Source organism: Scardinius erythrophthalmus, assembly GCF_964197995.2.
Source record: "Scardinius erythrophthalmus genome assembly, chromosome: 20".
In the NCBI taxonomy this organism is placed as follows: Eukaryota; Metazoa; Chordata; class Actinopteri; order Cypriniformes; family Leuciscidae; genus Scardinius; species Scardinius erythrophthalmus.
Window position 1 is genome coordinate 35,999,793 of NC_138240.1, and position 137,112 is coordinate 36,136,904.

The window sequence follows — 137,112 nt, forward strand, 5'->3', positions numbered from 1 at the left end:
AAATCCCTGGCCAAATTAGTACCTTCTGTTTTTTAACAAACAGGTCGTGTGGTAATTTAACTGCCGTCTGAATCCACATCTCTGAGTTTACAAGAGATTCAAAATTCACGGTTTAAATCCTTTTTGATCACTGCCGAGCACCGTACGCAAGATGTAAACTTTTATTACTGAAATGCTGGAAAGTATTTACAAGAACAATATTTCATCGCAGCTCCACCTCAGCGAACAAAAATGGGAAAGAGAAGAAGGCACGTAAATTTTTGAAAAGGTTATTGTGGCAGCAATATATGTTACAATTTTAAAATATGTAGGCTAGGCTATTATAGGCTATTATAGTTTGGATTATTTTTTATAATATCCAATAATCATAATAAATTGCAATTTCAACTATTTCTGAAGTGCTTCATTTATAAAGATCACCGCTTTCTCACATAAACAGCCCCTGCACGAGAGAATAATTGATTCTCGAGCCGTCGATATCAGCAGATTCAGCACCATCGCCACGGACAGCGCCGGGTAACGTCGCACGTAAGAAGGAATATCTTAAGCAGCTTTCTAAGGTATGGTTCGGGGAACACACTTAGGAACATAAACAACTTTGGTAAGATATATCTTTCGAGCTTTCTTAGCGCGCTAAGAGTGAGCGTTATCGGGAAACCGGGCCCAGACCTCTTGGAACTTTAATTGAATACATAGCGTTGGTAAAGCATACTGAAATTACATCCCTACAAATGTATTAGGCCCTACTGAAAATAAATGTATCGAATTTAAGCAAAGTAGCCTAAATGTTAAGACTGTAAGCCCTTTACTTTTTTACGTAGCCTAAAGGACTCTTATAGCCGACTTTGGGTTAATTTAATTTGTAGAGGATTTTTTAACTCAAACATTAACACTGAAATAAATTAAACTAAATTATTGTAATTTTTTGGCACACCACGACGAGTGGCACTATGCATTGTTCTAAAGCCAGGTTTTATTCTGGCATGTTGAATTAGTGTTCGACAAATGCGGCGGCGCGTTCATTTGAATGAAGAGCGTTTCTCGCTCGTGCGAGCGAACACACACTGGAACGTTAGGCCGTATCGCAACGAGTGAATAGTGGCCGAGTGGTTGAACGTACGTTACGATCATTTAGATGACACGGGTTCGAATCCCGAACTAACTTGGACTACTGGTGTTTTTATATTAGCCTATTAATGCATTTTATAGTCTATTGTTGATGCAGAGAGATTTGTCTTCTAAAACATTTTTTTTTGCCTATTTACAAAATAAAATCGCCATGCATTTCCATTTTACACTAAGGAACAAATATTATACAATGACTTTACTTCTGTAGCCTATAATAATTCATATATATGACGTTTAAACGACAAACAATAAAATCAGAACCAGTATTCTGTTGCGTTCATGGTTCCAGTGGCAGTAATGCATCCACGGCTTTTCAAAATGTCACAAAGCGTTTTGAGATTGTTTTGAATTAAATATTGAAGTTTATAATTTGTTTGGCAGGACGAGTGGCAAACTCTTTGTTTTGTTTTGCAAACTCAGCTAGCCTGTGGGGGGTTTGGAGAAGGCAATACTTTGCTTTATCGTGGGGGTGCAGGACAGAGGTGTTAATGTTCCGTCTTTCATATGGAGAGTGTCGGAGCCAGCCTGATGAGCAGGCAAAGGCAAAATTCTTTTAAGGATTAATCTCAAAATCTCCAAAAGTCCATATATGTACAGTAGGCCCTATATCTTATTAAATTATATATTGTAGTTTTATTGATTGTATAGGTTTTCCACAAACAATTTAAATTTAGCAGATACAGAGCTCTTTTATTCGCGACCCATTTTATTGTAAGGTGAATTCAGCAAGGCATGTTGTATCTTTGAAGGAACAAAAGCTATTTGTTACAGTTTTTTCTTTCGTGATTTGTGTGGCTGACACACAGCGACATATACTGATATACAGTATTATCAGCTGTATGGTGTTTTTTTACGCTGAAATGCTTAATTTCGAGAAAGACCCGCCGCGCAGTGAGGGAGACCAAACTTACTAAAAAAATATCCATCGCGAGAGAGGCAAAGAAAAACGCCTGTTCTTAATTTATGTTGCTTTGAACTTTTTCCGTTTTGTACCGTTTTAATTTTTTAATTTAGCTGAAATTTCTTTGACAATAGAAATTTAAAATGTTGCAAGAATAGGCCTAAGATTCTGTGTTTCTTATTTTGCATCACAAAGGGAATAAATTCTATCATGCAACCCTGTTTAAATAAATAAACTGTCCCGACACTTTATTCATATCTTAAAATGTGCGATGGGTTTTCAAACTTAATTAATTTTATTTTTCTTTTACATTTTCATTGTTTATTTTTTTATTGAAAGCAATACTGTATTGAAAGTATTTTTCTGATTTGTTCGATCTGTTTTGAAAAATGTCTTCCGTTGATATGGCCGGGTATCACTGTCAGTCATATCAATCTCGTGAATGATTCACACACACACAAAAAAATAATTTAGCAGATTAAAGACGAGCTTCATCATCTTCATTTTCTGGTGCAATCGGCTGACAGTCTTCCTTCATCAGATGTGTCGTCTTTGCAGCGGGAATGTAGCAAATTTATGTTGTAATGTACAATTGATAATTAAACAAGATGATTGACTTTAATAAACAGATACATATTTAAGCATCAACAACACTGTCGGCTACACTGAGATTCGATCTCAGATCGTTTGAAGCTCCGAGAGGCTCTTGTTAATGCTTTGACCACAGAGCTACCGTCTGAATCGCCAACGTCTACTATTTTCTCTGTTTTAAAAGTTTGTAACATGTAAGGCTATATTTAGTTCTGAATATAACAAAGAATGCTTAAACCGACTACATCGGTTAGGAGCTGCAAGTCCTGAAAATGTTTTAATTTCACGGTAAATTATTTTAATTTATTTCACTGTTATGTTTCAGTTAATAAATCTACAAACACATTAAAATAACACGAAGAAAATGACAAGTAACCTATTGACATAGCCGTTCTAAATTATAGAAAAACTGGGCACACAATGTTAACGTGTGTCTACTTTGTTTAAATTTAATGAATTTGAATTCGTTTAACCACAATATTTATCTTGAATTTATCTGTGACCTCAGCTCAAATTACTGCCGCGGCAGATTACGTCATAAAGAGAATAAACTGACACTTTTCAAAGTCTGTGATTACAGCGCCACTCAGCGGTAAAAGGCAGCAAATACACATCCCAATTCTGCCGCCGCGGGAACGGCGGCGGTAAAAGTCTCATTCTGGTTGACCACCATCTGTATAATAGAAGAGAGCTAACGTTCTGGCAAGGTTATGTAAAAAACATTGTTCCAGTAAACTTAATAGAACGTTCTTTCAAAGTTATCCGTGTCTCACATGACCAAGAAAACACCCTTTTTTAAAACATTTGAAAAAACTGGTTTTGAACTTTCAGAGAACATTCAGAAATAATGTTTTCATAAATTAATGGGAATGCTAGCAAACGTTCTTAGAACATATTTTTGTTAGCAAGGACACTAGCAAACACTTGCACTTTTCTTCTGAAAATGAGAAAAGATCTCACATCTCAGATTCATAATCTATCTCAGAGGCAGACAGAGAGAAGGTAAGATCTGAGTGACAGCATCTCATAGCGCCTGATCTAATTAGGACAAAACTGAGCTCATATGACAGTCATTTGTCATATTAATCTTTGAAATGTAACAGGTTTGTTGAACAGTTTTTAACTTCCTACATAGTGTATACTGAAAGGCGTAACTGACCTTGTCACCATTCCTGTCACTAAAGTTACTGGTCTCTAAAAGATCATCCTAAATAAACAATTCCTCGAGGAGGTTTATACTGTCAGTGACACTAAAATGACATTTGAATGGTTTAAACTCTTCTCAGTTATGGTCTGCTAATCGCACACAACCTAATTAACTGCATACATTTTTCTTCTATGCACAATATCTGTCAAGCAACTCTGTAATCTTTGTTTGACGTAGGCTTGTTCCATTTGATACATGGGCTACTCATCACAAAGGAGTTCCTCTTTTGAGTTGTTCTGAGCACAAATCCTATTTAAACCTTGTGTGACCTTGATCAGGTCAGTTTTTTTTATTTTTATTATTTATTTATAATTTTGCCTGTGTTAATGCCAAGTGCATACATTTTGGCACAGGTTTTGTATTTTTAATTGCAATTTTACCATTTCATCCCCATTTCCTTTAAAAAAAATCTGTTTTGCACTATAGTTACACGAAATAATTCCTCTCAGCACCTTTTGGACAAAAATGTCCCAATTGAAACCCATTAAAACGGCAAGATTTAATCTCAGGGCCATTTAACTATAAAATGATGCAATCTTTGTTAATAGGCTTTCATTCTGGTGGCAAGGCTTCAAAATTAATTTTTTTACTTTTTTTTTTTTTTTTAACCAGATGGAGCCGTTTTCTCAGGTTTGGCCTATAAAGCAAATACTCACTTTATTCCTGTTTTCTGCTTATTATAGAGCCAATTGGATAAATTATACAACTATAATTGTGTGGCTGTGTTGGTATGGATGTCTGAGTGTGGTTGGTATGTGTGTAATTAAAAAAATGTGTGTGTGTCTGAGTGTTAACTTTTCTTTAATTGATGCAGAAGGGTTAAACATCCTTCTGTTAACCATCATCTCTTGTAACTTTTTTTTCTCAAAATAAAAATGCTGGAATATCACTAATGAATTGCTCCAAAAAGACTAAAATGGCTGTATAATGGCTTTGTTAGTACTGTGGTAAAGTTTTAATGAAATATGTTCCCCAGGCTGAAGGGACTGCAGTAGTGAGTTAATTGACTGTTTTGTTGTAATCAACGGCGAGGTGTGAGATGCACTAATAGGGAGAATGAAAGAAGTTGACCTTCAACACTGACGGCACTGCAACATTTGCTGAATCCCCGGTCTAATTCCAATCATCTGTCAGTCATTTAGGCAAGTCCTCAATCAGTCTCGGCCAATTAAAACGCTCTACATCTTGAGTTGCACTTACCAACACTAATCTATAAACATAGCGAGCTGTGGGCCCGATCTATAGTTCTGACGACAAATGGATTACCTGTCTCCACACTAAAACATTCCTGAATTAATTAGTGGATTATACTGTTGTAGTAAGACATCAAAGACAAACTGCATTAAATAAATAAAATAGAAAGCTTTTATAATGCACTTTGAGTGTTTTTACTTTTGGCTATATGAATGCATACAGTTTATGTAGTCTTGCTACCTAACAGAAGAAATATATAAATATTTATAACATGGGTTGGCAGAAAGGTTGGTGGTATGACTAAAGTCTTGAGTAATTAGGAGCCAAGCACCGAATGCATCCGTTGGTGTTCTTGTTATTCTTCTGTTTCTTCTTCTTCCGCTCTGGAAGTCTATGGCAGCCCATAGAACCGCTAGCAGGAAAGTTATGAAATTTGGTACACCGATAGAGGACAGTCTGAGCTGTACACAGAGCAAATTTTGAGTCTCTAACTCAATCCCTCTAGCGCCACCAACTGTTCAAAGTTGCACTCCCGTTTATGCTAATAACTTTTGAATGGTAAGGGCTAGAAACAAAACATTTTTTTCCTCTGATTCCTTGGCTCAAGTCAATCCGATTGTCATTTTCCGTCATGAAAATTTTCCCGCCATTTAGAATTTTCCACAAAAAACAACAACACTTTTTGCGAACTCCTTCTAGGCCCATGCTCCGATTTTTCACGAAAATGGAAACAGATCATCTTCAGACTATGCCGACAAAAAGTTATGGAATTCAAGTCGATCTGTTCTCAAATAACTTATTAATAGCAAACACATAAAAAAAATGCCCGCCAAATGAACACGAGGCTATATCTCAAACAACACTTTTAGCATATTCTGACCAAAACTGGTGGTGTGCATACATGACCTGAGGCTCCCTGCATAGTTTCAGAGAAGTGCCACCTAGTGGACAGGAGATATGAAAAATGGCTATTTTTGCTTATAACTTCTTAATGCAGTACTCCAAATGTTTCAGGGCAGTGCGACCTTGTTAAATTTCCAAAAATGCTAACAACTCTTTAATAAATTAGTCTATTATAACTTGTCTTAATAGATTCCTTTGTTCATGCCGAGAACATAGATACCAATTTTGCCATAGTCAGCCAAACTCCCTTTCCGCCATTTTGAAAACCTACTTTTCCGAACTCCTCCTAGACCGTTTGTCCGATTTTCACCAAAATCTAATCATATCATCTCCAGACTGTGCCATCAAAAAAGTTTTGGATTTCTTGTCGATGGACAAAACCGTTTCGTATACTGCAGCAACAAATATGAGGCATGATGCCAACATTACTCTGAGGCTGTTTCTCTGCAATGCTTTGGCATATTGACACCAAACTTTGCATGTGTCATTGTCAACTCACTTTGACCACAACACATCAATTTGGTCACAGCAAAACAGGTGTGTACTATTTTTACAGTGCTTGATGATTAGCTCAATCTGAACCTGAACTGAACAATCTGATGTACTGTAACTTCATCCTTTACAGTTAAAGACCTGGGAGTTATATTAGACAATAACTTGTCTTTCCAAAATCATATTTCATATGTTAAAAAAGCCTTGTTCCACTTTCAAACATTGCTAAGCTCCGGAACATGCTACTGTATCTGTTTCTGAGGCAGACAGTTAATGCATTCATCACCTCTGAAATTTCTGATTTCTGAAATGCATAACTTATACAGTTACTTCTGATAATAGATCACTCTAAATTGTAATGTGGACTCTTTTGCATTTTGCACTCTTTGTGCAGTTTCTGTAAAGCTGCTTTGAAGCGATGTGTATTGTGAAAAGCGTTATACAAATAAATGTGAATTGAATTAAATTGAACATACCGAGTTATAAAAGGGTGTGCACACTAAGTTTATTGATGCTTTTTATGGGAAGCATATCTTCCGTCACTGCACCTCATCATCCAAACTGGTCGTAACTATTCTTTGAGTCATCCTTCTTTAGTACTGAAGAATCCTACGCCTTCACTGTTAAGGAGATTTTCTTTGTCTCTTCCTCCAGGCTCCACTTACTCCACACTCACTCTCTCTCTCTCTCTCTCTCTCTCTCTCGTACTGTGATAGAGGTCAGTATAAGGGTCAATTCAACCGCTTCAATCAATGCCCCATGGTGGTCATTCTTGGCACTCACTCTACTTCTCTTTTTATGAACCTGGGAGGCTTTTATTTCTACATATTTAAATGCAAAACATTTTCAAACATTAAGCAATGATAAAAAAAGAAATGCCAATAAAGGAGGCTGCCCTTTTAACAGAACCAGGGGCGCCGCTAGGGTTTCTGGCTAATTTGTAATCCGGGCCCCAACCTCCAATTATCTTCTCTTTTTGCCACATGTAACAACAAGCATTATTTTAGCATAACAATTACTGCATATTCAATTAGAAACAATAAATAACTAAATTTGAAAGTTTATTAAATCAACTGAAATTATGCATTTATAACATACAAATAATAAAACACTGCATACAGTACAAAAGCATTATGGAGAATTGGAGAACCTTGGAGAAAGGGAGTGAATGATAAGTTTAGCACAACAGCAGCTCCAGAAAGAAATCAGCTCGACAGGATCAGTGAATGAACTCGAGAACCAAATCAGTTCTAATCATGAATGAATCATTCAGACTGATTTTATCAATGGGTTTCTCCTATTCATTGGAATTAACCAACTTTAATGATTCATTCACGAATCTGACATCATTACAATGTTTATTTCATAAACTCTACCAGGACAATTAAAACAGATGTATACTGTATGACTAGTTCTGCATCGTAAATGTCGATCGTTTCCTCACAGAAAGTAGTTCCAGCGCTTCGGAAAGCCTGAATTTACATCACTAGACTAGTTTTATTGTCGCTTGGTGATTTTCCGTCTTTTTTGATGCTTAGTGCTCCATTACTATTGCTCGATAGCATGGAAAAACATACATACTTGGAAATATTGTTTAACTTCCAGTGGATAAATATCGTGGTGAGTAATTGATAGAATTTCTATTTTATGATAATTAAAACAGCTTAATGCAGGCCAGCTTCAGAATCATAGCACAAAAAAGGAAAAGTTTTTTTTTTATTAAAAACTGGGTTATAGCTGTCTTCCCGTCTTGCTCTTTCCTCTTTTTCTAGCTTTTCTTTCCTCTTTTGGTATCCTGATTTCGCCTGCGCCATTATCTACATGCACTGCCGCGTTTCTGAATAACTCGCAAACGTCTTAAAGGGTTAGTTCACCCAAAAATGAAAATGCTGTCAGTAATTACTCTCCCTCATGTCGTTCCAAACCCATAAGACCTTCGTTCATCTTCGGAACACAAATTAAGATATTTTTGATGAAATCCGATGGCTCAGACGGGCTCCATTGACAGCTGTTTATTGAACACTTTGAAGGCCCAGAAAGGTAGGAAAGACATCGTTAAAATAGTCCATGTGACACTAGACGTTCCAAGATGGCCGCACGCATGGCAGTACGTACGTTTGTTTGATGTGATTATTGAATGTTTGTGTGGAAGTGGAAGTTTTAGCTGTTATTGATTTTTGTTTTGATTTTTGTATTTGGGTAGATGCAAAATAGATTTTTTTCGCAGCGCTCTTTTGATTTCATTGAGCAGTGGAATAATTTCCATTTAAAAAGGGGCTGTGGAATTTCCTCGCTGATAACGGGAGAAGGATTATCTGTCTGGCTTTGTCTGGGCCCACTCTGGATCTGCGGGGAACAAACTAGCTCTGCTTTGTTGTGTCATACATTGCATTGCTTGATGTGGTTTTTCCCTTCCTCGTGAAGTCGATTGTAACATCATTAGCTACTTCGGAGGACGCGGAGTAGTGCAAAATGGCGTTTGTAACAGCAGTCTTGCTTCTGCTGATTGCAGTGGATTACACAGGGAATGAAAAGACACTGGTGGTTCATTCTCAAAAGGTATGGACAAACTTTTACATCTCATCTGAAGGAATGTTCTCGGACATTGGTCTTATTATGGAACTGCATCATTCATCATCACTAATGGCTATTGACTCTGTTTGCTTGGATTATAAGGACTACTTTGTTGTCATGAATCGCATCTTGATTCCTAATGCCTACAATGACTCAGGATGTACACCTCGAAAAAGGAAGTGCTTGGTTCTTATTTTATTGTTACTCTCAGGAAATGTACATCCTAATCCTGGCCCTATCATTAATAGTCTTAGTACTCCTGAAGATTTTAAATCTAGGACGGGGCTTGGTTTTATTCACTTAAATGTTTGTAGTTTGTTATCAAAAATGGACTTGGTTAGGGCATGGGCTATTCAAACAGATGCAGATGTCCTAGTAATTTCTGAAACCTGGCTTAAAAAAACTATCTTAGATAAGGACATTGTGATTAATGGCTATAGAGTTTTCCGTTGTGATCGTTTAAAGAAGGGGGGTGGTGTTGCAATTTATGTTAAGACTAAATTTAACACCAGGATTTTAGCTTCTCAGTCTACTGTTAAACAATTTGAGATTTTGGTGTTAAATCTTGAAATAGCTAAAGGTCAGCATATTACTGTTATTGGTTGTTATAGACCCCCTTCTGCTGTTGCCGATGCTTTACCAAATTTGATGAAATTTTTAAATGAATTTGATTGCAGTGATATTGTTTTAGTGGGAGATTTAAATTGGGATTGGTTATCCTCTGTGTCTGATGATTTTAAAAATCATTGTAATGGTTTAAATCTTACACAGATAATAAATACTCCTACTAGACCTAATGTTAGAAATCCTAATAAAGCTACTCTTATTGACGTGTTTTTGACAAACACACCTCACAAATATTCAAATGTAGGTGTGTTTGCTAACGATTTGAGTGATCACTGTGTTATTGCAGCAGTACGAAATACAAAACTCTCTCAGACTAAACCTAGAATAATTTTTAAAAGAAACTTGAAGCACTTCTGTGAGCAAGCGTTTTTGCATGATTTGTCTTGCTTTAAATGGGATAGAATTGCACTTATTGATAATGTGGAGCTTGCTTGGAAATATTTTTATGATGGTTTTAGTAGAATTGTGGATAAGCATGCTCCCTTTCGGAGGTTAAGTGTAAAGGGACGGGATAACCCATGGTTTACTCCGGAGTTGGCTAATCTTCTTCGGCAGAGAAACCAAGCCTGGGCTAAAGCAAGGCAATCTGGGACAGATTCAGATTGGCTTAGTTGTAGACAGCTGCGCAACCGCTGCACATTTTGTATCAAAAAAGCAAAATCAGATTTTTATTTAGCAGCTACAACAGAGAACCTAAACAATCCCCGTAAATTCTGGAAAGCATTGAAATCGGTATGCTCCATGAATGCTTACAATGAGTTACCTCCATATATTATCAATGATAAAGCTGTTATATCAGATAAGCCTGCAATGTTGGATTGTTTTAATAAGCACTTTGTGGAAGCTGGTTCCTTGTTTGAGCGTCAGCTCCTTGTAGGAAATTCAAACGTGACAAACTATTTTAATTCATCAGTACCACCAACGAAATCTGGGGCAAGTAAAGAGGTATTTTGTCTTAAGCCTTTCTCTGTCGCAGATATGCAATCAGCTCTTGTTGCTTTGGACTCTAGTAAATCTCCGGGCCCTGACAGTCTAGAGCCTTATTTTTTGCGAATAGCTGCTAATTTTATTGCTAAACCAATTTCAATTATTTTTAATCTCACCTTAGTCTGCAATGAGATTCCATTAATCTGGAAATCGGCCTATGTACTCCCTCTTTTAAAGGGTGGTGATTCTGCCCATTTGGATAATTATAGACCGATCTCTAAGTTACCAATTTTAGCTAAAGTTTTAGTGTTTCAAATATTTTTATTCGAGCACATTTTCACAACGTTATATTATCTACATCATACACAAGAGTATAATGTATATCCACATAGAAATGTGTGCATTTTTTTTTTTATGAACATACAATAATGGTAAAAGAAGAACATAATCAACAGATAGACATACAGAGTACAGAAAAAAAAAAAAAAAAAAAAAAAAAAAAAAAAAAACAAACATAAACAAACCTAAATAAATCCCGCTTCCCCACCCTACCCAGCCTTATCCTTCCGTCTAAATACTACTTTATTATAGTTAGAGGGAAACATTAATTTCCACTGCCAGGTGTGAGATAGTGAATGAGAGGTAACCACACTTTTTCAAAGTGTGGGAGTTTATCCATAAGAATATATTTTATTCTCTCTAAGTGGAGAGTGTTAGTAAGATCTCTAAGCCACATCTTTGTGGAGGGTGTTTCTTTATTTTTCCAATGCATGAGAAGTAGTTTCTTTGCGGTGATGAGACTATAGGACAGGAGGCATTGTTGGTAATTGTTTAACCTTTTAATATCATCTGAAATTCCTAAAATAATAATGAGTGGATTAGGCTCCAATTGTACGTTAAGTATCCTAGAAATTAAACTGAAGATATTAAACCAAAAGATCTTAACCTTGGGACACAGAACGAAGCTGTGAAGCAACGTGTCTTCTGCAACAAGGCATCTGTCACAAAGAGGGGATATCTCAGGGTATATTTTGTGTAATCTCTCCTTAGAATAGTGAAGACGATGTAGAATCTTAAATTGAATTAGGCAGTGCCTAGCATTATTAGAACATCGATGAGTATGTTCCAAACTCTTTTCCCATAGAGGGTCTGGGATCACAGTGTTCATTTCTTCCTCCCATTTTGTTTTTATTGAAGTGGAGATCACTGGACTGATAGACTGCAAAGTGTCATAAATATAAGATATCGATTTTTCTGAGCAAGACATGGGTCGGAGGCATCGATCAAGACAAGAGCCTAAGAAGGTCTCAAAATTTTGCAAATGTTTTCTTACATAGTTTCTAATTTGCAAGTATCTAAAGAAACTACTACCCGGTATATTATATTTACTCTGTAATTGTGCAAAAGATGCAAAAATGCCATTAATGTATAACTCTCCTATTGTATGGATGCCTCTGTTCATCCAGAGATTAAAAGTATTATCAAGAATGGATGGAGGGAATGTAGGGTTTCCAGTGATAGGTAATGCATAAAATATGGGTTTCAACTTAAAGTGTGATTTGATTTGTTTCCAAATACGCACTGTACTGTGGATCATCACATTGCTATTGTACAAAGACTTCTCAATAGTGTAAGGTGCCAGAAGGATGGCACCTATAGAGTTAGGCTGGCATGCCTCTTGTTCTAATTCGAGCCAGTTTGGTGGGGTAGCAGTGTTATCCAGCCAATACGCCATAATCTTGATATGTGAGGCCCAGTAATATGATAAAAAATTCGGGAGTGCCAAGCCTCCTTCTATTTTAGATTTGCAGAGGTGTTTCTTGCCTATTCTGTGGGTTTTGTAGTCCCATAAGAAAGGGAGCACAATCGAGTCAATTTTTTTAAAGAAAGATTTGGGGAGAAATACTGGAATGTTCTGAAATAAATATAGTAGTTGGGGCAAGAAAATCATTTTGATGGCATTCACTCTGCCAAGTAATGAGATTGGCAAGGTCTTCCAGAACTGTATATTTGATTGTAATTTAGACAGCAGTGGTGGGAAATTCTCCTTAAATAAATTAGAGTGGCATTTTGTAATCTGAATTCCTAAATACGTGAATTTTTCTGAAGATACACTAAAAGGGAGGTTCTGTAACCAGGCAATATTCCGCACCTGCATGGGCATTAGCTCGCTTTTATTCCAATTTATCCTGTAACCAGAAAAGGTCCCAAATGAATTTATTTTATCGAGTAATTGTGAGATTGTGACTTGGGGTTGAGAGATAAATAATAAAACATCATCGGCATATAGTGAAATTTTGTTTATAGATTTTTGTGTATTATAACCATGAATTAAAGGGTCTGAGCGGATACTCTCGGCCAGGGGTTCGATTGCTAAAGCAAAAATTAAGGGGGAAAGAGGGCACCCTTGTCTCGTTCCTCTATGTAGTCTGAAACGGGGGGACAATACTTGATTAGTCAGTATCTGTGCACAGGGGTTGTTGTAAAGAAGCTTTACCATTGATATGAATTTTTCTCCAAAATTAAATCTCTTTAAAATTTCAAATAGATACGGCCACTCGACTTGGTCGAATGCCTTCTCAGCATCAAGTGAAAGGATGGCTAGCTCTTCTTGTGGTCTATTAGTAGCATACATGATATTAAATAAACGTCTAAGATTGAAAAAAGAATTTCTACCTGGTATAAAGCCAGTTTGGTCTGGATGAACTAATTTATCTAAAAAGGGGCTCAATCTATTGGCCAAAATTTTAGAAAATAATTTCCCATCTTGGTTTAATAGAGAAATAGGTCGAAAAGAGCCAACCTCTTCTGGATCCTTACCCTTTTTATGTATCACTGTAATAACCGCTTCTGTTAAAGTAGGAGGTAGGACACCATCCGTGTGGGCTTGAGTGAACACCCTATGTAGGTATGGGCACAGGGTTACATTAAATTTTTTATACAGCTCTCCTGGAAGGCCATCAGGGCCTGGAGCTTTATTACTTTTGAGTGAAGTAATAGCTTTTTTAACTTCTTCAACAGAAATTTCAGAATTCAGCTGAGCTGCCTCATTTTCATCTAGTTGGGGGAGATTGCACTTATTTAAGAAATCTTGCATAGCTGTATAGTCTGTATTACTTTTGGAAGTGTACAAATTTTTATAGAATTGGAGAAATCGATCATTAATGTCCTTGGGTTTAATCAGGATCTCACCTTTATCAGATTTAATTTTATGTATCGTGCGATCATTTTCCTGTTTTCTGAGTTGCCGGGCTAAGAGTCTATGTGGCTTGTCATTAAACTCAAAATGTTTTTGTTTTGTATATAAAAATGCCTTACTAATCTTTGCCGAGAGTATCTTGTTATATTCATATTTTAAGGCAGATATCTTTTTGTGCAAGTCACTGGAGGGAGTTTTGGCATTCTCTTTATCCAGGAGGTTAATTTGGTTGTCTAGTTCGAGTGATCTAGCTTTGTTCATTTTCCTTCTAGATGCTTCAAATGAAATTATAGAGCCTCTAATAAATGCTTTGAATGCCTCCCATAGAACAGTAGGGGTAGTTTCTGAATTATCATTAGTATCAAAGTAAAGGGATATCTGAGATTTTAAATAATCACAGAACTCCTTTTCGGTTAATAAAAGAGGGTTTAGCCTCCAGTTCAACTGTGGCTTCACAATGTTTTGAATATTCAGAGTACACGTAAGGGGACTGTGATCTGAGATCAAAATATTGTGGTATTTCGGATTTACAGCATAAGGTGTTAGTTTTGCATCTATGAGAAAATAATCTATCCTGCTATAAGAGTTATGTGTTGCAGAATAAAAGGAGTAATCCCTACCTGTCGGGTTGGCTATTCTCCAAATGTCAGACAGATTAGTATTGTTGATAAATGTATTAAGAAAGACACTTGAATTACTCTTCTCTGCTCTGCGAGTGGAAGATCTGTCCAAATACGGATCTAATACGCAATTGAAGTCCCCTGCTATAATCAAGTTCGTCTGGGATAAATCTGGTATAAGAGACATTGCCTTCTGAAAGAATGATGGATTGTCTATATTTGGAGCGTATATGTTCATCAAGGTGAGAGGTGTAGAATATATTTCCCCAGTTACAATCAGAAATCGACCTTCCTTATCAGATATTGTATCTTTGTGAATGAAGGGAACACCTTTCCTTATCATAATTGCTGTACCTCTTGCTTTAAAATTAAATGATGAGTGGTATACATTATTAATCCATTTACACTTTAACCTGATATGAGAGTCTTTTTTCAAGTGGGTTTCCTGTAAGAATATTAGATCTGGTGCCAGTGATTTAAGATGGGCAAAAATTTTACCTCTTTTAATTGGGTTGTTAAGTCCACGCACATTCCAGCTAGCTAAGGTTACACCCCTCCTTCCTTCTCTTGTATTCAGATCATTTTGTATTGGCATATCAGAAAAAAATAGAGTGAATAACTGTTCCAATTAGTACACTTTCAAATTGAGATTTTATAGTAGTAAGACGGCTAAGTCCCACCCACCCCTTCCCCATCCTATAAACTCTTTTAAACCCTCTAGAACAAACTGAGTAAACAAAGAATAAGAACATTCCTAGCCAGTACTAAACAAACGTATGGCACGAAAGTACTTCGGGAAGTGTTAAAATAAAAATAAAAATAAATAAGAAAAGAAATTAGTCTAACCAAAAAACTATTACTTCCCTGAGCTGTTACTGTTAACCCTTGTTAACCTTAGTAACTAGAGCTTCTCAAATAGCTCGTCAGATTAATTTGAATAAAACAAAAAACATTTATACTGTAGGGTATAAAACGATGTGTAGCCTAACGCACAGTCTCACCATATTTTGATGGATTGAACCCGTATATTAGTATAACTGCTCTGTCCACTTAGCTGGGCCACCTGGTGTGTCACTTCCTCTGTCAATATCTATTGTGGCTGTCCAAAGTGTTTCTCAGCGTAATCTTGAGCTTCCTTTGGGTCGGTGAACGACATTTTCACTCCTCCGTGTGTCACCATCAGCCTGGCAGGATAAATCAGTCCGTATCTGACGTCCTGTCTTCCTCGTAACATTTCTCTAACTTTAGTGAACGCCGCTCTCTGTTTGACCACAGAAGGAGGGAAATCTGGAAATATGTGTATTTTCCGCCCTTGGTATTCCAGCTTGTTCTTTTCTATGGCCCTACGTAGTATTTCCTCACGGACGTGGTAGTAGTGAAGTCTTAAGATGAAGGGTCGTGGGGGGTCCTCTGGTTTCGGTTTCTGGCGGTTTATCCTGTGTGCGCGATCTATCAATGGTTGCTCCGGCAGAGACAGCGCTTCGGATAGGAGTTGTGAGATGAACTCTCTGGGCCGCGTTCCCTCTTTTCCCTCTGGAATTCCTATAATCCTAATATTGTTCCGTCTGGAGCGCGCCTCGAGGTCCTCACATTTTTCATCCAGATGTTTAACTTTAGTTGTCAGATGATCCACTGTAGATTGAAGTGTGGAGAGGATGTCAGAATGGGATGAAGCGCTTTCTTCCAGCTCTTTTAAAGCGGTCTCGTGTACTGCTGATATGCCTCTCAGCTCAGAGATAGATTTCTGGACGTTTTCATTAAGTGATGAAATCTCGCCCCTGATGGTAGCAGAAACTTCTGTGATGCGGTTTTCTATGGTGGCACAAACCTCTGATCTGATCCGGTTTACATCTGCACTTAAAGCAGCGATGGCCGCGAGCACCGTCTTATTAGAGGGTTCATCCACAGTGCTGTCATCAGCCTCCGGGGCCTCCGAGCAAGGCGCGCTCGAGGTCTCTGGGCCTGTCTCAGGTGCCTCGCTTTTCTTGACTTTCGGTTTAACCATTGTCGAAACCGAGCAGAATACTTGGTTCCGGTGATTACCGCGACGTTTATGTTCTTCACAAAGTGGGTAACAATCGATGATTTTGCGTTTTTGCTCAGTTTTTGAACGGATTTTTGACGAGCTATCTGGAGGTGCGTCTTAGCCTTCCATTGCTCGTTAGCGCCCCCCCGCTAAAGTTTTAGAAACTCTGGTTGGTGATCAGTTAAAGGATTATTTGGTTTCCAACCACATTTTGTCTGACTTACAGTCTGGGTTTCGAAGGCAGCATAGTACTACTACTGCAACAATGAAGGTCATTAATGACTTTATTGAAGCAGTGGACTGTAAGAACACCTGCGTAGCTCTTTTTATAGATTTATCTAAAGCATTTGATACAGTGGATCATTGCATTTTATTGGAAAAGCTACATAATATTGTTTTTTCTGAACATACTGTAGATTGGTTTACCAATTATTTGGCAGATAGAACTCAGTGTGTTTATTCGGACAATCTCAAATCAGCAACACTGACTGTATCTAGTGGTGTACCGCAAGGATCAGTTTTGGGTCCAATTTTATTTACTATTTATATTAATAACTTGGGTCAAGACATCCCACAAGCTCATTTTCATTTTTATGCGGATGATACCATTATTTATTGTAAGGCTGCAACTTTACACCAAGTTTTTTCACATCTACAAACCGCTTTCAATTTTGTTCAGGCACAACTGTATCATCTTAAACTAGTTTTAAATGTTGAGAAAACTAAGATTATGCTCTTTTCAAAATCTAAGAAGTCTCTTGAAAGTCTTCCAAATATTTCTACTATACATGGAGAACAGATTGAACAAGTCAAATTGTATAAGTACTTGGGTATATTAATTGATGATCAGCTCTCTTTTAAGTTGCACATTGAAAAATTGGTACAGAAGCTCAAATTAAAAATAGGATTTTATTTTAGAAACAAAGCCTGTTTTTCTTGGAAAACCAGGAGGAGATTGGTTGCTGCAACATTTCTCACTGCACTTGATTATGGTGATCTGCTCTATAGAAATGTGCCTGATAAATGTTTATCTTTATTGGATACTGTCTTTCATAGTGCACTAAGATTTGTGACTGGATGTAAAGCATCAACACATCATTGTACTTTGTATAAAATGACAAATTGGCCTTCATTATCAATGAGGAGGCACATTCATTGGCTTATGTTTATTTATAAGTCTATGTTGGATATGCTCTCTTCTTATCTTTGCAGTTATATGTCTCGCAGCAACTGTTCCTACAATTTGCGCTCTGGTAATTTGTATTTGTTGTCTGTACCTATGGTCCGTACAGAGCTTGGTAAGAAGGCCTTTAGTTATGCAGCCCCTTCCACATGGAACACATTGCAGATTGATTTGAAGTTGCAAAATCTGATTTCTTTTGGTCAATTTAAACATTACATGAAATCTCTGGAAATAGATGCTATAAATTGCTGTCACTGCTTTTAATATGTATTTTTAAGTAGTCTAATGTTGATTGTTTATGTTTATGTATGTGTGTTGGTTGTTTATATTTGTTACGGTGCGCTGTCAATACACTGTCATCTTGGCCAGGTCTCTCTTGGAAAAGAGGTTTTAAATCTCAATGAGATAACCTGGTTAAATAAAGGTTAAAAAAAATATATATACTGTGATTTAACCTTGATTTTATGAAGCAACGAGAATACTTTGTGCGCCAAAAAAACAAAATAACGATTTTATTCAACAATTTCTTCTCACACACGCTATAATCTCTTCTGAAACTTTAGAGGAGACAAATGTGAGCGATCCAGTGTCTCTCTCTAGGTAAGGAGAAAAATCTGTGCATAGTGTGTGATGATGATGATGATGATGATGAGATCTCTTCTAAAACTTCGAATTCGAAAAGTTTTTTTTTTGTCTCAGCAGAAAGAAAGGCGGCTCAAGCTAAATTCTCCATTAGACGTTAATGCAACCTCATTTATGTCTAGCAGAAACATTTGAGATGTGAGAGAGGTCACTTTTTCTTCACTCTGGGTCGCTTCAATCTCATTTATCCACACCATTTCAATCAAACACAATACATGCACAATACATGCACATTGTCATATTTGAAGTCGTTTAGCGTAGACAGTGTTTTGCTGCACAATGATTTAATAGAGAAAATCATGACCTGTATTTACATGCATGCAAAATGGTTTGAACAAGACAACATTTTCAAAGCTAATTGAAAAAATTACCAACAATGAAGTACTGGTACACTACTGTTACTTTTGATAAAAAGAAAGTATTTATCTCTTATAGTAAACATCTTTTATTATTCCATCTTATATTTAAAAGATAGTTTCAGTATTTACAATATTAAGAATATAAAAAAATAAAATTGAACATGTTTCTCCTAAAATAAAATTGAAGACATCTGAAGACCTAAATGAGACCTATAAGTGAATCACCACTTTAAAGAAACCTCTGTCAGATTCATATCCTTGTGAGCCGCACTTCGACATCGAGACACAACTGCACCTCAGACAGCATGAGTAATTTTATGTCGTCTATAAACTTTATGAGAAACATCTGAGACACTGTTGATACTAAAGTGAGGGATATTTGAGAAGTCTCGTGGGCTTAGAAAGAGCAGCCTCTGAGCAATAAAATATTCCTATTACGGAGTCTTGAAAGACACAATAAAGAGATGTTGTTCTTCCACCACGTTCTCAGTTTTGACTCTTTTGCTCTCAAATATTTCTCATGACTCATTTGTGTCTATTTTTATTTCTCCTAAGAAATTTGAGAAGAAATGCTATTGATAGAACAATGAGAGATCACATCTATAGTCTCCTGAGCTTAGGAGAAGCAGCCACATTTCTCCTCTGGGTGGTGGCCATATTCTCTGCTTGCCTTTCACTATTATTAATGTTTCGCACTGAACAATGTTCAAAGTAAATACAGTGGGATATGAAAGAGTAATGCTGATGCCAGTGTATTGCTATTTTATGTTTAATGCAGTATTGTCACTGAATATGTCCACAAGGACCCTAAATTTGGTTTCACATTAGTTGACCCTTGTGTTTGGAATTGATCAGCCAATATTCAGAGAAACAACACAGATGGCACTGTATACATCAGGGTCTCTTTGGTTCAAAATGGCCCATAGATTGCCTTGTTTCACTTACCCTGAGGGATATTAAAGCCTCAGAGTATATTCTCAGGAGAGCAGACTCTTGCGTCAGTGGGTAAGGGTATATGAGATCAATACTGTAATGGCTAAAGCTGCAGAACTGGGTTTGCTCTGAGAGTCATGCCGCCTTATTCCTCTTCAGTGTGCGAGTGTGTGAACCAACAGACACTCACTGTGATGGCAAAGGGTCATGCCTTAGGGTTAAATACTTAACTGTGGTCAAGTGTGAATTTTTATTTCCCAATGGTTACAGTGAAGTTCATTTTTGTTCTTCGCTTGGGGGTAAAAAGTTTGGATACCTGTGAACATCTGACGCCGTCCACGCTGATGAGAGCGACGTTTGGATGAATATGAATAATAATCAACCATGAAGATCATAAGACATGCAGTCTTTAAGGTATAGGTCACCCAACAATCATTTACTGGCTCATGTCGTTCCTAAACACAAATGATAAAAAACATATTTGCAAGTTTGTGTGAAAACATTATCATGTAATCACAGGGACTTTCATTCACTCTTTTAAACTTTAAATTAACAGAAAAATATCCTTTTATCCAAAAATGAACACAAATCCAAAGCTGTTTTAGATGTCTCAGATCTAGAGCCAGATTAAATCTCATCTAAATGAAGGGTTGAAGGATGTCAGAGACACAGAAATAACGTTAGAAGCCTCTAACCTTTAACTATATCAGCATGCCTCCACTTCACATTTCTCACTGAAACCTCATTGATGCTGGAGTGAGTCTTCTGTCTGATAGATCAATCGCACCTGATTGAATCATCATGATTCCACATATATTTCACCCATTTAGACTTGAACTCAGACTTTTCAAACTGATTGGTTTTAAGTATGATTCATATCAGACTCTGAAATGTCAGGCTTACCCTCTCACTAAAACCGAATTTGACAAAAAGCATGGATGATAAAAGATAAAAAATAACGTTCTTCCAGTAACGTTAATAAAATATTTCTTTTAAGTTATCTGTTTTTTAAAAATGTCTCAAAAACATTTATATATCGTTCATGGATTGGGAATCGAAAATCAATTCCAATTCTGGAATCGGATCCATACGTTCAGGAATCGGATACTTGTTATAACATTTTAATTTAAATTCCTATTATTAATTCCTTTCTTTGCATTTTAGCGTGATTTTACACCATTCAAGCTGTTCTTGGCTGAATAACTTTTGTATTTGTAATGTATATTTTATTTATAAGGTGCAGTGTTATTTAACATTTGATTTCAGTTTCTGTACCTGAATACCTGAAAATCTTAAAACACGTGTTGTTGTATCTTTTTGTTGTATTTATTTGTATTTATTTTCTTAAGTCTTATCGAGTGTTTACTTGTAAGTGTTTTTTAGCCTGTAGATTTTTGTTCATGGTATTCAGCTGCGATGAAATGCTTTGCAAAAAGACTTTGAATAAATGTGAATAATATCTTTTTTTTTTTTTTTTTACTTTTTGGAATCAATACTATCGATAAGAATTGGAATCGCTAAAACGATTCCCAACCCTATTCATGGAGCGTTTTATTTTATGAAATGTTTTAGTTGGACAGTCACCTAACATTTTTAAACGTTACATTGTTTCAAGGAACATTCCATAATGTTTGAAGAATGATACAATGTAATTTTCCCTCAACATTCACATAACCAGCATTGAGTTTTTAACATGCAGAGAATACTCAAGCAAATCTAGTTGTTTCTCTCATTTGACGAGCACATAAATGAAGATACTTTGTATGACTTGCTTTCTTGGAGTCTGTGGGCGGGTGAATGTTCAGCAGAAGCCTTCAGTTCTCTCAGAGTCCTTTCATCCGGCCATTAAAGCTTCCGTGCTTGATCTGCGTTACAGTTAAATCAGCTTACCTTCAGTAAAGCTCAATACAGTGACAAAACCCTGAGCTCTAATGTAAAGCATCCATTCAGAAACATCCACACACAGATGTGCAGCCATCTGTCACACAACCTGACTTTACTGATGCATACACACTGAAGACACTCTTTCTTTCTGAAGGAAACACACTGGATCGATGTTGTTCAAGAGAAACAATGAACCAATCATTGCACTTTCACAAAATCATATGCATTCATGATAGACAAGCTGTTGTTTTTGAATGATGTGCGCCTGCTCGTGTGTGTACGTGTGTGTGTGTGTGTGTGTGTGTGTGTGTGTGTGTGTGTGTGTGTGTGTGTGTGTGTGTGCGCGTGTGTCTGTGAGTACATGACAGTAAATGAACAGGTGGCAGGTCCCATTATAGATACAATATGTAAGATTTTTTGAATAAAATATTCAAAAACCACTTGTACAGTGTGATATATTTCATGCAGTTGTTATCCCAAAAGTTCCCAAGGATTTGTAAATCCAGAGAAATTCCAGATATTTCAATAATGTCACATCCCTTGTCATTGTTGCCTATCAATGACGTAATATCCGCGCTATCCTCGGTTTCCGCTTGTAGAAACCATATATATATGTAGCGGGTAGGGTGGTTGAGATGGGAAGGCCGGCCCACTGGCACTGATTATTTGGATCAGTTGGACGGGAGAACATCAGTGTGGTGTGAGTTGAAGTGTGAGCCTCTTGGAGTATCAGCTGTGCAAAGGGAGAACCTCGGCCTGGCGTTTGTTCGTATGGTGACCAGTAAATAGTACACGCAGTTACGAGTCTACAGAAACTACAGAAACTTTGCTCGCATAATGGCGAGTAGTGCTTCTACACGAGTGTGCAGCAACAAGCAAGGCTGGCGAGAGAGTGTGCACAGCTGTTGGTCATCCACACCACTGGCCCACCGGTGGGCCCATTTGCCATTGCATGTTTATACTTAACCTGATCTAATATTGACAAACAATATATCATTGGAAAGCTCTAAGTGTGTACTTTTCATATTTCATCACTGTTTTGCAGAAAATATTATTTAGTGACAAACATTTATCAATTTGTGACAAGAGAAAGTAGCGAAAAAATCAAAACTATACCAGGAGTTGTGACCTTTGTTATGAAAAACCAATAAACACACTTACAGTGACTTAAAATTCAGTTTTTATGCTAATAATCCAAACTAAATATATTTTTGCAAACAATGTTTTGAATAAAAAAAGGATATCAATCTGTGTTGTGGTGTCAAGTGGTAACAAGTGTCCTTCAGGAATCATCATCTGGGCATGAATGTCACCTAGTGGCCTTTGGTATAGCAGCTCATAAAAATCTCATTTTTTTTTATCTCAAGATAGTCTCAAATTTGGAACACAACGTCTTTAGAACTATGGCTTTTATTTCATATAATTTCTAGGGTGAACCAAATGACAGTTAACAGGCACTGGTACGGTGCACATAGCTCTAATTCATCGAGGCTGGTTTCAGAAACGAGGATTGCCTTCGTCTGTCCAACTAGCCACTGTTTTTCCTGGTTTTAATCATTCGGTTTAATTTTGTTCGTTTCTTTGGATGCATGTGTGTGCCTTGGAAACCTGCCACCACCGTTCTGTGTGGACCTGGACCTGGACCTGGACCTGGACCTGGAATATAGCTTAAAGCTTAATTGAGTATCAAGGGCTTCTGGCAGTTAAACAGAGTTCAAAGAAAACTGAAAGTCAAATCAGTCTGAAAAGATATAGCACACTAAGTCAGAACAGTCTGAAGGTCTGACCCAAGTTTGGTGGTCATAGCTTTAACGGTCTAGGAGGAGTTAGAGTCAGAAAATTTTGGCTAAGAAGAAGAAGAAGAAGAAGAAGTTTAAATAGGATTTCAGTAAGTTGGCTTTCTCAAGCATCTATCGCATGTGAGACAGGTAAGCAAATATATATGATTTATTGTATACATATTTTATTCCACTTTGTTTGTACTTGATAAGTGTTGAGTAATATGATAAACACCCTTTAAAAGGTATTGAAATTCATGAAAGACCAAATTCAAATATCGCAACTTGCTGATGACACGACAATTATTCCTGATGATAATACTGAGGTTTGGCTTTGAATACCATTAATAGCTTCTCAAAATTCTCCAGATTGAAATTAAATTTGTATAGATCCTACAACTTAAAGACATCAACCTATCCACTGTGTAATATTCCTGTTGAAAGTAGGGGAGCCTATTTGGGAATTATAATCACTAAAAACACTGATGTAATCAAGTCTAATTTCAGGCCTGTTATTGAAAAAATGCACAAGAAATATAACTCATGGTTAACAAGAGATCTTTATATAGTATAGTGAGTAAGGCAGAATTAGAAATTAAGAAAAGTGTCCTTGATGATAAATTATCTGATGGTGGGTTAAGTGTTCTTAATTTGACTATTTTCAATCAAATCTTAAATTAATTGGCTTAACTTTTTCTTTAAAAAAAAAATCAAACAAATAAATTTAATATAATCTCATTTTTTATTGGAAAAACTTGGGATATCAATTTTGTTGTTGCAATGAAAAAGTTCCAGTTAGAGAAGTTTAATGAGGGTAATACAAATAACACCAGGACAGGACGGGCAACACACACTAAATACAACATAGACCGAACAGAGAATGAATGTGAGGGATGAACTTATAAAGCAAACACACACGAGGATAATAATAGAACACAGCTTACACTGATAAACTAACATAATGATGACAATTCCCCTCATTTTATTTTAAAATACACAGAATTAAAGTAATTAATAAAGTAATTAAGGCTATCCCCAATGGCATAATCATCTTAACCCAATTCTCAAATGAATTATTAACAATCTTACAAAATCCCTAACTTTTTGTAAATGGTCTCTCTTGATTTGATAAACGTTTTAATAGCAATTTTAAAAGAAATTCCTTTAATGTCAGATCCAATCCTCCATGTAAATCAAAATGGCTTAAACCTTATTGTATATTTTGGCATTACCATATAAATATGTTATTTCTAAAGTAAAAGAAATCATTTACAAAATTATTCATAGATGTTTTCCTGTAAATGCAGCCGTTAGTAGATATATTCATACTGTTTGTGATTAATGTACTTTTAATAACACATAAATTTCATTACTTTCTGGACTGACTTTAAAATAGACATGACACAAAAACTCAACAGAACTCTTAATTTAGAACCTCATGATATTTTTCTTTGTTTTCAAAACCCATATTTTTTTGAAAAACAAAATTATGATTAAACTTAATTATTTTGGCAAAGATTTATATTCTAAAACACAAAAATAACTCAAAAGAAACCCTCATCTATTACCTTTTATGATACTGATCTCACAATATAATTTGAAACTCTTTCAAACATGAAGTCACAAAACAAAAAGATTATAAAAATATATATAAAAACAAAACAAAAGCATTTCAAATTCATGTTACATGCCGTAATATTATATAGCAACTTTTTAAAATTCTTATTATTCTTTGTTGTACATACTCTGAACGATGCCTTGTGTTTGTCTTTAACATTTTGCATTGTACTTGTCTGTAATTGTCTAAAATGGTCTCTAATTGGTATAATTGTGTGATATAATCATATATAATTATGATGCAAAAAGTTTGAAATTAATAAACACACATTGACTGAAATAATCAGGTAAATGTCAATTATTCTGAAAACATGAATGCTAAAACGGTCTCTAATCGGTCTAATTGTGTGAAGTGGAATATAAATGAAAACTTCTTGTTTATTGATCTGAGTGTTGCTGTAGTGCTGGACATCAGTCATGTGATCATCACGGCCCAATCACAGCCACCGTACTGATATTCAGATCTACAGCACTCTTACTCATAGATATCATATAAAGGCTAGATGTCTCGTGCGCGCTGCTGGCCAATGGAGATCGAAGTCCGCACACGGCGGCCATCTTGCGACAGTGGACTCGCTCACTCGTTTAATGGTGCATATACGTTTAAATAACCATAACTTGCTCAATTTTCTACCGATTTTCAAACGGTTTGGTTTGTTATGAACGTCAGAGATGTAGTTATGACACTACATACATAAACTGCATACATATGAAAAATTATAACATACATGTTTAAGCATTCGGAATTATAGCCACGTTAATAACGTTTGTAAGAAACCAAACCGTTTGTAAATCCGTCAATATTTCAGCGAGATAAGAGGATTTGTGTGCGTGCTGATCATTCACCTTAATGCACAGAGCACTGACACAAGATGGCCGAACGGCGATGCCGGAAGTGAATGTGCCATAAGACATCTAGCGTTTATATATGATATCTATGCTCTTACTCATGTGATATGGATTAAATATTGGAAACATGATGAAAGCAGGAAGATCCAGATCTACAGGAGTGACGTTTACTGACTATTGACCGGTAAGATCCTCAGAGAGCCAATAGAACACCAGAAGAATGGAAAGAGTGTGTGAGTGAAGGTGGCTGTGAATGTGTGTAGATGTGTGTTAGTTACAGGATCAGAGAACGACACCGTTCCTCCGTCATAGTCCAGATTCACTCTCACATGATCAAGATTCTGATTAACAAGAAAACCAGAACCAAAAGACAGTCTGTGTGAATTATACTGCACACTCCAGACATCAGAGTCGAAGAAATCTCCCTTCCTCTGGATTGATGCTGTAGTTACTCCAAGACTCCACCAAAAACTCTCTTTAATCTCCACATCCCAGCAGTGTGTTCCTGAGTTAAAACCCTCTGAACCCAGAACACAGTCATACAAGTCAAATCTCTCTGGATTATCAGGAAGAGTTTGATTGATCCCGCTGTATCTCACACTGGTCAGATCATCAGACAGGACGAGATGTGGATCTGCAGTGTTTGGATCCAGAATCACAGGAGCTGATGAGACACAATCAACAGATGCTTTTATTCTGATCTTCATATAATGATCAAGAGTGAACCCAACACAGATTATTATGAATTATGACACTCGTCCTGTTGATCAAACACATTTTCCTCTGATCACTGTCAGTGCTGTTATTAGTTTCACACTCGTTTTTATCATCAGCGTTTAACGGCATCAACTACAAACATTAACTAGAAAAAAAAGTTTGTCTCAACAAACTTTAAGTTGGCTTGAGAAAGCCGGACCAGAGAGTTTGAAGAAGTTTAAAGTAGTTTGATGTTTAAAGTAGGTTAAAGTTAGAAAGATAGATTAGTTCAAAAAAAAGAAAGAAAGAAAGAAAGAAAGAAAGAAAGAAAGAAAGAAAGAAAGATAGATAGATTAATAAGAAATAAAGAAAGATAGATAAGTTAGTTAGAAAGATAGATAGATAGAAAGATAGATAAGTTAGAAAGATAAATTAGTTAAAAAGAAATAAAGATATATGTTAGCTAGAAAGATAGATAGATTAGTTAAAATGAAAGAAAGAAATCTAGATAAGTTAGTTAGAAAGATATATAGATTAGTAAGAAAGAAAGATAGATAAGTTCGTTTTTTTAGTTAGAAAGATAGATAGATAGATAGATTAGTTAGAAAGAAAGATAGATAAGTTTGTTTTTTAGTTAGAAAGATAGATAGATTAGTAAGAAAGAATGAAAGATAGATAAGTCAGAAGAAAGATAGATTAGAAAGAAAGATAGAAAGAAAAGTTAGTTAGAAAGATAGATTAGTAAGAAAGAAAGATAAGTTAGTTAGAAAGATGGATAGATTTGTTAAAAAGAAAGAAAGATAGATAGATTAGTAAGAAATAAAGAAAGATAGATAAGTTAGTTAGAAAGATAGATACATTAGTTAAAAAGAAAGAAAGAAAGATAAGTTAGTTAGAAAGATAGATAGATTAGTAAGAAATAAAGATAGATAAGTTAGTTAGAAAGATAGATAGATTAGATAAAAAGAAAGAAAGAAAGATAGATAAGTTAGTTAGTTAGAAAGATAGATAGATTAGTTAGAAAGATAGATAGATTAGTAAGAAAGAAAGATATACAAGTTAGTTATCAAGATAGATAGATTAGTAAGAAGAAAAGATAGATAAGTTAGTTAGAAAGATAGATAGATTAGTTAGAAAGAAAAAAAGATATACAAGTTAGTTAGGAAGATAGATAGATAGATTAGTAAGAAAGATAGATAGATGAGTTAGTTAAAAAAGATAGATTAGTTAAAAAGAAAGAAAGATAGATTAGTAAGAAATAAAGAAAGATAGATAAGTTAGTTAGAAAGATAGATAGATTAGTAAGAAAGAAAGAAAGATGAGTTAGTTAGAAAGATAGATAGATTAGTTAGAAAGAAAGAAAGATAAGTTAGTTAGAAAGATAGATAGATTAGTTAAAAGAAAGAAAGATAGATAGATAGTTAGTTAGTTAGTTAGAAAGATAGATAGATTAGTAAGAAATAAAGAAATACAAGTTAGTTAGAAAGATTGATAGATTTTTTAGAAAGAAAGAAAGATAGATAGATTAGTAAGAAATAAAGACAGATAGAAGAGTTAGTTAGAAACAGATAGATTAGTTAGAAAGAATGTAAGATAGATAAGTTAGTTAGAAAGATAGATAGATAGATTAGTAAGAAAGAAAGAAAGAAAAGTTAGTTAGAAAGATAGATAGATTAGTAAGAAAGAAAGATAAGTTAGTTAGAAAGATGGATAGATTTGTTAAAAAGAAAGAAAGATAGATAGATTAGTAAGAAATAAAGAAAGATAGAAGAGTTAGTTAGAAACAGATAGATTAGTTAGAAAGAATGTAAGAGAGATAAGTTAGTTAGAAAGATAGATAGATAGATTAGTAAGAAAGAAAGAAAGAAAAGTTAGTTAGAAAGATAGATAGATTAGTAAGAAAGAAAGATAAGTTAGTTAGAAAGATGGATAGATTTGTTAAAAAGAAAGAAAGATAGATAGATTAGTAAGAAATAAAGAAAGATAGAAGAGTTAGTTAGAAACAGATAGATTAGTTAGAAAGAATGTAAGAGAGATAAGTTAGTTAGAAAGATAGATAGAGTTAGATAGATAGATAGATAGATAGATAGATAGATAGATAGATAGATAGATAGATAGATAGATAGATAGATAGATAGATAGATAGATAGATAGATAGATAGATAGATAGATAGATAACTTAGTTAGAAAGATAGATAGATTAGTAAGAAAGAAAGAAAGAAAAGTTAGTTAGAAAGATAGATAGATTAGTTAGAAAGAAAGAAAGAAAAGTTAGTTAGAAAGATAGATAGATTAGTAAGAAAGAAAGATAAGTTAGTTAGAAAGATAGATTAGTAAGAAAGAAAGATAAGTTAGTTAGAAAGATAGATAGATTAGTTAAAAAGAAAGAAAGATAGATAAATTAGTTAGTTAGAAAGATATAGATTAGTTAGAAAGAAAGAAAGAAAGACAGAAAGAAAGATATATAAGTTAGTTAGCAAGATAGATAGATTAGTAAGAAAGAAAGATAGATAAGTTAGTTAGAAAGATAGATAGATTAGTTAGAAAGAAAAAAGATATATAAGTTAGTTAGGAAGATAGATAGATAGATTAGTAAGAAAGAAAGATAGATAAGTTAGTAAAAAAAAGATAGATTAGTTAAAAAGAAAGAAAGATATATAGATAAGTTAGTTAGAAAGATAGATAGATAACTTAGAAAGATAGATTAGTAAGAAATAAAGAAAGATAGATAAGTTATTTAGAAAGATAGATAGATTAGTAAGAAAGAAAGAAAGATAAGTTAGTTAGAAAGATAGATAGATTAGTAAGAAAGAAAGAAAGATAGATAAGTTAGTTAGAAAGATAGATAAGAAAAAAGGACAGATATATAGATTAGTAAGGAAGAAAGATATTAGTAAGAAAGAAAGATAGATAGATATGTTAGTTAGAAAGATAGATAGATTAGTTAAAAGGAAAGATAGATAAGTTAGTTAGAAAGATAGATAGATAGATAGATTAGTAAGAAAGAAAGATAGATAAGTTAGTTAGAAAGATAGATAGATAGATTAGTAAGAAAGAAAAAAAGAAAAGTTAGTTAGAAAGATAGATAGATTAGTAAGAAAGAAAGATAAGTTAGTTAGAAAGATGGATAGATTTGTTAAAAAGAAAGAAAGATAGATAGATTAGTAAGAAATAAAGAAAGATAGATAAGTTAGTTAGAAAGATAGATACATTAGTTAAAAAGAAAGAAAGAAAGATAAGTTAGTTAGAAAGATAGATAGATTAGATAAAAAGAAAGAAAGAAAGATAGATAAGTTAGTTAGTTAGAAAGATAGATAGATTAGTAAGACAGAAAGATATACAAGTTAGTTAGCAAGATAGATAGATTAGTAAGAAGAAAAGATAGATAAGTTAGTTAGAAAGATAGATAGATTAGTTAGAAAGAAAAAAAGATATACAAGTTAGTTAGGAAGATAGATAGATAGATTAGTAAGAAAGATAGATAGATGAGTTAGTTAAAAAAGATAGATTAGTTAAAAAGAAAGAAAGATAGATAAGTTAGTTAGAAAGATAGATAGATTAGTAAGAAATAAAGAAAGATAGATAAGTTAGTTAGAAAGATAGATAGATTAGTAAGAAAGAAAGAAAGATGAGTTAGTTAGAAAGATAGATAGATTAGTTAGAAAGAAAGAAAGATAAGTTAGTTAGAAAGATAGATAGATTAGTTAAAAGAAAGAAAGATAGATAGATAGTTAGTTAGTTAGTTAGTTAGAAAGATAGATAGATTAGTAAGAAATAAAGAAATACAAGTTAGTTAGAAAGATTGATAGATTTTTTAGAAAGAAAGAAAGATAGATAGATTAGTAAGAAATAAAGACAGATAGAAGAGTTAGTTAGAAACAGATAGATTAGTTAGAAAGAATGTAAGATAGATAAGTTAGTTAGAAAGATAGATAGATTAGTAAGAAAGAAAGATAGAGTTACTTAGATAGATAGATAGATAGATAGATAGATAGATAGATAGATAGATAGATAGATAGATAGATAGATAGATAGATAGATAGATAGATAGATAGATAGATAGATAGATAGATAGATAGATAAGTAAGAAAGAAAGATAGATAAGTTAGTTATAAAGATAGATAGATTAGTTAAAAAGAAAGAAAGATAGATTAGTAAGAAAGAAAGAAAGATAGATAGATAGATAACTTAGTTAGAAAGATAGATAGATTAGTAAGAAAGAAAGAAAGAAAAGTTAGTTAGAAAGATAGATAGATTAGTTAGAAAGAAAGAAAAAAAAGTTAGTTAGAAAGATAGATAGATTAGTAAGAAAGAAAGATAAGTTAGTTAGAAAGATAGATTAGTAAGAAAGAAAGATAAGTTAGTTAGAAAGATAGATAGATTAGTTAAAAAGAAAGAAAGATAAGTTAGTTAGAAAGATAGATAGATTAGTAAGAAAGAAAGATAGATAAGTTAGTTAGTTAGAAAGATATAGATTAGTTAGAAAGAAAGAAAGAAAGACAGAAAGAAAGATATATAAGTTAGTTAGCAAGATAGATAGATTAGTAAGAAAGAAAGATAGATAAGTTAGTTATAAAGATAGATAGATTAGTTAAAAAGAAAGAAAGATAGATTAGTAAGAAAGAAAGAAAGATAGATAGATAGATAACTTAGTTAGAAAGATAGATAGATTAGTAAGAAAGAAAGAAAGAAAAGTTAGTTAGAAAGATAGATAGATTAGTTAGAAAGAAAGAAAAAAAAGTTAGTTAGAAAGATAGATAGATTAGTAAGAAAGAAAGATAAGTTAGTTAGAAAGATAGATTAGTAAGAAAGAAAGATAAGTTAGTTAGAAAGATAGATAGATTAGTTAAAAAGAAAGAAAGATAAGTTAGTTAGAAAGATAGATAGATTAGTAAGAAAGAAAGATAGATAAGTTAGTTAGTTAGAAAGATATAGATTAGTTAGAAAGAAAGAAAGAAAGACAGAAAGAAAGATATATAAGTTAGTTAGCAAGATAGATAGATTAGTAAGAAAGAAAGATAGATAAGTTAGTTAGAAAGATAGATAGATTAGTTAGAAAGAAAAAAGATATATAAGTTAGTTAGGAAGATAGATAGATAGATTAGTAAGAAAGATAGATAGATGAGTTAGTTAAAAAAGATAGATTAGTTAAAAAGAAAGAAAGATAGATTAGTAAGAAATAAAGAAAGATAGATAAGTTAGTTAGAAAGATAGATAGATTAGTAAGAAAGAAAGAAAGATGAGTTAGTTAGAAAGATAGATAGATTAGTTAGAAAGAAAGAAAGATAAGTTAGTTAGAAAGATAGATAGATTAGTTAAAAGAAAGAAAGATAGATAGATAGTTAGTTAGTTAGTTAGTTAGTTAGAAAGATAGATAGATTAGTAAGAAATAAAGAAATACAAGTTAGTTAGAAAGATTGATAGATTTTTTAGAAAGAAAGAAAGATAGATAGATTAGTAAGAAATAAAGACAGATAGAAGAGTTAGTTAGAAACAGATAGATTAGTTAGAAAGAATGTAAGATAGATAAGTTAGTTAGAAAGATAGATAGATTAGTAAGAAAGAAAGATAGAGTTACTTAGATAGATAGATAGATAGATAGATAGATAGATAGATAGATAGATAGATAGATAGATAGATAGATAGATAGATAGATAGATAGATAGATAGGTAAGGAAGAAAGATAGATAAGTTAGTTAGAAAGATAGATAAGTTAGAAGGATAAATTAGTTAAAAAGAAAGATAGATAGATTAGTAAGAAAGATAGAGATAGATAGATAGATAGATAGATAGATAGATAGATAGATAGATAGATAGATAGATAGATAGATAGATAGATAGATAGATAAGTAAGAAAGAAAGATAGATAAGTTAGTTATAAAGATAGATAGATTAGTTAAAAAGAAAGAAAGATAGATTAGTAAGAAAGAAAGAAAGATAGATAGATAGATAACTTAGTTAGAAAGATAGATAGATTAGTAAGAAAGAAAGAAAGAAAAGTTAGTTAGAAAGATAGATAGATTAGTTAGAAAGAAAGAAAGAAAAGTTAGTTAGAAAGATAGATAGATTAGTAAGAAAGAAAGATAAGTTAGTTAGAAAGATAGATTAGTAAGAAAGAAAGATAAGTTAGTTAGAAAGATAGATAGATTAGTTAAAAAGAAAGAAAGAAAAGTTAGTTAGAAAGATAGATAGATTAGTAAGAAAGAAAGATAAGTTAGTTAGAAAGATAGATTAGTAAGAAAGAAAGATAAGTTAGTTAGAAAGATAGATAGATTAGTAAGAAAGAAAGATAGATAAGTTAGTTAGTTAGAAAGATAGATAGATAAGTTAGTTAGTTAGAAAGATATAGATTAGTTAGAAAGAAAGAAAGAAAGAAAGACAGAAAGAAAGATATATAAGTTAGTTAGCAAGATAGATAGATTAGTAAGAAAGAAAGATAGATAAGTTAGTTAGAAAGATAGATAGATAGATTAGTAAGAAAGAAAGATAGATAAGTTAGTTAAAAAAAGATAGATTAGTTAAAAAGAAAGAAAGATATATAGATAAGTTAGTTAGAAAGATAGATAGATTAGTTAGAAAGAAAGATAGATAGATAACTTAGAAAGATAGATTAGTAAGAAATAAAGAAAGATAGATAAGTTATTTAGAAAGATAGATAGATTAGTAAGAAAGAAAGATACGTTAGTTAGAAAGATAGATAGATTAGTAAGAAAGAAAGATAGATAATTTAGTTAGAAAGATAGATTAGTTAAAAAGAAAGAAAGAAAGAAAGAAAGAAAGAAAGAAAGAAAGAAAGAAAGAAAGAAAGAAAGAAAGAAAAAGAAAATTTAGTTAAAAAGATACATAGATTAGTTAGAAAGAAAGAAATATAGATAAGTTAGATAGATAGATAGATAGATAGATAGATAGATAGATAGATAGATAGATAGATAGATAGATAGATAGATAGATAGATAGATAGATAGATAGATAGATAGATAGATAGATAGAGTTATTAGTTAGAAATAAAATAGCTTAAAGCTTAATTGAGTATCAAGGGCTTCTGGCAGTTAAACAGAGTTCAAAGAAAACTGAAAGTCAAATCAGTCTGAAAAGATATAGCACACTAAGTCAGAACAGTCTGAAGGTCTGACCCAAGTTTGGTGGTCATAGCTTTAACGGTCTAGGAGGAGTTAGAGTCAGAAAATTTTGGCTAAGAAGAAGAAGAAGAAGAAGAAGAAGAAGAAGAAGAAGAAGAAGAAGAAGAAGAAGAAGAAGAAGAAGAAGAAGAAGTTTAAATAGGATTTCAGTAAGTTGGCTTTCTCAAGCCAACTTAAATATGAGATTCAGACATTTGTGTCCATCAAGATGTAACAGGGCGGACATCCGCCGTCTATAATCAATGAGAATAAACCCGCTCAAGTTGTTCATTAAATGAAAGTATAGGCACTGGTAAGGTACACGGTCTCTTTATTTCTTTAAAATAAATCTACACATCAAATAAACATTAATTGAAACAAATACCAAACAAAATAACCTCTTACACAGAGTACAAACAAGAAAAAGGGCCACAATAAGGAGGGGGGCCAGATTGATTTGGTTAGACGAGTCTTGGCCTGGAAGTAACAGTCTCCGCTATTTAAGTGCAACCCGAGAAAATTGTAACACGCGTGCCAAATGTAATACTCAACCATCATATCAACCAAAGTTGTGCTATCACTGCATCACACCAACTCCTAATAAGAGATATAGTCACCTCCAGTACCAGGCCCCCTAAATGGCCAAACAAAATTAAAAAATAAATAAATAAAAAAATAAAATAAAAAAAATAACAAATACACTATACAATACAACTAACAAAAATCAACTAAATGAAACAAGAGAAAAATAAATAAAAATAAACTATACAATATTCACATAACAAAACAAAACAAATCCAAACAAACACACAATTCTAAATAAACTTTAAATACTGGGAAAAAAACAGTGGTCTAGTGCGCCATCAGCTGCCAGATGAATCTCCACAATGTGTCCTATTTCATACCGAACTCGTCATATCACAAGTCACGGACACGATACCAAGCTCGCTACCAGGAATTGTCAGTAACATGAACAGGAAAAACTGAACAGTATGAGACGTACAGCTCCAAGTGGATGACCGCGATGCCAGATTTGTTACCGGGGATTATTGGCAACATGAACCAATAACATGAAGCGATACCCTCAGCCAGTGTGCAGCAGCTCTTCCCATTCGCAGCAATGCCACGCCAAACAAACTTGTGCGTGTCTCCCACAATATTGCGCCACACACCTTTTAAGTCGCTTAGGCGGAAATTACACTGGACGCATTCTACTGTGACGTCAGTCACAATAAAAAAATAATATATAAACACTGCCAACCCACTACAAAGAGAAACTGATACTTTGGGAAAGTTAAATAACAATAAATCAATGAGATCTGTTGAGTTCCCTTTCGAAAGGGAACTCTACACTACGTCAGAATGACGCTATGGGGAACGCCTCAGGCGTGACAGGTGTCTGAAATCAATATCAAATCACGGCAATCACATTGACCGGCGACAGCCCGTGAATCATTAACGTGAATGATTAACATGCGACCTGCAAGTATAAAAGGGCGCCTTGCAAACATGACAACATCTTTTCGTCTTCAGGGACTGTTTTGTCTGGTCTTAATGTCAAGCATTAACGGCAATTAGAAAATGAAGCGCACACTTAAGGCAAGTCCTAAGGTAAGTTTTGGACTTCAGGGCCCTGAAGCCTCCCCTCAGTTGGTGGCTGGAACGAATTAGGGAGAAGCTCAAAGAAGATTTGGCTTCCGTGCTGAGTGTGTGATGGCCTTCCGGTCATAACATTTTTTATGCGTGGTGGGCCGCCGCTCATTTCTGTTTAGCCTCAGGGCTATTAGCCACCCAGGGGTAGAGTAGTTGGTCTTCCTAAAAAAAAAAAAAAAAAAAGCTTTTTTGTTTAGGTTTAGACTGACGCTGGCGCTTCAGATAGATCTTATGTCTTACCTATCAGTTTGTGACATTTGTATCCTGAGTACTTCGCTCCCCTGAGCTCTGTAAGGTGTCAGTAGGTTGAGTGTTTCACAGCCTCTCAATCAAGTTGGCTTTGGCTCCTCTGAGCCCTCAGGTAGATCTATGCTTATGGGTCGGCCCTAACCCGGGCCGCCTCTGTAGCTGGCCTAGGCTATGTTTGGGATGTTGGAGGCGTTCTGCTAAGTATAGCTGCCGCATTCATTATGTGTTAGGCTTCCTCCCCTAGATTTCAGCCTCCTCCCTTAAATGGGAGTTGTTGGCCAAGGCCCGCCCCTTTCACTGCATTCAGGGGTGATAGAGTAATGCAGGGTGGTAGTTGAGGTATGATCCTTCAGGCGGGTCAGGCTGTCTTTCGCTCTGCGATGTGATAGTTTGCCAGACCCTGTCGAACAGAGCTACTTGTTTTTAGGCCTCTAGAGCTGGCTCCACTCAGCCCGTTGAGCTGAACCACTCGAACGATGGGTGAAGGTTGGTTGGCTTGCAAGCAAGCTCCGCTTCCCCAGGCTGGGCACAGGACAAATCCCTGTCACCCTTTGGAGCCACTTGCAGGCCCGCTCCCTGTCTAACATTTCAGGGGCATATGGTGTTTCTCCCCCACTAAACGCGGGGTAGTTTTGAGTAATCCATTCTCAGCTCTGTATTATCTACCTCACACCACGATGGCTCCGGGTGAGTAGGGAGTTCTAACTACATTTCATTCCGGTATTTGAACTCCGCTCCCTTGAAGCCAGAGCATTGCCATGAGCTGATGCCCATGCATTTAGTAGGTAGGCCCTTAAAATGGGGCCTCCACTAGGCAGAGTGGCGTATGTTGTACTCCCCTGCTATGAGGGTATTGCTTTTTGCTGAGTACACTGCCTTTGGCAATGTGATTAGGTGCCAGGATGCTGTAAGTGCTGTAGTAACAGTTTTTCTGCCTTGAAGGCTGCACAGTTAGGTAGTAGGCCCCAGCAGGCCTCCTTGACCGGGTAGCCCCTAAGATAGGGCTCCTAGGCCAGCTCACCTTCGTTGGTTGGCCCTGGTAGTTCGGGCAGAAGACTCACTACCGAGTAGTAGGTCTTAACAGGCCTCCTCGGAGGTGGGTCACAACATTGTGGAGCATACACTAGGTCAAAACTTTAGGAAAGTTTTTTATTAGTATGGTTCCAGCAGTGTTCATTAAAGTAGCAGAAAGACTCGCTATCAGCTAGTAGGCTCGACCGGGCCTCCCTGTTAGGCGAGTCCCCAGCAGCAGTCACATCCAGCTGATTAGACTGTTTCAGGAAGTAGGCCTCTTCAGGCCTCCCTGGAGATGGGCTCCCACATTTTTTGTGGGGGTCAGGTAGTAGGCTTTACTAGGCCTCCCTGAGGGCTAAATCCCTCATACTGTGGTACTAAGTGGCCCTGAGGTTGAACTATCAGTTAGTAGGCCTCATAAGGCCTCCCTGAAGGCAAAGCCCCATAGACAGTCAACTGGAATGCCAGTCTGGCCCAATGTCAGCTGTGGTTTTCAGGTAGTAGGCCTCTCCAGGCCTCCCTGAAAGTAAGCTCCTTCATGTCATGGTTCTCTGGTAGTAGGCCTCACCAGGCCTCCCTGGAGTTGAGTTCCAACATACTTTGAGTTTCCACTTAATGTGGTTTTTCTGGTAATGGGTAGTAGGCCTCTCTAGGCCTCTCTGTAAGCGAACTCCCATGTACTGTGGTAGGCTTCAGTAGGCCTCCCTTAAGTTGAGCTCCCACGTTTTGTGGTTGTCATGTAGCAGGCCTCTCCAGGCCTCTCTGTAAGTGAACTCCCATGCACTGTGGTTATCAGGTAGTAGGCCTCACTAGGCCTCCCTGAAGTTGAGCCCCCGCATACTGTGGTTGTCATGTAGTAGGCCTCTCCAGGCCTCTCTGTAAGTGAACTCCCATGCGCTGTGGTTATCAGGTAGTAGGCCTCACTAGGCCTCCCTGAAGTTGAGCTCCCACATACTGTGGTTGTCATGTAGTAGGCCTCTCCAGGCCTCCTTGAAGGGTTAGCTCCCACTTACTGTGTGTTCCACTGAGCATGGTTTTTCAGGTAGTAGGCCTCTCCAGGCCTCTCTGAAAGTGAGCTCCCACGTTTTGTGGTTATCAGATAGTAGGCTTCACCAGGCCTCTCTGAAGGTGAGCTCCCACATACTGTGGTTGTCAGGTAGTAGGCCTCTCCAGGCCTCTCTGAAAGTGAGCTCCCACGTTTTGTGGTTATCAGATAGTAGGCTTCACCAGGCCTCTCTGAAGGTGAGCTCCCACATACTGTGGTTGTCAGGTAGTAGGCCTCTCCAGGTCTCCCTGAGTAGTTTCACTGTGGTGCTGGGTTTTGTAAGCTAGTGGCCGCTTACTTTCAGTTTAGCAGACCTTATCAGGCAGCTACCGAAGGTGAGCTTGCGCACTGGCTCGACTCAAGTTTGTATTCTCTGCTACGGGTTCCCTCCTGGAACCTCTTTATCCTGCTACAGCCTGGTTGCCTACCAGGTAGATCTAATGCTCCCCTCACTGAGGGTCAGTATGAGTATGTGGTCTCCTGAGTCTGATCAGTCGGTCGTAGGCCTCTCATGAGGCCTCCCAGTTAGATCAGTCCTTAGGCCCTCACAGGCCTCCTTAGTGTTTTGAAACACAAACACTGGGTTGATCCGTGGATCGAGTAGAGAAACTCCCCTCGCTGGCAAGGGTTGTAAAGCACTATGCTGAGTCATACTCTCCAGGATATCCCGTCTCTGAGATCCGGTCCGAGTGGTTTACTGCCTGCTTCGCAGTCCCTCGGGTTGGATGCCTTCCTAAAGGCAAGTGTCCAGAGGCTCTGTCTTCGGACAGACAGGAAGTGGCCAGACTGTAGTGTCTTATATGGTGACACCAGGTCAGGCCTGCCTGGTGGCATTTCAGGTGGCACGTTCCCCTGAATAGTGACTGGCTGGGGTTCCCTCAGGTTCCCTAGCCACATTCCCTAGAAGGGACCCCTTCTAAGAAGTTGAAGTTGTGGTCCTAGGCCCTTGAGCAGGCCCAGGTAGACCTTTCACTAAACTATGTTTATGGAGGTTTTCTGTGGTGTCATTTAGCTTGGGCTATGACCGTAGGGAGTGCTGTCACTGACAGCTCAGTGTGACCTGGGGGTGAGTGGTACTAGCGTTCATTTGAATTGCCGGTTCTGACAGTTGTCACTGCCTTTGGCATGCACTCCCCTTAGCATGGTGGCGTTGGTATATCGTTCCCCATAGCGTCATTCTGACGTAGTGTAGAGTTCCCTTTCGAAAGGGAACGTCTCAGGTTACGACTGTAACCTATGTTCCCTGAGAACAGGGAACGAGACACTACGTCTTCCTGCCATGCCTCGGGGCCTGCCTGCAACAGTCCCTTCAGACGATAGGATGTTGTCATGTTTGCAAGGCGCCCTTTTATACTTGCAGGTCGCATGTTAATCATTCACGTTAATGATTCACGGGCTGTCGCCGGTCAATGTGATTGCCGTGATTTGATATTGATTTCAGACACCTGTCACGCCTGAGGCGTTCCCCATAGCGTCATTCTGACGTAGTGTCTCGTTCCCTGTTCTCAGGGAACATAGGTTACAGTCGTAACCTGAGACGATTTATGCTGTAGATGAAGAACTGTAAGTTTGTGTCTGATCTTCAGCATCTGATCATCTTCATTTTATTGGCTCTTATAGTGTTTGTCTTATATGTGTTTTATTTTAAATTAGTTTATTATGACTGTCTGTTGTGTTTGACTTACAAACATGAATCACCTTCAACACTTCCTAGCCACGCCCTAGCAACCATTGTCGAGCACCCTAGCAACCCAAATCCAAAGAGGGATATCTTCTAATCTGAATGTCATAGAGGAGTTGCGGTTGGTTTATATCATTCATACTGTCAAGCAGCCTTTGAAGTAACATCATTGGCAGCTGCCAAGCCACTCCCTAGCAACTAGACAGAGTACCCTAGCAACTGTTCAGCAAGACCTATATCTCTGCACCAGAACATAGAGACATGGTGCTTGGCTCCTTTGACTAATGCTAGCAAACAGGACTTCCATCATACTTCACATGCTAGCAGAATAGCTACATGCAGATACCGATTAACTAAGTGTTGAAACATGTCAACAATGCTAACTAAAACGTAGTAGCAGCATGCTAATCACGTTAGCACCATGTTAAAAACATGTTAACTATGCTAGCATCATGTTAATCATATTAGCATCTTGCTAAAACATGCAAGCAACATGGTGATTGTGTTAACATCATGCTAGCAACATGCTAATCTTGTTAGCATTTGGTTAAAAGCACGTGTGCAAAATGATAATCATGTAAGCATAATGCTATGTACATGCTAATCATGTTAACAACATGATAAATGTTTTAACATCATGTTAGCAAAATGCTAATTGTGTCAGCATCTACCTAGTTTCAAGTTTTGCCACTGCAAGCTCCACTCATATTTTCTTCAGGAAATGTACATTCTAGTTATTATTATTATTATTATTATTATTCTGAGACTATTTTTTTTTAAATTGTAACCTCCTAACAAACATCAGACTCATCTATCTATCTATCTATCTATCTATCTATCTATCTATCTATCTATCTATCTATCTATCTATCTCTGTCATGAAGAGCCTCTAACTCTCCACCCACCCATCATGTCCAGCTCAGATCTCCTGCTGTCAGACTCACTGTTTTGGACGATGTCCTGCATCTTCTTCCAGACTCTGAACGGCAGGTTGCCCAAGTATCGTGACACATGAATCAAAGCTCCAGAAGCCATCTGTGGATCCGGCTGTGAGCTCTGGACTCTGGAAGAACATTCAGGAGTCAGAACTGCAGTGGCTTTGGATCAGAACCAGAGAGACCAGAGACAGGAGCAGATCACTCACCTTTCCATTGAGACTGGAAACTCCTGCAGAACAAACACACCATTTATCATCAAGAACTCGATCAATCATCAATCAATCAACCAATGATCTGAAATCAGACCTTCAGAAAGCAGACGTCATTGGCTTTCATCATCTCCTCCATGTCTTTGATTGTGTGTGAAAGAGCTGAGATGTGCGTGTTCATCTCCTCCAGCTTCTCCTTCATCCTCTGCTTCTTCTGCTCCTCTTCCTCCCTCAGTGCAGTGACTGTAGCTTCTTCTTCATCTCTGAGAAACTGATGAAGCTTCTCAAACTGCTGTTTAATCTGACGCTCTGTGTGCTCAGCTTGAGACTGAAATCAAAGCACATTCACTTCAATCATCTCAATCGACACACATCATTAATATCCAAGATAAACTCGGATACCCGACATAAAACGGATCCAGAAGCAGATTGCTGCTAGTCATTTACAGAAATAATAAACTGTAATCCATTATATCAAATCATAACTGTATATAGTGATCCAACAGCTGTAATAAAAATGACTCTCGTTTCTGTTTCCTCACCTCGATGTGTAAAACTGTTTTCTCAAACTCTGCTTTCATTTTTTCATTGCGTTTAAGTTTCTCCTGTAAGGACTTCAGTGCTGTATTGAGATCCTTCTAGAATTTAACATAAATACATACAACTCCAGATTACAGCGAAGAGAAGACAATACAGTGATATGATCATATAATGCAGTGAAAAAGTATTTGCCCCCATCCTGATTTCTTCTGTTTTTGTGTATATCTCATACTAAATTGATTCAGAAATTGCAATCTGAGTAAACATAAAGTACAGTTTGTAAATGACAATGTTATTTATTGAAACAAAAAGTTCTCCAATACCAACTGGGCCTGTGTGAAAATGTATTTGCCCCCGTAGTTATTAATTCCTCAGATCTATGAAACTGTATTATAATGTAGTTCAGCTGGTCTAAACACATCCAGTCCTGATCACTGCAGCCCTGTTCAGTCAAATCAACACTGAATACTGATATGAAGCCTGATTGGTTCACGTCTGTGCGCCTGTACAGACAAATGGCTTTTCAGCCGACTGCATATTTAAGTCGTGCTGAAAACTATTTTCATCAGAAGTTTTCTCCTTCAAGTGTGAAGATCATCTCCTCACTGTCTCCAAAGAGAAGAAGATTGGAGCCTTTCTGCTCGCCGCTGAAACAAGCCTGAACTAGTGGATTAACGGCTCTTCGACACCTGCAGCTCTGTGCTTTTCCCCTGCGGCTATCCAACTCTTCAAGAGAAAATATCATTATTAAAGGGGTCATATGATGTGATTTCTTGTTTTTCTTTTTCTTTAGTGGCTGTTTAAGATCTGCAGTGTTACAAAGCTCAAAGTCTCAAACCCAAAGAGATATTCTTTGTAAAAGTTAAGGTTCAGTCACGCCTTCCTATAACGCTTCATTCAAACATGCCGCCACAAATCTGGCCAATCAGAGCACACCGTGCTTTTCATTACTATGAGCTTTGTAAAAATCTACGTGTTTCAGAAAGGCGGGGTATAGAGGAGCAATAATAAAATTAATAAATATTACAATTATGACTTTTTTTAACTTAAAACCCCGTAAGCCTATTGCATTAAACCAAATACATGAAATAATGTTCTTTTTAGAACTATCACTATCTACAAAATTATACTGGTGTTCAAGGACAAGCATTAAGCTACCATTTTGTCTATTTAAATGGAGAAAAATCGATCATAACTCCAGTAAACTATGGAGTGACGCAGGGATCTGTGTTGGGCCCTCTGTTATTCTCAATATATATGCTGCCACTTGGAAATATTATAAGGAAACATGGAATTAGTTTCCATTGTTATGCTGATGACACTCAAATCTATATTTCATCACGGCCAGATGAAAACGCTAAATTATCCAAATTGACAGAGTGTGTTAAAGATATAAAAGATTGGATGACGCGCAATTTTCTTTTATTAAATCCAGACAAGACAGAGGTAATACTTATCGGTTCAAAAAACCGTCCACAAAACCTCTCACACTACAACTTTAACATCGTAGGATGTCCTGTTACTTTATCCTCTACAGTAAAAGACCTGGGTGTTATACTAGACTGCAACCTGTCTTTTGAAAATCATATTTCATATGTTACAAGAACAGCCTTTTTCCACCTTAGAAACATTGCTAAGCTACGTAACATGCTATCAGTTTCTGATGCAGAAAAGTTAGTTCATGCATTCATGACCTCGAGACTAGATTACTGTAATGCTTTATTAGCCGGTTGTCCTGCATCCTCAATAAACAAGCTACAGTTGGTCCAAAATGCTGCCACTAGAGTTCTTACTAGATCAAGAAAATATGATCATATAACACCAATTTTATCATCACCACATTGGCTACCTATAAAGTTCCTTATTACTTACAAGGTATTGCTACTGACTTATAAAGCCAAAACGGCTTAGCTCCAGTCTATTTAACAGATCTTCTATCGCCCTATAATCCATCGCACTCTTTAAGATCACTAAATTCAAGGCTTTTGGTCATACCTAGGATATCCAGATCCACTAAAGGAGGGAGAGCATTTTCACATTTAGCTCCAAAACTCTGGAATAGTCTTCCTGATACTGTTCATTGCTCAGACTCGCTCTCCCAGTTTAAAACTAGATTAAAGACGCATCTCTTCAGCCAGGCATTCATATAATACTTTTAATCTTACAGTTAAATCCGACCTCTAGTTCATAAACGCCAGAGGAGAACTGGCCCCCGACTGAGCCTGGGTTCTCCCAAGGTTTTTTTTCTCTCCATTAGGTCACCTGATGGAGTTTTTCGGTTCCCTGCCACTGTTGCCTTTGGCTTGCTCAGTTGGGGATATTTGGGGATATTTAATTTAATTAATCAATCAACAATACTATTGATCAGCATTATCCAAACGTGGACGTTTTCCACTAAAAACAAACATTGATGTATTATTTTAATTTAATACTGTGAAGCTGCTTTGATACAATCTGTATTGTGAAAAGCGCTATATAAATAAACTTGACTTGACTATCATATGACCCCTTTAAAAGAGCAAATTTGAGCGACATTTGTTGCAAATGAGTCAAATGAGCAAATTTGTTGAGTGTTGCTCCTGCAGGGCTCCCAAGACATTTGTCTTACCTTATATGATGAAACCACTTCACTGATGGGTCTGAATTTATGATTGTCATGTTGTTTTGAATCTCTGCACACTAAACACACAGGCTGTTTGTCCTCCAGACAGAAGAGTTTGAGTTTCTCACTGTGTAAACTGCAGATCTCCTCAGACCCTGATGAACGCCTCTCATTTCTCGCCTTCAGGAACGACTCACACAAGTTTTTTAACACAAGATTAACTGGAGGAGGTTCTCTTGAGGCTCTTTTCCTGCAGACAGGACACTCCTGAGATTCCTTGATTCTCCAGAACTGTTGAAGACACTCTTTACAGAAACTGTGACTACAGGATAAAAGAACAGGAACCTTGTAGATTTCACAGCACACAGGACAAGACAGTTCTTCTGCAGATACATTTAGTGAAGCCATTTTCACTGCTTGAGCTCCAGCAATCTAAACTTTACTTTCACTTTCTGAACGACGGTTTAAAAAACAAATCACCATGAGAATCACAAAGATCAGAAACAAACTTGTTCAGAAAGATACTTCTCAAATTCCTCTCTAAAGTTTTTTCCTTCGTACTCCACTGATCTCTGATTCTTTATTGCTTTTGTCGAGACAAAGTCAGTATGGCAGAAAAGAGAAATAACAAGTCAGTCTCTTCCTGGTTAGTGTTGTAAGAGGGTGGAGCTTCTGATCAAGGTGTGTTGAAACAGGTCGAACAACATCAGGGGCCTGTACCATGATGAACAAACTCAGGGTTACAGGACGAGTTGACAAAACCAAACCAATCCAACCAGGCTTTGTTGGTACCATGATGCTGTTCATCAACATTCTCTGTCAGCTCAGGCTTTGATCCTGAGTTTAGGAGTTTAGGAGTGACATCAGCAGCGAACAACCAATCACAGGCTGAGAAAGAGGGAAACTGAGGTTCATTTCTCATGAGAGAAGCAGCAGGATTCACTACAGAATATTAAGAGATTGAAAAATATAAAGAATTTAAACAAATTTACACAACAAGAAGAAAATAGCTGTCTATGAAAGAGGACAACTAAATGAAAAAGTCTGAAAAAGTACTATATCAGTGCAAGTAATAGTTGTGAAGTTAGTTTATACAGTTAATAAAGGTATAGAGAGAATTGAACATTTAAGCTCACATGCAGTCATTTTATAGCTTTGTCTATTAATTCTTAAGCATATTTATATTACCTTTATATATGTATTCAATTAAACTGTGCATAATAATAATAGATAAACTAAAAAAATTGTACATGTGTGATCGATTAAGGGTACAATAATTACATAAATAATATCTAAATCATACAAAGTTATGATTCTAAATAAGCATTTCTAAAAGCCGGACGATTTTGTCTTTAAAAGTCATTTGCTGTGTAGTGACCTTAGAGTGGAAACAAGTGGAGTGACTTTATCGCATCAGACATGTGACACAATCAGCTGTGAATTGGTCCAAGTTTGGTTTGCAACCTCTCACCTGGAACATCACCTGACCCAGACCAGTTTACCTTGGAGCGTTAGTTACTATGGTGATGAACAAGCTAAAAGCCAAACCACTTTCATGGTGCCTAAAACCCAGAGTTGGTGCAAACTAACCTGAAACACACTTGGGGCCTCATTTATAAAACTGTGCGTAGGAACCTTACTAAAAGTGTACGTGCGCCCGAAAGCCAAAATGGCGTATGCAAAAAAATATTCATACTTACTAAACCGTTCGTACGCCAGAACCTGCGCAGAATTCACTTTATAAATCCCAGTCAGCGGAAGATTGTGCGCACATGCGTCTCCACCCTGATATAACCATATATGGAGCTTACAACGCCTAGTTTTACTATGCATATCCTCATCTGCATATCATTTGCATATGATTATTCATCCACGTGATAACGTTTAACGGTACAAGACACATTACATTAATAAAAATAATGTACTTGCCTATCCTTGTCTTGTTTTTGAATACATAAATCAAATAGTGTAAAATACATTTCATCTTTTCCACTGGCCGAATTGTATTTTTAATTGTTTATATTTTTAATGGAAACAGAATGTTATTTGCACGAAACTATTTTCTCAGACAATCTTGTATTATCATGATAAGAAATTATCTCTGTGGTTAAAACATTAAAACACAGCACGCTACAGGAAAAGTGTTCAAAAACATTGCATCCATGCACAACAAATATTTCTATTGATTGAATTTGAATATAAAAAATGTTGTAACTTCTCAGTAATGATTTCATGTTTAAGTGTTCTCCATTAATTTGAATGGCATATTCTTCCATTTTTAGCCAAACAGATCAATGACAATTATCAGTCGTATTAATATGCAGGGAGATCATACATATTCAAAATAGGCGGTCTTAACCTCCAAATATGGCCCCTGGTTAAGAATGCTGATAATGATAATTCAGGTTGATGCAATTTGATTTATTGGGTAATGTAATAGGATAATTTAGAAGTTTTTCATTTTAAATAGTTATTGCTATTTGGGCCAGTTGGTGTCGCCAAAACACATACTCTTCTAAAAGAGTGCGTACGCACGATCAAGAGCATCCTTACGGTGCGCACTTATTTACGCCAAGTTTATTTTTTATAAATCCTGATATGTGCGTGGAAAAATGCGCCCGCATATTTCTATGCCCATTTTGTGCGTACGCAACGTTTATACATCAGGCCCCTGGCTATCCCCTAAACCGGCTTCATGGTACAGGCCCTGGCGTAGGGTGTGTGACTGCAACAAGCTGCCACTCCACATTCCTGCTTTATCAACACACACACACACAAAAGAGCTTCAAAGAAATAGTTCACCCAAACATAGTACAGGCCCCTAGACTATACCTGTCACGATTCCTGTCTTGTGTTCCCCTTGTCTTGTGTGGACTTTTGTTATTTCCTGTTCTGTGCCATGTTTTGTAGTCCTTTGTAGTTTTTCTTGTTGATTAGTTCATGATTGTTCCCAGGTGCATCTTGTTCGCCAATCTCCCCTTGAGTGTAAATATATCCCAGTGTTTCTCATGTTCTTGGTCTGTTGTCCTTCTATGGATGTTATGTGTGCACGCTTGTTGTCAGTTTTGTTTGTCTTCCTTGCCCATGTCATTTATCAGTTTTGCCTGGATTTACTTTTATTATGTTTGTTTGAATGAATGTTTGAAGCATCTGGATCCCACTTTTATTTCTCTTAGGGCCCTTTCACACCTACCTTGTCTGGTCCGGATGTTCGGACTTTTCAGTTTGATCCGAATCAAAATGACAGGTGTGAAACCCTTGACCATGGTCAGGACCAAACAGACGAAATCTGGTCAGACGTAAAGAGGTAATCTCGGTCCGGATCAAACGAGCAAAGGTTTAGTTTGTTTCTAGTTTGAACACATTTTCCACATATGCTTCGGACTTTCAGACCATTTACAGGAAGATCCGGTGGTTCCCGCAGGATTGCTTGAGTCTTCTCCTCCTTTCCTGCCGGCGATGATCAAATGTTCGCACAACGAGGACGTTTATTTGGCGGATTTGAGCTAGCCTCGAGTATAGTTGGAGCAGCAGGTAGTAATGCTGTAATAATAACAGTATACTGGCAACGATATGCGTCTGTTCATTCATTCTTGCATTAAAACATGAACTTTGGTTTGGACCTCGGTGCGACTCTCAGCTGTGAAAACGCCATGAAACAGCCACCGTTACAATACCACTGAGCAGTACATAAATAACACACTCATATTTATTATAATAATCACTGAGTGTCATTTACTCACATCATATTTATACTGTACATGTTGTTTTCCTCAGCATGAAACAGGAGTTTTCTCTTGTCATGGTGGTTTTGCTCTCTGGGGGTTTACGACACTCTTCTGTTCTCTGTAAAGCGATTTGTAAAGCACTATACAAATACATTGGAAGTGAATTGAATTTCATTATCAAAAAACATGAAAACTTCTACTGTCTATTAACCTTTCCCATCTCTGATGTTTCCCATATTTGTGGAGCATTTATCAACCATTACAAGTCATTGCAAAATAACAAGCTGTCAAGTGATTTTTACAAACGAGTCTGTGTGTTTGAGTGAGGAGGAGAAATAGAGCCGTGGATGGGTCATGAAATTAAAGAAACGGGAAGAAAAGGGAAGAGAGAGAGAGAGAGAGAGAGAGAGAGAGAGAGAGAGAGAGAGAGAGAGAGAGAGAGAGTGACCCTGCCTGTCTCTGACTGAAACTTCAACATGTAAAGCGATTCATCCTAAAACAGCTGTACGTCACTGGAGTCAAGATGGATTGATTTTATTTATATTCTATTTTATTGAAGAGTAAAATCTACAGCATATTTTATTGTATGCAATAGTTATAAAATTGCACAATATTTACTTTAAACATTTAAACTTTAAACAATCTATCTATCTATCTATCTGTCTGTCTGTCTGTCTATATATCTGTCTATCTACTTGCTATCTATCTATCTATCTATCTATCTATCTATCTATCTATCTATCTGTTTGTCTGTCTGTCTATATATCTGTCTATCTACTTGCTATCTATCTATCTATCTATCTATCTATCTATCTATCTATCTATCTATCTATCTATCTATCTATCTATCTATCTATCTATCTATCTATTGTCACATGCCTGTCCTGTCTTGTGCTGCACATGGGTGTTTTGTTATTTTGAGCCATGTGCTCATGTCATTGTCTGGTCCCTCCCCCTTGTTATCTGATTATTGTTTGAGTTCTTCCACCTGTTGATTTGTTTCCCTTTATTAGTCCCCTCTTGTTTGCAGTCTGTGTCGGTTCGTTGTCTAATGTTTCCCGTACCCTGTGATTCCCTTGTAAGTTTATGTTCTGTTTTAGTTTGTATTTTACTAGTTGTTTTCCCCCCCGTGGGTTTTGTTTTTGTATTTGTTTTTCTTTAATAAATATTATCATTCTCCCGCACTTGAGTCCTCGCACCTTTTGTATTTTTGTCATCCCGTGACAGAACGAACCGACCAAATGAGGACTCAGCGGAGAAGAGAGGCGCAACCAGTCTCCTGTCCGCAATGGGAGTGGATTCTTCAATTTAATGAGCTAGTCTCCCTCCGTCAGCAGGGGACGGAGGTAAGAGAGTTCAGCCAGAGGTTCTGTAGTGCAGCTGTGGGGCTGAACCTTGGCGAGGAGGCACTTAAGGATTTATTCAATCATGCACTTGACGAACCGATGGACTGGCTGATCCGAAGAGCATTTGATCGGGTCAGTTTTGTGGCGATGGTAGAGGGTCTTATTCGCCATCGGGGGAGAATTGCCAGGGGTGTGGTCCCGGGTCCGGTGGTCCCGAGTCCGGCGGTCCCGAGCCCGGTGGTCCCGAGCCCGGTGGTCCCAGTTCCGGTGGTCCCAGTTCCGGTGGTCCCAAGACGCAGGAGGAGGAGAAAGGCTCCCTCCGTCCCTGTTCCGGTGGTCCCGAGTCCGGTGATCCCGAGTCCGGTGGCTCCTAATATGGAGACCATCCCGGTGGTGACTGCCATCCTTGATGCACCGCCCCGGTGTCCTGCTCTACCCGCGCCGCCCAGGCGTCCTGCTCTGCCGGCCCCGCCTGAGCTGCTCGCACTGCCTGCGCCACCCCAGCGATCTGTCACGTCTGCCCAGCCAGAGACGGTTCACGTCACGTCTGCCCAGCCAGAGACGGTTCACGTCACGTCTGCCCAGCCAGAGACGGTTCACGTCACGTCTGCCCAGCCAGAGACTGTTCACGTCACGTCTGCTCAGCCAGAGACTGTTCACGTCACGTCTGCCCAGCCAGAGACTGTTCACGTCACGTCTACCCAGCCAGAGACTGTTCACGTCACGTCTGCCCAGCCAGAGACTGTTCACGTCACGTCTGCCCAGCCAGAGACGGTTCACGTCACATCTGCCCAGCCAGAGACTGTTCACGTCACGTCTGCTCAGCCAGAGACTGTTCACGTCACGTCTGCCCAGCCAGAGACGGTTCACGTCACATCTGCCCAGCCAGAGACTGTTCACGTCACGTCTGCTCAGCCAGAGACTGTTCACGTCACGTCTGCCCAGCCAGAGACTGTTCACGTCACGTCTACCCAGCCAGAGACGGTTCACGTCACGTCTGCCCAGCCAGAGACTGTTCACGTCACGTCTGCCCAGCCAGAGACGGTTCACGTCACGTCTGCCCAGCCAGAGACTGTTCACGTCACGTCTGCCCAGCCAGAGACTGTTCACGTCACGTCTGCCCAGCCAGAGACTGTTCACGTCACGTCTGCCCAGCCAGAGACGGTTCACGTCACGTCTGCCCAGCCAGAGACGGTTCACGTCACGTCTGCCCAGCCAGAGACTGTTCACGTCACGTCTGCCCAGCCAGAGACGGTTCACGTCACGTCTGCCCAGCCAGAGACGGTTCACGTCACGTCTGCCCAGCCAGAGACTGTTCACGTCACGTCTGCTCAGCCAGAGACTGTTCACGTCACGTCTGCCCAGCCAGAGACTGTTCACGTCACGTCTACCCAGCCGGAGACTGTTCACGTCACGTCTGCCCAGCCAGAGACTGTTCACGTCACGTCTACCTAGCCAGAGACTGTTCACGTCACGTCTACCCAGCCAGAGACTGTTCACGTCACGTCTGCCCAGCCAGAGACTGTTCCCGAACCTGTGTCTTCGGACAAGATGGTCGACGCCGAACCTGTGTCTTCGGACAAAAGGGCCGCCGCCAAGAGTGTTCACGTCATGTCTGCCCAGCCAGAGACTGTTCACGTCACGCCTGCCGAGCCTGTGTCTTCGGACAAGATGGCCGCCGCCGAGCCTGTTCACGTCACGCCTGCCGAGCCTGTGTCTTCGGACAAGAAGGCCGCCGCCGAGCCTGTTCACGTCACGCCTGCCGAGCCTGTGTCCCCTGACAAGATGGCCGCCGTCGAGCCTGTGTCTGTTCCTGAACCTCAGCCGGTGGCGTCTGTTCCTGAGCCTCAGCCGGTGGCGTCTGTTCCTGAGCCTCAGCCGGTGGCGTCTGTTCCTGAGCCTGAGCCGGTGGTGCCAGTTCCAGTGCCTGAGCCGGTGGTGCCAGTTCCAGTGCCTGAGCCGGTGGTGCCAGTTCCAGTGCCTGAGCCGGTGGTGCCAATTCCAGTACATGAGCCGGTGGTGCCAGTTCCAGTGCCTGAGCCGGTGGTGCCAGTTCCAGTGCCTGAGGCGGTGGTGCCAGTTCCAGTGCCTGAGCCGGTGGTGCCAGTTTTTAGTGCCTGATCCGGTGGTGCCAGTTCCAGTGCCTGAGTCGGTGGTGCCAGTTCCAGTGCCTGAGTCGGTGGTGCCAGTTCCAGTGCCTGAGTCGGTGGTGCCAGTTCCAGTGCCTGAGTCGGTGGTGCCAGCTCCAGTGCCTGAGTCGGTGGTGCCAGCTCCAGTGCCTGAGTCGGTGGTGCCAGCTCCAGTGCCTGAGTCGGTGGTGCCAGCTCCAGTGCCTGAGTCGGTGGTGCCAGCTCCAGTGCCTGAGTCGGTGGTGCCAGCTCCAGTGCCTGAGTCGGTGGTGCCAGCTCCAGTGCCTGAGTCGGTGGTGCCAGTTCCAGTGTCTGAACCGGTGGTGTCTGTTCCTGAGCCGGTGGTATCTGTTCCAGAGCCGGTGGTGTCTGAGCCGGTGGTGTCTGTTCCTGAGCCGGTGGTATCTGTTCCCGAGCCGGTGGTGTCTGTTCCCGAGCCGGTGGTATCTGTTCCCGAGCCTGTGGTGTCTGAGCCGGTGGTGTCTGTTCCTGAGCCGGTGCCTGTTCCCGAGCCGGTGGTGTCTGAGCCGGTGGTGTCTGTTCCTGGGCCGGTGGTGTCTGTTCCTGAGCCGGTGGTGTCTGAGCCGGTGGTGTCTGTTCCTGAGCCGGTGCCTGTTCCTTGGCCGCCCGAGGGGTCGTCTCCGCCCTGGCCGCCCGAGGGGTCGTCTCCGCCCTGGCCGCCCGATGGACCATCTGCTCCGCCCTGGCCGCCCGAGGGGTCGTCTCCGCCCTGGCTGCTCGAGGGGTCGTCTCCGCCCTGGCCGCCCGTTGGACTGTCTGCTCCGCCCTGGCCTGTCCCTCCCGTCCCGCCCTGGTCTGTCCCTCCCGTCCCGCCCAGGTCTGTCCCACCCGTCCCGCCCAGGTCTGTCCCTCCCATCCCGCCCAGGTTTGTCCCTCCCGTCCCGCCCTGGTCTGATGGAGCGTCTGGTAGCCGCTCCGTAGAGAGGGGGTAATGTCACATGCCTGTCCTGTCTTGTGCTGCACATGGGTGTTTTGTAATTTTGAGCCATGTGCTCATGTCATTGTCTGGTCCCTCCCCCTTGTTATCTGATTATTGTTTGAGTTCTTCCACCTGTTCCCTCTTGATTTGTTTCCTTTTATTAGTCCCCTCTTGTTTGCAGTCTGTGTCGGTTCGTTGTCTAATGTTTCCCGTACCCTGTGATTCCCTTGTAAGTTTATGTTCTGTTTTAGTTTGTATTTTACTAGTTGTTTTCCCCCCCGTGGGTTTTGTTTTTGTATTTGTTTTTCTTTAATAAATATTATCATTCTCCCGCACTTGAGTCCTCGCACCTTTTGTATTTTCGTCATCCCGTGACTATCTATCTATCTATCTATCTATCTATCTATCTATCTATCTATCTATCTATCTATCTGTCTATCTGTCTGTCTGTCTGTCTGTCTACTTGCTATCTATCTATCTATCTATCTATCTATCTATCTATCTATCTATCTATCTATCTATCTATCTATCTATCTGTATCCCTATATATCTATCTATCTGTCTGTCTGTCTGTCGGTCTGTCTGTCTATAAAACTAATTTGAAGTGAGAAACTTCAAGTTTTTAAAACTTTAAGTATATTACAGTTTTTCTCCATTGGTTTGGCTCATTTCTTGAAACAGAAATTACATTCTCAAAACTCTAAGATCATTTGGCAAAACAGTCTTACAGTTCAGCACAACACTATAGCTCACTTGCAAAAGCTCATATCTCTCCTAAAACTGTTCACTCATGCTTCAAAACTAAATTTGTTTCCCATATAAAGAGTCAGTGCCACGGAAATGGCAAAGATCCTTCTCAATTGCTTTGGCTCATTTCTTGAAACAGACCGGACGTTCTCAACACTCTTGGTGCTTTTGCCATAATAAGGATGGTTCGGCACAACACCATGGTTCACCTGCAAAAGTTCATACCTCTCCCAAAACAGTTCACTCATGTGTCAAAACTAAATTTCCTTCTCATTTAAACAGTCAGTGCCCCCAAAATGCTTCGTCCCTTTGGCATTGTGTAAGCACTGCAAGTCAAAATGTTTAGATGTTTTGTCACTATGGCAGAGGACCATTGAAATATCCCTAATGTCCACCTTTCAGTCTTAGCCCAGTCCTTCATTGACAATGGTAACTGTACTTTTTTTTGTCTAACTAACAGAATACAATTGTGTATAAAACTGAAAAAAAGAAATAGGATTTTAGGGTAAGAGTAGCCTCCAAGGTTTGACATCACACATTGCACTCATACTGCCAAGGAAATTGTAACCATTATCATTCACACACATAAAGTAACTTCCATACATCAGAGTAAAAAGAAAATGTATACAGCATAATATACTGTAATATAAACACAAACAAAAAACAATGAAAATGATATGCAGCCTACAGTGCCGTAAATAAAGCTGGAGTTTCACAACTAACAGTTCTTCACTGGTCGCTGTCCTCACCCTCCTGGCCACCGTCCTCACCCTCCTCATCCACACACTGCTGTCTGTCTGGCCACAGATTCTCGTCCACACCACTGCGTATATTCTCCCTTGCGATGCAACGAGGGAAGAAACGGTGTGCATGTCGCAACCATCCCCTACACTGATCTCCTGTAATATCCTCACATGCAGCGTCCATTGCATGGAGCAGGGACCTCTGATCCAAGCAGAGAAACACTTCTCAATAGGATTGAGGAAAGGAGAGTAAGGTGGTAGGAACACCATGACCATCTTTGGATGAGTAGTGAACCAGGCCCTGATGAGCGGGCCACGGTGGAAATTCACATTGTCCCATACAATGACATATTGTGGTAGGTGAGGCCCTATGAGGCCTCTCTCCTTTTCAGGGATCAAATCAAAATGAAGGCGGTCCAAGAAGATGAGGAGCTTCTGTGTATTGTATGGGCCAAGACTGGGGATGTATATATATATATACACACACATATGGTATTAATGGTATTATGTTTTTGACTAATTTTGACAATTGAACAGACTATTGTGCATGTGATGGCTTATACAATGAAATGACGCTGACACGTTTTGGAGCGAACAACCATTAGACTGAGAATCAACAATCAGTTTAGATCAACAAGATCTATTCACTTGGAAATTGTGCTAAATGTAGGCTACCTGTACTTAATCATTTGCAAAGATGTACTGAGACATTGAGACATGTACTTAGACATTTGCAATTTGATGAAATGAATGAGAAATTCAATTCTGTTGTGAATAATTGCCAAGTGGTTTGGAGGTTTGTCCATGTTGTTTTGAGAATGTCATTTCTGTTTCAAGAAATGAGCCAAACCAATGGAGAAAAACTGTAAATAAATATTTCCTTAAACTTAGATTAAAAATAAGAGTATTTTAAAGTATGTTTACATTGTTTAATGTTTAAATTCAACTTTGTATAACAATGCACTTGTTGGATTTCAAGTAAATGAGCAATACTCTTAAGTGCACTTTATCCACCTTACTATGCACTCAAGGTACACATTTGATCAGTGTGTGGTTTCAAGCAATAGTGTGAATGAATCTTCTGAATTAGGCAGATAGCGTTCAGAGGAGAGCTCTCACCTCCTGAAAACATCCCAGATGAAGCCCTCATGACCCTCTTCAAGCAAAAGCCCTGCTAACAGAAGCAGTGCTCACAGAGAAGAGCTCTTAATGTTGTTCTAAACACACTGACAGGTCAGACACACACATCACCCATACAAATAAACCAAACTAAAACCACCAATGTGAGATCGTAACAAAGAGCAGAGAGCCTCTGAATGTGTGGAAGAAAACGGGCGACTCCACAAACACAAGCCTCATTACTCAGTTGGACTGAAATGGAAATTCATCTATTTTCGAATGCATGTTATAGATCTTAGTGTGAACGATTAATCTGTGCATATGTTTAATTCTTATAAAAAATGGTTTGACTTCATAGTTTAAACAAAATGTAATCAAAACTCTGATGATGCAGGACTTCACCAATCCTTTAGTGCTCTGAAGCCCCGCCCCCACAAGGTCACGCCCACATTTCAACATCCAATCAACAACTGATGCACAGAACCAAGACCCGCCCCTTTTTATTCTATATGGATAATCTGTAAAACTCAGATGTACATATGGAAAGATCTCAGATGTATAAGAAAAGATGTTGGTACTTATGTTTCATCATGAAGTTTAATATCGTGTGTAACGTGTTTCTATTCGTCTGTTCTTGGGAGTGAAAGAATTGTCAAGGGAAAAATAAGAAAAGGTGATAATAAAGTAATGAAGATATTCATGTAGATTTGGCTTACTCTAGAAACTGCATTATAAATGTTAAACTAGAGTAAGTAAGTAAAAGTAAGAAAGAAGGGAATGCAGCTTCCAAACTAACACGGATAATTTAAGCAAGCAAGGGGCATCATTCTTAAATAATACACTCATTCATTTCATAAAGTACTTTATTTAAATTACATAAAGTCAAGTTCTGCAAAGACGCAATTATTAAGAACAAGCAACGATTGACTGCATCCATTTAAGCTTAAACTTTTTAATTCACAAAAAAGGTCTTAAGCTAAAAAATTGTAAACACATTTAAGACATAAAAATAATAAAAAAGACATACTTACAATACAAAAATAATATTAATGGAAAAAAATGTCCTTTAAAAGAACAAATGTAACTCATGTGTTCAAGCGGTCTGCATAAAGTCTCATCCTCTTTTGTATATTGCATAAATGAAGAAATGAATGGATTTTGTGAGCGGCTCAGTTGCAGATCCAGCTGGTGCGTCTCAGATGATAGAGTTCACACTGTGATCTCCTTCAGATACACCTGATGAGAATGATACGGGTCCAGTCAGGCAGCGAACGGAGAGCCATGTCTATTTAAGGAGCCTGTGATGGTTGTGCTGTGGATAAGTGTTTGTGTTCGTGTACATGTATAAATAGTCTTGTGAGCGTTTCTGATCAATACCATGCTTGTTTGTACAACTGAGCTTACCATGTGTTGTTCCTTTCAACAGTCCTTTCTGCATGACCACGCTTGTGTGTGTGTGTGTGTGTGTGTGTGTGTGTGTGTGTGTGTGTGTGTGTGTGTGTGTGTGTCTTCATCTCTCCAGGCCTCCGCTCTGGCTGAGTCCTCCATCGATCACCACTCAGGTTTAACTAGCCGGTTGCACATCGAACACACACACACACACACACACACACACACACCCCCAGTCTGAGAGAGTTTAACACAGTGGTGCCAGTCAGACGTCTGATTGCTTAAACTGGCAAAGACATGCCGCACAATGACACACAGACTCTGGTGGAGCAGGGAGGGTGTTTTTTGTTTTTGGAAGGCTGAGGGCAATTTACATATAAATCCTATCTTTTATTAATTCAATTCAATTCTCATTTATTTCTAACGCTTTCCACAATACACATCATTTCAAAGCAGCTTTACTGAAAATGCATGAGTCCACATTACAATTTAGAGAGATCTGTTATCAGAGGAAACTGTCTAAGTTATGCATTTCAGAAATGTACATATACAAAATCACAGTTAGCGAAAAATTTATTAATTTAAACAATGTAATAATTTAATGCAGAAACAATGAGTTCATTGAAGTAATGAATACTTGTTTGTTAACAAATGATTATGACATTTAGAAAAATGTAGCATTATTAATCATACTGTTTCAACCCAGCTAACAGAAATACGTTCTAATAACGTTTTATTAACGTTCCCATTAAAATGTTATTTGCTAATGTTCTTTGAATGTTCAAAACAACCAGTTTTTTTAAATGTTTTAATGGAACGTTCCATTTTGTAATTCTTCAAATATTATTGGAACGTCACTTTTGAATGTTCTCTGAACGTTCTGAAACAATTAGTAACATTTAAAAAACTGTCCAACTAAAATGTTCCATGAACAATGTATTGAAACGTGTAGTCAAACATGCACAAGTCAAAGAGTCTTTTAATCACAGAGGAGAACACACAGGAGAATATGAGCCAAAACTACACACTCAACACAAACAATACCGGACAAAAGAACTAACTCAAACTGAGGGCTTATAGAGCAAACAAAGGGAACTAATGAGTTAATTAATGAACAAAAGGTGAACGGCATGAATCAATCAAAGGAACACACACACTCACACACACACACTGGTTCACCATCTTTGTGGGGACTCTCCATAGACTTAATGGTTGTTATACGGTACAAACTGTATATTCTCTCTCCTTACACTAACCCTACCCCTAAACCTACCCATCACACACACCTTTCTGCATTTTTACATTTTCAAAAATATATCATTTAGTATGTTTATTAACCCATTTCCCTCATGGACCGCTGGCTGGTCCCCACAATGGAGGTGATCTCAGGTTTTACTATCCTTGTGGGGACATTTGGTTCCCACAATGTAATATAAACCAAACGCACACACACACACACACACACACACACACACACACACACACACACACACACACACAGGGAAACATGGAATGTAAAAATATCACTGAAATAACTGAAATTATACATTTTTGTGCTAATTTTTGATAACTTTAAACTTTGAGAGTTAAATTTGAGAAAATTGAGAGATAATTTGCACATTTTCTCTTATTTTTATTTGTAATTTGAAAGCAAAGATATTATTTTTTATCTTCCCCTACAAAAAGACAATTATTATATTCCCGTGATCACCTAATAGCTTGGTCCAAAGCTGGGCGTACTGGGGCTGAAGGAGTGGGTAAGACCCGAGTCAGGAGGCGTCAACACCGCTGCTCATTTCCCATGTTATTATAGCAGGCTATCCTCAACATTTCTGACACGTAAATCAAAGTTTCAGCTCAAACTCACTTTCAGACACCAGCAAGTGTTTAAAGGGGTGGTTGATTATGATTTGACTTTTCTAACTTTAGTTAGTGTGTAATGTTGCTGTTTGATCATAAACAACATCTGCAAAGTTACAACGCTCAAAGTTCAAAGCAAAGGGAGATATTTGCTTTTAAAGAAATCACTAAGGACTACAACAAACAGCTGGTAGAGACTACAATCAGCTTCTTCACAGGTTAGAGACATCACTAACCCTAGAATTTACATAAACCCCGCCCCCGGGAACATGATTTATAGCAGGGATGGGCAACTTCGGTCCTGGAGGGCCACTGTTCTACAGAGTTTAGCTCCAACCCTGAAAAAATCACCTGCCTGTAACTTTCTAGTAATCCTGAGGACCTTGATTAGCTTGTTCAGGTGTGTTTGATTAGGGTTGGAGCTAAACTCTGTAGGACAGTGGCCCTCCAGGACCTAAGTTGCCCATCCCTGATTTATAGATTATTAAGACAGAATATGCTAATCAATGACTAGAAGATAACTACACATCAGCTACATAAATCATCAACTAACCATTCAGAAAGGTTGTCTACATGTTGTCACTTCTTGAGTCTCTCCATCATTGTCTGACTCTGGTTTGAACATACATGTAAAAGGCTAAAAGTTTTTGAAATGTTCAGTGCATGTGTGTGTGAGGTAAAAGGACACAAGCTGTTGAAGCTCCGCCCCCTGTGCCAGGAGCAGCAGCTCATTTGCATTTAAAGGGACAGACAGAAAATGAGGCATTTTTGCTCACCCTCAAAAAGTGACAATTTTAACATGCTATATAAAAATATCTGTGGGTTATTTTGAGCTAAAACTTCACACACACACTCTGGGGACATCAGAGACTTATTTTACATCTTGTGAAAAGGGCATTATACCACCCCTTTAAAATAACGTCCAATTGCAGTGGGGATTCAGATCACTGTATGCAATGCTAAAGGCTACATTTGCTAACCATTGTGATTCCCTACATTACTCCACTAATATAGTTCATTGAAGGAGTGAATGAAAACGAGTGAGTGAATTCGGATACTGAGTGCCGCTTTTGCATAGTTGGTGCTTGCTGTTTAATAATCATTTGAAACTGAGCAAACTGGCAGCTCCAGAAGTAAGATAAAAAGATTTATCTTGAACTCTGTCATATAAACTAGCATGCATAAACCTTAATTAAACAATTTAATAATCGATTAAAAAGAAATTTATTCCTGTATGATATTACGCTGTAGCCACATTGGACCAGCGGTTTGGAGAATGGATGGATGTATGATTCAGCTGCGGCGCCATCTTCTGGTGAAATGGCACTCATTATTGCAGTGCATTGTGGGATTGAATGAGTGCACTCAATAACGTCCACTATGGCTTCACACACCACTACAAATGGCTGCCCCCTCAAATATTGCCCTTTTTAAGGGTTTAGGGGACGATTTCGGACACAGCCCTGGACTTGTAAAAAATTATACTCTGGTTAATTCATATAACTTATGTTCTCTTTTTATGTAGTTTTCAGTCAGCTAGTTGTGTGACATTTGTTACAGAGAGGTGTGTTAAGGGTGGGTTTTAGGGAAACAACAGTGGAAACACCTTGATGTTAGCCTCACAGCTCCAGGTTCGAGGCTATTGGCCCCGCCCGGCGTGCTGTTAGCCCTGGTTAGCCCTGGCCTGAAAGTGGAAAAGTGGCTATTGCTAACGCTAACCATTAACAACTACTAAAACCACAAAGTAATGATAGTTTGATGAATGTTTGTTTAACATTTGAACTCTCTCCTGCGTATGTAACAGCAACATCCGAGACGCAGCTCACACCTCACTTGGACAATCTCCCTCTCCTCCCTCTTCTCCTCCTCACCTAAAACTCACTGAAAACCTATGCAATGTTAAGTGTGTACATAAAGTAAATATGCATGCTAATGAAAAGCTAAAAGAAGTTAAAGGTGTTCCCTCCCCCAGATCCTCCATTCAGACTATACCTCCTGTGTGGAAAACAAAAACCCATTCAAGTACAAATCCTGATCTCACAGCTGTGAACCCCTCAATAGGGGACCTAATGACAGACGCCACCATTTGGTAAGAATATTGAATTATCTGTGTTTATAAGTAAAAGGAGTCTGTAGGTTGACGTCCCACATGACCGCTGTGTGTAGTTTTCATTGCCAGGTAAATGTTTCTTTTATTTCCTCGATTTCAGAATTATTGTTACTGTAGTTGATTGACCGTTGATTTTATTGTATGAATTGGATTTTGAATTATTGCTCTATTATCTGGTCAATAAATTGTAAACATTTGATTTTATTCTGACTGACTCTAAGATTGTTTTCCCATTTAGATTATCGGATTCATATATTCCCACAAGTTTTGCGTCAGATTAATGGCGACTAATATTTGCCATCATTTCAAGTGTACTTTGGATGCAGAGGCGAGTTATTTCCGTTTAGGGCAGCGAACGCTGTTTGATCAACCTAAATCTGGGTGTGTCTAATTACCTCTGTTTTAATTTAATGTTACTTTAGAAAAGTGTACATGAGAAATCACGGGCTTGGCCAATCCAGAGCTATTATAAGAGAAGTAAAGTTGGTCGACTCACATTTATAATAGTGGCCAAAACCTCTACTGAAGTAAAACGATTAGATTAAATTAAGTTCAATGCAATTCCATGGTGGCTATCAAAGTATCTTTGATTAAGGGTGAATCCGACCGTCTAAGGTATTATAGCCAATTACCTCAATTAAAACTGGTGAGATTGTGTCGTGAGACCTGCGAAAGACGCCAGGAACTCTGAGTGATATAGTTTCCTAATCTAAGCAGGTAAAACTTAATTAAAGAGTTAAAAAGAATAATCAAACATTCGCTCACTTTTAATGATGCCCAGATATCATTAAAACCTTTTTCATTTATGGAGTCAGATGAAATAACGAGGTAATACATAAGAGAAAATGTATTTCATTTAATCTTGTTGTGTTGCATAAAAGGAAAGACTGTAACACGCACCATTGGGCCAATAGACGGGCTTATAGTTGTTCTAGTCCCACTATCAGTCTAACCATTACAAGTTGATTGGACTTCAGCTCCAGGACCATGAAGGATGCTCATCCACACTGAAATCACAGTCAGCATCCAAAACAAAAAATACTGGGAGTATTTCAGCAAGGTATGCAAAATATAGTTAGACAGGTTCTCCCTGGGTCTTGGAAAATTACACTAGCCTGAGTTATATTACAGACAGGAGACAGATGACAACAGCAATCACACACACATCCATCAGACCTGACAGCACAGTTCAATGCCATGATAACCGCCGGTTTCCAGATACCAGGACATGTCAATCTGAATGCTGACGGTTCTGTTGAGATAAACACTCGTTTCATACACTGAAGATTTTCTTGGAAATATAATTAGCCAAAACATGTCTTGTTTTGCCAAATAACAAATATAACAGAACTTTAGTTTTTTTAAAAAAAAATTAGTTGCTGAATAATGCTGATTTTTATGGAAGCTTGATTCCGCCACAAAATAAAACATTTCAAAAGATAATTGTGACTTTATTTCTCAGAATTGCGAGTTTACATCTCGCAATTCTGACTTTATTTCTCAGAATTGCGAGATATAAAGTCAGAATTGCGTGAAATAAAGTCGCAATTGCGTGTTATAAAGTCAGAATTGCGAGATATAAAGTCAGAATTGCGTGAAATAAAGTCGCAATTGCGTGTTATAAAGTCAGAACTGCGTGAAATAAAGTCGCAATTGCGTGAAATAAAGTCAGAATTGCGAGATATAAAGTCAGAATTGCGTGAAATAAAGTCGCAATTGCGTGTTATAAAGTCAGAACTGCGTGAAATAAAGTCAGAATTGCGTGAAATACTTCTGACTTTATTTCTCAGAATTGCGAGATATAAAGTCAGAATTGCGTGAAATAAAGTCGCAATTGCGTGTTATAAAGTCAGAATTGCGAGATATAAAGTCAGAATTGCGTGAAATAAAGTCGCAATTGCGTGTTATAAAGTCAGAACTGCGTGAAATAAAGTCGCAATTGCCTGTTATAAAGTCAGAATTGCGAGATATAAAGTCAGAATTGCGTGAAATAAAGTCGCAATTGCGTGTTATAAAGTCAGAACTGCGTGAAATAAAGTCAGAATTGCGTGAAATAAAGTCGCAATTACGTGTTATAAAGTCAGAACTGCGTGAAATAAAGTCGCAATTGCGTGAAATAAAGTCGCAATTGCGTGTTATAAAGTCAGAATTGCGAGATATAAAGTCAGAATTGCGTGAAATAAAGTCGCAATTGCATGAAATAAAGTCGCAATTGCGTGTTATAAAGTCAGAATTCTGACCTTTTTTCTCGCAATTGCAACTTTATATCATGCAATTCTGACTTTATAACACATAATTGCGAGTTTATATCTCGCAATTCTGATATTAAGAGATATTAAGTCCTATTCTAAGGAAATGTTGTTTTTTTTACCTCAGAATAGTTTATATCTCACAATTCTACCTTTATAACACGCAATTGCGACTTTATATCATGCAATTCTGACTTTATTTCTCAGAATTGCAACTTTTATATCTCGCAATTGCGACTTTATATCTCAGAATTGTGACTTTATTTCTCACAATTCTAACTTAATATCTCGCAATTGTGAGAAAAAAAGTCACAATTCTGACTTGATATATCGCAATTGTGAGAAAAAAAGTCACAATTCTGACTTGATATATCGCAATAGTGAGAAAAAAAGTCAGAATTGTAAAGTCGCAATTATTATTATTTATTTATTATTCAGTGGCGGAAACAAGCTTCCATAGATTTTTGCATAACATTCAATCAAAAAATGAAAAAGATAATCTCCTAATTGGTGATGAGACTAAATGAAGTCACTATGACTGAACTGCAAATGCAAACATGCACATCACGTCAGTCACACAAAATACTTGCAGGATCTACTAAGTCATAAACTACTTATAAAAATCAGTCCAAGATTTCTAAAGCCATGGTCACTCCAACTCATTCCAAAAACGAATGATCACGATACAACAACAAAGAAACAAGATCCAACCAGCCACAGACTGATGGACCGGACAGGCTGAGACGAGGCCAGATGAGACACGACTGGACAGGGAAGACACTGAGAACAGACTGAGATCAGACTCGTGTCCATTCAGAGTATTTTTAGAAAATGCTCCTCTCCAAACAAAATTGAAAGCACAGAAGTCATGGCGTAGCCTCACAGATATTCCCAGCCAGCAATAGCCGTCATTTCACCGTCTAGTTTAACTATACACCCGATATAGTCCGGCTCTGAGTAACACACTTCTAGACAAAATAACCTTGAATTTGGATACATGTCGTTTTTGGCTAAATTACTTGCGAGATGTATGATATTCCATCATGGAAGAAAAGTCAACAGTGATTAAAAGGTCTTTGTTATCTTATTGATGACTCGTCTGTTCTTGGGCGACGGTTTAGACGTCTATTCAATTTTCACTGACAGCCCAAATTCTGCCTTGTTTTTGCCTAGACGTCTTGCTGTGTTTGGACGCTATTAGACGTCTTTTAAACGCACAATTGCTTGCTATGAGTCGACTTCAAGGGTTCATGACATTTGACAGACAACAGTGCAATCCATGAAACGCACATGCTTCACCAAGAGGACCTATTACCCTGTCAGATTTTCTGTACGTCTTCTCATTGTTTCTTCCTGTAAATTCATGCATTTGTATTTCCTTCTCTCTTTTTGTCCAAGTGTCTCATGAGCTCTTAATGTTAGAAACACCCTCATTGTTTCTGGTTCTTATTTAGTCGCCCTTATCGTGACACTATTATCTCTCAATGCCCTCTCAAGACTGAGGCTGCAAGAGGAGATGATTACAGAGTACGACCTTATACCTCAACATTTGTGGCACACATTATAACACCCACAATAGCTTACATGTGCACACACTTTATTTCTGTTTACTCCCACTTATCTACACACACACACACACACACACCATAAAACCCAAACACATTTGCCCGTGCTGTTTTTGAATTCTCACCTTTTATTTCTTTTTCTTAACTATCCCTCTGTTTCTACCGCAGCTTAATGCTCTGTTTCTCTCGGCTTGATCAAAGCTCTGTCTGTGTGTAATAGGCAGATTGATCTGATCTTCTGGTCTCAACGGCTGGGCTAAACCATTACTGATATCACGATTAAAGTCCACACACTTGAGTGAGCTGGCAGAGAGCTCTGAGATTCTGCTCATTCTTTGATAAATCGTTACCAAAATTTGATCACAGTTAGGGTTTCCAACTTCAGCAGAGAAATATAAGTGACTCTCCTTATTTCTTTATACCACTTATGACAGATGACAATCCAGCACAGTGTTTAAAAAAGACAATTTATATGCACACTATAGGGCTGACTATAGAGATGGGTATTGACACAAATGTCACGATTTGATTACATTTAGATTCACAAGCTAGCGATTAGATTCCGATTCAATATTGATTATTTTGGATATATATCAAGTACAAAAGGCACATTTTCTCAAGGAAAAAATATCTGTAACTAAACACGATGTCAGTTGGTTGACTACTACATTACTATAATATTGAAGGATTAAATTAGTTTGAATATAAACACTTAAAATAAAGTACATTTTAAACATAATAAAGTTATAATAATAACTTTATAATTACATAATAATGTTTCTTCTCCAATTCGTTTTTTTAAATAAAACAACTTAAATGGTTGCTGCCATTAAATCTTGATGGATTTATTCGAAAATATTGAAGAAAAGTAAAAGAAAAATATGAATATGTAAAATGGTTCATATATTAATCAAAATACTCCTCTCTAAAGTTATTTTTCAAGCTAACTATCGTGCTAATGGTTGTGATGGTAAATTTGAAATCTGAGACCTTGATTCATATCAAAAGTAACAAAGCTTCCCTGACAGCAACACTGGCCCAGTGTTGGCCCAGATCCGGCCCACATCAGGTACATGTCGATGGGATTGGATGGGAGGTGCACTACAATGTTCAGTTCTGCGCAAGCGGTAGCATTCCTGTCTCTGTCTTGAATCCAACACGGAAGTGAAACTGCAATTCATCGACTGGCCGCTAGAGACATTCCTCATGTTAATATGCCCAACTTTATTAAGGCTTATAATTTAAACGGATGAGTTATACAAAAATTCACCCCCCTAACAGTTGTCATAAAGGGCAAAATGATCTATATAGACCCCAAAACCACTTTTTGTACCAAGCTGTAATCAATTTAAATCGATTTAAATTGAGAAATCTATATTTTTACCCAGTGTGTGACATGCTCATGCAATGACACTGGAAAAGGGCATTGTCATGTTTCTCCTGTCTTATTGCTTCTTTGGGACATTATTTTGATGCGAATTTGTTCCATTGATTAAGTTTTCTTCTGTTTTCGTCCTGTGTTTGAATTAGTTTTCTAAGCCACTCATTTTCATTTCCATGGTTTCTGATGAAGTTTTTACCTGTTACTTGTTCAGTTCTCATGATCCCACTATAGTCCTCAGCTTGTTCAGTTCTTCGTTGGTTGTTGTCTTGTCTAATCCTGCAATCTGGTGTTTTTTCATTTAATTATTTTTGTCTTCTTGATTAAATAAAATTCTTAAATGACTATAAAATTACTCTTTACTCAACCAATAGATCACAGACATGGACTATACACTGGATGATTTCTGGAAACATGTTTTGTTTTTCACACACAATACATGCATGATATCAAGTAAACAACAGTAATTTCCTCACCAGAAAAATCATTTGCAAACTCCAACTAGAGCTAAAATTACGTTGTGTCTGTCCTAAGCTAAAAGTTATATATTATTCATACTGCGTATCACATGAGTGCATACTAACATTATTTAATACAAACTTACTTGTGACCAGCTAAAACCCGAAAATAACTTTAGAAGTAGAGTGAGGTTTGTTTTGGTCTATTATGCATACAATTTAACCAATCTTCTATCATGCTACACATCATTAAATTACATTTATTGCAGTGTTTATTCTAAATGATTTATCGGTGCACATCATTATTGTGTTAATAATCTTGAATCAGAATACTGTATCTTCCTCTTGCAGCATCTCTTCTCTTCTCTGATGACGAGGGCGGGGCTATAACTTGTCACTCACATAAGATCAGCCAACAGCAAACCACAACCATCCAATCAATTCCACACAGACACAATCAAGCCCCGCCCACATTTGTTATTGTTCCAGAAGCATTTCACTCAGAAATACGATATAATAGAGAAGAAAAGACGAGCACAACTTCACTTTCATGCTGACTTTAAAATGCATCATCATAAAGGATGTTCAAGAATGTTCAAACGTTTCATTATTAATATTAATAATCAGAATATACAGTTCTTATAACAAGTAACTAACCAGGTGTTCTGAAGCAACATGCATTTTGCCTAATCACACTGAAAGCAAGTGTGCACTTCTTCAGTGAGAAGATATCTGATGTTTAATGCAAAGTTCTGTTGTGGGATTATGGATCAATGAGATTCCACAGTAGTCAATGCCAAAGCAATGGAGAAAAAAAATCCAAACAACCAATTAGCAAAATGTTGTGTTCGTGTGTCCGTGTGTCGTGGAAGCGTCTGTTTAGAAACCAAAAAAAAGTTCAAAATTACATGGAGGTGTTTTTAACACTTGTCATGCCTGGTTAGGACAAAAATGTATAACTTTTTATGGTTGCCGAGCAATGTTGGGCACATTGATTTAGAATGTGAGATGGTGGAATATTATAAAAGGTTTAAAAGCTCTATTCCAGTCAGCACTATCCATTTTTTTTAACTAACAATTTTACATTTATGGGTCTTTTTTCACAAAAGAGGGATCTTAAAGCAAAATTCATGTGTCATATGGTTAATATGCTCACACCTCACATGATTAAGAGATTGCGTGGCTATTTGAACATTACCCCCGGGTAGGACAACAGGGCCCTTCACGAAGATTTGGAACTGCAGAATCCCTGAAGAAACAAGTAATAGCAACTTCATAGCAACCAGTACCCCTGTGTCCATCCTGTTGTCATGGAGACAACCCCATGCTTCTGCTAGAACAGAGTGCAAGTGCTGATGGGCGAGATGCTTACGCACACGGACAAACTCTTTCAAGGGTGTGTGTGTTTGTGTTATCTTCAGGGCTAGAGGGCAGGGACTTTGAGTTTATGTGGGAGGGTTATGCGTTTATGTCTGTACCATGGTGAGTATTTAGGCATCTAGTTCTGAGAGATAACTTGATGATCTCCGTGCAGAGGTTCATTTTAGATTGGAAAACTGTGAGGTGAGAGGTTTTCTCCCATTTGTAGAACTATATCACTGCTGGAAACTCTGAGGCTGTTTTTACGCATGGTATTACAATCAGTCTCAGGCGATCACAAGCAGTCAAGCCTCACTGATGACGGTTTACACCTGGAAGTGAAATGCCTCTCTTTTAGGACCACTCCTGAAAAGTGAACAGACTGAATGTGATTCTAGGAGATTCTCTGATTTTGTGACTACCTACATCTCTCACTATGTACAAGTCTTCAGGATAAATCTCTTGTGATGGACAAGAGGAGTCCTAACACACAATACATACCTTCAATGCACTTTATTTTTTTTTTTTTGTATTATTTTTTTTTTTTGGCCTTATTGGATAGGACAGTGTAGGGATCCGAAAGAAAAGGGGTGAACATTATTATTAGGTTATTAGATTTTGTTGTAAGAATATGTCAGCAACTATTTTTGAAGTCATTAGTTCATGATGAACTAATCAGTTACAAAACATGACTACGTTGATAAACGATTAATAAGTGATGTGCTATAATTTTATGAATGTATTATAAATCATTGAAATATTTATGTTTTTGTAAAATTGTTGTATCATTTTCTCAATGAACAATCCAGTATAGTAAATCTCCTATGCCTTGACTTCAATGGTTCATCTTTCATGGTAGAAGATTGAAAAGGATGGCAATCTCGCCGATCCTCCCGAATCCTCAAAGACTTACCAATGCCCCCAGTCCACTCCATCTCTTCCAGGACCTCTGATAGTTAGTAGTCACTCTAGTCCTCCCTAATCCTCCAGGGTCTACTCAAGCCTCAGAACCATAGACTGTGGAAAAAAATGGATGTAGTGTCTGTGATATTACCCATAGGTTTCTGAAGAAGCCCAAAGTAGCCGGAGCCGGTCAGAGTCATCTTGGCAGCGGGTCACTCCCGGATAACCAAGCAATCCACCTGTCAATCAAATGGCCACGCCCCTTAATTATGCAGAATTTTAAGGCTTAATATAATTTAAACGGATGAGTTATACAAAAATTCACCTCTCTCAGTTGTCATGAAGGGCAAAATTATCTATATTATATATATATATATTAATTATATATTCGCTATAACAACCGCCTCGCTCTACATTATCCCGCTTATTACATGGCTAACCACCAAATAAATCAATAATTTGACACAAAATATTGATTTAAAAAGGAGTTTATTGATTTAAAAACGATTGTAGGCTATTGCTTCCGCTAAAGAAAATAGTCTGTTCCGTCTCTACGGTTAGAATCCTGCGTCCATAGCAACGCTCTGTTTATCATGGCAACGGTGTTCGCAGCGGTCTGATATCAAGAAATAACACACCGCATTCTGCATTAGAATTCAACCAAACCATGTAATAAAATCGACTAAAACGCATGCATAGATTACTTTACTTTCTGAACCAGCGCATACACAAGTCCGCGTTGCTTTCACATTCACGGGAATCGCGGCACAGTTCGAGTGCAACCGAACTCAGACCACCTCCTTCAGGTAGTCTCGTGTTCGGTACCCTGGTGTGCACCCGGGCCTGCATTACCAATTTTTCATGCGAACCGTGCCCTGTTCCAAACTAAACAGCCAGTGTGAAAATCCCATAGAGAGCAACACGCATCAGGCTATCAATAAGGTCAAAATGATTGTCACATTGTTGTTAATGAAATCATTATTAATGAAATGGCATGCAAAATGAAATCAAAAGCAATAGTTTTATCTTTGAAATCTAATAATCTGCATTGATCTGTTTTGTGGAATTGATTTTCCATATCTGCCATAAAAGCAATGTCATGCTTTCACGTTTTCCTTGTCTTTTTCCACCGCAAACTGTTCTCTTTGAATGTGGCAGTGCATCTGTGGTCGGGTCACGACTCATGTTGGCATGTGTGTGGTGAAGGCTGGCTTCGTGACTCAACTCGTGTCACAATGCATCACCCCCTGACCTCTGCTGAAACAGCAACCGGACCCCGCCTCACAGGTGTCAATCACACATCGCCATGGTGACCCTGTCAGTGAAGTGTCAGGAAAAATAACAGGAAAGTGGCTTATCCTCATGATGGAAGAGGAGGGCGGTTTGTATCAGTCAGAGGCATATATATGTTAACACAAGCTGTGGCTTTATTTGTTTATGTGTGTGTGTGTGTGTGTGTGTGTGTGTGTGTGTGTGTGTGTGTGTGTGTGTGTGTGTGTGTGTGTGTGTGTGTGAGTGTGTGCGTGTGTATTGGAGGGTGTATGCTTCTCACCTGGACAGACATCTCTTGGATAACAAGCAGTTTAGGCTAAGAGTGTGTGTCAGCCTGCATGGTCTGTCATTCAGGCGAGGCTGTTTTTGTCCGAGCTGTCTTCTCTTGTCTTTGTATCTTTGTATCTGGTGACGTCTGGAAACTTTCAGGGAACTTACTGAAAAAATAAAGCACTGGTCATCCAAAGGCATCAAACTTTCCAATTCTATATTTTCCCTTTTGACACTTCTATAGAAATAGATACGTACATTGGAAACAGTCCACATTAGAAACATTTTTACGCAGTGTGAAGTCTCGAGATCCTACGTTGAGGGAATCATATATTTTTCACATGGACATGCGTTTAATGCATAAACAAACCCTTGCGACCACAGCAACCTGGGATTATCAGAAATGGATATTATTATAGCCCCCAATAGCCTATTAATTACCAGACGAAATAAAATACTTCTACATGCAGTGTTTTTGCTTGCACAGTTAAAGGTGCTTTCAGACTTTTTTTTTTTTTTTTTTGCTAATTGAAAGTTTTACACAACACTTTTGAGAAAAATCTTTAAAATGGTGTTCACTCAGGCATAAGTGGAAAAACACAATGTCCAGACACGCTGCTCCTGCTGGATGAAACTAACTGCACTGACCTCAGCATCTCCCACACACAGATCACACACAGGACCAAGCATGAACACACACCCGTCACAGCTGACGCTGCAGGGAGAAGACTCACGGAGCAATAAAGCATCCGCCTCCGAACAACACTAACCACCTCCTATGCCCTAAATATTGTTGAGACTGAATCCAGGAATGTCCATAATGGATGTGAGTAGTGTTGAAACATGACCTAGCATTCACATAATACATTATAGACTTCTATAATTCAGTGTTAGGCTGCATAGATTAGGTCAGATGGAACCGGGAACACTTCCCATAAATCCTGATGTACTCGTTACATCATGAGAAGAATGGCATCTACGCTAATTTTAGTGTTTTTCGCACATATATTCAAACGCACATACCAATAGATTGAGCTCGTAATGCGCATGTGCGCCATCAGCGTTCTCACAGGTTTCGCGTTTAAAGTCTGTGTAGAGTCTCCTGTTAAAACGGTGTCGTCTTAGCGGCCCCTAAGTCAATAACTAATGATCGTTGCGACCGAAGTGAATCAATCAAATTAACTTTAGCTGGAAAATAACTTTATTCAAGAACTGCTATAAAGCAAAAACAATCTCTGTTACTTAAAACTATCCTTGTATCTCTGTAAAGCCGCTTTGGAACAATCTACGTTGTTAAAAGCGCTATATAAATGAAGATGACTTGACTTGACAAATAGGAACGGAACATGCAGCAGTGGTTAAAGAAACTTCATACAGCCAGGCCGAGTCGGAATAGAGTCTTAAACCAAAGCTACTATAGGGACAAATAGAGCCAGCGATACATAAGCAAAATCTCACTTAGTGCACCTTTAAGGAGACAGTTTTGTCTGATCGACTCTCAGTGGTACGGTGACCGGGAGAGGACATGTTTGGTTCACTTAGTTTTGTCGTGGCCACGAGATCATTTTGTCAAAGCAACGACGTCCTCATGTTGTGGCCAGGCGATGTGAAGTCATGGCCTCGAGATCCTACGTTGAGGGAATGACACTATTCTCATGGCCATGCATTTAATGCACAAACAAACCCTTGTGACCATAGCAACCTGGGATTATCAGAAATCAATATTATTAATAAATTCATGAATTTATTGGATGACAATGTAATCCCATCCCACAGCCTTTCAAATCGATTTACTGATCATGTCTTTTTATTTAATATTTTTATATTAATATTATACTTATTATTAGGCTATTATTATTATTATTAATATTATAAAGGCCCCAATAAAATGTAATATTTTCTACATGCAGTGTGTTTTTGCTTGCAGTAATATTCCATGACTCGAGATCAGTAGTAATCACTCATTTTTCTTATTTTCAAGCAGCTCTCGTGTCTGTGCGTCTGAAGTGTGCCGTGGAGTAGTGGAGTAGTGGAGTGATACGCTCTGTGTGAGCAGTTGTAATGTGGAGTCCAGTGTACGCAGTGAGGGTTGAGGCAGCGTGAATGTAGCAGGACTGAAGCACGAAGACCCACAGAGATGTTGATGTTTTCTGAGCTCCATTAAGACATTCAGAATGAAATCAATCAGAGCTATAAACAAACCCAGAAGCACATCCAAATCAGCGGTTAAATCTACCCTTTACATAGATATCAGCATTACGCAGAGCATGATATAATATACAAAAGCAAGTGACTCAAGGCTGTGCTAGAGGGATTTTACCACAGTTTAAAACATTCCTTATGCATAGTGCATGGTACAATCGCCACAGTAATGTGATAAAAGACACCAACCCTAACTCTTACTCGAACATTTCACCCCAACATTTATTCATTTATTCACCCTTGTGTTTTGCCAGACCTGTATGACTTTTTCTAATGCGAAACTCAAAAGCAGAAAATGTAATGAATATCATGGGTGACTACAATTGCTGTACTTTTGTCAGATGTTGTATGTACCTGGAACAAACGCATACACACGATCAGGCATACATGGGTGAAGTGAAGGTGAATGAATGAAACCCGAAACAGAAACTTAAATTAAGCTATGGAAATGTTAGAATCGGTTAACCATCAACCAAATGTGTGTGGTTCTAAAAAAAAAAAAAAAACTTAATACTGTAGGCTACTTAGTATTTTTATGTTTATATGTTTATTTTAATGTTATAAAGTACTTTAACAAATTGCCTCATCATTTTTACAGATAAATACCAATGATCAGGGTGGCCTAGGACTTCAGTACAGATCTGTCAGGAAAGCCAAATCAAGTTCTTACACCTGTCCTGGCCTTAGCACAAGCTCTCATTCTAATCCTGAAAGTCTTCAATATGTATATATAAAGTCTTAAATAGCATAATTAAATACTTTAAGTCTTTAAATTCATTTAAATGGATGTGTACCTAATTACTGTTTGTCTGATGAGAGCCCAGTCTCTGAACAGAAAGGTTTCATTAAGCGCCACCTGCTAGCGACAGCTGTATATGTAAGCACAACAGAAGCTCATGTTGTTCTCCAAAGACAGATATTGATTATGATGGTCTGTTTCTTAAACCTGCATTGACTGCTTACCTCCACTGGAACTAATCTCCCCACACAAATGCTTTGATGTTAAAGCTAGAATGTCCACTAATGTGGTTATTTACAAAAAGGCATGAGTGGAGAAAAACAAGACAATTTTATTTTTACCTAAATGTTCATAAAACTGCAATTTAAATATATTATTTCTATAGGCTTTACAAAAAAGGACAAAATAAATATGCTGAATAAGCTGATCTATAGCATGTTGAATGGTGGTAGCCTGGTCTATGAACGGTACACCCCCCATACGCTCACAGAAATGGTTAGACCCAAGTCTTCAGCAGCCAATGACACTGACCCGTCCAAACTGATTTTTAAGTGTATTTCATGCATATTTTTATTTAAAATGCATGTGTTTTTGGCCCTCTTGGCTTTCCATAGTTAGGGCACTGTGTCTCTACGTAACAGTTAGCTAATAAATAAGTTAATATGTTCATTTCCACAGTGTGCCGAAGCCATGTATTCTACTTCCAGCTGTCCGTTTTAATGAATCATTAGCTAATGGTTAGCAAATATGTCATTATATGGTATGACTTGTCAACGCACATGATTATTAACTCATTATTGAGTAGCCTAATATGGCATTATGGTTTTGACATCCACTCTAAGTCCTTCTGAAAATATTTTTTTAGCTGTGAATAGCAAAAAAGTTATTGCTGCTTATATATGTTATTTCTGGGAAATCTAAAAGGATAGAGCATTAACAGGGCTGTGCTTCCCAAAAGCCTGTGAGTGAACAGGAGACACCGTTGGCACTGCCTGCGTTTAATTCATCAGATCAGTTTGGCAGAACGGAGACAACATGTTTAATATTAATGAGCCCAACAGCTGACAGGTATCAGCGTGACGGACTGCAGATGAGATCTCAGATAAGAGGTCAGCAAACACGAGAAGTATGCTTCACTGTTAGAAGTTAATACTGTTGCATTTCATATGTTACAATATTACATCTTGGACTTATTTATTGCTAGTCTTTTTACTGAAACACTGAATGGCCGTTAATGTCTCATGCACAACCATTACATTATATGATATTCTGTTTATTATGATAATGTCCATTCATACATAGATGCCCTTTTGAAAGACTGTTGTGTTGTGAAGAGAGGCTGATGAGATTTAGAATGCAATTATTAATAATATAGAAACTATGAGATTACAGCTGTTTGGTTATAGTTATTATTATTATTAACTAAATTTAAGAGATGTGCATTATTATTTATATAATTGAATTTATGCATGGATTTATATTGCTTTATGTCAATATTGTGAGCACATAATTTAAAATTTGTCACATAGGCTAACTGAAGTTACATTTAATAATTTGCTATAAAACACTATACTGGTTGTGCATATCATTTTTTTATTTGCTACCTGTCAATTTGAACAGATCTATTCCCATTCGACATGCAGGAAGAAATGGTTCCCTTCCGACGGTATTGTAGTAAAAGTGAAATTGTGGTAATATTATTCTTAAGCAAATTCAAATATATAAACATGAAATCGTTTAAGATTAACCATTAACTACAAGTACGACTATGTACAAGAATGCCTATGAAGACTTGTTAAACAATTTGAGCAGATGTGTTTTCTGAGTAATGACTGTTTGATGCTCCGCACTGAACAACACAGATTAAGTGTTAATCCGGGTTAATCTGTGGTTAATCTGTGGTTAATCTTTAATCAATGCATTGAGAGAAAAAAGCTTCAGGGTCATCAGGAACTGCAGTACAGGAACACTGCAAAATCAAAAGATCCGAGTTCATATTTTCCATGTTTTTAGATACTCGTATCTCGTTGCTAAAGGATACAGTATGTACACACACACACACACGTGCACACACACACACACACACACACACACACACACACACACACACTCCCCTAACAAGTGGTTAGAGGCAAAACACCGCATCAGTTGCATTTGCGAGTTCTCGTGTCTACTAAGACTAAACGATTAAACGCCCAAAGAAAAGAACAGAACACTGATCATTACGTCTGAACCGACTCTTCTCCACCCTCTGGTATTTCTTGCTTTTCCTTTGAGTTTTGTACAAATAAACAGGCTGACTGTATTTTAATGTGAATTTGTGAGTACACCATTAAACAGTGTGTGTCTGTGTGTTCACGTTCAAGCAGTAATTATAGCCTGACAGCGTGACCTTTTGGGTCAGATCTGTGTGTGTGTGTGTGTGTGTGTGTGTGTGTGTGTGTGTGTGTTGGCCCTTTATGAACACAAAACGATGAGTATTTCATGAGTAGGTGTAGGAAGCCACAATCAGTTTGATTGTTTGTTAAGACAAACTTTGAATGTTGTCTTGAATAATCTTAAAAGTGTGCAGCTCGTACAGTATAGACCTTGAAGAGAGACAAACAAACGCTTTTGATTGTAACTATCCACATGTTTTCTGGTTTATTGTGACGTTAATCCAGTGAGGGATGGCGATCACAGACTGATTTCTTCCTCTCGTGTCATCTCATGCGCAGGAAGTCCTCCTAAAATATAAACCAATTAATTCCACTTCTTTTTTCCTCTGTCCATAGGAAATGATTGGTATTGACAGATGAAGTATTGGACGTGACAGCGCATAAAGACGCCTGATTTATTGCATTACACGGTGATTCCCTCAAGCCTGTGCTCCTGCCGTCAGCTGTGCGACTGTACCGTCGAGATGATGTGAGCTGGAGATCATGAGTTCAGTGAGGCTTAGAGGAATGGTGTTTGCTTTAAGAATAAGATTGAGCTCTTCCATCAGTCCATTATATTCCTCACTGTAATTCTGAAAGATAATTAAGGCTTCTTCAGGACGTCTTCAGAAGAGAGAAAGTGACGCAACACTCGTCTCTCCACGAACGTCATGTTAGTCGGCAGAGGAAAGCAAACCAGTCAAAGCTGGAGTGTGTTACTGACGTACTCCACACACACACACAGAGGACCAGAAGTATGACGACTATTTCTAACCATGGCTATGTTCATGATGTACCATTTATTAAATATGCAGTATAAAGCCCATTCTGTAAAAGCATGAGAAACTGCATGATAAATGATTATGCTACCCCTAAAAACCCTATACCAAAATGTATTCAAGGTACATTTATTTCTTACTAAGTATACTACAAATCCATATAAATACATATTTAATGACATATTGCTTGAGACTTACTGACAGAAATATTATAATCAAACTTTATTTGATTCTTCTTTATTGCACAATGCACATGTCTTAACATTAAGCCAAAAATGTGTTTATTAGTAATAGTAAGATCACTGTATAAAATCTTTAAATACAAGATATTAAAAGTGTAATTAAAGTACAGTAGCATGGCACTTTGATATGTAATGGATAATTGCCATATACTTTACGAGCTAAAAAAAAATTCTTGACTTGCTACATTTCTTTAAAGTAAATTCTTTAAAATAGACAATTAATGTGTTTTTTTATGGAATATTGCAGTGTTTATTATAAATGATATATAGACGCACATCATTGTTTTTAAATTCATGTTGAATCAGCATCTCTTCTCTTCTCTGATGACGAGGGCGGGGCTATAACCTGTCACTCACGAGATCAGCCAATAGCAAACCACAACAATCAATTCCCTTCAGACGTAATCAAGCCCCGCCCACATTTGTTCTTGTTCGGGAAGCGTTTCACTCGATATACGACACAATAGAGAAGAAAAGACCAGCGCAACTTCTGGAAACATAAAGTAAGTCTCACTTTTTCAGAATGTTATTGCATTTGATAATAAAATATCAATCTAAATGTCTTGCAGCAGGATCTTCTGTTTCTTCATCACATTACAGTAACTATGAACATAATCCACAGTTTCACAACCACGTCCCTAGTTAAATGTATTTGAAATACATTTTATGCTATAAGTAAATTACAAAATTAATTTACATATTTATAATTAATATAAAAACCCTGCAATTGTACTTTGGTATAAAGTCTGCTAAACTGGAACAACTAATGTTGTGCTTAAAGTACTTTAGTAATTCAGAAATAGTGCTGAAGTTCTGAAGTATATTTGAAGTATATTTGATTGTGCTAAAGTGGAACTATTGCAAGTATACAGTATAGGCCTACTCTTGGCTCCTACCTTTACTTATTGTGTTATGTTTGTTATTTTTTATATATATTATGTGAAACATTATGCAACAATAAAGAGTAGTATGAAACTAAAAAAGCAGTTTTATGAATGAACAGAGTCTCGATAGCGTCATACTGCCCCCCTCAGGGGCAAACCGGCACTGCGCACGTGACATCACAGTCTCGAGCGCCTATAAAACACACGCGCGCGAGTCTCACGCTTCACTCACTGACCTCGACCTGAACGGGTCACACACACACACACACACACACACACACCAGAGGAGCATCTTCAGGTTCCAGCATCTACAGGGATTCTGCAACAGGCTACAGGTGAATAACCATCGGCTGCAGGTGAGACCAGGATTTAAGCAACTTTAGATGTACTTTTCTCTTTTCTACACTCTAAAAAAAAGGTACAAAAGCTGTGACTGGGCTGGAACCCTTTCAAAAGGTACATCTTTGTACTAAAGTGTGCATATTAGTATCTCAAAGGTACATATTGGTACCAATAGTGTACATAGTAGTACCTACATGCTATTGGAACCTTTGAAAGGGTGCCGTCCCAGTGACAGATTTTGTAATTTTTTTCTCTCTTAGAGTGTACAGATGCATGATCATATTCATACAAACACTCTTAAAAATAAAGGTACCAGAGCAAGGAGAGGTTTTTCAGTGAACAGTTCTTAAAAGAGCATGTTTTCATAGTGTGGAAAACACTTTAATGATCTAAAGAAAATATTTCCTTTATAAAGAACCCTCTGTGTAATGGCAAGATTCCTCATGGAACCAGTAAAGAATCTTCATTTCTAAGAGTGTAGGAATTGACATGGTATTCCAGAACTCTCTGAGTTAGAATTATTACTTCATTGTAAAACATGTTGACTTCATTTCCTTAAAATGAAAATTAAATAAACTTAATGCTTAATTGAAAAAAAATGAAGTTATGTGAACTTGACAATTCCACATTACTTAAAAAAAAAAGTATTAACCCATTTGTGCCCAAATTTTTCTGAATTGTTTCATGCATATAGCCGTGTTAATAGTGCATTTATTTTCCCCGGGTTTTTTTCCTCTTTATCTTGAAAATCGTATTTGAATGTGGAGCAACTACAGCTGCCGATGGGCTTAAATGGCTTAAGCATGAAGTTTATGTACTTGATCATTTTAAGGCAACGAGTTTCCTCAATGTTTTTAAGTTAAGTCACCTGATCACAGTGTTGTAATGAGCCTGTGTGTTGGTGTGTGTGTGTGAGCAGGACAGGGGTTGTCATGAGGGCGGTGTGTGTGATCATCTTGGCCTCTCTGACGGTCCTCCAGTGTCAGGATCTGCCGGGCGAGAGCGACCCGTCTCTGGATGAACTCTTCCAGCGCGCCGAGACTCTCCTCATCCGCTCAATCCTCACTCAGATGGAGGACGAGAACAACGACAACGGTGCTTACATTCACTCTCACTGTCAGAGCTAAAATAGAGATATAGGTACTTTCAGTTGGGGAAAAACAGTACAAAAGACTCCGAAAAAAAGGTACAAAAGCTGTCCCTGGGACGGTACCCTTTCAAAGGTTCTAATATTTACACTATTGGCACCTATATGTACCTTTGAGAGACTAATATGCACACTTTAGGTATAAAGATGTACCTTTTGAAAGGGACAGCTTTTGTGTCTTTTTTCTGAGAGTGAAAATAGCAGATAAACAAATAAACAAAGTAATAAAGCGACTGCGACACTAGTATGACACTTCATAGAGACCGACCGAAGATGAATCCTTTTATCATAGCCATATGATGAGTTAAAGAAATGTAAAAACATATGTTGTCATAACTTATTTATATAATTGTTTACAGAGTAGTAATAATAATACTTATTATTATTTCATTTTTATTTATAAACTATATTCTCTAGAGACACACTAAATGGTGTTTATTGCTCAACCCAAAATTAAAGTAAAACCCAAACACTGATTCATCTGTTTATTACATGTTACAAATTGGCAATAAAAACAGTTTTTGGTAACACTTTGTCCTTGTAACACGTGTTACATGTTCTTAGTAATAACAGTTAATGATGCATAATTACATGCGAAACAAACCAACCCCTTATTCTAAAACTATAGTACATTTATAGTTACTTAATATTACTTAAATGCATAATTACACTGTAACAAAAACACCTTAAAATAAAGTGTAACCTAAACAGAGTTTGTGCATTTTTGGTCAATTAAATATTTTTAATTTACAGTGTCCTTGTAACATGTTACACTTACTTAACAGTAAATGATTCATAATTACCGTGCAACTTACCATAAACCAAACCATTTTCTTAACCCTATTACATGTTAATTATTATTACTCAGTACTTAAATGTATTATTGTACTGTAACAAGGGCACCTTAAAAATAAAGGGTTACACTTTATTTAAAGGTCTCCATGTTACAGTGTAATTATACATTTAAGTACTGAGTAATAATAATTAACAACATGTACTTACTATAGGGTTAGGTTAGCTTATGGTTAGTTGCATGAAATCATGCATACTTCGTAATAATATATAAATTTATAATAATATATAAATATAATAATAATATGTGTAACAAGTACACTGTAAAATACGGGGGGGGGGGTGCATTTATAATCACAAGTGAAACTTGCACTTTTACAGTGTATTTTCTCCATATTTATTTATCATCCTCGACAACGAGAAATTTCCTCAGAACTGTTTGTAAAGTTTCTAAAATGTTATACGCGTGCATGAATCCCTGTCCCTCTCCAGGAGAGCAGCTCGTGTCCCCGACAGACTGGATGGAGAAGAGGCAACACCCGGGAAAGCGTCAGCATCCCGGGAAGCGCGAGGACTACGCGGACTACGAAGATGACGCTCCAGTTTTCCAGAAGAGACAACATCCCGGGAAGCGCGAGGACGAGGAGAGCGCGAGGCTGAGACGACAGCATCCCGGGAAGAGATTATCCCTGGATGAGCCGATGATCCTGGAGGAACCGAGCGCGCAGAGCGAGCTCTCCAAGCGCCAGCATCCCGGGAAACGGTACCTGATGCTGCTCCACAAGCGCCAGCATCCCGGCCGGCGCGAGCTGATGCACGACGGAGACTTTTCGGAGCTGGAGAAGCGTCAGCATCCCGGGAAGAGACTGTGTGAGGACTGGGATGAGCCGGGATGCGGGCAAGCTAGTATCCTACTCGAGCTTCTGGATAACGCCAACAAAAGTCGCGCTGAGGAGAAGCGACAGCATCCCGGGAAGCGGTCCGAGTTAGAGGCCGATCAAGAGTAAAGTGTGAAGAAGAGATGCTGACATGTCGTTAAAACGGATGAATAAGTGTGTGTGCGTTGCTTTCCACAGCATCCGATTAATGGAAAACGCACCATGTGTTTTACTGCGTTTCTCATTCAACACGATCTCATGAATATGCGTATCTATTGCACGAAAATAGAAAAAAGAGATTGTACGTGCATATGATGCGCACTGGAAACCCCTCGGGTCAGTAGTGTGGAGTTTTACACGCCATAAAGTGCGTATCATATGCACGTAAAAACATTTTTTTGCGTATAAATTGCACGATAAATACAATTCGTGCTATAGATACGCACTTTCATGAGATCGGACTGGTTACAACGGATGAATAAGTGTGTATGCGTTGCTTTCCATTGCATCCGATTCATGGAAAACGCACCATGTGTTTTACTGCGTTTCTCATTTCGTTAAAGTAAAAGGGTGTTTTCGAAGGAGAAAATAATAACACAAGATCTCATTTAACTGCGTCCTGGTGCCTCGTTGTTCGTTTCTTCGTCGATGTGCGCGTGAATCCGCTGTGCGCGCGACACCTTCAGTGTTACACTTTGTTTTTCTTCTGTCTCAAACTAATTGTTCTTGATTGGCCGAACTAGATCCCCATTCCTCTTGCACTAGGTCTATTCTGAGAGTTATTCCACTAATGCATGTGATCTGAAAACACCTCCAAAGACATTCCAGTGTAAATCTCATTTAATTTGGTTCGCAAAACAATGAAACGGGTTACCGAAATATTTTTCTACAGTAGGCTATAGCTTAGTTCTTGCATGACCTGACCTGTACATTTTCATGATTTATTTTTGTTCTATATTGATAAAGAGCATATAAATGACAATGATGTTGTACAATAAAATGCTTTCGAATTGCGAATGTCTGTTTATTGGGTTTGAGCGTTAAAACAGTCACGAGGAAAAACACAGATCGTTGTGCGCGTGCGAGATCCTTTAATCCTTTAATCGGGGCATGTTGTCACAATCAGTTTTTATAAATTTTAAACTACTTTAAAATGGCTTTTTTGGTCACTTATATACCTGAATATCTATAGGAAACGATACATCAAGACAATATGCCTTGAAAACAATATAAGATGAAGAAGGCTGTGTATTTTAAGGCTACACTCTCATAAATAAAGGTACTTTATTGGTTCAATGCAGAACCTTTACAATCCATGATCTTTCCATTGCATGCACAGAAGGTTCTTTAGATTATTAAAATAAATTTATATTTTAAGAGCTGATCACTGAAAGGTTCCTCAAATCATCCCTTTTTGAACCTTTCATGGGTTATTAATGCAAATAAAGAGACAAGTTCATGATACCGCATGCAAGGGAACAGAACCTGATGTGTTGGAAGTAATAGGCTATCCTTGTCCTGAGAACATAAGCTTTCGGATAAACTCTACCTTCTGTTCATAGTGAATTAAGTCTTGTTTAGAAATATGCCAGTGTGTTTTTCTTGCGTTACCCAACAGATATCACTAACGGAAGCTCAGTTTGGAAGTCAGAATTCACAAGAAATATTCCTATTCCAGACACTTTTGATCTGTGTGTTTTGAAAGCATCATCAGTGTGTATGAATGTGGACTTCATAAGCTCTGGCTTCAAGGGATGCGGAGTCATGGGGTGTGTGTTAATCAGCCTTTACTTCACGGGGAGATCCAGAGACGTGGGAGGATCCATCCGGTCCTTTGCTCCGGCTTTCAGTGCACATCAACCCGCACAATAAACATGTCACACAGTTATCATCATTTTATTTTTAACTTATTGCGTTTCTTAAGAAGAATAAATGAGTATATACCCCTCAGAGACTCGCTGTAGCCAAACTGGTGTTTGAAGCAACTCAGAAACTAGCAGGATCATATCTGCAATTTAAATCTCCCAGTTACAGGACATTGCTTACAAACACCACTGATGATTGTTCCAGAAATAATGAGTGACCATGGGGGTTGAGAGTTGTTTGTGCTATTCTCTCTCTCTCTCTCTCTCTCTCTCTCTCACACACAAACACAAATTATATTCAAATATTAATTTCCATGTGGGCCCCAATTGGGTTTTTAATGGGCCGTCTCTTGGCCCCTGCATACACAACCCAAATGTGGTTCATTCATTTATTTATTCTGTTGAAAACTGGGCTCCATTTATTGATTTCTTTAAAGATTCCAGTGGGTCAAATAAGGATATACTTTGCAAAATTCACTTTCAAACCACTCCAAATCTGTTCAGATGTTTGTTATAAACCTGGACCTAAAACTAAGAACTCCTCAGATGATTTGATGCGGTGCTGGCTGATTTTCCCCTTCGCATCTGACTTAAGTTTAACCCAGTGTCCTGACACCTGCAATATTACACTCAGGCGAGTTCACCTCTATTCATTGAGTAAGAATTATAGTTACCTGAGCGCATCTAACCCCACCTGAGAGTCTCACACTGAGTCGAACGACGCCTCGTTCCTCTTGAACACGAGCACTCGGGGATAAGGTCTAGTGTCTCACTAATCTGTTAACTTTAACTTTCTGCACAGCAATAATAACCACAGACTTCAGCAAATGCCCTTTAAATGCTTTAATCACGGCATTTCTCAGAGAATCTCTCCCATAAAGAAGGTTTTTATAGGATAGAGATATACAACAGTGAGATTAACATGATTTATTACTCGCCTTCCTTCAATATTAGTTTAATCTGTGCCAAACAAGCCTCCACTTCACTCTCTGTACAGAGCACATTTAGATCTCAGATCATTAATAAAATGGAAGATGTTATAAGTTCACTTGATTACTCAATATGTCACGAGACTATTATAGACTGTTATATTTTTGATATTGTCTAGCCAGCATTTTAAAGTTTCCACTGGTTTCAACACCAACAATCGTCAGACATTATGTTCGAGTGTTAGAATGCCTGTAGAAGTAAGGTTAGATGCTGGAATTATGTTTAGTTTAAAATACAGTTTACTATTTTATTTTTAAAAAATCTATATATTTTAAATTACATGATAAAATAATTTAACTGTAAAGCAAATGACTTTAACTCAGAATGATTAGAACTTTAAGATTAAGCATTTATTCTAATGCAGTGGTTCTTAAAGGGATAGTTCACTTCATTTACTCTCCCTCAAGTTGTTTCAAACATGAATTTCTTTCTTCTGATGAACACAAAAGAAGATGTTTTGAAGAATGTCTGTAACCAAAAAGTTGGTTAATATAAAATGAAATTTACATATCCTACATTGATAGAGAGTTTATGTCCCTTGACACGCAGGCGATAGTGTTCAAGTGACGGGCGACCTTTCCTTTTCAAATGAGAAGGGGGATTAATAAATACAGATAAAACCAAAAGAACTGAAACAGAGAACCTCTGAGAACAAAACTGAGCACAACGAAAAAGCATGGAGCTGACCTGACAAATCAACACAGCAAACACTATAAACACTTTAAACACTTTAAACGCAGGGCTAAAGAGACGAGAAAAACAATCACAGAGGGAAGCAGGAACAGATCAGGAGCTCTCAAGACATTTCTAAACAAGATTTACTAGACAAACAAGCAGAAAACAGCCAAACCTCCACATGGGTTTATTTGTCAGTAAATAGGGTGAGTACTGGTAAAGTGGGACACTTTCTGATAATGTACCTTCTGCATCATTTTTTATTATGATCCACATGTCTTAGCCCCCATTATGAGACTATATAGCTTGAGAGCTTTACACTATAGGCTACAGGAATAAGAAAGAAAGAAACATTGAACACAGGATGGATGACTCTTCCTCAAACACACATTTTTCCAGACGCTACTGTCAAACTGGGACACTTCAATCACATTAATGTAGGCCCAATGAATTAAATACACAATAACAATACAAACAACAATAATAATAAACATCACTTTTTTAAGGAGGGGTGCAGGTACAGCTGATTTCTTTGTTGAAATATCTAGTTAACTAAATGTATGAGGGACATATAAAAAGGGAACTCAATTCCCCCACTGAATGCCCGTCCCAGTTTAACAATACGCTATTGGGAAACTGGGACAGTGTCAAAATCACATAAAAAACACAACAAAAAGATTAATACGAATGTGATATTTTAAAAATCTGATTCACCATTAGCTACTTCTAACAAAATATATAAAAATTACAAAATATCCATGAGCTTTTTTATTTTTACAATCTTAACATTATTCACCTCAGAATAGAAAATGCCTTTTTTCTTTACAATCACAGTTCACTGCAAGGTTGTTGTGCCACACCCCCAGGAAGTGATGCCATAGCCAAATAACCTATATTTTTTTTATCACATACTTGCTTATGATAAGCTCATTATTGATTTTTCATAATGGAAGCATTTAAACATGTAAAGATATAAATTATTAAGCTTAACTGTCCCACTTTATCAGTAGCCTATACAATAGTAGGCTAGGCTACACTGGTATCTAGGAAACTGGTTAGGCCTACTGAGTGGAAGAGCACGCTAAATATGCTATATGCCTCATGGTTATCACACTTTTAAGCAAAAACTTTCTAGTGAACTTAAAATGTATAAAGTGAACTTATCGAGATATGTATAATTGACAAGACAGAAACTTTAAAACTGGCGTTATTGTCCTCCGAAGCACTAGGTGTCGAAAGAACACAAATGTATATCCAAACCTCTGTCTCTGAGCTTCCGTAGCAACACCAGTGTTTACACTAAAATGTGAATCCTTTAGGTTGATCTGAAATTGTTCGTCTTTATGTTGTTCGGTTTATCCCGCGGTCACGGGAGTCTAACGGGCTAATGTGAATCAGTTCACCGCTCTCGAAGAATCATGTGTTCTGAACACGGACGACGCGTTACCCCAGTATTTACTGTTTGTTTCGCATTGTGTGCTTGAGAATGTCGATATCTGAGATGCAGAAAGCCTCGGGCTGGAGGAAAGAGATGAGAGAGAGACAGAGTGGTAAAACAGCGGGGAAAGTCGATGTCTACATCATCAGGTGTGTGTTTGTTGTCATGCGAGAAACGAAGCTTTTCAAAGATTTGAATCAGTTGATTCACTGTTTCGAAGTGTTCGAACGCTGTTGACGCTTGCTGGCCGAAGCCGTGTAAATTCAACAAAAACCCAGACCAAACATGCATAAAAACAGCTTTTAAAAACCTATTGCAAAAAGTATAATATATCAAATGCAGTAAACTAATAATCTAATACCATTAAACAACATTAAGTGTCTGTATAATGTGTTCATTTATCAATTTCAAGGGCTTGTTTTGTTCGTTCTATGGATTGCTCAGCTAACAGGCCAGATTATTAACTACTATCATTCCTTTTAATTATACTAATGTCTCATTTAAACGTCTACAAATGTATAAAATTGATCAGAGATCAGGTAAAACCATAAACTGTAAACCATAACCCATGGACACTTCTTCAATGATTCGCCGCTGAGAAGCGAGTGAATCAGTTATGACGCGCTCCGGAAAACTGATTCGAAACAAAAGATTCATAAAGGTTCCGAAGCTTGTCTGTCGAGAGACTCTCGTGTTTTATCAGGGGGCTTCAAACGGGGCTAAAAATAAACGTGTTATTAAAATAAAAAGCGATTTATCAATAACAAAATATTTATTTAAATACATAATAAATAAATACATCTGACATTACTATACTGATTTTTTTTAATGCAATAGAAACTAAATATTTTCCAAATAATATTTTTATAATAATTGTTTTCACTGGATAAATTAAATTGGGTCTTTTGCATATAAATATATAGCTGCGTTTAAAATGTTAGGAAGGGGGTTTGTCTCATGTGGATGATCATTTGCCCTCTAAAAGACTGAAAAGCCCTGTTCTACATGATTTCACAACGCAGTGTCTCTTTCTCAATCTGATTATTTAAAGGTGCAGTAAGCGATTTCTGAGAAACGCTGTTGATATTTGAAATCAACACTCAAACGAACACACCCCTCCCTTCATTGCTCCGCCCCCTGTTGCTGATTGGCTACATGAGTGTTGTGGTGCTCGGTCTGATTGGTCTTAGCCACTTTAGGTGTTTCTACAGCGTTTCATTGAAACATAGTTTGAGCTGCTTATTCAGCGTTATTTATTTGTGTTGACATAGCATATTTTTTTTGACATTGGGTGTGAATGTACACTGTGATTGTGACTCAGATGCTCTCTCAGTCCTCAGGGCAAGATCTTCCGATCCAAGACTCAGCTGCACAGATTCCTGCTCTCACAAACAAACACGGAGCTGAAGATTAGCGACTTCGACTTCTCAGTGTCTGAAACCCAACAAACCAGAAGGACACTGAAAGAGGGATCCAGCGCTGGAGTGACGGCAGATGAAGACGAGCGTCAAGGCGAGGAGAGAGAGAGCGGAGAGCAGATCGGCCTGGAAGATGAACGAGTGAATCGATTGAGTCCAACTCTAGATGAACATTCGGACAGTTCTGCTCCGGAGAGCCAAGAACTCGATCGGTTCGAGACGACAGGAGGAGTGGAGGAGGAAAACCAGAGCCTGAAACACACAGACTGTGTGTCGCCCTCTAGAAACACTGAGAACAGTGAGTGTTTTTCCTTATGAATATGAGCCCAGAATACCACACATTTATCCTTCATCCTTCCCTCGCACTTTGTAACACGTCTTTCCCTCGCGGGTCAAAATGACCCGAAGCCTTAAAATTAGACTACATTTTTTTGTTGTCCAGGAAACTATATTGAAAATATATTTTCTATTTTGAATGGAATTTTTTTGGGGAGATTTTTATTATATTTTTAATTTTATTTACCTTTAAATTATTAGATTTGATCAATAAATGATAAATAAATAGTAATTTAAGCATATTCCTCACATTCTTTCAATTTAAATGAAAAAATAACTCACAATTTCATGCATAACCCTTTTAATTCAGCTCAAAATATCTTACATTGGGAGTCTTTGTTGATCACGTGTGGAAAAATATAATATAAGATGATTTTTCATAACTCTAGATGTCCTTATAGCTCTAATTGGAGTAAATGAGCTGTTCCTCTGGGTCCTAAAGTAAGTTTTTCTTCAGTATGCATTCAGATACACATGTAGACATTATACAATAATTTTTTGGTAAAGTTTTAGCATTTTTAGTTTGAATATTTAGTTTTTTCTGTGTGAACTGAAACATTCCTTGCATTCCATTCATTCCTAAGGGGGTCAAATTGACCCGCAAAGGAAGGATTTGTTACTTTTTTGTAAATTTACTTTTTTTAAATTTCGCGAATCAAGTGCAACAAAAGTCCTTTTTTTTTTTTTATTACCAGAGGGAAGGATGTAATCATGTGAAAACATGGTCATTATTAATTGCTCTGTAATCATGTTCTTTTTAGGGTTGAAGTTATTTGCAGAGAAGCGGAAAACCAGTCCGTACTTCAGTAGAGGCAATAATGGTAGGTTTTTATTGAGTGATACTGTGACCGAACCAGAGCGTGACGTTATGAAAGCTGTGGGTTCCCAGACAGCAACACAGTGTCGGCCCAGATCCGGCCCACATCTGGTCCATGTGGATTCAGCGCGTGCCGGATCTGGGCCGGATCTGGGCCGACACTATGTTGCTGTTTGGGTTAGTAGTGGCCAGAAGTGCTGTCCGGCCTAGGAAAACTGACATCCTCACCAGTTATTGAATATTATTGAAGATTTTCTAAGCATATTGAATAGTCATGCTGGGAGTAAACCGTTTTATTTGTGATAACGCAATGAAACATGGCCAGGCTGTCCTTAGAGGTGTGACGATACACTTCACTCACGAGACGATATTTTAACACTATTTTTAAGAAATCTTCTAAGATGAAATATGTGACTGGAAAAATAGTATTTTATTCGTCTGAAAGTCACAAAATATCATTTTGAAATATTTCAACTAATCTAGGGCTGTGACTAACAATTATTTTAGTAATAAAGTAATCGGTTTCTAAACAACATTCTCTCTCTCTCTCTCTCTCTCTCTCTCTCTCTCTCTCTCTCTCTCTCTCTCTCTCTCTCTCTCTCTCTCTCTCTCTCTCTCTCTCTCTCTCTCTCTCTCTCAGTGCATCGACTCAAAATCACATATTATGTAACTGTAAAAATCTCTTGTAATTGATTTGAACACAGATTGTTGCTGGACAGTTACTGAATCATGATGAGTTATAGATATTTCTCTGTCAGCTCTGAGCCGGCCGAAACGCAAAGCCTTGAGGAAATGGACTCCGCCGCGCTCGCCCTTCAACCTGGTGCAGGAGACGCTGTTTCACGACCCCTGGAAGCTCCTGGTGGCCTCCATCTTCCTCAACAAGACCAGCGGTACAATAACACATTCAGAACATCTGTGTTTATCCCTGATGTTCCCCTTCAGTCGGTCACTCTGACGCCACGTCGCTGACCGACAGATAGGAAGCTAGAGAGGTCAGTGTACCTCGAGTGTAACTAAACGAGCCAGTGCACATTGGCATGCGATAATAGCATCAGCGGCGCTGCATCACGGCACACACATATGATGAGCATACAAGGTCCTGCCCTTCGGACCGTCCCTGTCTCCCCACGTCTTCACGAAAGTCACGGAGGGGGCCCTTGTTCCCATGAGAGAACAGGGCGTTCGCATCTTCAACTATCAACTATCTCGATGACTGGCTGATATTAGCACAGTCTCATGAATCCTTGAGATCCGGGTCTAGGCTCGGATCCATATGTGCGACCCTGCGGGGATCCCATATGTGTATCCTTCCACGGTTGCTCCTAAACAGAAGCCTGTGTCTTTCCCTTGGGCTAAGTCACCCAGTATATATCATATGCAGTACAACCTTCGGGTTAGTCCACATGTATATCTCCACATAACTCCTTCGGGGAAGCATGTGGCTTCCGCAGCGTTCTCCTTCCTTACTGAAAGGGCACGCTTTCCCAGTGTTATCCAATAGTCTCATGGAGTCGGAACAGCAGTGATGGACTTCTCTGTGTAAGCCCTGTCCCATCAGGTAAGAGGGAGCAGGAGGTATACACAGGGCGCTGGAGGGGTCAGCAACTGTGGCCCTTTGGTAAGGACGTGGTGACTGAAGGGGAACATCTCAGTTCCGTATGTAACCCTCGTTCCCTGAAGGAGCGTCTGAACGTCCTGTCGCCACATCTGCTGTGCACGCTGGGGAAGCCCGGTCAGCGAAAGCCTGAAGATGTGCTGCACCTGCTGCTCTTTATATGTGTGTGCCGTGACGCAGCGCCGCTGATGCTATTATCACATGCCAATGTGCACTGGCTCGTTTAGTTACACTCGAGGTACACTGACCTCTCTAGCGAGATTCCTATTAACACACAAGTTTTATATCGGTAAGATTTGTAATGTTTTTGAAAGAAGTCTCTTCTGCTCACCAAGGCTGCATTTATTTGATTAAAAATACACAAAAATACAGTAATATTGTGAAATATTATTCCACTGTAAATCATCTGTTTTCTATGTGAATATATAGTAAAGTGTCATTTATTCCTGTGATCAAAGCTGAATGTTCAGCATCATTACTCCAGTCTTCAGTGTCACATGATCCTTCACAAATCACTAATATGATGATCAAGAAACATTTATGATTATTATCAGTGTTGAAGACAGTTGTGTACATTTTTATTTCAGGATTTTTTGATGAATAGAAACTTCAAAAGAACAAAATTGATCTGAAATAGCTTTATTCATGAAGGATGAATTAAATTGATGAAAAGTGACAGTAAAGACATTTATAATGTTACAGAAGATTCGACACACTGATAATAATCATAAATGTTTCTTGATCATCAAATCCTCATATTAGCGTGATTTCTGAAGGGTCATGTGACACTGAAGACTGGAGTAATGATGCTGAACATTCAGCTTTGATCACAGGAATAAATGACACTTTACTATATATTCACATAGAATTTTTTTTTTTTTTAATAATATTTAACAATATTACTGTTCCATATCTTTTAAACGGCAGTGTGCATTTGGCAGCTTTTAACTGGAATCAAGGTACACATTAAATTTGATCAATTCATGTTTCCCTGGGAATCGAACCCATGAGCTCGGGGTTACAAGCACTGACACCAAACTGTGCTGAAATCAGTAATACTGTGTGTTGCTGCCGATATCGAGTTCATGAGGGTTAGAACCGGGCGATGGACGTGCATGTGATGGTCATGTGTTCCTCTTCCAGGTAAGATGGCGATCCCGGTGCTGTGGGAGTTTTTCCAGCGTTACCCGAGCGCAGACGTGACCCGAGCGAGCGACTGGAGGCCCGTGTCCCGTTTACTGAAGCCGCTGGGTCTCAGTACGATCCGCGCCAAAACACTCGTGCGCTTCTCTGGTGCGGAGCTCAGTTTATCACATAAACATACAGAAACATGTTTATTACATAAACATACATGCGTACACAAACATGTTCATTACATAAACACAGGTAGTTTCATTCAGCGTGAAGACTAGGGCTTTTTCATGTAGTGAATTATATCAGTCACAATATATATTCAGAATAAATGTCTTATAACCTTCTCGTATTTTTAATGCAAAACAAAGTTATGGAAGCTTGTTTCTGCCACAGAGTAAAAAAAATGTTTACAATGCTGAACTTCTTTCAATTGTGAGAAAAAAGCCAAAATAGTGAGATATAAACTTGCAGTTGCAAGAAACAGTTTGAAGTGCGAGATAAAATTTTGCTTGTTTGTCATGATAAAAAATTGTGAGGAATTGCGTAATTCCAAGAAATAGTCAAAACTGTGAGATTAAACATCGAGTTATAAACTTGTAATTGCGAGAAATAAATACAGATTTGCGAGATATAAACTCAGAATTGCAAGTCATAAACTCGGAATTGTAAGAGAAAAAAAGTTAAAATTGCAACTTACAAGACAAGTCAGAATTGTGAGGTAAAATGTCGCCTTTAGCTTTTTTATGCTGTCATTATTAGAAAAACAATTGTTAGAAATAAGTCAGAATTGCAAGAAAAAAGTTAGAATTGCAAGTTATAAACTCGAAATATATCGCAGTTACATTCTTTGCTGATTTCCTGGAAACAAGCTTCCATAGATATGAAATGAAGTGTATTGCGATTGATTGTTGTATTGTGTTGTGTGTCACAGCGGTCGTCTCATGATTGTGTGACGTTTCTCCTGTTTGTCAGACGAGTATCTGAGTAAATCCTGGCGATATCCCATCGAGCTCCACGGCATCGGGAAATACGGCAACGACTCGTACCGAATCTTCTGTGTGGAGGAGTGGAGAGAGGTAAACACTGCTGTAGGACATCCTTCTTTAGTTTTTCGTTTTTTATTAAATGCTTGAAGAAAAGAACACACGAGCGATGTGCCACGGCTGACGAGTGTGTGTGTGTGTGTGTGTGTGTGTGTGTGTGTGTGTGTGTCCTGCAGGTGACGCCAGACGACCATAAGCTCAACGAGTATCACGCCTGGCTGTGGAGAAACCAGGAGCGCTTAGGAATCTGACTTTACTGATTTTAATAAACCATCATATCTGCAGAAGTGAATCAGAGATCAGACGCACTGGTGTGTTGATGGGCTTTTACCTCCTGAAGACATGAGCTGTTTTAAGAGTTTCATCATGTTTGTTCATCAGTTTGAGGCAAAGATGTGTCAAAATAAAGGAGTTTTTTATCTTTTGTACATGGTTTGATATTTAATGAAGCCAGTGTGAAACGGTATCCAGAACCCAGTTCACTTTTGTAATATATTTCCTGATAGAAACTACAGTGTAGTTGATGATGGGGACATGTAGCCCTCATCCATAGGGAGCTGAGTGGATGCTGATTTAGCATATGTGTGACATCACGTCATACAGCCAAAACAAAATGTTTTCAGAAACCTTCAACATTTCTCACATTATCACAGTTTATTCGCTATAGTTTAGAAAATGGTGATAAAATATGAGCAGAACTCAGCTGATATTTGACTGGTTTTGTCCGTCCTTCTGTTAGACTGTCTCACACATGAATTATGTTGAATATCTGTCAGCTGTTAAATTTAACTACACAATTAGATAATACCAGTTTAGCTCAACCAATCACCAAGCAATGCTTCATTGTGTTCAGTCTGTGTGTAAAAAGAGCATTAGCAATTAAAGACAACACACTTCAGCAAAACATGATCAGCTCAAAGTGTCTGAGTAATATTTGGTCCCATATGTTTATAGATTTCACTGGTAGTCTTTGTATGAAGAATATTTGTGTATAATATGTCACAGTTTACTTTATCCTGCTCTCCTCACTTACAGAAATGAACTATAGTGTCCTGATCACACTAGTAGAAATATCAAAAATGATATCTGGTGTCTGAATAATGTTTGGTTTGACTGTATACTTCTGCCTAATGGCAGTTCACATCGGTTTTCTCTTTTAATCCAAGCACACATACTGTATTTTAATATAATATACAGCCAAATGTCCAGGAAAGCTGTTCTCATTTACACATTGCAGTCCAAAAAGTCTAAATATAGCGACAGTTGCTACAATTAGAATTTACAGTTAAATTGGCAACAATGTTTCAGAGCAAAAGAAGTTTATTTCATTTTTATGAATGATCTGTGCAATAATGTGTGATGACGAAGCGTTCGCAAATCTGATTTCATGTCAATCTAAAAAAAAAGGAGAGATGTGAAACTTTTCCTGATGCTTTGAGTTCATATTTTGCAAATTGTGTGTATAAAAGATTGTTTTTCAAGTAGTTTTTATTGTCGAGTCCTGTGTCTAGTTGAGTTAAAAAAATGAGTAAAGCCAGTCAATTAATTAATTTTAATGAAATCAGTGTCCTCCACCCTAACATCAGATTTACTACAACATAATTCACATTAAGGCTGGCAGAATTCCCCCCCGCAGTCTCAGCTGTCAATCATTATAGGGCATATTCACACTGGAAGAACATAAATATGACAAACAAGATAAATAGTAGCGGTGATGAAATATTTAAAGCATGCACACACACACACACACACACACAGTGATCAATGCATTGACTCGTCTGTCCTGAGACTGAAGACATGACTGGAAGGCCACGTGTGCTGAAGAACACACTGAAGGTGAAGAACTCAATCACATTCATTACTGCTTTTCTCATTGCATATTTAAAACAGGGTTCCCACGGCAACATAAAACCGGGAACATTATTCTCCAGCTATCCTCCAGGAATCTTCCAGGTTTAGACATTTCTATAACGACTGTACATGTTCTTGCTGTGCTTAAACTGCAGCATTTTAAGCACTCGTGTGAACAGGAAAACTTGTCAAGCCTTCTTGTTTGCAGTTGTTCAATAAATGTGTTGAACCAGTTTAAATTAGTCTGAGTCATTTAAAAATCCTTATCAGGTGATCATGAACATTTATTGATCAAAGAATGTGGGAACCCTGCTGAAATGAATCAAATGATTTGCATTAAAACACACTACTTACACACACACACACACACACACACACACACACACACACACACACACACACACTCCTCATTGGAGATCAGACACACTGCACATCTTCTGTGACAGTGTTGCATTCATGCGTTTGGGAATGTTGCTTCTACTCATCATCTCCTCTGAAACCTCATGTTTTACGCATTGGGGCAATTATTATAAATGAATATCGTATTCATGTGTAAATGGGATGTAAATAACATGTAAATGAGGAATAGTTCATCCTAAATTAAAAATGTCCTGATTATTGACCACCCCTGGGCCATCCAAGATATATACGACGTCCTTTCCTCAGCCGAAGAGAAGTGAAGGTTCAGGGTGTTTCTCCATCTAATGCGTAAAGTGAACGTTGATCAACATATAACATTTTTGACTGTCCAAAATTCATATTTAGGCAGCCGACCTCTCTTCTCTAGCGAAACCATTGGTCATTTTTCAGGAAAAAATGATATACTTTTTGACTACAAATGCTCATCTTCGTCCAGCTCTGTGAAGCACGTCCACGAGACGGAGGAGTTCACGAGCTCATGCGTGTTGGCAGGGTCACGCGTGACTAGGGTTGGGTCTCGTTTCAGATTTAAAGATTGCGATTCTGCTGATCGATTCCGCTTCTTATTGAGTCTTCATTTCGATTCCAGTAAGGAAAAAAAACCTTAGATGATATTCACATTTAGTCTTATTGCAAAACATTTAATTGTAGCTGAATATCAAGAATAGAATAGAATAGAATGAGGCATTTATATAGCGCTTTCATATGTACTACTGTACACCCAAAGCACTTTACAATCATATCAGGGGTCTCTCCTCAACCACCACCAGTGTGAGCATCCACTGGGATGATGCGACGGCAGCCACAGTACAACGGCGCCAGTGCGCTCACCACACACCAGCTATAGGTGGAGAGAGGAGAGAGAGTGATAGAGCCAATTCAATGTAAGGGGATTATTAGGAGGCCATGATTGGTAAGGGCCAATGGGTGGAATGTGGCCAGGACACCGGGGTTACACCCCTACTCTTTACGAGAAATGCCATGGGATTTTTAATGACCACAGAGAGTCAGGACCTCGGTTTTACGTCTCATCTGAAGGACGGTGCTCTTTAACAGTAAAGTGTCCCCATCACTACACTGGGGTGTTAGGACCCACACAGACCACAGGGTGAGCGCCCCCTGCTGGCCTCACTAACACCTCTTCCAGCAGCAACCTGGTTTTCTCAGGAGGTCTCCCATCCAGGTACTGACCAGACTCAGCCCTGCTTAGCTTCAGTGGGCAACCAGTCTTGGGCTACAGGGTGATGTGGCTGCAGATATCAAGAACAAACAACAGGCTAAAGAACACTTACACAAGAAGTGTTTGTCTGTGGTTTAAAAACACTATAGAAGAACAACTAGCCGAACTAATATAAATTATAAAAATAAATTAAAAAGAAGAATAAAAAATTAGCAATCGCAACAAATAAATACAACTGAACAAAGGTACAATAGAAATAAAGTGTTTTACGATATTCAGGTTCACATTTAAAATAACTGCACTTTATAAATAATATATACATTACAAATTTAGTTACAAAAGTTATTTCGTGAAGAACGAGTGAATTTTCTCTGTGTTTTGTTGTTAGATTGGTGTTATTATAGAGACGGCAGCAGGAATATTAGTGTTATTATAGAGCAGGAATATTAGTGCTGTCACTTTAAGAGCTGCACTGATCCAATATACTGACACACACACGGTTTAAAGTCATATTAAAAACACTTTTTCTATGAGCGCGCTTTGGATGTGTGTACAGCACAGAGAACAGTGTGCTAGTCGTCTCACGTTTGAATGGTTTAAAGTCATATTGAAACTCTCACAAAGGAATCGATAAGACGAATAGAAATTTTAGTATAACAAGTATCCGATTCCTGACCTCAGGTATTTTAAATTCCCAACCCTACACATGACACAGATGGCCAGAACCACGCCTTGTTTACAAGAGGAGTTTACATCCAGGTTGCACACATGAACAGGCCATTTACGGCAATAAACTGAAACAAATGCAAACAAACTGCTTTTTTTCTCGTGTGACTTTCCTCCCAAAAAAGTCATGAAAAGGTCATGAACTCCACCGACTCGTGGACGCGCTTTCGCAGAGCTGGACCAAAGGCGAACATTTGTAGTCAAAAAATATATATAAATATTTTATTTATTTTTCTGTAAATGACTGATGGTTTTGTTAGAGTAAGACCCTGGGGTCACGCTTTGAAGCTTAATGGCCGACGTTGAGCACCATTCACTCACATTAGATCGTTTTCCTCCAAAACCTTCATTTCTCTTTGGCTGAGGAAAGGCTCAGCACATCTCGGATGGCCTTGGGGTGAGTAAATAATCAGGAAATGTTTATTATAGCCTGAACTATTCCTTTAATGTTGCGAGAGTGCCAATACGTCCATGCCAACATATGTACAGTGCTTCTCCCTGAAGGGGTCGCACACGTCTCCCTATCCCTCCGCTGTCTCGTAAACACAGCAGCAGCTGAACTGTTGAAACACAGTGTTGTAAAAGAGCTTTTCAGCAGCAGCGTCGTCATCATTATTACCCAGAAGCACGTCCTAAACGTCCCTGACTGACATGCGTTCCTCGAGCCACGACTGAACCCGGAGCTTCACGTTCCCTGTGGAGTCCCTCGATCATCAGCGGCCCTTCAGGATGCCGTCGAGCACGCGGTCCCCCTTCTCCGAGAGCCAGTATCCCGCCATCGCTGCCACGCCACCGATGAAGATGGCGGTGAACACCATGTCTCCTTTAGCGGCGAGAGTGGCGAGCGCACAGATCACCACGCCGAAGAACATCTGCTGGAGGACCAGCACCTCGTCATCCGTCATGTCATCAAACAAGCCCTTCTCTGGACCCGCTGAGACACACACACACACAGAGCAGGTTATAGAGTGTGTGTTTCTGTTCAGATCACACTCTTCTAAAACAGTGGAAAACACTATACACACAAGTCATCCTTTATACACTGCAACAAATGCTTTTCTTACTTAGTATTTTTGTCTGGTTTCCAATCCAAATATCTAAAAATTCTTAAAGGTCCCGTTCTATGCCCCTTTTCACAAGATGTAAAATAAGTCTCTGATGTCCCCAGAGTGTATGTGAAGTTTGAGCTCAAAATACCCAACACATCATTTTTTACAGCATGTTTAAATTGACATTTTTGGGGGCTCAGAAAAACGAGCCGTTTCAGTGTGTCCCCTTTAAATGCAAATGAGGTGCTGCTGGACGACACAGGGGGCGGAGCTTCATGAGCTCGTGCTCAGTCTCTCAGGACAATTCATCTCACGGAATGATGATAATATCAGAAACTCTCAGTAACGGCGTTCATTTCGAGTCGGACAATAATGCCTACAGAGTCAGAGTGCTGTATAGAGATGAAACAGGTATGGTTTAGTAGTTTAATTACGGTTATTATAACGTATTTGTCATCTGCTTGTAGGCTATGTATCCATTATTTATTAATAACCTACAAGTCTGCTGTCTGAATGATGATCAAACATGTACTGATGAGTTTAATAAAGTTTATTGTACATCACACAAAAGATGAAGCGTCAGTTTAAATACTTCAGAAAATCACCGTAAGAGCTGAGTAAACACAGTAGGCTAAGTTATAAGAAGTGCGCAAGTAGCCAGTAGAGTTGAGGGAGCATTCCTGTGGGCGGAGGTTAGTCAAGAAACGGTTCTGGTGATGTCACTAATGCAGGATGTAGAGGGGTGTAGTCCAATCGAGCCGTTTTTTGTAGTCAACTTCTGTTAAATAAAATATCTCGCTTGGCATTGAACTTTGAGCTTTATAATTTTACAGATATTATTTATGCTCTAACAGCAACATTACACACTAACTAAAGTTTGAAACATGGAATCGCATGCAACGGGACCTTTACAATCAAGAAATATTTACTAGATAAGTAAAATGACATAAGAAATTATATATTGTAAAAAAAAAAAAAAAAAAAAAAAAAGAAAAAAACACTAAATTGAGTTTTTGCTTAAAATAAGCTAAAGTATCTGCCAATAGGGAAAGACTTAAAGGGGCAGTAAGTAAGAATTACTCCCATCTAGTGGTGAATTTGTATTTTGCAATCAAACTAATTTTGCTCTCCAGCGCCTCGCGTTTTCAAATGCGCGTTGCATCTACGGTAAGCGATATGTACCAAAAAGCTTTGACAGGATGTCTTCTAATAGCACCTCGTCGAGTTTTCCTTCTGGTGAACTGGTTTGTTATTTCAAACAAACTACAACTTGACACAACGAACAAACGAATGTTACAGTTTTGAACAAACAAAACTTGCAACCTTGTTTATAGGACCTTCTCTACTTTACTCAATAGCTGCTATTCATCAAAGAGCCTGTTTAACTTTTAACTATGTTCTACTGTCTATATCAGTGTTTCCCAAACTTTTTTCAGTCAAGGCACCCTTTGAAATTTAAAAAAAATGTGTGGCACCCCACACTAGTGTTGTCACGATACTACTTTGATACTATACTTTGAAATGTGCTGGTTTTGTTTTTTATTATTATTTTTGATGTGCACAAATAAATGACAGGTAGGCTACCAGTACCATAAGATTTTCTTCTTCCTGTTCCTTTTTTTCCTTCGTTCATGCATGTTACAAATGAATGAATGAATTAAACATTTTTAATTTTATATAATATATAATTTTGTTATAATTGCACAAGATAGCTTGTTTTTACTATATTTTATGTAGCCTAATAATTTCACAGTAAATCTCCAAATTAATGTAGAAACATCATAAAGACAGTATATTTCAAATAATTGTTTAATGGCATCTTTTTATGAATGAAGTGTTATTTGATTCTGATGTCACTGCTGCACTGTCACGTGGATCCCACACGCGTCCCATTTTCTCACAACTCTTAACGTTCATTTAAGACTTTATTTAACTAATTTAAGACTGCTCTCATGAGGATACTCAAAGCGAAAGCTCGAAAGAGAAGTCGAGTCTGGCGCGCGTCGTGTCAGCATCACAGGACAGCGCATTCTCTTTTGTATTTTCTCGCTTGCATGGCATGAAGAACGTGATTATATAATGTAACGCTAGCCAAAGGATGACAGAAAAAAATGCTGCTTTAATTGCGTTAAATATTTTTAACGTGTTAAACTGAAAAATATTAATCGCACGCGTTGCGTTGACAGCAGCACAACCGATGTGTTTATGTGAATACGCGGCAAGACGGACGTTGTGACAATTCGTGTGTATTTGACTGTAAGCGCATCAATGAAAAATAGGCAGCTTTATGTGGACGCACTGGGAATGAGGCACGGGAATAAAATCACATGCAAGCGCAACCTCCGCAATTCAACGCCAAAAACTTATGATTTGCATTTGTATTATAAATTTGTGCGCATTATTTGTTGTTATTAGAGACTTCCGACGATCCGAGATTGATGGTAAAGATTTGTTTTTTTTTACACAGTTTCCCGCTGGGAAACGCTGGTCTATATAGGCTAATAAAGAAACAAAAAGCCTGTAATTAAGACCTTAACATTGACTTACCTGTCGAGAAGAAAGCAGGCAACTTCAGCGTCTCTTTTGAAAGCTTTCTCCTGCATTAGCTATCCCGACATTATAGCTAATAACCCTTTGTTTTTGTAATCTCCGATCACGTTTCCCTTTACGGTCTTATTGTGGAGTTTTTCGACTAAGAGGACTCGTTATCCTTTGACTTAATCGTGCAGTGCAGCCTTTTAAACTTGCCGGGGCAGTGACAAAAGCGCCTCTCACTGCTCTGCTCCGTTTCTGCTTCAGTCACTTGACGGGGGCTCTGAACGAAAACGCGTTGTGGAAACGCGTTGGCCTAGTACTTTTTGTCCCTCTCTGCTATTATAGTTTTTCAAGATGGCGGAACTACATGGAAGCCTCCGTGGACCTACCCGTCCCATGTATATAAAGATAATAAATTCTTCGTTTACGAGGATAAGTCAGATCATTGGCAGAGGTATTTGGACACCATTGAGGACATATTTATGAATAAAAATATTGATTTTAGATAATAAAATACCTAAAAAGTTACTTATTGTCCCTTTAATACAAAAACTTATTAATATAAATGTAAACCAAGATTATTTTTCTTTCCCCGTTGGCAGATCATTTTGCTTGTTTTAAGCTCTTATTTATTTATTTATCAGAAAACAAGAAATAATTTCCTATGTCATTTTACTTATCAAGTAAATGCTTCTTGATTTTTAGATATTAGGACTGGAAACAAGACAAAAATACTAAGTGAGAAAAGCATGTTTTGCAGTGTATAACAGGCAAAACTAGGATTGTGCTTCCTTGTAATCAGGGCCTAAAACTCACTTTTTGCCGCACTGACCAACCATTTTAGAAAAGTTACCGGCCATAAATATTATTTACCGGCCATTAAACTGTTTTTGCAAAATCAGGCAATAATGACAGAAAATTTTTAGATAACAGTGAAAATTCACAATTCTATATTCCAATTTTAAGACCACATCTAAAACCACTAGCCTAATATAAACATAAACATTATTAAAAACAAGTAATCCTTCAGTAATAAAATAAGAACAAATATCAAACAAATATCAAATCACAAGAAAAAGCAAAAGCACAAATAAATACAATATAACAAAGATACAAATTAAATAAACAGTGCTTTTCAGGTTTTTCAGGCAGTAGTTTTCAGGTACAGAAATTTAATAAAGAAAGCAAATGTAAAACTAGATGCAAAAGTTCGTTGAGACAAACTTTAAGTTGGCTTGAGAAAGTAAATTATAAATTAAACATCCTTATTAATTAATCCTTATTAAAGTTTAAAAGTTATTCATCCAAGAGCAGTGAGTGATTTTTCTCAGTCCTTTGTTGTTTGATTAACTTTAAAAACAGACAGCAGGAATATTAGCAGGAATATTAGCAGGAATATTAGCAGGAATATTAGGCCGCTGTCACTTTAAGAGTGAATGCAATGATCCAATATACTGATACTGACACATGCATTTACTTTCTCAACTGTTTACATTCACTTATAATCGACTATGTTTACTAGAATGTTCCTGTCGAGGTTTACACCAACTAAACTGCACAACGACTCTTGTGATGGAAATGTTGTTCTCATAAAGCAATCAAGTTTATAGTTTAGTTATTATGGTGCGGGTCGCAATATTTTGGTGCATGTACTGTACATCTTTAAGAAATATTTGCATGTATATACTGTATATATATATAATTTATATTATAATTACATATAAATATTTTACTTATAAATATATACAAATTCTTAAATATATACATGCATGTGTGTATTTATATATACAAAATAATTATACACAGTACACACACATATATTATGTAAACACAAAATTATATTTTGGATGCGATTAATCGTTGCACAGCCCTGAACATTCGTAAGCAAAAAGTTGTGGGTCACCATTTACTTGCATAGTATTTTTTTCCATACAATGGAAGACAATGGCGCCCCACAACTTTTTGGGTGAACTATTCCTTTAATGCTTAGTTCCTGACACACACTGTAAAATGTTTGTAAATGCGGTTTTCACTTCTGTAAAGGACTGAATAGCCTTAGGACACTGGGATTGAGTGTGTGTTGCACTCACTAGGTGGCAGATTCTCCACACAAATGCTTTCCCGTCGGATGAATCCCTCGGCACACTCGCAGCGGAACGAGCCCTCCTCATTAACACACGCTTCATTGAGTCCAGGGCAGGCGATGGCTCTCTCCGCACACTCATCGATGTCTGACGAGAGATTTTCATCATCTGATCAAACATCATGTCAACAGGAGCACTGAATCTAAATACGCTTGGTCAAAGTCTTACCTAGGCACTTTGCCCCAGTGATTCTGAAGCCTCGAGAGCATTTCTTACAGCGAGCCGGTCCGCTCCCCATGCAGCCCACACATGCCTGATCACAACCTACACACACACACACTCATCAGTGCACACGCAAACACACCCCTGCGTCACTGAGTGTTAGTGTGAGACTGACCTCTGCATTCATAAGAGCCGTCGGTGTTGAAGCAATACGTGTTCGAAGGACAGCGAGCCAACTCAGTGCCGCACTCATCCACATCTGCAGAAACACACACACACACACACACACACACACACACACACACACAGGGATAAAGAGCTGGGACTGAAACTGGTGACAGTAGAAAGAATGCAGCTTATATGGAAACATCTTGTTCAACTGAAAATGATAAGATCATTATTTACTAATAATCACCTTCATGTTAGTTGTGTGTAATATGCAATACTGACAAAAAATATTTTATAATATCTAATATAATGAAACATATTTGCTTGAAGGAAATAGCTTTCATTTATATTAATGTTTGAGTCATGTAGATAATAGTGCTGTCAGAAACTTTTGTATTTATTTTAACTTTGTATAAATATTAGGGCTGACTTCTAATAGTCGAGGATTCGACGATTCGATTCGGAGAGGTCTGATTCGACTACGAACCTCTTAGTCGAATATACATGGGCGTCAGTTTGGTTTGAAATGTGCTGGGGACAGAGACGCATTCGCATTTTCAGAAGGGCTGGGTACCATTTATTTTATTTTTTTCGCTTTCGCGCAGGTCATGTTTTGAAAGACGATGTCCTGTAGCTTACTAATGTAAATAAATAAAACTGTATTCAAAAACCTGCTTCACATTTTCAGCAGGGCTGCGGAGCGGCTGTGAGTTGACTCCACACGGTTCTCATGTGCGTTAAAAAGCTGACTCCACACGGTTCTCATGTGCGTTAAAAAGCTTTACGTGGTTTAATGTACCTAAACAATGATTACCAAATTCCCCTCTCATGTTGCTCCTCATAACCACTTAAAATGGTAAAAAAAATCGAACCCAGAGTCCAATTATTGTGGACGTTATCTGATATTAAGCGTTTCTGCTTCACATTTTCAGCAGGGCTGCGGAGCGGCTGTGAGTTGACTCCACACGGTTCTCATGTGCGTTAAAAAGCTGACTCCACACGGTTCTCATGTGCGTTAAAAAGCTTTACATTGTTTAATGTACCTAAACAACGATTACCAAATTTCCCTCTCATATTGCTCCTCATAACCACTGAAAATGGTCAAAAAATCTAACCCAGAGTCCAATTATTATGGACGTTAACTGATATTAAGCGTTTCTGCTTCACATTTTCAGCAGGGCAGCGGAGCGGCTGTGAGTTGACTCCACGCGGTTCTCATGTGCGAGTTGACTCCACGCGGTTCTCATGGGCGTGAAAAAGCTTTACGTGGTTTAATGTAGAGGGCTGCATTGGGATTGAGTCCCGCCGGGTCCCGCGGTACCCAACGCAAATCTCGCGGGAGCGGGCGGTTTGAACTTTGCTGCGGGCGGGAATGGGCGGCTAAAAAAAACACTGCGGGATCGGGATTCGGGAGGTAGCCTTGCAAGTTGCAACATGATTTCCACTACACAGTACCAGCTCGGCTCGGCTCGACTCGCCTTTGTTTGGTTTTCCACTGTGTAAAAGTTGTAACTGTATCTGCTTCCAGGTACTTTTTTTCGTACCCCCTCCGGCGGGGTTCTGAGTGAGCTTAGGCGATACTAAAATGTGACGTGAAAACACGGCAGACTGCTGATTGTTCAGAGAGAAACATCACTATTCACTGCGTCATCATTGCACGCGCAAGACAGAGTATCCTGAATAAAAAACAGCAAAAACGAAAACAAAACCATCCAAAAACAGCACACTCGATTTCCTCCATTGTCCTGTGAGTATGTGTCCAGTAGGCTATGCCGGCCAGGGAAACGAAACAAACAACCCCATGAATCTCTTTAATAATAGCAATACAAATGTGTGTTTTTTCCTGCGGGACGGGAGAAGACACAAAATCAATGCATCTCTATTATTGTGCGGGAATAAATTCTTAGAGTTTTGCGGGTGCGGGCGGGAGTGGACATACATATTGCGGGAGCGGGCGGGAGTGAAACACATACGTTGCGGGAGCGGGCGGTAATGGTCAGAAATTCGGCGGGCGCGGGCGGGAGCGGGATGAAGAAAACAGTCCCGCGCAGGGCTCTAGTTTAATGTACCTAAACAACCATCACCAAATTTCTCTCTCATATTGCTCCTCATGTTTATGAAATGTTATGATATACTGTATGTGTGATATATATGTGTTTTTTAGCTCTTTTGTTTGAAATGGAAAAAATCTAGCTGCTATCTAAAAAAAAAGAAAAAAAAAAAGGTCCGACTATCAGTCGACTACGGCAAAATCTAACGAATCAGATTCGACTATGAAAATCCTTAGTCGAAAACAGCCCTAATAAATATATTGTTTTTCGTTCTTCTCCGTTCGCTTCTTGAACGGAGTTGAAAGCACTTTGGGCACATAGCCATGCCTTGGCTTGAGGACGACTTAAGAGCCGCCTGGTCCAAACTAAAGGCAGGAAGCCCTCACTTGGAGGTTCCCTACTCACTTGACCAATGCTAAGGCTAGCAGTAATGCAGTCTTGAGCAAGAGTGGCTTCAATTCGGCCGACTGTAGTGGCTCCCCTTTGAGGGCCCTGAGGCCCGTTGATAGGTTTCCTTGCTCCCCTCAGGAAGCGAACAATCACGTCGCTTTTCCCTAACGACGGGCCGGCCACTGGGGCATGGAAAGCTGCAATGGCCGACCGGTAGACTTTGAGCGTGGATGGGGTATGGCCCGCATCCAGTAGCTCTTGAAGAAATTGAAATACCAGTGGTACTTCACATAGTCCAGGGTCCTGGTTCAGGCCTGAGCACCAGCCAGAGAACACAGACCACTTAAGGGCGTAGAGGCATCTCATGGACGGAGCTCTAGCCTCACAAATGGTGCTTAGGACACTCGCTGGGCCGTCTGTAAGCTACCGTCGAGGGGCCACACATGGAGGGTACCATAGTTTGGTACGGGGGTGCCAAATAGTCCTGTTCCCTGGGAAAGGAGGTCTTCCCTCAGGGGTATCGGCTATGGGGCTGCTTTGAGCAGCTGAATCAACTCGTGGAACCAAGGTTGGGTTCGCCAGAGAGGCGCCACTAGAAGGACTACGTGTCTGCCTTCCCTGATCCTTCTTAAGATGACCTAAGGGAGGAGCGCGACTGGGGGAAAAGCGTAAAGGAGGCGGCTGGGTCAATCATATGTAAAAGTGCGTGGGGTCAGGGACAGTCCGAATGGTAGGACTGTATACTGGTTGGCCACTCCTTCGAACAGGAATCTCAAAAACAGTCTGTTATAGGAGGCTATTCGGATATGAAAGAATGCATCTTTCAGGTTCATAGAGAAAACCAATCCCCCAGGTGTACTAAAGCGAGGATTTGTTTCAGGGTTAGCATCTTGAATGGCCATTTCATAAAGGCCATGTTAAGATGTCCGAGTAGGAAGTAGTGACTGTATAGGGTCAATGACTCGCTGTTGGGTGGAGGAGCCGTTTCCACAGCCCCTTTTGCTAATAAGCTCATTGCTTCGATGCCCGTGAGCAGGGTGGATTGCGAGCGAATTAGAGTGAGTAACCTTGTTCTATTGTGTTCAGAACCCAATGTGACACGCCAGGGACGGCTTTCCATGCCTTGACCTGGCTGGCTATGGGTTGGATAATTTCGGGAGACGATGCGCTGCACTTGCACAGGGTACCGACACCCGTGTGGTGTGGAATAGGACAAGTGCTCTTTTGCAGAGTATTTTTGTTTTTTATTTTGTTCGCTATAACAGTGGTCAATTGCAAAGGGGCATGAACTTGAATGGGCCATGAACTTGAACGGGCCCACAGCTTGCAGTTGCAACATCTGCTCCAACAGCCGGAAATTAACAGGCATTTGGAGGAATCACGAAATGCGGCTGGGTCTGGGATCCCGTCTGGCCAGAGGACGAGTAAGCCCTGCAGGGTTTGGATGGGTGAGCCACCTTGGATTTCCATCCAATAGCAGTAGGTGGGCAAAGGTGCGCAGCCACGGCTTCCTCTAGGGGGGGCAGCGTCTTATATCCCTTTTCTACTGCGCCGTCGATGGTCGAGAGAGTGGCAGAAGTGTAAGTGCGTAGGCGGGATGAATAAGAGGGCGCGCCACGGCTTTGTTAGTTCTTCGTGAACCTCCGGGAAGAACAGCGCAGATCTCTGGTGAGGGGCCTGTTGGGAGGAACCATTCGTCCAGGCGGATGCGTGTGGGCTCCTCGGGAGAAGCCCAGTCGAGACCGAGCTCTTCAACAGCTTTCGACAGGACGCGGAGAAGCTCAGCGTCCAGTCCATCTCTGGCGTCGCTGTGTTCTTTAGACGGTAAGGGGGCGGGATCATCCACTGAGCTCGCCCAGTCCTCCGCGTCCAAAGCCGCCAATGACATGGAGTCATCGTGGAGATCCGCCGAACGAGACAAGGCCGCTCGTTTCAAATGAGGGCCGCTGGTCTGAACGGGTGAAAAGCACAGGAGATATCTCTCTCTGTGGAGAAAGAGAGGCACGCGGGGCTCAGCCGGCGTGAGCTCACTCACATCCAGTTGCTCAGCCCTCTGGCCCCGCTGTTTCTTTCTCCGAGGCTCATGGGTGGTGAAGCCACGCTCTGAAAAGAACGCAATCCGAGAGCGGAGAGATGAGAGAGGCATGCTCTCGCTGTGCCAGTCCTCGTCATGCACAGGTGCTCTGCATGTGTCACATCCGTGGCGCGACATTTGCATCAACATTGCTGCTCTTTTACATAGAAATTTGCCTTTTAGGTGCTTGCCAGAGAGTGCAGGGAACCAGCGCGAGAGCTCACCACGCATTGATCAGCTGGGTGGAGAGCACGCTGGATCTGCTGCAGTTTGCTGGCTTGCTCGCTGTTTCGTTGCTGGTTCTGTTTTGCTCTGCGAGGAAGGCTTTCTGAGTATTCTGCGAGGTCCGAAGATCGTCGCTGAAGGAGATTAAATCTGAATAATATGGCGAAATGAGCTGCTTTATAGGTAGTTGCCCTGCCCCTTCTGGTGGGCTCTGCGCTCAGATCGGCGGGCTGTGCACCGATTGGTTTGCGCAGTTACGCCACTCCGCCATTGGTTTGTGCAGTTCCCACTGACCAGCCAATAGCGTGCGAGTAGTCTCTGCACTGTTAAGGCTGTGCTGTAGCCCTGCGTGACTTTATAAATGGCTTCAGTATTCAGAGAAAAAGGAGTTTCCCATCGCATCTGCAAACACAATATGACTGACCGTTCGAAAGGGAAGGTATTAGTGTGCAGAAGGCCTCAGATGTCTGAGGCTGTAGTGTGTAACTCACCCACACACTTGTTGCTGTGAAGGATCCATCCAGGCTTACAGTCCTGACATCTGTTTTCTTGAGGACCTTTGCACTTCTTACAGGAATAATGGCAAGCTACCACAAAAAAGACAGATCATACGATTAATCTCCTCATTCATGAGTTGCGTTTTCTCCCCCCCCTCGGGAGCCTGGTCACCTGAGCAGGGCGGCTGTGTGTGATTGGAGCTCTTCTCCCGGTAGTATCCGTCGGCACAGTCCTGACACAGAGCGCCCGAGTATCCCGGGTCACACACACACTCCCCATCTCCCAGACGCGTGCCTTCACCTTCACAGCGGCCCAGACCTCCACACACTCCTGCAGGGCCGGAGGGGCACTCTACACACACACGGCCACACACATGCACATTTACACACACACACACGCACACACGTACATGCGCATACGCACGCACACACACACACACACACGATCGCATGCATACAGTCACATGCACATTGACACACACATGCACATTTACACACACACACACACACGCACATTAACGCACACAGACAGACACACAAACACACACACACACACACACACACACACACACAGAGCATTAAGTATAAGAACAGGCTTCTCTATTGATATTTGTGTGTTTGACGTGACAAATACTACGATACAGGCACAGGCAAGCATGAAGCGTAACTGTATCTTTAGGAGTCAATATAAACCCAGACACTGTTTCTGTGGAAAATATGGGAAAGCTGATCAACCGGGTTGGTGCATTTGAGCAAATATTATATTATCTGAGTTGCCGTAAGGCAGAGATACTCACATTACATGGCTTGGGGCCAATATTTCAGAGTCAAGACACATTTATTTCTATAGCGCTTACAATACAGATTATTTCAGAGACTCTTTACAGTGATAAACATGGAAAATAAGGGTCAATGCTGTAAAATTCATCGATTATGAAACAAATTCAGTTTTACCTTTAAGCTCTACAGAAGACAATAGAGTTATTTATAAATCGTTCATGGAACTCTTTTTCCTGAAATATTTTAGTTGAATGTTCATCTTCATAATTAAGAAATAAAACGTTTTAAAGCATTTAAACCATCTGAACATTCAGAAATAAGGTTTCTATAACTAAATTAGATATTTACCTAAACATTCTTATAACATATTTCTGTTAGCTTGGTTATAGTAGTAGTAATAATAATAATTTATCTTCATTTGGCATTTAAATGTGCAACAATCTCAGCTAATTCTCAGATCAGGATGTGATTGTGAAAAAAGACTATGACTATGATTAAGACTTTTCATTAATCAATCAATCAGCAATGTGTGTGAGTGTGTGTGCGTGCATGTGTGTGTGCGCATGTGTGTGTTTGATTGCATGTGTGTGTGTGTGTGTGTGTGTGTGTGTGTGTGTGTGTGTGTATGTGTGTGTGTGTGCATGTGTGTGCGCATGTGTGTGCGCATGTGTGTGTGTGCACCTATTTATGTGTGCGTGCATGTGAGTGAGTTTGCACGTGTGTGAGTGAGTAAATGAGTGTGTATTTGCGCGTGTGCGTGTGTGCATGCCTGTGTGTGCATGTGTGCGCGTGTCTGTGTGTGTGTGTGTGTGTGTGTGTGTGCACATGTGTGTGAGTGTGCATACATGTGTGTGCACATGTGTGCGCATGTGTGTGTGCACGTGTGTGTGTGTTCACCTGCACATTCAGGCCCGTAGTGTCCAGACGGGCAGCACAGTCGGAGCTCCTCGATGCACAGCCATTCGAACAGGTCTGGAGACTCTTGCTGTCTGTAACCTCACACACACACACACACTTTCTCATAGACACTTTCCACAACTCACAGCTACAAGCAGATGATTTACTCAATGCCTTCCGTTATAATGACAGGGAAAACTTCTCCTAGATTTGTCTCATTGAGCAATCGAACATCTTGCGTTCTTCACGCACACACTCCAGAAATACATCATGCACGTAGACAAGTGGTCTGGAACCGAAATCCATGAATAAAACAAGGTTTGAGTTAATCAACCGAGAGTTTGGGCTTTATGTGACGGTGAGTTAACCCTGTTTTGCACAAACACACACACACACTCTCACCTGTGAAACCACCACGTCTCCACCTGGTCCTCGATCTGCTCCAGCAGCCGGTTGCATTCAAAGTCAGATTTGTCACACACTGCCTCTATGATCTCCAACAGACGTGTCTCACTGCACACACACAAACACACTTTTAGACAAAAGCTGCGAGACGAACATTTTGATCTTATACATCAAACCTCTGTTCTGAAACAAGCACCCGTTCCTCTTACAGCATGATGAGAAGCATCTTTACCTGCGTGTATATTTGGCCAGTTTCTCCTCTTCCCAAGCCGTATTCCCTCCTCCAAAATTCTTATTGGCTGTTCGCTCCAAGCCCTGAAACAACAGTCATACACTTTATACAGATAATTATTGTAGACCATTATAGCTAATAAATATTATACGCTATTATAGCTAAATATAGTTATGGTTAATGTTCTTCGTGTGAATGGGCCGTATCACTCGGTTCAGAAAAAGTTACACACATGCTCAATCAGGCTGGCCAATATATTTGCAAAGATTTTACAGGTGAGATTAAGCAAATGTGTGATTTTGATGATTTTAATGTTTACTAAAAAGCTGCATCATTAGATTGCAGACTCTTGTTTCTGCATGTGTTCATAATAGTATTTCTATTTTTTTTCTATTCATTTCTTTTCGTTTTTTTTTTTTTAGTTTTCGTTAAAGCGTAAAAAGCCATGAACCAAACCAATCTCACAACACTATAAACTGATTAATAAAAAGTTATTTGAAAATTGACCAAAAAAACACAAAGGTACCACACTGTGAACTTAATGACTTTAGTGAGAGAAAGAACTACAATCCCATGAAGCATTGCAAACAGCAATATATATATTTATATATACACAACATATTTTATAATTCACCCAAAATAGAAATTACTGTGTGAGAAAAATTTTAAGTTTTCAGAGTTTTTGTGTCAGTACTACATTAAGTAAGGGATAATGTACATTCAGCCGGTTGTTATCTCAGAATAAACCCGACAGGGTGATCAGGCTCAGGTCTTCATCATGAAGGGGTTTATTCTGAGATAACACACACACACACCTGAAGGGATTTATTCTGAGATAACACACACACACACACACTAGAGGATGGATACCCGACCTGAGCCCGACGGGACCTGCTGGTACCCGACGGGCCGGGCCGGGCCGGGTTCGGACAGATATTTAGTAATTATGTTCGGGTTGGGTTCGGTCACATCAGCGCGATAAGGCATTGAACATTTTAAATTTAAAACAGCTTATTATGTAGGTAGCCAATGTGCCTGATGCTTTCACTTGATACAAACATTCGTTTTTGTGATTAAAAAATACATGTAAAATATTACCATAACATCTGTCTTCCTGTGTGTGGAAATTTGGTTAAGTAGCCATGACAACGAAAGACGTGCATGCGCGCCTGTGTTAAGTGCGCTTGTTGCTCCGTGTGCGCTGATGCACTCATCCTGTTGACATTTCCGAATGTCTTCCTACAGTTGCTTAATAAAAGCGGGCTTTCCACACAAACAAACGTACATGGTGTCATTAGTATGAGAAAAAAAATGGGATTTTAACTGTCGGTCTCGGGTCGGGCTCGGACATAAATATCTTTATGCCTGTCGGGCTCGGGTCGGGTTCAGACAGAAAAATTTGGCCCGATCCGCACTCTAATGCACACACACACACACACACACACACACACACACACACACACACACACACACACACACACACACACACACACACACACACACACACACACACACACACACACACACCTGAAGGGGATTTATTCTGAGATAACACACACACACACACCCCTGAATGGGTTTTTTTCTGAGATAACACACACACACACACACACACACACACACACACACCTGAAGGGGTTTATTCTGAGATAACACACACACATGGCAGGATGTACATTATCTTACACGGCTTCTTACACGGCTACTTCCACAAATTAATAATTAGACACAGAATATTGATTTGAGTTGAAATATTGTATTAGCTCTTTAAACGCAAAGCTTCCGCGGAGAGAGCAGTTTCAGCGGCAAGATCAGGGGCCTCATTTATAAAGCTTGCGTACGCACAAAATGGGGCTGAAAACATGCGTACGCCAGTTCCTGCGCAAAAGGTGGGATTTATAAAGAAAAACTTGACGTGAAAATATGCGCACCTAAACGCAAACTCTGACCCATGCGTACGCACATTTTGGAGACGGAGCAGTTTGGCGACACCGATGGTGAGTTGGAGTTAAATGTCTTTTTGGTCACTTTTAGAATTTAGAATTAAAATTAAACATAATACAGAAAGATAATACAAATATAATTTCACTCACCAAGCCTGTCACTTGAAGCAAATATCCATTCCTTCTTAAATGTCCGCGCCAGCGAGCGCGTTGGGCCGTTTAGTGAAACTGACGCAGTTTAAATAAAGTTTAAATGTTTTACTTCTGATATAAACATTTAGATTAAATATGCTATTCAAATTATGGAGTTAAACACTTAAACATGAAATCATACTGAAAAGTTACAACATTTTTTTTATATTCAATCAATAGAAATATTTGTTGTGGATGCGATTGTTTTTTAACACTTTTCCTGTGGCGTGCTTTAATGTTTTAACCACAGAGATAATTGCTTATCATGATAATACCAGATTGTCTGAGAAAATAGTTTCGTGCAAATAATGCCCAAGGCCTATCTGTTTTCATTAAAAATATAAATCAATTAAAAATACAATTCGGCAAGTGGAAAAGACTTTCTCTGAAATGTATTTTACACTATTTGATTTATGTAGGCTATTCAAAAACAAGGCAAGGATAGACAACTACTTGATTTGTATTAATGTAATGTTTCTTGTACCGTTTATATCATTTGCATATGATTAATAATCCACGTGATAACGTTTAAGTTATCACGTGGATGAATAATCATATGCAAATGATATGTAGATGAGGATCTGCATAGTAAAACTAGGCGTTGTAAGCTCCATATATGGTTATTTTGGGTGGAGACGCATGTACGCACAATCTTCCGCTGACTGGGATTTATAAAGTGAATTCTGCGCAGGTTCTGGCGTACGCACGGTTTTATAAGTCTGAATATTTTTTTGCGTACGCCATTTTTGGCTTTTGTGCGTACGTACACTTTTAGTAAGGTTCCTACGCACAGTTTTATAAATGAGGCCCCAGATGACAGTCACACACACACCTGGATGAGGCGTTCAGTGAGTTACAGTCAGATGACAGTCACACACACACACCTGGATGAAGCGCTCAGTGAGTTACAGTCAGATGACAGTCACACACACACCTGGATGAAGCGCTCAGTGAGTTACAGTCAGATGACAGTCACACAGACACCTGGATGAAGCGCTCAGTGAGTTACAGTCAGATGACAGTCACACACACCTGGATGAAGCGTTCAGTGAGTTACAGTCAGATGACAGTCACACACACACCAGGATGAAGCGTTCAGTGAGTTACAGCAGATGACAGTCACACACACACCTGGATGAAGCGCTCAGTGAGTTACAGTCAGATGACAGTCACACACACACCTGGATGAAGCACTCAGTGAGTTACAGTCAGATGACAGTCACACACACACCTGGATGAAGCGCTCGGTGAGTTACAGTCAGATGACAGTCCCACACATTTGGATGAAGCGCTCAGTGAGTTACAGTCAGATGACAGTCACACACACACCTGGGTGAGGCGTTCAGTGAGTTACAGTCCGATCACAGTCACACACACACCTGGATGAGGCGTTCAGTGAGTTACAGTCAGATGACAGTCACACACACACACCTGGATGAAGCGCTCAGTGAGTTACAGTCAGATGACAGTCACACACACACCTGGATGAAGCGCTCAGTGAGTTACAGTCAGATGACAGTCACACAGACACCTGGATGAAGCGCTCAGTGAGTTACAGTCAGATGACAGTCACACACACCTGGATGAAGCGTTCAGTGAGTTACAGTCAGATGACAGTCACACACACACCAGGATGAAGCGTTCAGTGAGTTACAGCAGATGACAGTCACACACACACCTGGATGAAGCGCTCAGTGAGTTACAGTCAGATGACAGTCACACACACACCTGGATGAAGCACTCAGTGAGTTACAGTCAGATGACAGTCACACACACACACCTGGATGAAGCGCTCGGTGAGTTACAGTCAGATGACAGTCCCACACATTTGGATGAAGCGCTCAGTGAGTTACAGTCAGATGACAGTCACACACACACACCTGGATGAAGCGCTCAGTGAGTTACAGTCAGATGACAGTCACACACACACCTGGATGAAGCGCTCAGTGAGTTACAGTCAGATGACAGTCACACACACACCTGGATGAAGCGCTCAGTAAGTTACAGTCAGATGACAGTCACACACACCTGGATGAAGCGCTCAGTGAGTTACAGTCAGATGACAGTCACACACACACCTGGATGAAGCACACACACACACACACACACACACACACACACACACACACACACACACACACACACCTGGATGAAGCGCTCAGTGAGTTACAGTCAGATGACAGTCACACACACCTGGATGAAGCGCACAGTGAGTTACAGTCAGATGACAGTCACACACACACCTGGATGAAGCGTTCAGTGAGTTACAGTCAGATGACAGTCACACACACACCTGGATGAAGCACACACACACACACACCTGTGTGCACACAGTCACACACACACCTGGATGAAGCGCTCAGTGAGTTACAGTCAGATGACAGTCACACACACACCTGGATGAAGCGTTCAGTGAGTTACAGTCAGATGACAGTCACACACACACACCTGGATGAAGCGCTCAGTGAGTTACAGTCAGATGACAGTCACACACACACACCTGGATGAAGCGCTCAGTGAGTTACAGTCAGATGACAGTCACACACACACCTGGATGAAGCGCTCAGTGAGTTACAGTCAGATGACAGTTACACACACACCTGGATGAAGCGCTCAGTGAGTTACAGTCAGATGACAGTCACACACACACCTGTATGAAGCACTCAGTGAGTTACAGTCAGATTACAGTCACACACACACACACCTGGATGAAGCGCTCAGTGAGTTACAGTCAGATGACAGTCACACACACACCTGTATGAAGCACTCAGTGAGTTACAGTCAGATGACAGTCACACACACACACCTGGATGAAGCGCTCAGTGAGTTACAGTCAGATGACAGTTACACACACACCTGGATGAAGCGCTCAGTGAGTTACAGTCAGATGACAGTCACACACACACCTGTATGAAGCACTCAGTGAGTTACAGTCAGATGACAGTCACACACACACACCTGGATGAAGCGCTCAGTGAGTTACAGTCAGATGACAGTCACACACACACCTGGATGAAGCGCTCAGTGAGTTACAGTCAGATGACAGTCACACACACACCTGGATGAAGCACTCAGTGAGTTACAGTCAGATGACAGTCACACACACACCTGGATGAAGCGCTCAGTGAGTTACAGTCAGATGACAGTCACACACACACACACACACCTGGATGAAGCGCTCAGTGAGTTACAGTCAGATGACAGTCCCACACACACCTGGATGAAGCGCTCAGTGAGTTACAGTCAGATGACAGTCACACACACACCTGGATGAAGCGCTCAGTGAGTTACAGTCAGATCACAGTCACACACACACCTGGATGAAGCGCTCAGTAAGTTACAGTCAGATGACAGTCACACACACACCTGGATGAAGCGCTCAGTGAGTTACAGTCAGATGACAGTCACACACACCCGGATGAAGCGCTCAGTGAGTTACAGTCAGATGACAGTCTCACACACACCTGGATGAAGCGCTCAGTGAGTTACAGTCAGATCACAGTCACACACACACCTGGATGAAGCGCTCAGTAAGTTACAGTCAGATGACAGTCACACACACACCTGGATGAAGCGCTCAGTGAGTTACAGTCAGATGACAGTCACACACACCCGGATGAAGCGCTCAGTGAGTTACAGTCAGATGACAGTCACACACACACCTGGATGAAGCGCTCAGTAAGTTACAGTCAGATGACAGTCCCACACACACCTGGATGAAGCGCTCAGTGAGTTACAGTCAGATGACAGTCACACACACACCTGGATGAAGCGCTCAGTGAGTTACAGTCACACACACACACACACACACACACACACACACCTGGATGAAGCGCTCAGTGAGTTACAGTCAGATGACAGTCACACACACACCTGGATGAAGCGCTCAGTGAGTTACAGTCAGATGACAGTCACACACACACCTGGATGAAGCGTTCAGTGAGTTACAGTCACACACACACACACACACACACACACACACACACCTGGATGAAGCGCTCAGTGAGTTACAGTCAGATGACAGTCACACACACACCTGGATGAAGCGCTCAGTGAGTTACAGTCACACACACACACACACACACACACACACACACACCTGGATGAAGCGCTCAGTGAGTTACAGTCAGATGACAGTCACACACACACCTGGATGAATCGCTCAGTGAGTTACAGTCAGATGACAGTCACACACACACCTGGATGAAGCGCTCAGTGAGTTACAGTCACACACACACACACACACACACACACACACACCTAGATGAAGCGCTCAGTGAGTTACAGTCACACACACACACACACACACACACACCTGGATGAAGCGCTCAGTGAGTTACAGTCAGATGACAGTCACACACACCTGGATGAAGCGCTCAGTGAGTTACAGTCAGATGACAGTCACACACACACCTGGATGAAGCGCTCAGTGAGTTACAGTCACACACACACACACACACACACACACCTGGATGAAGCGCTCAGTGAGTTACAGTCAGATGACAGTCACACACACCTGGATGAAGCGCTCAGTGAGTTACAGTCAGATGACAGTCACACACACACCTGGATGAAGCGCTCAGTGAGTTTGCGGCAGGTCTGACAGGGAGCGGTTCTCACGGTCCCCACCGACAGCAGAGAGCAGAGCACCAGCACCGACACCAGGGGCCAGGACCACCACATCCCGACCTGCACACACACACACACACACACACACTGCTGCATTACATAAGCTCATGGAGAAAAGCATATCTTCAAGGGCTTTATGGAAGCTGGTGTTCAGAATCATTCATCTCATGGTAAGAGTTGTTCATGCTACTTTGTTTTAATGTTTTGCAAACAAAGGTTCCAGCTCCTCCATGACGTTTCCAGTAGTGTGTGTTTACTGTATAAGGACTTTTAAAGGAGACCTATTATGCCGCTTTTTACCAGATGTAATAAGTCTCAGGTGTCCTCAGAATGTGTCTGTGAAGTTTCAGCTCAAAATCCTCCCCAGATCATTTGTTACACAATGTAAATGCCCATTTTAGAGTGGAAGCAAAAACATGCTGATTTTGTGCATGTATCTTTAAATGCAAATGAGCAGCTGCTCCGCCCACCTATCAAGAAGAGGGCGGAGCCTTTACAGCTCGTGCCTCGGATAATCTGCCAAAAACTAAAACATCTGTTTGGTTTTGATTATAAACTCATTCTCACGTGATATTGCAGTTCTTAATCATCATTTAAAGTTTATTATCTGCATGTGTTTTAAATAGAGATGCACGATATATTGGCCACCATATCGGTATCGGAAGATTTTTCCGTATTTCCTTCCCGAGTTATTGCATGTCAAACAAGAAAGATATGCAAAATCATAATAAAAATTATATATATTTTTTGTCTTTTATCAGCAGTTTCTCAGCATGAGAATGTCCAAATGTAATGTAATTTATATTATCTAAAAATATGAAAAGTGTTCTATAAAATGATACCTACTTTTTGACTCTCCCTGCTATAGTTATGAGTCTTTAGTTTTGTTAAACCATTCAAACGCAACAAATCAAAAGAAACCGCACTGACTGTGAATGTCCTGTTTATGTGACGCATGCCGGTATCAAGTTCTTTTTTGCACTGGAATGAATAATAACACACACAGTTATGCTAAAATGTCCGTTTTGTCGAGTATCCTCATAAGAGCAGTGTCTCAAATGAGTTCAATAAAGTCTTAAATGAATATAAATAGTTGTGAGAAAATGAGATGTGTATGAGATCCACATCTCTGTCAGCAGCGGCCGGTCTTAAAGTGATTATTGTAACAAAATATGTGTCTACTTTGTATAATTATTTTGTACATATAAATACACACACATGCATGTCTATATATATATATATATATATATATATATATATATATATATATATATATATATATATATATAAGAGAAGATAAATGTGTCATTTATATATAAAGTATTTATATTTATATATGGTAAATGGTAAATTATATTTATATATAATATAAATTATATATATATATATATATATATATATATATATATATATATATATATATATATATATATATATATATATATATATATACAGTATATAAATGTACATGCAAATATGTGTGTGTATTTATTTGTACAAAATAATTATACTAAGTACACACACACATATATATTATCTAAACACAAACTTTTATTTTGGGTGTGATTTATCGTTTCACAGCCCTATTCACAATTCATATAATTTCAAAGCAGCTTTCCAAAAAAATGATTGTTTTCATGCTGCAATTTAGGAAGTATTCTGTTGTCAGGCAGAGATGAGTGTGTGAAAGTAACGTCCATATGACAGTGATATACAGATATAATAAAGCAGCTGATGTCATGTATTCAGTTAAACAGGGTTGGGCAGCAATTACAACTTGAGCTTGCAATAATTACAATATAAGGGTAATATTTATGACATTACATAACCATATTATCATATGTGCAAGGCAGTCTCCGCTTTAAGAACAGCTTTTATAAACACGTTTATATATTAGATGTTAATATCTTCTTCTGCACTGAACCCCAGACTGTGAGCATCAGTTCCTCTTCCGGTCTGATTGAGCTCATCTTCAGTCGAGTGATGCTGATGCTGCATGAATGTAGGCCACTGACTGACTGAGAGTTCATATATTCATGCAACATAACAGCTCAACTCTTAAAATCAACGATGTCGTTCATTGCATTGCTCACCAACACTAGATTGATCCAATTACAACAATGTTTCTCCGGCGACGCGACCAGACTGAAACATTGTTGCATTCACCAGCTCTTTCATTTGAATACTGGCGCAAGGTGCTTTAATGTATTATGTCCTGTATACTCACTTCACACGGTTGCGCTTGGGTGGTAAACAGCCTCCAAATCTTTCCCACAGAAAGCCGTCTTCAGAGTGTGTTTTAAGAGCCGTGATATCTCTGTATTAAACACCTCCACCTCCGGCCCCGCTCGCTCTTCTAGTTCATTCTGTGAGCGATGCTGCAGCTGAGCGCTTAAGTCCCGCCTCCTCCCGTGAACAGCCAATCAGAACTAAAGAAGGATTCTGTGCGCCAATCACAGATCGCCGTGTGCCAAGATGAAAGGTGTGGATTACGTGTCGTCATAGCCCCGCCTTAATCATGTTACAATACAAAGCACATCTTACTTTTTTTTTTTTATAAATATATTTGCGTTTGATTGGTATTAATAAACAATTCAAAGTTACTTAAAGAAAGAACGTTTTTACATTTTTATAACGAAGTCTGTGGTTGGTCTTGTATTTTTTATAACACCTAGGCTATGTGTTGTGTGTATATATATATATATATATATATATATATATATATATATATATATATATATATATATATATATATATATATATATATATATATCATTGTTATAATGAATACTTTTTATTTTATTTTTTATAATACCATTTTTTTTACATATTTGATCTTTTCTTTTATATATATAACAATATTCTATTATATATATATATATATATATATATATATATATATATATATATATATATATATATATATATATATATATATCGCTCCTTTTAATGTGTGCGCCTCAGTGCAATTTTAAAACTGGTCATTCACAAAATAATAATTCACACTATGTTAAACATTAGTGTACAAAAACCAATAGGGGCAAGTTGGCACACTTTTTTACTGTAAAAAAACAACTTAAAACCAGAAAAAAGGTATTGCAAAAAAATACAAATCATTCATGCAACCGGACTTCTGACTGAAAACCTTACAGTTACAGCTTATATAAGAGATATAGCTTATTACCGTCTGAGTTACTCTTATATAGCCTTAGTGCCTTTACAGTATATGGTATGGAAAGTAATTGTACAAGTCAAAATAAGAAAGTGGCTTCTCTCACAATCTTGCCCTTCTCTTACATTTGTCTTTAGAGTTCAATGTGTAGGAGTGCAAAAGTTTGTCTTCAGGTTTTCCTCGTGTAAAACAAGCTCTGGTCCATCCGGTAGACTCTGGGCATATTTACATATCATACAATATACATTTTTACACATCAATGTCAGACTGAGTTCATTGTACAATGACAAACACATGATTCAGGCAAGATTTTGCAGGCAAAAAAAGCTCCATTACATCATTAACACAGCCCTGCATCATGAAAATGCAAAATGAAAAAAGGCCTAATAGCACATAATCGATGATGCTGAGTTAAAAAATATCACTAAAAACTTTCCATTACAAAAAATATATATGCATGTATGTATCAGGAAGTATTGCAAATTTGCAGTCTGCAAAATACTAACAGCCCAAATAAGCTTTTTTCACAAAATCTTTAATTTTCTGTCGCTGTGTGGATGTAGTAAAACATCCGCAGATGTCGCAGACAACATCCGGGTTCATGTTTGCATCTTCTTCTGCCATAATTCTAACCTTGAAATCAAAAATAATGTCGTATACATGTGAAAATCGGCTGAGAATTGAAACAAAATGGCTCAGATAAAGATGGGAATCATGTGGTAGTTTTTCTGGTGATTACAGAAGCCTTGTTCACCTTACAAACTGTTGAAAGCAAAAATGCTACAAAATGCACATATTTTGTGAGAAAGTATGACGTGCTAAAGCAAAAAACACACTATTTCTGGAATCAGCACCCCAAAATGAGTGAGAAACAAGTACAGGGCTCGACATCAAGCCTTGTCATGTGTCCTTCAAACGAGTTTACTGGTCATTCACTTGTCCGAGTAAAACAGTTATTAAAGTTGTAAAATGGTGTAAAAATGATTTATTCTGAAGCATTATTCTCATCATTGTTCTATAAGCTTTGACATTTTTAAATCTGCATATTTGTGATATTTACCACAAGGTCATTCACCATTGATTGATTACATTAATAATTGTATCATAAGTTTTCTGAAAGTGTATATTTAAATATCCAAATGAGGCGTTATATAATTAAATATGCAATAATTTGCATACATTTCTAGAACAAAAATCTGAACATTGGATGAAGTCAGGTTCAAAATTCTTGTTTAATTTTTTTGATATATTAGAGTCAAAGGTTTTTACAGAGGGGATTTTGGATATCTCTATTTATCACTCCACAAATCCGAAAATACTGTCAACAGCCAAAAAACAATACATTTTCACCTTTTTGTTAGGAATAAAATGTTGTATAATATCAGGAAAATTATATATGAACAAACCCTTCTGTAAAAACCTTCAGAATATAGATAAGAATAAAAAGTTTGGTGAATGTAAATTTTACTGAAGTGGAGATTTCTGGCTCAATGTAGGAGGAAAAACTCAGCCTTTAAAGATATATACCGTAATTGAAATCTACAGACGCAAATAGATAAAGTGCTCTAAAAGATATAGTTAAAAGTGTATTTTGGATGTTTCCACTGTAGTCTGAAAAAACACTTTATGAAAAGCCAAAATGCCTAAAATCTCAAAATTGACAGATGTATGAAAAAACACTGTTTTTGCCTGTAGTGTGGCCTTAAAAGGGGTATCTTCATCTTTCATTCCAAATTCTTATATTTGATCAATAATTTCAATTAGAATATAAAGACACAATAGGGCTGTTAGCAATCTTAAATAATATAATGAGATTGTTTTAAATATTTTTTTGAAAATAAAATAAGAAACGTGAAACTAAACCGCCAGTAGATGGCAGCAGATGACCGTCTTAATGAGTGAGTCACTGAGCCATTCATTCAGACGATTCGTTCAAACGGATGATTCATTCAAGAATGAGGCAATTGTTTATGAATGGGTCATTGAAACTTTGACTCAACCGATTCGTTCAAAACTCTGAATCGATTTGTTCAAAACTCTGAAAACTCTGAATCTTTGTTTGGAACTATTTTCGCTGCTGAAACAGAAACAAAAACAGTCAATAAAATCAGAAACATTCTCGCATTTTGGTGTTTCCCAAGTTGTTTTTTGTCGCTGAAGTTTTGATCAGGCTTATTGTCCAGTTGGGCAAGTAAAATTCTCTTTAATTGCCCCTTAAAAAAAATCCATCTGTCCCGGACAAGTGGACAAGCTTTAATGTCGAGGCCCTGAAGTATTGGATTTCATTCAGCAAATACGATGCAGGACGGTGAATTATTAATAGTGTTAAAAGTGACTTTCAAACCAAGCTTTATGTTGGTGAAGCCGTGAATCTGAACATGAGCAAAACTGGGAACTTTTCACCCTTATGCAAAATGGCCAACCATGCAGTTTCCTATTGAAATGATCTCGCCAAGCAGCGGTATCCCAGACAGCAGCATAGTGTCGGCCCAGATCCGGCCCACATTTGGGGCGTGTGGAATCCATGTGTACCAGATGTGGCCCGGATCTGGCCCGACGCTATGTTGCTGTCTGGGAAACGTGACCGTACCTTACGAGGTTCTTGGTCAGGATGAGGCTCGGCGTGCACCAGACCTCATGCCGTTTAAGTCTGGCTAAGATTACTTTAGATCCAAAGTTAGTAAGAAACAAGTATTGGGTTTCATTCAGCAAATACGATGCAGGATGTGAATTATTAATAGTGTCAAAAGAAGTGACTTTCAGACCAAGCTTTAGGTTGGTGAATCCGTGTGAACAACCTGAACATCAGCAAAATCTGCATGGGGAACTTTTTCACCCTTATGCAAAAAGCCCACTCGCGCAGATTCCTACTGAAATGATTTCGCCAAGCAGCGGTAACCCAGACAGCAACATAGGCCAACAAAACGCATGCATTCGGATATTTCCAGATCAGTTTCAGGCCTCATTCATATGTGGAAATAAATCCGATATGTGCCAGTGCGACTGTCATGTAAACAGGCAGATCGGGTTTTCTGAGGCATTAGGCAACGTCTCCACAAGGTTGGCTTGCTCATCCTAAAATTTCGGACCCACTTCTCGTTAAAGCCCGCCACAATATGCTCCCACCAGTCCTGAGATCTCTCTCGCACATAATAACTGAAGCTTATGCGCAGGCTGCAATGATGGCACTTTTCGTCCTCTTCCGCCTCATAATCATGGTGATGTTTGGCGAACTTCACATATATCGCAGAGCATCAATCATATTTCGCGTTCGTCCATCTGTGCAAGATAATTTAACCCTTTAAGCATGCGCGATGTTTCAGATAGTATGGCAAGTGTAAACACATGAATCGGATATGGGTCACAGTTGAAAGAACGTGTAAACGGACGGTCAAAAAAATCGGATAAAGGTAACAAATCAGAATTGGGCATCAAGACCTGCAGTGTAAACGAGGCCATAGTGTCGGCCCAGATCTGGCCCACATCTGGGGCGTTTGGAATCCATGTGTACCAGATGTGGCCTTACGAGGTTCTTGGTCAGGATGAGGCTCGGCGTGCACCAGACCTCATGCCGTTTAAGTCTGGTTAAGATTAGTTTAGACCCAACCTACAGTGCTTATTTTGGGGTAGAGAGCAGTGCTTGACTGTTCTGCCTGCAGTGGGACAGTTTCCCATCCATTCTCCGCCCCAGAGTCCTCAGAGAGCCTTGGACAGGTGTGTCCTGTGACATCCGTGATCTCTCTGAGCGCTCCTGATAACGCCCGTGACGCAGCCCTCAACGCCCCCGCTCGTTCCCACCGCTCACATACTCTAGCTCCCGTACGAGTCCCCTGCGTGAGCTCCATTAAGAAGTCCAGACTCTGGGAAGGCAGGCTGAACAACGGCAGTCTCCGGAAAAACTCGGGCAGGGCCGTGGAAGTGCACCGCCCGTCGAACTGCGCCAGCACGAAGCGCTCTCCCGCACGACCCAGCAGATAGTCTCCCAGAACGCGGCTCAGCAATGCGTCGAAGACTTCGGAGCACGTCGACGATTGGACCCCCGTTTCTTCTTCCGGTTTCCCTCCTCGACAGCCCCATTGCTCGGCCCGCTCGCAGGCTTCCGGAGTCAGGACCATCACAGCTTTGCCTCCGCTCTGCCGCACCCGGTCCAGACAGGAGTGCAGCCAGGGAACCGGACCCAGAGCGTTGATCTCGGAGCGGTTCCACAAGTCCAGAGACACGGTGAAGCCGAGAGCGGAGAGACTCGAGCCCAGACGGCACATTAGCTGGATGACGGTGACGTCTGAGTCCGGAGGACACACCAGAAGCAGCTCCACACCTGCCGACACCGCAGCTGAAACAACACACAGATGAACGTCAGCAAACACACCGCTGAAGCTCATGGATTTTTTAAAATAATCATAACTAACATTTATTTTTCTTGCAGGATTAATAATTATGCTTTTGAAATATGCTTTTGAAACCTAAATAAAAACTGTTGTACTCTTTTTGCTGGTGGGATTCTCTCTGAAACTGGTCTGAGATCCTCTGGCCGTGATTAAAGCATATCCAAAGGCATTGTCTGGGTTGTCTAGTTATTGCTGCGCACCAGATTAGTCGAACACTAGAGACCTTATTCCCAAGTGATAGTGTTCAAGAAGGAACGAGGCGTCGTTCGACTCAGTGTGAGACTCTTTGAAGGGGTTAGATGTGCTCAGGTAACTATAATTCTTAGGCATTTTATGCGGTCAGAGTATCTACTCTTAGGCGTCAACCAACACGGTCAGAGGTGAACTCACCTGAGTGTAATATTGCAGGTGTCGACTGGAGACGCCCAGATAAACCTAAGTCAGGTGCGTAGGGGAAAATCTACCACACTACACACTGCTCAAAAAAGGATTTTTTATTTTTTGCAGTGATGCTATATAAGAACCATTTTTGGTTACTAAAAGAACCTCTCAGTGAACAGTTCTTAAAATAACCATTTTTCTTAATGTCTTATAATCTTTAAGGGGACATATCATGAAATCTGACTTTGTCCATGTTTAAGTGCTATAATCGGTGCTTCTACCAACCCAGAAAACGTGAAAAGTGAAACCCAGTAACTTTGATCTGGTGAGCCTTTCTCTGCAAGCATGTCAAAAAATAAGCCGATCTCAGACTTCGCTCTCCTTCTGACGTATGAGGAGGATCTTATTATAATATTACCAGCCCTTAATCTGCACGTTTACACACACCAGCGGACATTTGGTTTCACGAGCGACAACAGAGACCAGTTCTAACGCAATGATGAAGATCCAGCAGAGCCTGAAGCTGTTCTGTGGTTGAGCACAGACGAGCACTGAACACTATTGACCAGAACATGTCACCGCTGTCTTATAAAGACCTCAGGAACTGTGGACACTTGTGGAAGAGTTCAACATGATGATGAGATGATCAGTGTAACTCCACAACAACTACAGAAATGTCTCTGTGGCGAGCAGGACCGTGAGAGAGCGGCGTGAGGCTGGTGGCGTGATTGATAATGAGCTTCACCTGTACGACGCATCTCGTATCTCTCACGGGGGGGCGGAAGCATAAAGGAGGAGCGACGACAGTGGAGATCGAGAGAGGACCAGGCCTGGACTGTTTTAGTCCGATGTTTTGCTTTATTACGTTTGGTGGCAGTCGATCGTGAGGGACTGGCGTCTTTACTTTCATTTTGTGTTTATTTATTTATTAAAGTCTTTAAATGTTCGCCGGTTCCCGCCTCCTTTTTCTCATAACATCTAACATTGCTACAGTCTCCACTAACATTCAGAAACGTCCAGGAGCGTCTAAAAGTGAAACTCTGAGTCTCTCCGTAAGGCTGCACTGAGATTGGCCTGTTTTGTTATTGCCAGAGTTTCTGAAGCTTGTGTAAAGACTCAGCCCTCTTCTGAAAGGAGGCGGAGCTGCAGCTCATTTGCATTTAAAGGGACACACACAAAAACGGTGTGTTTTTGCTCACACCCAAAAAGGGGCAAATTTGACAAGCGATAATGTCACAGTTCTGTCACCCTTGTCTGGGTTTTCTCTTGGTTTAGTGACAGAGCTGTGACACTCCCGGTTTGTCATGTGTTGTGTTAGTCTGGTCTGTTGTGAGCACACAGCTGTCGTGTTATTTCCTTGTGCCATGTGCTCTCCTGTCAATCGTCAAACCCCGCCCATCTTGTTATCTCGTTATTGTTTAATGTCCCTCACCTGCCTGCCTCGTTACCTTCCTTGTTTGTTCCCTATTTAGTCCCCCTGTGTTTGCAGTCCTGTGCTGGTTCGTTGTCTATGTTCCCTCGTGTTCTTCTTGATGCCTGCCTGAGTTCTCCCCTGTTTTTCCCCCACGGAGTTGTTTTGTTTGTAAGTTTGTTTTGTTTACTTAATAAATTCCTTTTACGCACATGAATCCTCGCTTCCTGTTTTACCCATTACGTGACAGATAATAAATGAATAAATAAATTTTGAGCTGAAATTTCACAGACACATTCTGGGGACACCATAGATTTATATTACATAATATGCCACCTTTAAGAACCTTTTTTCCACTATAAAAAACCTTTTGTGCGATGGAGAGATTCCATGGATGTTAAAGGTTCTTCATGGAACCATCGACGCAAATAAAGAACGTTTATTTTTATGATTGTATAGGGAGTGAGCGGTGTGTGAGGTGAGATCATGAAGGAAACTCACTGTTCACATCATCCAACTTCAGCCATCTGAACACCCAACCTGTTATAAAGAGATAGAAGGGTGATTAACACTTCAGTTCACAAAGATCAGAATAATAAAAATAAGAAATATATTTTGCACAAAGAATAGTTTTTTTTTGCAATGTGACATTATTTCCAGCACAAAGAAATACATCTCCACCTTGTTTGCTATACGTGTCAGGGTTCTGTCACTTCGGTCTAGTTAATTTCTTGGTTTTGTGACAGAGCTCTGACACTCCCTGTTTTGTCTCGTCTCTGTGTGAGTGTGCGGTTCACTCACTTGTCTATGTGCCTTGTTATATGTGCGGGGCATGGTGTTTGGATCCCGACATGTCTGTCTAGTTAGGTTTCGGTTCTGTGTCGGGATTCGGACATCAATGCTCCGCGTGTTTGTTTTCTTTTGTGAGCGCACGGAATGAGCTTTCGCTCGTTCTCGTGCGCTCTGTCTTGTCACGTGAGCGCGCGCGGTTTCGAGTTCGCTCGAGCCGCGCGCTCTTCTGTCTGCGTGTTTTTTCTTGTCTTGTGCTGTGTAGCACACAGCTAGTTTTTCACTGGCTGTGTGCTTTCATGTTATGTTTTGTGTGAACACGTGGCTTATGAGTTTTCACTAGCTGCATGTTCATGTCTCGTTTTGTGTTCTAGTCCTGTTTGTTGTGAGCACATGGCTTGTCATGTGTTTCCTTGTGCCATGTGCTCTCCTGTCGATTGTCTAACCCCGCCCACCTTGTTACCTGATTATTGATTCATTTTCCCCACCTGTCCTCCCTCGTTACCTGCTTTGTTTGCTCTCCCTATTTATTCTCCTTGTGTTTGCAGTTCTGTGCTGGTTCGTCGTCGTACACTGTGTGTTTCCCTGCTGTGTGCTTCAGTCAAGTCAAGTCAAGTCCAAGTCCAAGTCCAGGTCGAAGTTCAAGTTCAAGTCCTAGTCCAAGTCCAAGTCTAAGTCTGTCTTGTTTTCCCCCTTGGGGTAGTTTTTGTTTGTGTTTTGTTTTATTTTGTGATATATTGAATAAAAGACCTTTTTCTCGCAATTGAGCCCTCGCTCCCTTACTCTACCTGACAGAACGAACCAGCCATCAGAGGACTCAGCAGAAAGATGGTCATCTTCCTGTTTCCATCTCCCAGAGCTTGCCCCTCCACTTTTCTGAAGATGAAGCGCTATGGCATGCTCTTTTCTCTTCGCCAAGGGGTGTCTACAGTGAAAGAGTTTGCCCACCAGTTTGTCATCACTGCGGAGGGGCTTGATATTAACAACACTGCGCTCAAGGACATTTTCAACAACGGCCTCAATGAGCCTGTCCCTGCCTGGGAGATGGGAATGCTGGGGATACTTTCATTCTGGCAGTTTGTGGGGTTTGTATACAACCGTGGGGAGGAGGGTGGCCTTCCACCTCTTGGTCCACCTCCTATTCACCTCACAAACTGCCAGGTCCCCAGTCCTCCGATGACCCCTTCGGGGAGAGGGAGGAAGAACAGTTCTGCCTCCTACCCACTGGCGGCTGAAGAGGCTGCAGCGCCCCCACTGGCGGCTGAAGAGGCTGCAGCGCCCCCACTGGCGGCTGAAGAGGCTGCAGCGCCCCCACTGGCGGCTGAAGAGGCTGCAGCGCCCCCACTGGCGGTCCAAGAGGCTGCAGCGCCCCCACTGGCGGTCCAAGAGGCTGCAGCGCCCCCTGTGGAGGTCCAAGAGACTGCAGCACCACCTCGCTCTCGGAAACGGAGGAGGAGAAGGAGGAAGGCTTCCTCCATACCCCAGGACCAAGAGGTCGTCCCAGAGCCTGCTGCGGGTCCAGAGGCCATTCCCAGGCTCCTTGCCCTGCCGGCGCCACCCAGGCTCCTTGCCCTGCCGGCGCCACCCAGGGTCCTTGCCCTGCCGGCGCCACCCAAGCTCCTTGCCCTGCCGGCGCCACCCAAGCTCCTTGCCCTGCCGGCGCCACCCAAGCTCCTTGCCCTGCCGGCGCCACCCAAGCTCCTTGCCCTGCCGGTGCCACCCATGCTCCCTGTCATGCCGGTTTCGGACAAGCTCCCAGAGGCCGTCCCAGAGCCCGTAGCCAGCCCGGAGGCCGTCCCAGAGCCCGCAGCCAGCCCGGAGGCCGTCCCAGAGCCCGCAGCCGGCCTGGAGCCCGCAGCCGGCCCGGAGGCCGTCCCAGAGCCCGCAGCCGGCCCGGAGGCCGTCCCAGAGCCCGCAGCCGGCCCGGAGGCCGTCCCAGAGCCCGCAGCCGGCCCGGAGGCCGTCCCAGAGCCCGCAGCCAGCCCGGAGGCCGTCCCAGAGATCCGTCTGTCCTATGCCCACTGTGCATCCTTTGGAGCAGTGATATTTGTGGGATTTCCCTTCCTCACTATAATCCCTGTCTTTCCCAAGTCTGGCCAGTCTGCTCCGCCTGCCCTGATGGATCTGCCCTTGCAACCTGCCCTGTCGACGCCACCCAAGGCCCCTGTACTGTCCTGGCTCTCAGCTGGGACTCCTGTCCCGCCGGATTCTCCCTGGTCAGTCCCTCCGGCACCACCCTGGCCCTCAGCCAGGATTCCAGACCCGCCGGAGTCTCCCTGGTCAGTCCCTCCGGCACCACCCTGGCCCTCAGCCAGGATTCCAGACCCGCCGGAGTCTCCCTGGTCAGTTCCTCCAGCACCGCCCTGGCCCTCAGCCAGGATTCCAGACCCGCCGGAGTCTCCCTGGTCAGTTCCTCCAGTACCGCCCTGGCCCTCAGCCAGGATTCCAGACCCGCCGGAGTCTCCCTGGTCAGTTCCCCCAGCACCGCCCTGGCCCTCAGCCAGGATTCCAGACCCGCTGGAATCTCCCTGGTCTGTCCCTCCGGTTCCACCCTGGTCTTCTGCCATGACCCCAGATCTGCCTGAGCCTCCCTGGCTCAACCCGCCCGTCCCTCCCTGGTCCTTCTTTTTGACTTTTTAGATGTTCCTGCTGGCTCTGACTTGGCTCCCCTCCCTCCCTCCCTCCCCACTTTGTCTCTGTGTCTTGATCTTCCTGTCTTGTATTGTCTGGTGAGTTGTCTTGTCATGTTCCTGTCTTGTTTTTGATGTCCCGCTTTGGGACGCCAGGTGGCGTCCCTTGGAGGAGGGGTAGTGTCAGGGTTCTGTCACTTCGGTCTAGTTAATTTCTTGGTTTTGTGACAGAGCTCTGACACTCCCTGTTTTGTCTCGTCTCTGTGTGAGTGTGCGGTTCACTCACTTGTCTATGTGCCTTGTTATATGTGCGGGGCATGGTGTTTGGATCCCGACATGTCTGTCTAGTTAGGTTTCGGTTCTGTGTCGGGATTCGGACATCAATGCTCCGCGTGTTTGTTTTCTTTTGTGAGCGCACGGAATGAGCTTTCGCTCGTTCTCGTGCGCTCTGTCTTGTCACGTGAGCGCGCGCGGTTTCGAGTTCGCTCGAGCCGCGCGCTCTTCTGTCTGCGTGTTTTTTCTTGTCTTGTGCTGTGTAGCACACAGCTAGTTTTTCACTGGCTGTGTGCTTTCATGTTATGTTTTGTGTGAACACGTGGCTTATGAGTTTTCACTAGCTGCGTGTTCATGTCTCGTTTTGTGTTCTAGTCCTGTTTGTTGTGAGCACATGGCTTGTCATGTGTTTCCTTGTGCCATGTGCTCTCCTGTCGATTGTCTAACCCCGCCCACCTTGTTACCTGATTATTGATTCATTTTCCCCACCTGTCCTCCCTCGTTACCTGCTTTGTTTGCTCTCCCTATTTATTCTCCTTGTGTTTGCAGTTCTGTGCTGGTTCGTCGTCGTACACTGTGTGTTTCCCTGCTGTGTGCTTCAGTCAAGTCAAGTCAAGTCCAAGTCCAAGTCCAGGTCGAAGTTCAAGTCCTAGTCCAAGTCCAAGTCTAAGTCTGTCTTGTTTTCCCCCTTGGGGTAGTTTTTGTTTGTGTTTTGTTTTATTTTGTGATATATTGAATAAAAGACCTTTTTCTCGCAATTGAGCCCTCGCTCCCTTACTCTACCTGACAATACGGCAATGTTAAAGAGCTGATATTTCAATTAAATAAACATCCTTATCGGTGAGCTCTGGTCTGCGTGTGTGAATGTGTGTGTGTGTGTTTGTTTATGTGATTTATGGGTATTAAACTGGTATTACGACATGAACGTGATTTATGAGGACATTTTATTAATCCTCATATTTAAAATGGCTTTAAAAACAAGTATAGCAAAACAAATGTGTGTGTGTGTGTGTGTGTGTGTGTGTGTGTGTGTGATGCTCACTCTTCAGTGTTCCCTGCACTGCATAGGCTCCCAGCACTGACAGACACACCAGCAGAACACACAACACCAGTGGGAAGATCCAGTAAGTCCTCTTCACTGCAGTGACACACACACACACACACACACACACACACACACACACACACACACACACACACACACACACACACACACACACACACACACACACACACACACACACACACACACACACACACACACACACACACACACACACACACACACACACACACACACACACACACACACACACACACACAGAGGGAGAGCTGTTATTACATCACAATCTGCATTATATCTGCAATGCGTTATGTTGTAGTACTGAAGTATTATGGCACATTAATTCTGCTCCCTCATCAGAACTGAGGGATGCGAGTGCTTGCCTTCAAAAGGACACACTGGTCCCACGAATCCTTCCATTCCCGCCACTTTAACCTGGACAAGAGAGAAAACACTGCCAGTTTCCCAAACCACACATCAGACGTGAACTGTAAACATGATGAAGAAGTTTAGATACCTGAACACACAGTAAAGGATGACGCTCCACTTGTAGAAACTCTCCTCGTAACTGCTGCAATGGAGGAAAGAAAAGAGACGGGTTAGAGAAGTAAATATAAAGTAACACTTTATTAAAAGGTCACATATTCACATATGTTAAATGTACTTAATATAGTAATAACATTCAATTAGGCATAACTACAATCAACTAACCATAATCCAAACCCTAAATAAGGCAACACTTTATTTTACAGTGTCCGTTACAGGTTACATGTAAAATAGTAAAAACTATAAATTAATTATTATTACTCAGTGCTTAAATGTTTAACTACACTATAGTAAGTACATTATATTAATATATCATTTCATTAATATTCTTGAGTACCTATTTGTTTAATTACACTGTAACCAAGTCACCTTAAAATAAAGTGTAACCAATTTTCTCTTGCTTATACAGTTATCTTAAAAGAAAAGAGTTGTGTTTAGCATTTATAAGTTGTGTTTGCTAAGTCAAGCTTCACTATTATCACTGCTTACAGTTGCTGTTTGGGTAAAGCTTGTTTCCGGCACAGAATAAAACATATTAAAAGATAATTGCGAATTTTTTTCTCACAATTGCGAGTTTACAACTCGTAATTCTAACTTTAATTCTCAGAATTGTGAGATATAAAGAATTGTGAGATATAAACTTGCAATTGCGAGAAATAAACCCCGAATTGCATGTTTATATCTCACAATTCTGACTTTATAACATGCAATTGCGTGTTATAAAGTCAGAATAGTGAGATATAGAGTTCTGTGTTCTGACTTTGTGAAGTGCTCTTTGTTTAGAACCTACATCACATCGCTATATACTGCTCAATTGTGGTCTAACTATAAGAAAAAGGTAAAAAGGTAGCATACAATGATGCAATGAGGTTGCTGCTCCGTGTCCCTAGGTGGCATAGTGCCAGTCATTTGTTTGTGTCTAATAGAGTGCCAACTTGTGAGGCACTCTTAAGGCAACTGATGATTGGTTTTATGTGTCGACTAGACAATTCAGTGAACCATATAATTGAAGCCCTAGTCAGTCCTCTGAAAAGCTGTTATAGATACACTTCGAGGCTTAGACAACACTGGTGTAATAGCCTGTATATTCTATAGGCTATTATGGAATTTTTATGTATTTTTGTATCTCCTTTTTATGCTGTATGTTGTGCTATATGGACCTGTGTCTGCAATAAAGCTTTATATAGAGTCGCAATTCTTACTTTTTCTCGCAATTGCGAGTAAACATCTCGCGATTCTGACTTAAAACGCAATTTGAGTTTAATGTATATCTCGCAATTCTGACATCTTTCTCAGAATTGAGATTTAAACTCATTAAGCAATTGCGAGTTATAAAATCCAATTCTAAGGAAAACAAGACCGACATTTTTTTGCTCAGAACTCGCAATTCTGACATTGTCTTACAATTGCAAGTTTATATCTCACAATTCTGACTTTATAACACAATTATAAATATCTCAATATATATATAATTACAATTATAATATAAATATTGCGTAATTGTGAGAAAAAAAGTCAGAATTGTGAGATGAAAAGTCGCACAATTTTTTATTTTTTATTAAAAAAATTGTTTTATTCTGTGGCGGAAACAAGCTTCCATAGGATAGTGATCTGAACCCAACCCAAAATATTAAACTTGACTGTTTAATTTGTCCCACACCCTATTTGATATCTCAAGTGCAGTTTCCCACCTGCTTGTAGTCTGTGTTCTGGATCCAGCTGTTGTTCTGGTAGACGTGCACAGGAGATCTGGTGTTCAGCGCATGGCATCTGCCGTCCAGGCCTGAGCTCTTCCTACACACCCACAGCTGAGCCTCGAACCTGCAGGAACCCGTGAGGGTCCACACCAGAGCGGGACGCTCATCGCGAGCTTCAGTCTCGGACAGAGACACCGACACACTGGAGACTGAGACTGATGAGAATGAAAGGACAGTTTACCAGAGTTTACATACAGTGCAGATTAAGTCAGAAACGTTTGCACTGACTACATCAGCTGCGTTTCCATTACAGATTTGCGAAAAACTTTTCCTGAATGTCGATAAAAAAATATTGTAAAATGACGCCGTTTCCATTAATTTCATAAATTCCATTTTCTTTTGCGATAAGTCGTTCCAAACGTCATGTTGGTAGGTTTATGTATATCTCAGCCACCGCACTAGCCATTACTTTAACCAAAGGAGACGTAGACGTGTTTTCACAGCATCAATGTCAAGGAAAGACCCTTATACTGAGAGCGGCTCATGTGAGTGTTTCTCCCTCCTTCTGCTTCAAGATTTTGAGGAATTGTGGCATTTCTTTGTTGTTTAGAATCCAGTATTCCCGTAATACTTTTGTCTTTTATGAGTTTAATAAAGAACTCTGAACGTCTTCTGTCCAAACATACGAAGTAATCTTTAAAGACTGATCGAATACCTTTTTCGAATTGCCTGTAAAACCACCTCATGTGAGCGTAAAAACTTTTTTGCGATATAAAGGGAGTTTTTGCAAATTGACGCGTTTCCATTGGGCGTATTTTTAATTTTCAATTTCAATTTGAGCAATTTGAAGGGTAATGGAAACGCGGCTATTGTTATTTACCGAGCCAGCTGACAGGGAACGTTCTGGCAAGGTTCTCTCAAAGTAAAAAACAGTAATAGAATACAGTAATAGAACGTTCATTCATAGTTATCTGCTCTTTAATAATGTTCTCAAAACGTTAGTACTTCACCACTGGCAAAATGGGCTTAAATAAAACTTGGCTGCCTATGCAGTAGAAAGACGAAAAGCTTTTAGAAATCGATCTGAATAGAGCAAAACAGAGAAAAAGCTGTTTTCTTCCCTTTTGCCAAATAGGTAGGAAAACTTCAACACCCATAATGCACTAGGCATGATGCCGTCCAAGGCCATTGCCACCATTCTGCTACGGATACGCTTACCAGAGTCAAATATCTCCTTGCTTTAGAAGGAAATACCTCTTAGCAAACTTTTAGTTATAATGGTGTCGACTTGTGTTGTTCCCGTATGCAAAAATTCAGTGGGAAAGTTTAGTGGGAAAGCCACTTTCAGCCTGAAAACTCTTTGACTATAACAAGTTCCAGCTGAACATTCAGAAAATTCCCTTGATTTTCCTTTAAAAACATGGTGTGTCAGTATTCAAAGTAGGAAGTGAATGCCATACCTGTCTCATTCAAAAACGGACAATACTCTGTCCGAGGAAAGTTCCCCCAAATCTATGCAAAGGCAGAAAGAGAATAAGCATCAAGGAAAAATGTGAACATTTACCTCTTTCTATAACCTCTTCATTCTGTATGTTTGCATGCATGACTTTCATATATGATGCTTTTCTATTTATTTGTTTAATAATTCAATAGGAGAAATAAACATTTGTTGCTCTTACCTCAAAGCACAGACAGGGGGCGACAGATCCCTGGGAAATCTCAAACTCATCGCTGGTGTTATTCTTTACATTAAGGAAGAGACAGAAAGGGAAGTTAAAACTAGTTAAATGAACCAATTAAAGGTATTATTGATCAGTGTTACGTACCCATTCCACCTTAAGACAGGGTCCGTTCCTGTCCCGCCTCTGGCATGCGTTAAACTCTTGGGATCTCCATTTATCTGCATCAGCCACATACAGTGTTATTGCTCCTGTCTCAGGGTCAGTTCTTCTGTGTAGCCTGGGTGCGACTGGAGACCAAAGCAGCCAATGAGAAGAAGAGATGGACCACAGATATATGACACAGAACCAGTGACACCTGACCTGCATCAACGAATTGTCACTTTTGGGTAAACTTTTCCATAATGGATCACTAGTAACTTATTTTAGCTGCCATTCTGCCATTAGAGTTTGATTTCAGGGATGTTTGATGGCTTTCACTCGCCCAGTGTGAAGTTGTGAACTAGTCTTCAGTCTTTACACTTCGGCTACGTTCAGACTGTCAGTCCAAATCCAATTTTTGTGCATATCTGATTGAAATCCGAACAGATTTATCTAATGTGAACAGCAAAAAATCACAAGAAATTAAATTTTTACAAATCCATTTCAAGCTACATCCATAAGTGGTTTGAAATCCTATTTCTGGAAATCCGTTTCAGCCTGACTGCTCTGATCGGATTTTTCACAGTGTGGACGTGATTAGATCAGATTCACAAATAATCGGATTTGGACTGAAAGTGTGAACTTAGTCTTCATCAGGATACACGTGATCTGCAGCTTTCTACTGTCACACTTTACCAGTAAACTAAACTAGACGTGTAAACTGGATAACAGTTAACTTACCTTTACAGAAGATGGCATGTAAACCCTTACACACTGAAAGAGAAAAATGTGTTGGTGCCATCCATCAGTTAATGTTGACTTGTCTCAGATACTTATGATAAGTGAAAGAGGCATGAGTGTGAGTGTTTTGCAGCATATTTACCTTCCTCTTTCGAAGGGATCCTGATATCTTTAGTGGAGTTTGTGTTTGGAGAATGGACTACAACAACACTGCCGAGCTCTGCCTTCGGGATCTCCACCACTAAAGACATCCACACCTACAACACACACACCTGAAGAATCAGCCACAGACAGACACAGCAACAGCCCAAGTGTTAAATTAACACTCCTCAGAGTTTATGGATTCCACACTCAGTGGTGTTAAATGTAACACTGAAGCAGTGTTAAAGTTAATGAGATAATTAAGTGATTCATTGGGAGATGACTGAAGACACCTGATGTTCACAAGCCGAATCACTGAAGGAAAGAGTCGCCATTATGGTGATCATTGTTTGCTTTAGTTGGGCTCTTGACCCTTCACTTTATAAACATTACTTTTTTCTGGCTGCTTTAACTGTGTGTTTATACACCACACATGTTATGGCAAAGAAAGCACAGAGAAAATGTGTTCAGGTGTTTATATTGCACATCAGCGTATGAATCTCAACAACAGTGACAAACAGCATCAGATAGACAGATCAAATCTGAACATCACAAAACAAACTACTAAAAAAGTCACATAAAACAGCAGAGATAAAAGAAAATAGTAAAAATAAAAGAAACTACTAAGAAAATTCAGCTCACAATTTATTCATGCCGCAATGCATGCTGGGAGCCATGGATGAGTTTTGATTGGTGTACCCAGAATGCATTGCTTTTTGATGTTCATTGTTGAGATTCAAACGCTGATTCTTGACGTTAGTGTGTGTCTAAATTACAGAGATTCAAATCTTTTTGATCAGAACAACTTTTAAAAATCCCTCTGATTATATTGAAAATGCCAGATCTTATGCTGAAGAATCACATGGCTACTGTAATCAATGAGGTAAACCTAACAGAGATTAGCCTCTAGATGAGTTTAGTGATTCAGATCGCAACATGATGATTCCTGATCATCATGATCACATCTGATCACATGTTCTCTTAGCTTGCCTGGCTGCTATAGGTTGGTTACAGCAGTCAAACACAATTTAATATTATAAAGTGAAGGGTCAAGAGCCCAACTAAAGCAAACACTGATCACCGTAATTGTGACTAAAGGCCCGTTCACACCAAGGACTATAACTATAAAGATAACGATAAAGATATAATTCTAAAAATCGTTCTCCATATTAAAGAATAACAGAGTTCACACCACAACTATAACGATAAAGATATGAGGAACGATATCGTTGGGATCACTTTCAGAACGATTTTTTTCCAGCTGTCAAACGATAAAACACTGACAGCCAATCAGAATCCATTCTAGCAGGTCATCCATTTTCGCTACTTTGAAACCGCAGCGCGGGCGCGCGCGTGCTTAGAATAAAAAGACCGTTATCGGTCGTTGGTGTGGACCATAGACTGTAAAAAAAAGATGGACGACGCCCCTTCGCTCTCTTCCATTGGTGAGAACTGAAGCCGCCAGAGTCCCGATATGGCGCTGACATATTGGAACTTGAGTCTGCGCAGTAGCGATCTCGGGACCAGACCTGCGCAGTAGTGAGCCGGAAGTAAAGCCGCGAAATCAACGCTCCGCCCTCATTCTTGCAGGGAAAGTGCATTCTGCACACTTTTTAAAAAATTGATTGCAGTACGACAAGAGGCTTGTTAAAATAAAGTAAATACAATCTCCTCAGTCCTCCGAAGATCCCGAAAAAAATGTCCGTTGGTGCTTCAGTAACTACTTCGCTCGGAGAACCTGTCAATCACAGCTTTCAATCATGACGTTACACCACCGAATCACATAACTAACTAAAAACCAACTTACTTTTGAAACAAACACTTGAACTAACATCAGCGTGATAAAAACGACAGCAAATGAAAGAAACCACCTTTGGATAAAAGATATTTGAAGTGTAATTTAATTGTTTAGTTGGTCTCGCGTCCTGTTGAATAACACGGGGAGGCGGGGCTTATGACCTATACTAGGACCAGTCACCGGGGGGGCGATCGAGACGTTTTGGCTTCACTTTTCAGGGCTTGTGTGGCACGCTTGGTGTGGACGCATATATAGGCCTGTCGCGATAGTCAATAAATCAATTAATTGCACGATAAAAAAAAATTAGCTCGATAATTTTTCCGGCCGCGATAATTCCATTTGCATGCTTGTTTGTTTGTTTTCCTCGTCTCTCTCTTTCTCTACCAAATAGACTGGATGACCACTCTCGGTTCCTTAGCGTATAGGAGGAGTGAACCCTCTTGTCAGTTGCATGCATAGAGGTTGCATGGTCTTTGTGTGGGGAGGCGGCGCGCGGCGCTTGTCAGTCACATGGTCTTTGTATGGGAAAGCGCCGGCGGGACTGCTTGCGGCGACTGCCGGGAGAGAGAGAAGACGCTAGTTGTGAGTTGGAGGGGAAAAAAAAGAAAAAGATGGAATTGGTTTCAAAGCCAAACGCGACAGCGAGCCCGATCTCATGAAAATGCGTATCTATACAACGAATGTTATTTCTCGTGCATTTATACGACAAAAATAGTTTTTGCGTGCATAAGATACGCACTTTATTGCATGTAATACGCACGCCCCTAATCCTAACCAAGTATTTTCAGTGCGTAGCATACACGCAATAAAGTGCGTCTCCATCTTCCCAACAGTAAGTTACACAATCACTCGGGCGTTTGTTTAGTCGACAGAGTAACAGGAGGACTGTTGTGATATGGCTGTTGAGGCTTTTTTTAATTTGTTTACAAAGGTCCTAACCAGCAGTTTTGCCTGTTATGGAATGTATCATTATGTCTGAGCCTAATGTTTAATATTTTTTGAAGTGCAA

General features: G+C 39.5%; 5 protein-coding genes across 12 annotated transcripts in view; 2 read left to right on the forward strand and 3 right to left on the reverse strand.

The window, feature by feature from the left end:
* Window positions 1–25,662: 25,662 nt before the first annotated feature.
* On the reverse strand, window positions 25,663–43,818 carry LOC308680165 (nuclear factor 7, brain-like). Its single transcript, XM_081348129.1, has 6 exons — window positions 43,386–43,818; window positions 40,780–40,875; window positions 40,335–40,565; window positions 40,235–40,257; window positions 40,035–40,153; window positions 25,663–26,298 (listed from the first exon to the last, which is right to left on the reverse strand). Exons 1-6 carry the CDS (start codon window positions 43,785–43,787, stop codon window positions 25,802–25,804), a joined length of 1,368 nt encoding a protein of 455 aa, XP_081204255.1. The 5' UTR covers window positions 43,788–43,818; the 3' UTR covers window positions 25,663–25,801.
* Window positions 43,819–77,484: 33,666 nt separating this feature from the next.
* trh (thyrotropin-releasing hormone) lies at window positions 77,485–79,498 on the forward strand (the record flags this gene model as incomplete). The annotated part of the gene is made up of 2 exons (XM_081348544.1): window positions 77,485–77,647; window positions 78,984–79,498. 2 exons carry the CDS (start codon window positions 77,485–77,487, stop codon window positions 79,496–79,498), a joined length of 678 nt encoding a protein of 225 aa, XP_081204670.1.
* A 4,442-nt stretch (window positions 79,499–83,940) lies between these two features.
* mbd4 (methyl-CpG binding domain protein 4) lies at window positions 83,941–91,131 on the forward strand. Of its 8 annotated transcripts, none has more exons than XR_014028887.1 (7): window positions 83,941–84,486; window positions 85,671–86,053; window positions 86,853–86,912; window positions 87,667–87,801; window positions 89,670–89,819; window positions 90,592–90,736; window positions 90,880–91,131. XR_014028887.1 is itself a non-coding variant. In XM_081348126.1 (7 exons), exons 1-7 carry the CDS (start codon window positions 84,386–84,388, stop codon window positions 90,952–90,954), a joined length of 1,023 nt encoding a protein of 340 aa, XP_081204252.1. In that variant the 5' UTR covers window positions 84,127–84,385; the 3' UTR covers window positions 90,955–91,131. The 8 variants fall into 8 exon arrangements, 4 of the variants coding, with proteins under 4 accessions (XP_081204252.1, XP_081204254.1, XP_081204251.1 ...); XM_081348126.1 differs by having other exon boundaries at window positions 84,127–84,486; window positions 87,652–87,801; window positions 90,633–90,736; XM_081348128.1 differs by having other exon boundaries at window positions 84,127–84,486; window positions 90,633–90,736.
* A 3,985-nt stretch (window positions 91,132–95,116) lies between these two features.
* On the reverse strand, window positions 95,117–117,659 carry creld1b (cysteine-rich with EGF-like domains 1b). Its single transcript, XM_081348124.1, has 11 exons — window positions 117,481–117,659; window positions 115,191–115,313; window positions 108,490–108,572; window positions 108,255–108,365; window positions 107,853–107,944; window positions 106,348–106,527; window positions 106,170–106,265; window positions 100,946–101,029; window positions 100,777–100,872; window positions 100,555–100,695; window positions 95,117–95,814 (listed from the first exon to the last, which is right to left on the reverse strand). Exons 2-11 carry the CDS (start codon window positions 115,305–115,307, stop codon window positions 95,594–95,596), a joined length of 1,221 nt encoding a protein of 406 aa, XP_081204250.1. The 5' UTR covers window positions 115,308–115,313; window positions 117,481–117,659; the 3' UTR covers window positions 95,117–95,593.
* Window positions 117,660–121,907: 4,248 nt separating this feature from the next.
* Window positions 121,908–137,112, reverse strand: part of LOC308680418 (interleukin-17 receptor C) — a gene marked incomplete at its 5' end in the record, with an annotated part of 19,163 nt that continues 3,958 nt past the window's right edge. The window contains 11 exons of the mRNA XM_081348545.1: window positions 121,908–122,758; window positions 125,107–125,145; window positions 129,340–129,435; window positions 129,744–129,795; window positions 129,878–129,931; window positions 131,598–131,818; window positions 133,064–133,115; window positions 133,283–133,345; window positions 133,430–133,572; window positions 134,165–134,197; window positions 134,307–134,421. Of these exons, the coding sequence (XP_081204671.1) occupies window positions 122,022–122,758; window positions 125,107–125,145; window positions 129,340–129,435; window positions 129,744–129,795; window positions 129,878–129,931; window positions 131,598–131,818; window positions 133,064–133,115; window positions 133,283–133,345; window positions 133,430–133,572; window positions 134,165–134,197; window positions 134,307–134,421 (1,605 nt within the window). The 3' untranslated portion in view covers window positions 121,908–122,021. The remainder of the gene's footprint in view (window positions 122,759–125,106; window positions 125,146–129,339; window positions 129,436–129,743; window positions 129,796–129,877; window positions 129,932–131,597; window positions 131,819–133,063; window positions 133,116–133,282; window positions 133,346–133,429; window positions 133,573–134,164; window positions 134,198–134,306; window positions 134,422–137,112) is intronic.

What these genes read in the sequence shown, in the direction of transcription:
- LOC308680165 (XM_081348129.1), bottom strand. Translation starts at nt 43,787, where the DNA reads ATGGCTTCACTAAATGTATCTGCAGAAGAACTGTCTTGTCCTGTGTGC. An exon ending in AAGTGGTTTCATCATATAAG is followed by an intron (nt 40,876 to 43,385) that starts GTAAGACAAATG and finishes GTTAAATTCTAG; the next exon opens with AAGGATCTCAATACAGCACT. An exon ending in GCAGGACATCGTCCAAAACA is followed by an intron (nt 26,299 to 40,034) that starts GTGAGTCTGACA and finishes GTGTCTCATCAG; the next exon opens with CTCCTGTGATTCTGGATCCA.
- mbd4 (XM_081348125.1), top strand. Translation starts at nt 84,386, where the DNA reads ATGTCGATATCTGAGATGCAGAAAGCCTCGGGCTGGAGGAAAGAGATG. An exon ending in CTCTAGAAACACTGAGAACA is followed by an intron (nt 86,054 to 86,852) that starts GTGAGTGTTTTT and finishes TGTTCTTTTTAG; the next exon opens with GGTTGAAGTTATTTGCAGAG. An exon ending in AACACTCGTGCGCTTCTCTG is followed by an intron (nt 89,820 to 90,632) that starts GTGCGGAGCTCA and finishes CCTGTTTGTCAG; the next exon opens with ACGAGTATCTGAGTAAATCC.
- creld1b (XM_081348124.1), bottom strand. Translation starts at nt 115,307, where the DNA reads ATGTGGTGGTCCTGGCCCCTGGTGTCGGTGCTGGTGCTCTGCTCTCTG. An exon ending in CTGGCCAAATATACACGCAG is followed by an intron (nt 108,366 to 108,489) that starts GTAAAGATGCTT and finishes GTGTGTGTGCAG; the next exon opens with TGAGACACGTCTGTTGGAGA. An exon ending in TCACAGCAACAAGTGTGTGG is followed by an intron (nt 101,030 to 106,169) that starts GTGAGTTACACA and finishes GTGTTTCTGCAG; the next exon opens with ATGTGGATGAGTGCGGCACT.